The sequence below is a fragment of the Hemicordylus capensis genome, chromosome 2 (assembly GCF_027244095.1).
Source record: "Hemicordylus capensis ecotype Gifberg chromosome 2, rHemCap1.1.pri, whole genome shotgun sequence".
In the NCBI taxonomy this organism is placed as follows: Eukaryota; Metazoa; Chordata; class Lepidosauria; order Squamata; family Cordylidae; genus Hemicordylus; species Hemicordylus capensis.
Window position 1 is genome coordinate 308,464,802 of NC_069658.1, and position 124,701 is coordinate 308,589,502.

General features: G+C 44.3%; 4 protein-coding genes across 23 annotated transcripts; 3 read left to right on the forward strand and 1 right to left on the reverse strand.

The window, feature by feature from the left end:
• The first annotated feature begins 4,133 nt into the window (after positions 1 to 4,133).
• Positions 4,134 to 13,496, forward strand: SELENOK (selenoprotein K). Of its 2 annotated transcripts, none has more exons than XM_053295766.1 (4): positions 4,134 to 4,424; positions 7,042 to 7,132; positions 8,219 to 8,296; positions 13,403 to 13,496. In XM_053295766.1, the coding sequence occupies exons 1-4, from the start codon at positions 4,169 to 4,171 to the stop codon at positions 13,494 to 13,496; spliced, it is 519 nt and encodes a 172-aa protein (XP_053151741.1). In that variant the 5' UTR covers positions 4,134 to 4,168. The 2 variants fall into 2 exon arrangements, with proteins under 2 accessions (XP_053151741.1, XP_053151742.1); XM_053295767.1 differs by having other exon boundaries at positions 13,403 to 13,487.
• Positions 13,497 to 20,394: 6,898 nt separating this feature from the next.
• Positions 20,395 to 46,821, forward strand: ACTR8 (actin related protein 8). Of its 7 annotated transcripts, none has more exons than XM_053298444.1 (14): positions 20,396 to 20,468; positions 21,334 to 21,438; positions 26,061 to 26,231; positions 27,426 to 27,536; positions 28,633 to 28,737; positions 33,408 to 33,581; positions 37,194 to 37,287; positions 39,229 to 39,361; positions 39,974 to 40,127; positions 42,366 to 42,461; positions 42,853 to 42,993; positions 45,088 to 45,352; positions 45,568 to 45,731; positions 46,565 to 46,821. In XM_053298444.1, the coding sequence occupies exons 3-14, from the start codon at positions 26,103 to 26,105 to the stop codon at positions 46,706 to 46,708; spliced, it is 1,710 nt and encodes a 569-aa protein (XP_053154419.1). In that variant the 5' UTR covers positions 20,396 to 20,468; positions 21,334 to 21,438; positions 26,061 to 26,102; the 3' UTR covers positions 46,709 to 46,821. The 7 variants fall into 7 exon arrangements, with proteins under 7 accessions (XP_053154422.1, XP_053154419.1, XP_053154417.1 ...); XM_053298445.1 differs by lacking the exon at positions 20,396 to 20,468 and adding an exon at positions 20,843 to 20,972 and having other exon boundaries at positions 21,334 to 21,483; XM_053298443.1 differs by lacking the exon at positions 20,396 to 20,468 and adding an exon at positions 20,843 to 20,972.
• A 559-nt stretch (positions 46,822 to 47,380) lies between these two features.
• IL17RB (interleukin 17 receptor B) lies at positions 47,381 to 82,917 on the reverse strand. Of its 6 annotated transcripts, none has more exons than XM_053298451.1 (12): positions 81,878 to 82,917; positions 78,787 to 78,811; positions 78,073 to 78,198; positions 75,707 to 75,825; positions 74,788 to 74,914; positions 72,098 to 72,145; positions 67,238 to 67,401; positions 66,935 to 67,000; positions 56,328 to 56,412; positions 55,023 to 55,115; positions 50,619 to 50,717; positions 47,381 to 48,724 (listed from the first exon to the last, which is right to left on the reverse strand). In XM_053298451.1, exons 1-12 carry the CDS (start codon positions 81,953 to 81,955, stop codon positions 48,147 to 48,149), a joined length of 1,608 nt encoding a protein of 535 aa, XP_053154426.1. In that variant the 5' UTR covers positions 81,956 to 82,917; the 3' UTR covers positions 47,381 to 48,146. The 6 variants fall into 6 exon arrangements, with proteins under 6 accessions (XP_053154426.1, XP_053154425.1, XP_053154428.1 ...); XM_053298450.1 differs by having other exon boundaries at positions 81,863 to 82,917; XM_053298453.1 differs by having other exon boundaries at positions 81,733 to 81,972.
• Positions 82,918 to 94,523: 11,606 nt separating this feature from the next.
• CHDH (choline dehydrogenase) lies at positions 94,524 to 121,693 on the forward strand. 8 transcript variants are annotated; one of them, XM_053299102.1, is made up of 8 exons: positions 94,524 to 94,816; positions 97,342 to 98,148; positions 100,323 to 100,474; positions 113,499 to 113,628; positions 113,748 to 113,882; positions 114,847 to 114,989; positions 116,554 to 116,656; positions 117,688 to 121,693. In XM_053299102.1, the coding sequence occupies exons 2-8, from the start codon at positions 97,395 to 97,397 to the stop codon at positions 118,104 to 118,106; spliced, it is 1,836 nt and encodes a 611-aa protein (XP_053155077.1). In that variant the 5' UTR covers positions 94,524 to 94,816; positions 97,342 to 97,394; the 3' UTR covers positions 118,107 to 121,693. The 8 variants fall into 8 exon arrangements, with proteins under 8 accessions (XP_053155077.1, XP_053155079.1, XP_053155076.1 ...); XM_053299104.1 differs by lacking the exon at positions 94,524 to 94,816 and adding an exon at positions 94,827 to 95,164; XM_053299101.1 differs by lacking the exon at positions 94,524 to 94,816 and adding an exon at positions 94,827 to 95,122.
• The last annotated feature ends 3,008 nt before the right edge of the window (positions 121,694 to 124,701 follow it).

Consider the following 124,701-nt stretch of genomic DNA (forward strand, 5'->3'; position numbering starts at 1 on the left):
GCAACAGTCACTGGAGGTACTGTGCTGGGAATGGATAGGGCCAGTTACTCCCCCCGCTCGATAAAGAGAATCACCACGTTAAAAGGTGCCTCTTTGCCAAGTTAGCAGGGGTATGACTAGCCTTCTGGAAGTCTTTTATTATTTAATATTGTGTTTCAGGGTTCAGCCATGGTTACGTTACTATTTTCCCTACCACAGCTGCAATGAAAAAATGTCTTGACTAAAACTCCCCAGAATCTAAATATTTGAGGGCAACAAGGAAGCCATTTGCAAGCCCCACCACTAGGGTTTTATGATATGACTAGTATTTTTAAGCCCGTTATAATAATGGGCGCTAGGTTTTTTTCTTCCCCTTTTTTCCTTCTTCCTTTCTCTTGCCCCCCCTTTTTTGTTTCTGTTTTCTTTCTGTTTCTGTTCCTTTCTTTCCTTCCCTTCCTTTTCTCGCTCTCCTCCCCCCCCCTTTTTAATTCTTCTCTTTGTCTTTTCCTCTTTTCTTTCTATAATGGGCTTGGCTGGTTGTTGTTTTTTAATTCCTTCTTCCTCTCTCTTGTCCTCACCCTGAAATAATATCAATGCTTAGAGGAAGAAAATCCAGCCTAATTTGAAGGTGAAGTTGAGGTTTAGAGTATGCATCAGTATTGCAGGGGTGAGAGTCCTTGGCAAGAGTATTTTGATTAGCAAATAAGTAAACACAATTCAAACAGCTCAAAAATCAGAACCAAGGTTAAACTTAAGACTTTCAAACTTTACATAGAGTGGAACTTTATAGGTGAAACACATATCCTTAACTCTTCCCCAAGGACCCCGTTTCTCCTTCTTTATTGCATTTATAATTGCACAGCTTTGTAAAATATGTGATTTCTGGATGAAGGATTTTCTCCCAGGATGCTTTAAACACTTAATGATTTACATTTTCTGCATCAACTGTGCTTGTATTGCTTTCATGTAAAGCATCAAAAATGTGCTATGGCTCTATTCCAGAAAGCTATGCTCATGACTGAGAGGGCAAGCAGCAGGAATTGCAGGGATGGACCTACCTTACCCCCAGACAATCATCGCTGTTCCTGTTGGTGTGCCACCATGCGCCCACGATTCCTCCTCTCCCGCCCCCCCCATGAATAAGGGCCAAATTGGCCCATGTAAATGCCGCCACGGCCGCCGCCCGCCCTCCCAGCTGCCCAAGTCCCCCTCACCCGGTTAGGAAGTCCATATTTTGAGAAGCAGAGAGCAGCTCGCAAGCAGAGCTCCTCTCTGTGCAAAGGCTCTGCCCGAACTGGCGCTATGGACGCAAAGGACGCAATAGGCGTCCTTTGCACCCAAAGCGCCAGTTCGGGAAGAGGCTTTGCACAGAGAGGAGCTCTGCTTGCAAGCTCCTCTCTGCTTCTCAAAATATGGACTTCCTAACCGGGTGAGGGGGACTCGGGCAGCTGGGAGGGCGGGCGGCAGCAATTGTTTGGGCTCGCCATCGCCGCTTCTGGACTCTGGCCTCCTGGGCTGGCGGAGGGTGCCGCCCCCGCCGCCCAGAGTGCCACCCGCCCCCATCGTCTTTCCCTTCCTGCAGCATGGCCGGTCCTCTTGCTGCCGCCTCTACCCTCCTCCCGGCTTTCCCGTTCGCATTGCGGCTGGGCTGGTCCCGCTGCCACCGCCCAGAGTGCTGGCCGCCGATCCCGCCTCTACCCTCCCTGCGGCATGGCCGGTCCTCTTGCCGCCGCCTCTACCCTCCCCCCCCCGCTTTCCCGTTCACGTTGCGGCTGGGCTGGTCCCGCCGCCGCCGCCCAGAGTGCTGGCCACCAATCCGCCTCTACCCTCCCCGCGGCATGGCCGGTCCTCTTGCCACCGCCTCTACCCTCCCCCCGGCTTTCCCGTTTGCGTTGCGGCCGCCAACATGGCCGCCTGGTGTCGGTGGTCCTGTCTCCCTTGGGCTGTTCTGGGCCTGCGCTTCGCGCAGGCCCAGAACAGCCCAGAGAGGCAGGGACGCAGATCCCCAACGTTCCAAGGGCACGGCCACTCACTTAGCCTTTTATTATATAGGATAGGTTGTCATTTCCCCTACCTCATCAGATTTTCTACTTCCTCCTCCTTTCTTGATACACATTAGTGTCATTATTCCCTACCCTATCAGTTTTTCTTCTGAGTTTGCTCACGCTCACTCTCCCTATTTATAGCCACTCAGTTGCCCATACCTTGAAGAGAAATATATCAGAAATGCTTACCCTTGAATAACAAGTTGCATAAACATGAACAGGCATTTCTCCTTGTAATTTAACTACTTTAAAAATTGTTCAAAAGTTTATTTTTTGAAAAATTATTTCCGTTTTAAAAAATTATGTTTAAAATGTTTGAAATTGTTTTTGAACAATGTAGTTCATATGCTTTAAACTATTTAAAGTTTAAATATTAACTATGAACTATTTAAGTGCTTAAATTGTATTAAAGAGTCTCTGTTGTAGCAAAACATTTTAATTCCCTTGTCTCAACAGCACACACAGCCTGGGTGTTCAGGACTTCACAGTTAGTGAAGAGACTTGTGTAGTCCACAAGCTTGCAAGTGATGGTCTGTGTATACCCAACAGAACTTATAGTGTGTGTGTGTGGAATCTGACTGGAAAACTGACACTCTAGTCCATCGGAAAACAGCACCCCACAGAAAAGCTGACCTCAGCAAAATATGTGGGGTAGTGGAATCTGACAGGATGTTGAAAAATGACACACTAGTCCATCAGAAAACAGCACCCATCAGAGTTAAAAATGTGTGGGTAGTGGGATCTCTTGGGGCCCAGCCCAGGGGGGAATGTATGGTCCCTCAAAACTGATTGGAGTCCAGTCCAGGACGGGAACCTAGGATCTGCGCATTCAAACAGTACTCCCTTTGCTTTTATTCTACATAATGACAGCTCCTCACCTGCTAATAAAGGAACTTGACAGATGCCTCCAAGCCTCCAAGTTCTATAGGTTGGCAGGACCATAGGTTGGTTCAAACAGTACTCTCTTTGCTGTTATCCTACATAATGACAGCTCCTCACCTGCTAATAAAGGAACTTGACAGATGCAGCTTTGCATTAGCAAAGTTGCACAATTGATAAAGCATGACCATGTTCCTGCAAGACTAAATGCTTTCAGACAATTCCTGTCAGCCAATGTCAAGATTACTAAACGTTTCTGACGTTAATAAACAAACCTCTAATAGCTGGGTGTGTTTCCAAGAGGTTCTGCTGGGTTCCCACAGACAATCACTTGCAAGCCTGTGGACTACACAAGTCTCATCACTAACTGTAAAGTTCTGAACACCCAGGCTGAGCTGTTGAGACAAGGGAATCCTTCAAAAAAATGTTTTGCCAGAGACAAACAGGATGCTGCTCTTCTGGTGACAACAGACTCCATAATGCAACACCCACCCACCGCTTTGCAATTAATGTTTAAAGTAATATAACAATGTAGGATTATACTATATTACTTGAATAATGTAATATAGGATTCCAATATGTAAATGAAAAGTTAAAATGTCTTGTTATATTTTAACTCAATAAAACCAAGGAGCAGCTCAACATCGTGCCTCGGCCCAAGCAAGAAAAAGGGTAAGAGCTTCTAACAGGTTTCTCTAAAGGCACGAACTACAAATGGAGAGGCTGAGCATGCTCTCTTCTTGCCAGCATTCAAAATGTCGCTGTGCAAGATAAAGTTTAAGCATTTCTGATAAATTTACCTTCAGGGTAAGGGCACTGGCTTCAACCAGAGAGACTGAACATACTCTCTCCTTGCCAGCTCTCCAGGCATTTCATGGCACTTCACATTTATCCTTTGGATACACTATTGTAGTCATTCCTTTTTTATGTTTCAGAGTTATTTTGAAGCAAAATGACATATACAACAACATCTGATGCTTTTCTGCAGAACTTGGATCCCCTTTCTTTGATATTTTAAATAGGAATGAAAACTTGATAGGGGTTGCGGGCAGAAAACGGAAAGGAGCTTCATTTGACCATACTGAGCATGCTCCAATACTTTTGAGCATGCTCAGATGCACAGGAAAAGAGGCGTTGTCAAATAAGATAAAGTCTTACTACATCCCCCAATAAGCACTTCCTAGCTTGCCTATGTACGAAACAATCTCCGAAGTCTGCGCGGTGACGCCAGGAGGGCGGGAGAGGAAGGAAAAAAGGCTGGATGGATGGCTGAGCCCTGGAATTGGAAAGGGAGGAGGGAAGTCACGTGGCGGGGGATGCCGGAGCCACGAACGAATGGGAAGGTCGTGACGCAGCAGCCCATCCCGGCAGTGCTGCGCCTATGGTGTCCTCCCACTGACAGCTCGGGTTTCTTCAGAGAAGGGGCGGCGCAGAAGAGGCAGCCGGGGGCTCGGAGCCGCGATTGTAGGGTGCCCGGTGGGTGGAGGTGGTGCAGCGCAGCCATGGTTTACATTTCGAACGGTGAGAGGCAGGGGTTCTGTCTGCTGGGAACGGGGGCGGGATGGGGATGCCAGGAACGGGGGTGGCTTGGAACAGAGATGATCCTCCTCCCCCCCCCCACCTTGTATCTCAGGGAAGGGGGCGTTTAGTACAGACTCGTACGAAAGATCACACTTTTTAAGGTACTCGTCCATCCTTAACGGGAGCCACCACCGCCAGCGCGTTTCTATCCTCACAAACACGAAACTAGATTACAATTTCCGCTGCACTTATAAACATTATTATATCCCGCTTTATAGCTTTAAGAAGATCTCTTGGTGGTCTTCCAAGGGTCATCGCAGAAAAAACAAAATCGCATTAAAACTTAGAAACGCAAATATGATCGCGTGCATTAAAAGCGTGAAGAAAGGGAGTGTGACAGGGCTATTAAAGATTAACTACTCAGGAACCTGGGCTAACTTCTTCACTAAAATTGAGAAGGGGGGAAGGATAAAGGATAATGAATCTGTAGTTAGCTGCTTACTAATGTTCTTAGCGGTACTAAGAACTCCGTTTGGTCTGATATAATCACTTGTAGATCCCTTTAATGTGGGACAGAAAGCTTCCTAAGCTCTTATATAAAGTTCTGGTGCATGGTGAATGCTGTTTTTGCAGTTATAAATTATTTGGTGAGTCTTATTTACTATCTCAAATAATGTTTCTCTGTTTCCTACTTTTGCCTTTCACATCATCACCAGCCTTTCATATTAGTATAATAAATCTTAGTATATGCCTTCACACTTGAAAGATCTTAAGGTGAAATTTTGTCTGTGTATCACCCTAAGACTGTAATCCTGTGGATGCTTACTTGGGAGTAAACTCCCTTGAACCTAGTTGGACTTCCTTTACTTTGAGTAAACCTGCATATGGTCAAGCTGCCCAAATGGTATTTTAGAGTAGTTCATGATTATATTATCTTACTGAGGTATATTGTGTTTAAGTCTTCTGGGCCAGCTTTATATCGCTTTATACAAGTGGACATCTACAATATACATGTTGAATAGTAATATACTTGGGATAAGTGGCAACTAATTCACCTCATTGTGACTGCTGATACGTGGAAGCTGCATTTGATCACAGTGCTTTTTGTAGAGGAGATGGTTGATAATTTGAATCTGCCTTTGTTGCTCACAGATGCACATTGAATTTTTAAAAATTAGATTTGGTTTGTACTAAAAGAACTGAAATTAATCTAGTTGCAGATGGATTGTGCTAGAAGCTTAGTGCATCTTGCCTATAGTTAAGACTTTTGACTTATTCCTTCAGATTAGTTGCACAAGTTTATAGCAGAAAAAAGTTCAGTGACATAGAAGAGATCGGTGCTGAAATCTTATGCAACACTTATGTGAAAGTAAGCACCATTGACATCAGTGTCATTTACCTCTGAGAAAGCAAGCATAGGGACAGCTATGAGAGCACATTAGCTGGAAGGATTTGCAAGTATCAGGTGCACTGAATCATAGTGAAATCCACATGGGGACTATGCTAATCGCTGTGTTGACTACTGTGGCTTGAAATTGACTGCTGGGCTCAAGCACAGGAGCATAACAACTGTGGTGCAAAGCCAGCAAAGTTAAGTGATGAACACTCAAAATCTTTGTGTTCGCTGGTTACTTAACGGGTATCAAAAGAAAGACTGTAGTGAATTTTTAAAATCTGAACAAGCCTAGAAACTCACGACATTAGTTCTAGTTACATATAATTATGTGTTTTAATGTCAAGGGAAAGGTATTTTCAGTATATGATATAAGGCAACATTAAAAATGGTAGTAAACTACACTTTCTGGTTCAGATCCAAACAACTGTGCACAGAGATGTGTTCCCTCCCTCATCTTACTGAACTCTCCCCTGCCAAACCAAATACCTGTATTTCCCCCCAAAAGTGTGTATCCTCCTTCCCCCAATGTAACGTTGCTCCTTAAGTTTTCCCTCTTCCTGCATCCCTAACTGTACTTCTAGTTCCATGTACCTGAGGGTTTGGTCATGTGCTTCTCCAGTAGATATGCATGTTCTCTGCCAAAAGGTAAACCACTTTTGAAACTGAGGGGGCTTTCAAAAGCAGTTTGTGATGTTGTGTAGTGGAGGGGGCAGAGCCTGCTGTCAAAAATCCCATTGGATGCAGTGGTCCCTCTATTTTTTTTCATCTCTGTGCGGAATGAGTTGTTCTGGGCGGCAGTATCATACAGTGTGTCTGCACCTGCATTCAGAATGGGGCCTTCCTGATTCAACCTGAGCAGAATCTAAAATGAACTGAGTGGACATCCAAAAACTTGTGAGTGTGCACACATGCACACACATTAGAGGAAACACTGATTGGATGTGTCCAAGTGTTTGATTCTTAAAAGTAGGTCTTTGGATCTTGGCATCTGTATCTAATTATGTAATTATATAAATGTTGTTTGTTGTATCCACACAATATTATTGTGGATGTGATATGTTGCTTTCTGGAATTGCCATTTAATTTCATATCATAAAAAGGGGATTTATTGTGGTTTGTAAAAATACATAAATATCTGTGAATAATACTACTTGTTCATTTGTAATGTACCCTTATTACTGTGGTGAAATACTAATCCATGGTTATTCCTATGTATTATAGGTCAAGTGTTGGATAACCGGAGTCGAGCGCCTTGGAGTTTGTCATCTATAACTGACTTCTTTTGGGGAATAGCAGACTTTGTAGTTATGTTGTAAGTAGGGCTGTTGCCTTAATTAAAATCTTGCACTTTGCAGCTTTTTATACCAGTTGAAACACTTGCTCACTTACCCGCAGAGCTGCCCTGAAGTCCATCACATGTAGCAAGTTAGTTATAAATACAATACATAAAGAGTACAGACATCTAACACATTGGTAAAACTCCTATAATCTGTAATGAATCTAGCTTTTAAATCTCTTATTGTGAAGAACAGTTGAAATATCCTCTCATCTTATGTGTTGAAAGTTGTGAGCAGACAACACTTAAAGCACTCAAAAAACAAAATCACTAAATACCCAATGGACTTCTTAACAAGAGCTCAGAGGTCTACAAAGGGAAGTACCATAGGTGCTTAGATGCACACAGAGCTCCTGGTGTGCACAGATGTCCCCTTACAGTACTGTGTTGGGAGCAATTCCATACAGTAGATTAAAGATCCATTGGACTGTCTGTCGAGCTGACAGGTGTGTGTACACAGACCTCTGTCATCTATGTTATACTGAATGGAAAATTGCTTGGATGTGCCTGAGAATACTTGTATGTATTCTATAGCAATGCTGTTGTCTTCAGTCATAATCATTTCTTTCTTCATTTCATAGTTGTTCTGGGATAAAACATTTAACATTCCTTCAAAAGTATTAGCCATCATTTACTCATCTGAAATAGCACTTAAAGTTAATATATGTTATATATGAAGAGTCCTAGCATATTTGCATTTTTTATTCTGTAAATAATTAACAGATGGCACACTTCTGGCATTCTAGTTTTCTAGACACCTATTGAATACTCTCCAAGAAATGGACTATATACTAGTTAAAACTAGTTTGTTTCAATAGATTTTTGTTAACTGTCAGTTCAGTTTTCAGAAAAGGAGTTACTTTTATTTCTGAGTTAAGTAAAAATAAGTATTTCAAGCCAATTGTAAAACACTGTCTTCATAGGTTTTTACTATTAATGCACTGTGCTTGAACATCAATTACTGAATTGGCAAACGTTTCTGATGTTAATATTCCAGCAATGCTGAATCCTTTGGGGTTTTTTGGCATTCATTTAATAGCAAATTTGTCTCCTTTGTTTTAGTTTCCAGAGCATCATTCACCCAGACTTGAGAAGAGGCTACACATCTTCCTCCTCTTCAAGATATGATGATGGAAGAGGGTAATGTTTTTTTCTTCTTAAGTCAGATAGTACATATATTATGAGAAACCTTTCTCTTTTCATTAGAGCAGAGCATCATTTTTTCTGAATCATATACCTATTTATGAGTAATCTGCTATGTTGGATAGAAATGGAAGATACTTGGGTGTGGTTCATAAATACTCACTCCCAGTATATAGGTTTTACATGTGGTGAAGAGCAGGAGCAAGGCTTTCATATAGAACTGAAGGTTATGCATAAAAATGTACACAAGTAGGCCCTATGCACTCCACCCACCCACCCTTTTTTTGCAGTGGACAGATTGCATGATTAGGACTTGCTTGTATAAGCCTTGGTTCGTGCTGAAAGTTCTGTGCATAATATAAGGGTTTGGCTCAGAGGTCCAAGGCTCATTCTCGGCTGGTGTAGGAGGTCACCCAAGCTTGAAGATCCTTAACCCAGTGCATGTGGGCGGATCTCCTCAGTTCTACTTCCTGCCTTTGCTCCAGAAGGCTCGCATTACAGCTCGCTGGCTTTGGCCTTGTTAACTAGGCCTTTTCTTTTCTTCTGCTTATATTCCTATTATTTTTGACTATTTCCAATCTCTTCTTCACGTGGTATTCTACTACTATTAGTTTTTCTCTAGTTACTAAAGAAAAGAAAAAAGAAAAAATTAAAAAGAAAAAAACATTATTTCATATCTGTTCTACTGTCTGTTCTGTTATTCGTTACCTCTCCTTACCTCTTGCTGACCTTTTGGCCGATGTCCGCTAAGAAGACCTTTGGACTCCTGGCCATTAGGGAGAGATCCGCCCATCAGCGCCTGTTCCCGCCAAAAACTCGGGACTGCGCAGATCCTGTAAGGAAAATGGTGGATGTATCAGATGACCTTGCTGGCGCCTGTAGGCCACAGCGGTCCTCTCTGTCGCCAGATACCGGTGAGGAGACTGGGCGCAATTCATGCCACCAGCAATCCACCGTAGCAGGACACAGGTGGTGGCACCAGAATCGGAGGCTTCCTGACAAGGAGGCCCCGTTGGTGGCCAGATACTGGTGAAGAGACTGGACGCAATTCATGCCACCAGCGATCCACCGAAGCAGGACACAAGTGGTGGCACCAGAATCGGAGGCTTTCCTACAAGGAGGCCCTGTTGGTGAGAGAGCTTTCACCCGGCAGCACAGGCAAGGTAAGCCTGCGAGATTTGGCCTGCACCCCCCCCTGCTTTCCCTAGCAGTTGGGCGTGCAGGAGGAGGACTGCCTCAGCAACTACTGGGGCCGTGCCGAAAGGAACGTCAGCAGGAGTGGCCGCCCCAGAGCCCGTTGGAATCAGACGGGGAGGACGTGCAGGATGATGAGGCAGGCGGTGCTGAGCCCGTGGACGGGGCGTCGGAGCACCCAGAAGGCCATGAACATCTCCACCCGGTGAGATCGGGACTTGCTCAGGGGGGTGAGGAGGTGGGTGCAGATGCCCCCTATGTGGCACCCCCCCAGGGCCTACTCCTACAGGGAATGTGGGGTTCCCCCTGATGCTGCCACTGTAAAGGGCTGGATTCAGGAGGCCGTTCAGGTCTCACTGGCAGCGGCGCTTAAAGCGCGGAAGCCTGCAAGGCATTGCAAGGCAGGCTGTGATCCATGTGTCGTCCTCAGACTCTCAGGAGGAGACGGTGCCCACTAAGCAGCCCAGGGTGCCTATACGCCAGGACTCTGTGCCCAGGGGTAGGGGGAGGTCTTCAGACGAGTCAGGAGAGGACTCCCCAGATTTATTGCGACCCAGGAGCAGTGGGTCAGAGACATTGCTGGACAACCCAGACAAGGGGCCCTCCTCCTCGGAAGAGGAGGATATTATTGAGGACTCTGCAGCAAACCTACACAGTCAGAGGCTCTCTCTTATGGAGGATTTTCAGCCACTAATTAACCAGGCTATTGCTGCGCTCGATCTGAAGCCAGTTACAGAGGAACTGGTCTCTCCTGTGTCCAAGGGCTCCTTGGTGCTCCCTAAGGCTAAGGTACCGCAGATTAAATCAGTGATACCTGAGGGCTTTACTTATGCCATCAAGGAGGAATGGGCGGCTATTGTGACTCCCAAAGCGTATGTTGGCATTGGCTATGGACTCAGTGCATTGGGCGAGGTTTTCATCTACGCCAGTTACAGTGGGTTTTCCTCCCTTACCAGCACAGGATTGCTCTCAAGCGTGACAAGAACATTCCTCTCTAGGTGTCTCTTCGCGAGTCGATTCGTTGGACGGCCCGGGGAACCTAGACAAGGGCAAGCTGTTCATAGAACCCGAGAGAGTGATGGTCACAACAGACGCCAGCCTATTGGGCTGGGGTGCTCACTGTTGGAACAGTTCTGCCCAGGGGCTTTGGTCGGTGGTGGCGTCGCTCCATAGCATAAACTGGCTTGAGCTGTGGGCTCTCTTTCTGGCCCTAAGAGCCTTCACGCCCTTGGTGAAGGGAAGGAACATCTTAGTGTGTAAGGACAACATCTCAACCGAGGCACACATAAACAGGCAAGGGGGGACAAGGTCAAGATCTCCTTTCCTTCAGTCTGTGGAGTTGTTAGATTGGGCGGAGAACAACTTAATTTCCATTCTGGGCCATCATGTAAATGGAATTTCCAATGTTCGGGCAGATTGGCTAAGACGGCAGGAGATCCAGCTGGCAGAATGGGGCCTACACCCTCAAGTATTTTGGTGGCTGACAGAGCGGCTGGGGTGGCCCCAGATAGACTGGTTTGCATATTCTCAGAATGCCAAGATTCAGAGGTTTTACTCACGTTTCCCGACGTTGGGGGCAGAAGAGAAGGATGCGCTATCGGTGCCATGGCCTCCGTGTCTGCTGTATGCATTTCCTCCAGTGCCACTGCTCTCCCATTGCCTCAGGAAGCTGCGGGGGTCACGGGCATCCCTGATATCGATTGCGCCCTTTTGGCCCAGAGGGCCTTGGTTTTCCGAGATCGTCGACTTGACCATAGGTCATCCACTCAGATTGCCAGACCATCCAGATCTGCTGTGTCAAGGTCCGATTTACCATCCTTGCGTCTAGAAAGTGTTCAGCCAACAAGATTTACCGATCGACTTGGCGTAGTTTTCTGCGTGGGACAGCAAAGCACTCCCTGCAGCTGGACAAGTGCAGGTCGAGGGAATTACTAGGTTTCCTTCAGGATGGCCTTGCACTTGGTCTGAAACCCAACACGCTTAAACGCCTGGCGGCGTGCTTGATCCAGATGTTGTTTCCTCATCAGCGTTCGTTCAGGCACGGCACCCTCTTCTACGCAAGTTCTTCAGGGGGGCAGCTTTGTTGTCCCCATCGGTCTGCCATCGTTTTCCATCATGGGATTTGCATATTGTGTTGTGGGGTCTGCAGTTTCTGCCATTTGAACCACTTTGATCTGTATCATTACAGATTTTGTCCTGGAAGGTGGCCTTTTTAGTAGCTGTAACATCGGCCAGGAGGGTTTTCTGAATTGCAGGCTCTGTCAGTTAAGAGTAATTTGTGTATTTTCTCTAAGGACTCTGTGAAACTTATCCCGGATCCTTCGTTTATCCCTAAGATAAAGTCTCAGTTTAATCGTGAGGCGGACATTTAATTACCTTCTTTTTGTCTGGATGCTCGTCACCCTGCAGAGAAGGAGTGGCACCGTCTGGATGTCAGGCGGGCGTTGAAGATATATATTGACAGGACGCAGGTTTTTCGTAAGTCAGATGCTCTTTTTGTGGCCTTTAAGGCTTCTAATATGGGATACAAGGTCTCTACAGCCATTATCGCCCGATGGGTCCGTTCATGCACTATGGTGTAGTATGAAGCCCAGAAATTTCCGGTGCCTGGCCAGATTACGGCACACTCAACTACATCGGCAGCCACTTCCGCTGTGTTATCTTCACCGGCGTCCCTTGAAGAGATTTGCAAGGCAGCTACTTGGTCGTCGCCTTTTACATTTTCAAGGCATTACAAGTTGGATGAACATGAAGCTGCCAGAGCAGCATTTGGTCGGAGGGTCCTGCATCAGATCCTTCCGGGTCTGTAGCTCCAGCTTGGGTATTTTCCCTCCCATGGTTGGTGCTGTGGTATGTCCCAAGCTTGGGTGACCTCCTACACCAGCCGAGAAAGGTACATTGGTACTCACCGTGAAGGTGTATTCTGGCTGGTGTCGAAGAGGTCACCCAAGGCCCGCCCGGGTTGTGTTAGGCTGGAGCTGATGATCTGGTTGTAGGGGGACAGTTTTTCTGTCTTTCTCTGCATTATTGTTCGTATATTGTTGTATATTCTCTGTTATGTTCTGTGGTTTTCATTCTGTAGCTTGAGCTGTTTTAAGCACCGAGGAGATCCGCCCACATGCACTGGGTTAAGGATCTTCAAGCTTGGGTGACCTCTTCTACACCAGCCAGAATACACCTTCACGGGGAGTACCAATGTACCTTTTCCATGCACCACCACATGCAAAGTCTACAAGCATGTGTGAACTTGCGTTTCAATGTGTTTGAAACTTCAACATGTGTTTGAAGTTTCAACTTTAAGAGATGTACCGGGCCAGAATCTTCTTCCTCCTCTTATTAAGCTTCAAGTTGTAAAATACCTCTACATCTTGCATGGGCTTTGGGAAAAGGACTCTTCTAAATTCTTTGGCAATGAAGATAGTATAATGTGTTAAGTCTTAAAGGGTAGGCTATTACACTGATGATCACAGAATCTGCTAAATTTCAAGATAAGTGTTATGCTGAAGTCGATGAGAAACTGGAATGGTGCTCCTTGGGATAGTATATCTGAGGGAATTCCTATGGTGAAGTTTCTTGCTACATATCTGCTTTTAAGTTTTGCTTATAGAATGGAAAATTTAAGCCTTTATAAAACACTTGAATTGATTAGAGGGCAATCATTCATTCAGTAAGTTGCTATACTGAGGAAATAAATGTGTGAAGCATTTACTGTGGTTTTAGTTATAATGTATCCATTTATTTTTAAATTTATTTGCTGCTTTTCACAGTAGCTCCAAAACAATATACAGCATCATACAAAAATAAAATACAATAAAACAATAAATGTTGGCTTATGAGTCAACATTTATGGAGCTAAAGTTATTGTTGACTTCTCCTATCAGAATTGTTTGTTTTCTGTTTCTGTGTTAGACCTCCAGGATTTCCTCGTCGCAGAATGGGTCGAATAAACCATTTTGGAGGTCCAAGTCCACCACCAATGGCTGGAGGTGGATGAGGAAGGTAACTTGCTATCTTGGAATCCAACATTTAAAAAATGAGATTTAGTTAATGATGATTCTCTTGCAAATTCCAAGCAAGGGAAAAATGAGTATACCTGGAGAATACAAAAATAAAAAATGGTACAGAGTTTTAAATAGTTACAGATCAGAATGCAAGATAACTTAATTTTCGTGTCTTCTCTCCTCATCCTCCAATTCAAAGATGGGAAGTGTGCACTTCATATAATAGGCTTTGAGGTTGATCCATGAATGGGGAAAAAACAAGCATTCCATGTATTGGAAAACTGACTTAAATCTAGTTCAAATCTGCCATGTCTTAAGCTTACCATATCCATTGGGTTTCTGTAGAATAAGATGAAGAGCAACATAATCTGGCACTTTATAGTAATACTAGTGGGGCCAGGCACAGAGCATCTGTGCCTCTAGTTGGGCCCAGCCGCTACCACCCCCCACACATGCTGGCATGCCCATCTTTCTGGCTGGCTGGCCACCCTACTGGCCTGTCCACCCAACCCCCCCGGGCCAGGCCGTCGCACCTCCTCCTCCCGGCGGCCAGGCTAGGCTGGCCTGCCACTGCTTCCTCCATGCAGGTGGACCAGGGCCAACCGCCGCCTCACCCCAGTGGGCAGGCCAGGGCCAGGCCGTCCCACCGCCTCCCGTCCTCCCTCCTCCCATTCTCCCCCTCAGGCCAGCGGGGCTTCGCCCGCCACCCGTCCTTCTCAGGCCGACAGGGCTTCACCTGCCACCCATCGTCCTTCTCAGGGCGGCGACGGTTGCCGGAGCTCTTGGGATGCGTGGCTGGAACTCCTGCACATGTCTCCCCCTCTGTCAGCCAATCGCCTCCTTTCTGCCACATCCCCATGCATCCCATCTGTGAGAATTAATTATATAGATAGATACTGAGGGTTAATTTAATGATTGAGCAAGCAGCTAGCATTAACTGAGCGATGGAAGCATAAGTGACCTGCACTATTACAGCTTCTGTGAAATCAAAGAAGATGATGCATAGTAGGAGGACAACCTCATTTCTATGTTTTTTATTCTTATTCTAAACATCACTCAACTTGAACTTCTGTTGTTTGGAAAGCACAGCTTATGGACTGAAACCTAAATCTTCAGTACCAGGCAGATAGTACAGTTGTGAAATATGTTTGTTGTTGGCCCAAATAATCCGCAATGTATGTGCAGAGAACTAGATACTTCAGTAAGAATTTCTGGAGTACAAATAATTCATTCTCTGGTAGTGAAAGTCTGTGTATTCCATTTGCCGTAATGGCAAGGATTTATATTGTGCTGCATTAGATATTAAATAATGCTTATTTAAAAGGGAAAAGATCTACACATAATCTTACTTTCTACTGGAAACTATTTTCCACTTAGTTTCTACTAGAAACTACTGTTTTGTATGCATAGTGACTAGGATTCTAAGAGCTACTTGGATTCATGGAAGCCAGATGGAATGTTTGATATTTTTTCTGTGAACTGCTGAGCCCTTGTGCCATGTCATAAAAAGTGTGAAACTCCTAGAGGCTGTTCACACAAGTGCTGGGATCATAGCTGATTCTGGTGCTGTGCTGCTGAGCAGCCAGGCTTTTACCTGGATATAAGGGCGCAATCACACCCTTCTACCTAGGTCCCTGGTCGTGTGTCTGCTCAGGCTGCAGGCACAGCAGACACCAAGCCATGTGGCTAGAGTGTCCAGCTGAGGGGGAATCCCTCGATGCACCGCATCCTCTATGCACCACACTCACACGGTGCATTAAGGGATATAACCTGGTCTCCAAAATGCTGTGCTGCTGGGAGCAGCACAGCTTGTGCGGGTACATGAGGTGTGTGTCCCACAGCAGAACGCAGATCATTTTGGGGGATGGTAAGATTGAACTTGCCTCCCCACCCACTCCTTGCCACGCTGTACGTACGGTCCTGAGAAGGACCTTATAGTGTTTCAAAACTAGTTTGCCATAGGGGGAAAGGGGTTGGGGAGCTGCTTTCATGGAAAAATAAGTTAAGACCTTTTTAGGCTTCTGAAACTAATTTCACATTTTCTTTGATCATGGCCAATACAGATAATAAAAAGCCAAAAACATAATCAGTCTTTTTTTCCCCTTTTAGGTAAATGCCTGCTTTAAAAGGCAGGCAACTGGTCATACATATTTGCAAGACTGAGAAGACCTGCTGGGGGATGGACCAAATGGGTCTGAGGGCTGTGAATGTGTATGCCTAAATTGTTCACTGCTCTGTGAATTAACAGAATAATGAAGTTGTGCTGGGAATTCCGTCTTCCAGGATCCAGTGTAACTGAAATGCAGATCTATTAAATATAAATGTTCCTCTGTTTACTGTCTGTTTTAAGCCTTTTTGTATAGTTTGTGAACATCTTGTTGTAGTTGTAAAGTTATTAATATATGGCTTTGGAAAATATTGACTTTGTGGGTTTTTTTAAAACACGCTTTTAAAACAAAACACCTATCTTACTTCACATTTTACAAACCATGTACAAGAAAAGACATATTAACAAGAAATGAAAAACTTTGCTGAATATATGAAGCGGGGGAACTATTACCACATTCATGGCAAAGTACATATCTTATTATTTCATTTCCTGTGAAATCACAGTATTGGAGACAATACTGAGCAAGTTGGACTAATGGTCTGACTCAATATAAGGCAACTTCCTGTGTTCTACTTCATATTAGTTCCAGTTATTGATCCTTCAGGCTCCTCAGGCTGGACTTCGCGAATATGGCATCTCGAAGAGAGGGTCCGGACTAGCTGTCCAGGGTCCTCTGTCTCTATCCGGCCCAAATTATCTCTCATCACACGATGGAGATCGGATCGCAAATGCAGGGCTTGGTCCTTTTCCGGGGGGGGGGGAGTTCGAGAAGATTTTCCTGGATGAGCCCCCGGAATGAACCTTTCTGCTCAAGCAAGTGGCTGAATAGAAGAGGCAGTAACATCAAAGCTGATGAAGAGATGACCTCGCAATTAATCTATCAACTTTTTCTTTCCTAACTAGTCTCTGAGAGGACTGTAGTTGGGAGTGTGCAAGATCCTTGGTATTTTTTCACTTCGTTTTCTTTGAACCTCCTACTGCTTTTCTTAGAACCAATTATAGAATGACTAGTATTTTCAAGCCCGTTAAAATAACGGGCGCTAGGATCCTTTTTGTTGTTGTTGTTGTTTCCTTTATTCCTTCTCCCTCTCTCTTTCACCCTCCTCTCCTTTTGGACAGGTGTTCTGGTGAACTTGTAAGCTTGCAAACTATGTCAAGATATTTGGTTGCTTCTCAATGCTATTTCCCCCCCGTCCCTTTATGCGCCCCTCACCTTGTCCAACACAGCAGCGACTTTTGTCAACCGAAATCAAGTTTGTCCAACTGTTGCCCAGGTACCTTTGTACCTATTATTACTTCAGGCTGATGTGGTTTGTTTGTTTGCTTGTCCTTCCTAAGAACGCTCTTTGTTGCTGGTACTACGTAATTGCTGCGCCTTCAAACGCCTTGCAAGTTGCAAAGTAATTTTCCAGGTTCCTACTTTGCGGTGGGAGGGGAGCACATAGGGAGGGAGAGCCTCGCAAAGTGCCTAGCAAACCAGACAACCGTGCGGGAGTAGCCCTGTGTGTCTGTGAAAGCGAGAGGCCCAAAAGACCTCTCCCCATGCCTCAGTTACTGTAAGCTTCTCAAGTCTGGAGAGCTTTGCCCGTCCTTTTCAAATCACAGAGCTTCGCTAGGACTCCCCCCGCTCCCATACTCGTCGTCAGGCACTTTGGGTCCTCCTGTTTAACCAGGTTAGCAGCCAACTGAGCCCTCGCCAGGAGGAAGGTGCAGCATCGGGGAGTTCCTGGCTGGTTGCTTCGCGCTGGGGAGGCGGGTGGAGAGCCAGGCAAAGAGACCTGTTGTGGCGCTTGCCCACTCCACCGTCAGCCATATTGCAGCGGGTACCGGGGAGGGGCAGGCAGCGGCACCCAGAACGGAGAGCAGCCCAGCCGGAGTGGGCGGTCAGCAGTAGTAGTAGTAGCCGCCGCCCCTGACGTTTTATATTATTTTTTCATATGTAGTGTTGGCTCCTGGGTGTGTGTAGTGCTTTGTGTTACTTTATGTTTCTTTTTGTGGTTTTGGGGTTTGTGTAGTGCTTAGTGCAATTTTTGGTAGTTTTTTGTTCCCACGGGTGTTTTGTTGCCTCCGCCACCTCTGCCTTCCAGCGGCTGACACAGCCGCTTTTTTGACTGCCGTCTGAGGGTGGTCCCGGTCGCAGCTGCATCTGTCTTCCCCACGGCCGGCCAGTGGAAGAAGGAGAATGGGGGCTGCTTCTGATGCCGCCGGGTAGTCATGTGCACGGACCGGTTCGGAGGCCATTCTAAAGGCCTCCAGACCGGTCCGGACACGGGGTGGTTTTGGTTCGGGTGGGGGGTTCCAAAAAGAATAGGGGGGGCTTTACTCACCCCCTCAAGAATTCTGACTTATTTATTCAAGTAAGCGGGCGGCATACCTGCCCGCCGCCCGCTTCATTCCCCCTCCTCCGGAGGCGCGCGGCTCGGCTTCCTCCTCCTGTTTCAAATCGGGCGGCAGGGTAGCTCCCAGTCCCTGCCGCCCAGCTCTTCAATCCCCCTGTCTCGGCTGGCGGCCGCCCCCTGAGGAGACCCAAGACCCCTGCCGCCCCTTCCCTTCCCATCCCATCCCATCAGCGAGCGGGCGGTGGGAGAACTCCCTGCCGTCCGCTCTCTTCCCCGGCTCGGCTGCAAATGGCTTCTGCATTCTACCCCTATCCTCTTCATGAGCAACTCCGTTATATAACATTTCAACATATTGATACTTGGGGGAGCCAGAAGAGGGGTTCAAAAACTGTTCCTCCATTCTTTATATGTTTGTTTCCTATACATATATTCCCTCACATACCAGATTTCAGTTTTATTCTGTCTTTTTTGGTTTTCAAAGGGACCTTCACAGCTGAGAGCTGAAATGTTTTTCTCTCTGCATTCTTTGCATTTTTATTACATCATTCTAGATTTTCCTGCTGTGTTTTAGTAGAGAGGAGACCCCAACACAAAATGATAATAAATAAGCGTGAAGATTTTGCTGCATGATTTGGCGCTGAGCTTTATACTCTGGCGGGCTGTTGTTCTGTTTTGAGGGACCCCTCTAAGTACTCTGTTTGAGATTCATTAATCATATTTTTATACTGTTATAAAAACAATACTATTTATTGTTTTTATATTATTTGAAGTTGAGAACTCATCCTCTCTTTGTTTAGGTACAAAATATAAGTTTTTAATGGATATAATATATTAATAATATTAATTATTAATATGTTTAATGATACTTTTGATCCAGCAGGTACGGGAAGGGACCTTCGTTATGGAAATGCTCCATGCCTGAGCATTAATCTTAATCTTCATGTATATAGCTTCCTCCTTTTCTGCTGTTACTTTTTGTCAGTTTTGGCTCTCCCCTCTATATCTTGGTTTACTGTTAGGCCTGTAATTTTATTGATGGTAGACTGTTTTATGTTAACATTTCTTATTTCATAATTATATTCATATATATATATATATATATACACAAACTATTATTGTTATCTTGGTATCTTGCATGTAGAGGAGGCTCTTATGATGGACCTATTCTTCTGTGTAATCATGTATACTCTCAGAGATGTAACTTTTTCTGTTTTTACTTATATTACTAATAAAAGCACCATAAACTCTCTCTCTCTCAAAAAAAAGGGATCCTCAGGCCTTGAAGGTGTCAGCTCTACCTGCTTTTGACACTATCTTAATAGGATCTGAATCTTAAGAATTTAGATTAAATTGTAATGAGCTTTGTTATCAATTGAAGCACAATGTCATCTCTGTCATTAGAGACTGCATTACACCTTTAGACAGGAGTGCAAAGACTTAAAATCCTGAAGGCCCTTCTGAAAGTGTTCTGCAAAAATAAATACATATTTCTTGCACATAGCTCTTATCTTGTAAAAATGTGTTTTCAGTATAGGCATATTTTGCATTTATTGGAAAATACAGTGTTTTTGCTAGGTAACAAGATAAGACAGCTGCTTTAAACCATATCTAGAAAGCTACATTCCTTGCAAGTTTGAATATACAATATCCCATCACCACACACACAGAGTACATTTGCTCAAGGAACACTTTTCTCGCTACTCATTACAGAAAGTGTAATGGATTCCAAGAGGCTGTGATATTCCATCTTCATTTTGGTTTCTGACCAAGATCTGATCAGTGGCAGTAGATTCTGATATGGTACCACTACCTTAGCAATGACACAGTTACTCTCGAGTGCCTCTGCCATTTCTGCATATTTTCAAGTATTCTATATATATATAAAATAGAACTTTCCTCGGCTTTACTATGGGCTGATCCCCAGCTGGATATAATTAGGGGAACAAGCCATTCATACCTTTATCGTATGTACAAGGTCTCAAGTGGAAGTGTTTACTAAGATTTGTGCCACTGTCAGAGTTTGGGGAGCTGCTGAGACAGTCCTAGATAGATGGGCTAAGGCTTTGACTCTGTAAGTGGCAGCTGCATATTATACTACTGGTGGCTACTACTTACGATGACAAATATTTATATACTGCTCTTCAACCCAAGAAAACCACATGTTTTCCTGTGGTCGCCAGGAATCGACACCCACTTGATGGCACAACTATACTTCAACCAAAGGTCACAAAGCGGTTTACAAGGAATACATAAAATGGTCCCCTGTCCCCAAAGTGTTCACAGTCTAAAAAGAAATATAGGGCAGATACCAGCCACAGCCACTGGAGGGATGCTGTACTGGGGGCTGGATAGGGCCAGTTGTTCTACCCCTGCTAAATAGAAGAGAATCACCACTTTAAAAGGTGCCTCTTTGCTCAATTAGCAGGGGTATATAGAAACATAGCAGGGTGGAATGGAAGTAGGAGCCAGGTTAAAGTGCTGGGCCAAGGAGAGCAGGGTTCAAAGTCCTGTCCTCTTAATCTCAGGTGAGCCGGGGGCGGGGCAGTCGCTCTCAAGCGCCACAGGCTTGCTACGGCAAAATGGGAAGCGTTCACTGCGCCGTTGCTCTTGGGAGAAAAGAGCATATGCAGCTCTTTACGGGCTACACAGCTGGCTGGACAGGTTCATCTCTCACCGACATTCGCGCGCCCCCGGGAGAGGCTGGTCTTTGCACGGAGCCCTCGAGGCACCCAGAAAGAGAAGCCGCGCGGCCTCGCTCTCTGGGGCGGGCAAAGGGGCGGGCGGCTGCAGCTATCACCATCCCAGCCTCTTTGGGGAGGAGCCGACGCGGGCCGCCCGCCTCCTGAAGTGGCTCACTGACACTCGAGGCTCCCGGGCCCAGGGAAGCAAGCATGACCCAAGCAGAGAAGGGAGAGGCGGCGGCCGCGGCGGCGGAAAATGGGAAGGATAAGGAGCGGGATAAGGAGAGAGAGCAGCGCGGCGCCAAGAGGCCCATCGTCCCCGCCGCTGTGCCCGAGTCCCTCCAGGAGGTAAGCCCCCCGCCCTGGGTGAGCCAGCTCAGGCAGAGGTTGAGCAGCTCCTCCCTCGCCGCCCGGCCCCCGCCCGCTCTCCCGGGGCTCCTACAGGTCGCCCTCGCCGCCTCTGATATCCCACCACCCGCCCCCACCATGTGAAGATGGGCTCAACGCTCGCTTAGGCCCCTTTTATATATTCAGCGGCATTACATAGTAAAAGCTTTCCGGACTGTACCACTTTCTGGCCTCAAGCGGGGACACCTGTGTTTGAACAATTCCTGTCTTTAAAGTTTTGCAAATATGATTAACCTGTGAGGGTGGAGAAGGATTCAGGCTATCTTTCTTGCATCCTGACATGCTATGTTTCTGTATGTAGGGTTTCCCTTCCTGCCTGCGCCCCATGGAAAAGCGTGCAACTTCCCTGCCTATATCCAGAAGTGATGCAGCCCAGGAAAAGCTGTACCACTTGATTGTGTGAGATGTATGTCTTGTTTGCTAGCGGGGTTCTAAGCAAGTTTCCTTGGAAGTACGTTTCACAGAGACCAATCGGATGTATTCCAAATAGGCTAAAATTGCACCTCATCTGAGCAAATGACTCTGCTCAGCTGACTCTCTCAACTCTGCGTAGCTAACACAATGTGAGGTTGGAGGGCATTTCCAAGAGAGAACTGATGTGTGTGAGAAAGGAGATTAGCAGCAGCATTCTCTCTTAACAGGGATTCCCATCTGTTATTGACTACTGTTCCCAGAATCCCCAGCTGTGATCACCTTTGGTTGAGTATTATGGGAGTTGCAGTCAACAACATCTGGGATTCCCTGTTAGAAGGAACACTGATCAGCAGTGCTGCCGGAATGAAGTTCTATCCTGTCTATAGGAATAAGTCTTTATGTTTTGGAGGGAAGTAGGGAATGGGCATTCCACCCAGCATAGCCTTCCTCCCAGTGTCTGTTGCTGTTGTTTGAACTGGGCAGTGCTGCTGTGAGCAGGTCCAGAGTTTTGAGGAGCTTCCGCCAGTGGTGGTAAGGACCCCTCTCAACACACACACGCCACCATTAGAAGTATTTTTAAGGCTGAGTTCCCCCCTTTTCTTGTAAAGGGCCATTCTCACCGGTTTTCCCTTTACAGACATATCCCTCGAACCACTGAACCAGTTACATTCAAACGGGTTGGTTCGGTCTGAACATAGACCAGTAGAGATATTCACAAAACCAGCTAGTTTGGCTCATAGTTGAACTGGCTCAGTTTTGGTTCTGATTGAACCAGTTTTGGGGGGGGGGTGTACTGGTAAAGGGGAATGGATGCTTCCCTAAGTTACTGGGGCTGATAGGGGAGTCTGTAACTACTTACAAGTCCAGTTTGCTGTGGAGGCAACTCCCCCCGCCCTGCGCTGGCCTCCCCCAGAGTAGCCTGGGGCAGCAGTGGCCCAATTTGGGCCTTTGGCCCCGTTTGGGCTTCTTCACAACCCCGGGGGGCCATTTTAGTGACTGTTTTAGATGAGCAAGAACTCATGTAAATACAGTATACATTGTGGCGGGGTGAAGTATTGCTATCAGTAGGGATGTGCTGGAACCGGTTCAGCGCTCCTTTTCTGGAGTGCCAAACTGGTTCAAAAGTTGGGCGTTCAAGCCTGTTCGGAGGTGGGGTGTGTGTATCCCTTTAAGGGGCACGCACATGCATCAGCCATTTGCATGGTGACATTCACTAGGGATGCAAGAATGTACACTGCAGCCCCACATAGATGCTTTTTGGGAGAGCGTTGGTGGGGGGGGGGAGTGGCGGGGCAGGAAAGGGAATCCCTGCCCCTTAAAGGAACCCCGCCTCCCGGGAGTGCACAAACTAGTTTGTGCACATCCCTAGCTATCAGAATGTATGCCAACTTCGTGTTTAAAATGTGACAAACTATCAAGTGATCTATAATATTAGAAAACTGTAAAAAACAAATAGGATATGAAAATGGATTTCTTGGCAGCCTTCAAGACTATAGACCACAGTATCCTTCTGGAATGTCTGAGGGGATTGGGGGTGGGAGGCAATGCTTGCAGTGGTTCTGTTCCTACCTCACGGGCAGATTTCAGATGGTGTCTTCTGGAGATTGAACTTTCATATGGTGTTCCTCAGGGCTCCATATTGTCTCTGATGTTTAAAATCTACATAAAGCCACTGGGCGAGATCATCAGGAGATTTGGTGCAGGGTCTTATCAGTAAGCTGATGACACCCAAATCTTTCTCCATGTCAGCCTCATCAGGAGAAGGCATAACCTCTCTAAATGCCTGTCTAGAGACAGTGTTGGGCTGGATGAGGGATAACAAACTGAGGCTGAATCCAGATAACAGAGGCACTCATTGTGCAGGGTCGGAACTCAAGAGACGATTTTAATCTGCCAGGTCTAGATGGGGCCACACTCCCCCAGAACAGATATGCAGTCTGGGGGTGCCTCTGGATCCGAACCTCTCCCTGGTGTCCCAGGTTGCCCGGAGGTGCTTTCTATCAGCTTCAGCTGATACGCCAGTTGCATCCATTTTTTCAGATGAATGACCTCAGAGCGGTGATATTTATTTATTTATTTGATTTCTATACCGCCCTTCCAAAAATGGCTCAGGGCAGTTTACACAAAGAAATCATAATAAATAAGATGGATCCCTGTCCCCAGAGGGCTCACAATCCAAAAAGAAACATAAGATAGACACCAGCAACAGTCACTGGAGGTACTGTGCAGAGGGTGGATAGGGCCAGTTACTCTCCCCCTGCTAAATAAAAGAGAATCACCACGTTAAAAGGTGCCTCTTTGCCAAGTTAGCAGGGGTTAGCATAAGCTGGTAACCTCTATGCTGGATTACAGTAATGCGCTCTATGTGGAGCTGCCTCTGTACATAGTCCTGAAACTGCAGTTGGTCCAGAATGTGGTGGCCAGGTTGGTCTCTGGGTCATCTCAGAGAGACCATATTACTCCTGTGTTGAAAGAGCTACACTGGCTGCCGATAAGTTTCCGGGCATAATACAAGGTGCTGGGTATTACCTATAAAGCCCTAAACAGTTTAGGTCTTGGATTTTTAAGAGATCGTCCTCTTTGTTATGAGCCCCATCGTCGATTGAGATCTTCTGGAGAGGTACAGTGAGGGAAATAAGTATTTGACCCCCTGCTGATTTTGTCCGTTTGCCCTCTGACACAGAAATGACCAGGCTATAATTGGAATGGTAGGTTTATTGTAGCTGTGAGAGATGGAATAACAACAAACAAACCCTCAAAAGCCCAGTGCCCAAAAGTCAGCGATGGATTTGCATTGTAGTGAGGGAAATAAGTATTCGATCCCTTCACAAAAGATGTCTTAGTACTTGGTGGCAAAACCCTTGTTGGCAATCACAGAGGTCAGACGTTTCTTGTAGTTGGCCACCAGGTTTGCACACAACCCAGGAGGGATGTTGTCCCACTCCTCTTTGCAGATCCTCTCCAAGTCAGAAAGGTTTCGAGGCTGATGTTTGGCAACCCGAACCTTCAGCTCCCTCCACAGATTTTCTATGGGATTAAGGTCTGGAGACTGGCTGGGCCACTCCAGGACCTTCATGTGCTTCTTCTTGAGCCACTCCTTTGTTGCCTTGGCTGTGTGTTTTGGGTCATTGTCATGCTGGAATACCCATCCACGACCCATTCTCAATGCCCTGGCTGAGGGAAGGAGGTGCTCACCCAAGATCTGGTGGTACGTGGTCCCGTCCATCGTCCCTTCGATGCGGTGAAGTTGTCCTGTCCCCTTAGCAGAAAAACACCCCCAAAGCATAATATGTCCACCTCCATGTTTGACGGTGGGGATGTTGTTCTTGGGCTCATAGGCAGCATTCCTCCTCCTCCACACACGGCGAGTTGAGTTGATGCCAAAGAGCTCGATTTTGGTCTCATCTGACCACAACACTTTCGCCCAGTTCTCCTCTGGATCATTCAGATGTGCATTGGCAAACTGCAGACGGGCCTGTACATGTGCTGCCTTGAGCAGGGGGACCTTGCGGGCACTGCAAGATTTCAGTCCTTCACGGCCTAGTGTGTTACCAATTGTTTTCTTGGTGACTATGGTTCCAGCTGCCCTGAGATCATTGACAAGTTCCCCCCGTGTAGTTCTGGGCTGCTTTGTCACCGTTCTCATGATCATTGCAACTCTACAAGGTGAGATCTTGCATGGAGCCCCAGACCAAGGGAGATTTACAGTTGTTTTGTGTTTCTTCCATTTGCGAGTTATCGTGCCAACTGTAGTCACCTTCTCACCAAGCTGCTTGGCGATAGTCTTGTAGCCCAGACCAGCCTTGTGCAGGTCTACAACCTTGTCCCTGACATCCTTCGACAGCTCTTTGGTCTTGGGCATGGTGGTGAGTTTGGAAGCTGAGTGATTGCTTGCTTCTATGGACAGGTGTCTTTTATACAGGTACTGTAACAAGCTGGGATTAGGAGCACTCCCTTACAGAGGGTGTTCCTCATCTCAGCTTGTTACCTGCATATAGTGAAAAGACACCTGGGAGCCTGAAATCTTGCTCGTTGATAGGGGATCGAATACTTATTTCCCTCACTACAATGCAAATCCATCGCTGACTTTTGGGCACTGGGCTTTTGAGGGTTTGTTTGTTGTTATTCTGTCTCTCACAGCTACAATAAACCTACCATTCCAATTATAGCCTGGTCATTTCTGTGTCAGAGGGCAAACGGACAAAATCAGCAGGGGATCAAATACTTATTTCCCTCACTGTATGTCTGCAGTTGCCACCAGCTTGTCTGGTCGCTACCCGGTGATGGGCCTTCTCCATTGCTGCCCCTGGGTTTTGGAATGTGCTCCCTGTTGAGATAAGAGCCACCCATCTCTGGCAACTTTTTAAAAGGCACTGAAGGCATATTAGTTCATCCAGGCTTTTAATTAGATTTATAGTTTTAATATTTTTAATGTTGAGTTTTAAATGTTTTTAATGTTTAGATGATTTTAATTGTAAACCTCCCAGAGATGCAAGTTTTGGGTGATATAGAAATTTGATAGATAAATAAAATAAAATAAATAAATAAATAAATAAAATGGGGCATGATTCATGCTTATTGGAGTATTTCATTATAATTTTTGTCAATGTTTAGCAAATTCAGAGCAACTTCATTGTTGTGATACATCCTGGCTCAATGACCTTAAGGATTGGAAGAGCTACAGACACACTTCCTGTTGGTATTCCTCACATCATTGCAAGAAGACACAAACAGCAAGGACAACCTACATACAAGGACAGCTGGCTTCTAAGAGAAGGGCTCAATGTGAGTCTTAGACATATACATTAAATTGCATCAATCGCTGTCTGCTTGAAAGCTGTTCCTTTTCATGTTTGTTTTGGTGTGCTAAATCTGCATAACTGACCATAATTCCCACAGCATATGCCTCGATTGCACAAGAGATCTCTCTTGTAACACACACTTGTCTTGACACCTCTGCACCAACTTTATATAGGAATTGATATGGGCTATGGCATTAGCCACGTTAAGAGTTGCGTTAGACTGAAGTGTTTCCCACCTTGTACCACTTCGCACAATGCTTATTTTCCTTTGTGGGAAACCACAGCATATTCTGTAATGATTTGCATATATGTATCTTTGTAACATTATTCACACATTATTACAAAAAAGAGGGAGGGAGAGAGAGCTGTACATGAGTATAGCCGCCCCAAACCGTGCCAGAACTCCCTCCTGGCACATCACTCACCTGCCTGCCCACACTCTTCATGGTATGCTCAGGTGAGTTAGGGCACTGGAACATTTACCAATTCAATTTTTTTTCCCAGAATACCCACTGCACTGCCCATGCACACTGCTCCAATTCCATGCAGTGGCTGCAAACCAGTATTGTCACAATATTTAGTGCTGGCATGCAGGAGCTTCGTGCTCTTGGGGCAAAATATGCAATAAGGAGCTCTTGTTTACCCCATGCAGCAGCATCATGAGGAATGGCTTTTCAGTCCCCTCTCTATGAGAGCTCTAAGGTTTAGCTTCAGCCTTAGCTCAGTGGTTAGTACTAGCATGCCTTACAATTTGGCCTGACCTTTTTCTGGTTCTTACTGAAGTGATTGGCTGTGCCACTTCAGACTGCTGGTCTGGGAAGAAGCCATAGTTCAGTAGTGGAGCACATGTTGTAGAAGGTCTCAAGTTCAGTCCCTGGTATGTCCAGATAGGGCAGGGAAAGGCATCTGCCAGTCAGTGTGGATTACAGTGAACTAGATAGAGCAATGGTCTGAACATGGGCAGCTTCATATGTTCCTAACACAGGTGATGGTTAACATAAGTGTGTTCCTCTTACATAAAACACAGCTCTGTTTACGTAGAAAACTAGCATGTCAGGAAGAAAGCTAGGCTAGGCATTTTCTCCCCAACACCTAATATTCTAGGTAGAGAGAATTGTTTGTGAGCGCTTTTGGCTTCCGTAATGTCAAAGAAAACTAATACACTGTTTTTCTTTAGAAACCTGAAAGTACAGAACAAAGACAGAATGGCCTTAAAATGGTTGATCAAGCAATATGGTCCAAAAAGATGTCAAATGGGGCCAGACGTATACCAGTGTCACCTGATCAGGTATACCATTTATAAACTACGATAGATTGAAATTTCTCTTCTCTCTCTCTCTCTTTTTTTTTAAAATGTAAAATGACAAGTCTGGTAGCACCTTAGAGACTAACAGATGTATGTTGCATACATGTGGGCCAAAGGACACTTCATCCAAAATGAGATGTTATCCTCAGTTGGGAGATCACACACACAAAATGATTTGCAGTTTGCAAGCATATTGCCATCTTATTTTTTGGTGACCTTATGCTTTCCATAGCTCTGTGAGGTATTCCCCATGCTTTCCAAAGGGAGAGGTTTTCTGCATTTTCCGGGACAGCAATGAAGTTTTCCAGAGTTTTGGATTTTTTTGCTAGTCTGGGCGAGGACCTACTTGCGAAAAAGGCATGTTTCTTTCTTTCATGGTTTGATCTGGGAGTTTCATGTGAGGTGAGAGAGGCCAGTGAGGTCCAAGCAGCTTTATATAATTGATAGATAGACATAATGTATATGTATAAAAACCTGAAGAGGGACAATGATATTCTGTATTTGGCTAGCCATTCCTAATCTCTTTTGAGCCAAAGACTTTTGTTATCAAATCTGGAAATGAATTCTAACTCAGCAGCTTCACTCTGGAGTTTCCCTCTGAAATGTTTTTGTTGTTGAAGAATGGTAACTTTCAAGTCACAAGTCCAATACCTGTGAAATATCCCCCCCCCCCCCGATTTCAGATGATGGTTTGCATTTTTAAGATCTGGCTTGGTCTCTTTGTTTTCTTGTATAGGGACAGTCTAGTTTGACCTATGAAAATGGCAGAAGGGCATTGCTGGCACATGACTGGCTGTATTGCATTAGATGTGCAGATGAACAAACTGTTGATGGCCTTCTTTAAGCTGCTACCAGACTGTTGTCTTGCAGCAACAAACTACTAACACCTCTTTGCAATTAGTTTCTTTGATCTAGTACCTCGATTTGGGATATTCTAACATTGCTCACACATCTAGCAACATGTCTTGGGACAGCATGTGAAGGAAAAAAATGCATTTTAAAAATAGGCTTGCAAGGTGCATTTCTTTTTAGGCATGTTCATATTTTTCTCCATTCTTATTTTGCATTTACCTTTCAGGCCCGATCTTACAACAGACAGATGCGGCCTGCTATTTTAGACCACAGTTCTGGGACCAAATGGACAAACACTGCCCATCATCCAGAATATCTCATTGGAGAAGAGGTAGGAACTCCTTTCTTATTTCAGCAAAAGTACTGATCTTATATCTGTTGCATACTCTGTGCATTTTTTGAAAGTGTATTTTGATTATATGCAGTAGTATCTAATGCCATTGACCAAAGTTACTTTTCCAGAACAAACATTACTGGCCCACCTCTCTAGACATATCTAGATTGCTTGTTTGTGTCATATAGGCTTGAAGGACTGGTCTTGAAGAAATCCAGCCCTTGCAGTCTAGAAAGGATTCCCTTCAGGGTCACTTGGTGGAGCTTCTTATTTAATACAGGCAAGTGACTATTTATAAACTTCAGAAATCAAATAAGTTTGACTGCAAGCTGCAGGGGGAAATTCCTCAAATGCTGCTATATATATATATGTGTGTGTGTGTGTGTGTGTGTGTGTGTGTGTGTGTGTATATATATATATATATATATATATATATATATATATATATATATATTAAAAAGAAGATATGTGACCTAAAAATATTGACCTTTAAAAGTCTTTAATATCAATCCTTGAATGAAATGTTACTATTTGAAACCATCATCTGGTTCAGGTTGGTTTCATGGCCACAACCCACCTCTGCAGGGGTGCAGGACCTATTACGATGGTCTACCCATGAAGGCTGTTAGATCCCCTAGGATTGCAAGAGGCCTCATAAGGTTTTAGAGTTGGTTTTACTGGTGATTCTGTTGATGTCCTGGTGGAAACCTGGAATAGGGAATTTACCAGGGCAGTAGACACAATCGCCCCTAAGCTCCTCTCCATTCTGCATCACAATTGGCCCCATCGTATGCAGAACAGCTACAGGAACTAAAGCAGCAAGGAAGAAGACTGGAGTGCAAGTGGAGGAGAACTCTATTTGAATCTGACAAGAGATGACACAAAGCCCATATAAAGGCAATACATGCAGCAAATATTTGTACTGCCCAATACTGTGGCAACACATGTAGCAAAGAAGCAATTCTATTCTGTACGTATTGCATCCGAAGGTCACATCCAGCGGAGTTCAGAATTGTGAGGGAATTGACTTGGCTCTCCTTTGAACTTGAATCTGGAGTCTTCATCATCCCACTGTGATGCCTTTTATAACTTGTTGGCGGATAAAAACTCTGGATCCGGGCCGACTTGGATTCTACTGTTACTGCAGAGTCAATAGTAAGGGTGTCTAATAACTCCTCCTGTTTGATTAGAATGGATCAGTTTCAATTTGTGACTCCTGAGGATATGGACAAGCTTCTTGGAGGTGTTCAGCCTACCACCTGTTCTCTGGATCCGTAGCCAACATGGCTTATATAATCTAGTAGGGAGGCTGTTAGAGATGCCTAGTTGATAACATAAATGCCTCAATGGGGGAGGGCAGGATGCCTTCATGTGTAAGGGAGGCAATTGTGGGACCTTTACTTAAGAAGTCTGCCCTAGAGGCCTCAGTGATGGAGAATTATAGGCTGGTCTCCAACCTCCCTTGGTTGGACAAGGTGATTGAGAAGGTAGTGGCTGAACAATTCCAGGTAGTTTGGGAGTATTTCATGGAGTCTGAAGACTTGCTGCAGACTGCTTTAGAGTGGGCTATTGGGTTGAGATGACCTTGCTTGGCCTGATGGATGATCTATACCAAAGAATTAACAGAGGGAGTGTGACTTTGCTGGCTCTTTTGGCTCTCTGATACTAACAACCATGGGTATCCTTCTGAGTTGTCTGAGGGATTTGGGAATTGGGGGTACTGCTTTGCAGTGGTTCCATTCCTATCTCAGGAAGATTTCAGATGGTGTCGCTCAGGAATAGTTGCTCTGTGAAATGAGAGCTATTGTATGGTGTCCCTCAGGGTTCCATCCTATCCCCGATGCTTTTCAACATATACATGAAACCTCTGGGTGAGATCATGAGGGGATTTGTAGCACAGTGTTATCAATATTATCTATCTATCTATCTATCTATCTATCTATCTATCTATCTATTACATTTATATCCCGCTCTTCCTCCAAGAAGCCCAGAGCGGTATACTACATACTTGAGTTTCTCTTTCACAACAACCCTGTGAAGTAGGTTAGGCAGAGAGAGAAGTGACTGGCCCAGAGTCACCCAGCTAGTTTCATGGCTGAATGGGAATTTGAACTCAGGTGATGACACCCATATCTATTTCTCCATGACATCAGCATCAGGAAATGGCATAGCTCCCCTAAATGCCAGCCTTCAGGCAGTAATGGGATGGATGAGGAATAATAAATTGAAGCTGAATCCAAACAAGGCAGAGGTACTAATGGTAAGGGGGTCATAATTCAAGCGATGTGATTCAAGCGAAACTTCATATTCTGGATGGGGTTGCACTCCCACTAAAGGAATAGGTACGTAGCTTGAGAGTGCTCCTGGACCCAGCCTCACTCTGCTGGCTCAGGCGGAGGCTATGGCCTGGAGCGTATTCTATCAACTTTGGTTGATATGATAGCGGTATCAATAACTTGAAAATAATGATCTCAACTGAGGTGTGCTCACTGGTAACTTCTCAGCTTGACTACTGCAATGCACTGTACATGGGGCTGCCTTTGTATGTCATTCAGAAACTTAAGTTAGTTCAAAATGCAGCAGTCAGATTGATCTCTGGGATTTCTCATAGATACCATATTATGTCTGTTTTGAAACATCGGCACTTACGGGCAAAATACAAAGTACCTTTAAAGTCCTAAATGGCTTAGGACTGGGTTACCTTGGAAGGGCCTTCCAGAGGCGTATCTAGGGAAAATAGCGCCTAGGGCAAACACTGAAATTGCGCCCCCTGTCCAAGCATCCGACACCCATCTTTCAGATAACTTTACCATAATATCAGCTCAAAAATACAAGTCAAACTCATTGATCTTTTAATATTTCAAAAACTATTTAGCAGTGGACTTAGCCAGACGAAAAATGCTAGAAAACTACAAATTTCAGTATGTGGGGACTCATGAAATACCCAAATACTATGTGGAGGTGTACTTGGAAAACTAAACAGAAGTGCCTGTCTAATTCTCTACTATGCATTGTAGCATCACCATTACATAAGTTTTAAAAATAAATGGAGAATTTGACTTTTCCCAGATACTCTGTAAATAATTAAAGGATATGCAGAGTAAACTGTATCACTGCTTGGAATATATTCTAGTCTTTCGGAAAGACAGTTAAAATGAGAGAAAGAGAGCAAGAAACTCCCAGTGGGCCTTAATATTAAGGATTTCACACTGATTGAAAGACAAACTCACCATTAATAGCCATATTAGCAAGACATCACATTTAACTCACTTATCACAAGAAGCAAAATAAGAGCAAATGAATACAATCCTAGCTCATAAGCGTCAGCTCAGTATTCACAAGCCCTGATTCTCTGTACATAGTGCCAATCAGAATATGTGTACAGTGTCTTATATTAATTTATTATATTATATTATATTATATTATTTATTTATTTTTACCTGTAGCCCCTTTGGGGGGATTCCTAAAGGCTGGGGGGGGGTTGCAAAGGTTCCCCCTCACCCCGCTGGCCTCTAGGGCCTCGCAGGGACCATTTGAACATTGCGGTAGCCATTTTAAAAAATAATCTTTTTTTTAAGGCCACTGAAAACAAAATGGCCACTGCGCATGCTCAAATGGCCTCTGCAAGGCCTGGCATGACCTAGGGCCTCACAGAGGCCATTTGAGCATGCACGGTGGCCATTTGGTTTTCAGCAGCCAATTTTAATTTATTTTTAAATTTTACAAAATGGCGCCCCCCTTCAAGTGGCGCCCGGGGCACGTGCCCTGCCTGCCCTACCCTAGATACGCCCCTGCCTTCTTCAGTATGATCACTACCACACTTTAAGCTCATCAGAAGAGGTCTGTCTCCGGCTGCTGCTAGCTCGCCTGACAGCAGCTTGGGATCAGGCTTTCTCTGTAGCTGCTCCTCTGGAATATGCTCCCTATGGATATTAGAGGCTTAAGAGTTTTAACAGCCTTTAAAAGAGCCCTAAAAATGTATCTCTTTAGCCTGACCGTTAGCAAGTACTGAAATGATTTTAAATTGGTTTTAATTTTGTGTTTTTGAGTAGTTTGGTTTTTAATCTGTTCTTATATTTGTATAATAATAATAACTACAAAGGAAGTTCAAGCTGGTAAGATGTCGGCTTTTATCCAGATTTTTTTTTTCAATGAAGGTGCTCCTTATCCAATGAAAATAGAGCTGAAAACTGGATCAGAGATAGGCCTCTTTGTCCATTCACTAGCTTGTTTTCTAAAGTGTGGTTTGTCCAAGAAAGGCAATCGGGACAGGCAATAGGCCTTGGTATGATGGAAATCTTTGTAATGATTTATGTTTTTTGTTTTTTGTTTTAAAGTTACTGAAGACTGAACAGTGCTGTACAATATGCATATAAAATTATATTGCTAGAATTTTTTCATGATTCTTTTTCATTAATTGGGCAGTAATTCATTACTGCTAATATGCAGTTAACTTTCTGGATGTTCCTGTTTACAGTTGTGATATGGCTGTTTTCACTGGATAATATGGTTGTTTATAACTTACAATTCCTCCCCCACATTAGTGGTTTTGGTTGGTTTTTTTTCCCTTTTTCATGTTTTACTGATTAACAGACATTATCAACATTGCAAAGTGTTCATTCTGAAACTCTAAAAAGAGATAATTGGTTGCATTTTTTTCTTTTCAGGCACTGTATGTTAACCCTCTGGACTGTTATAATGTTCACTGGCCTATTCGACGAGGCCGGTTGAATCTTCACTCAGGGCCTGGTGGCTCCCTTTCTGCCATCCTAGCTGATCTTGAAGTTATATGGTCTTATGCAATACAGAAATACCTAGAAATACCTCTGAAGGACTTGAAGGTGAGCTACAACTGACTTCAGCTGAATGTGATGGTAACTGCCAACTTTCCGCCACTATTTCTACAGAACGTTTTGGCCATTAAAGCACTTGGTGGCCCAAGTCCCACATACCTTGGTTAAACCTTCTCATACCCTGAAGTCCTCCACTGAGGCCTTCCATTGTGTTCAACCCTTTACTAGAATAAGAAATAAGAGGGCATGTATCAGAGCCTTTTTGGTGGTGGCACTCGTTTTCTGCCATTTGTGCTCTAATAGACTCCTTCCTGTCTACTTTTCATCACCAGCTGAAAAACTATCTCTACTTCCAGGCCTTTTCTGGTTTCTGCTGATTCCCCCCCCCCTTCTAATTATGTTTTATAGTGTCATTTTTGTTAAGTTAAAGAACAAACAAGCAAACGGTTGCTGTTGGTTTTAGCTGCTTCTGTTGGATTAGATTTTTGGTTAATGTTTCTTTTAAAGGTCTGTTTGGTTATACAGGAGGACCTCAGTATTACTGGGGGTTCTATTACCACGGATAATGAAACCTCAAATAATGAATCATATCTATGGGATCATGGGTGGGGGGGCGGTTTAAGTTCCTATAGGTTGCAAAAAAGAGGGGAACATTGTTAAAATAGCCCTAGAAATGCATAGTGGCCTACCATGCTCTGCAAGTCCACAGCAATCCAGCAATACCCCCCAAGAGTCTCCATGCTGCCATTTTTTGGTGAAAAATTATGGTTTTTTCCCCTTTTTTAAAACAAGCCACAAAATAACTCCTTAGCTTTAAATGGTGGCCAGAAATGATTTTTAGCCACTCTAGATATGTGGATTTAACCCTCACCCCTTGCCCCCCGCATATGCCAATTATCTGACTCCGGATACATGAAACCACGGATGCTGGATCTGTGAGTAACAAGGTCCTGTATGTTTATGTTATGTATACAGGAGTGCTTCAGGTTGGAAAGGTAATTCAAAGCTGCAGTACATCAATGTCTGCTTGACACAGGACTGCCCAAATTCAGCCCGCCTATAGCTCCCATCATGCCTGACTATTGATCACTGTGGCTGGTGATTATGGGAGTTATAGTCTAACAATAGCTGGTGTACTGAAGTGGTACTGCCATGGAACATATATCTAGGACTGTGCTAGGTGCAATACAAAACACAGCCACTGCTAGTAAGATAAGGAAGGTACTACAAAATGATAAAGAAGTGCAGAATTTGATAAAGGAGCAGCAAAAATTTGGTAGGACAAGGTTGCCATGGAGCAGGAAGCAAAGTAAACTGTTGAGGCTATGTTGGTCCTGAAAGGGCTTTGTCAAAAGAATGAATTTTGAGGAGAAATGTAATCAGTTCCTGACACAAAGAGATGGGGAGATTGTCAGCATGCTGAGCAACTTGGAAGGAAGAAATTGACTTCTGTGGAGAGGAGTGAGTGAGAAGGGGATTTAGCAGGAGATAGGAACCTAGATATGGGGGCATTTTTTTCACCTGTTGGAGAACATCCAGACTAGTCTTGCCTAGTGTAAATACAGTTGCACTAGTAAGGTAGTGCATGGTTATTCTGTGGGGGGGAAATTGCCTCTTTTTCCAGACTCGTTCTTGTGGTAGTGAACCTTTTGCACCACCTCTTGCACAACTATAAACAGACAACTCCTTGGAAAATCTCTTGCGCTATCTTGTACATGTATAAATAGGACCTGCTTGTGCAACATGCATTCAGATGGTTCCTCTTCCTCTAGTGGAACTGCAACTTTGAAGAACCCTCCAACCACCATAAAACATACTGCAAGTGCCACTATGGATGCTAGCCTGTGTTTTAAAGCTGTATACTGACATATGTAATGTGTGAATGAGACGGGTATGTGTTGAAACAGGTGTATTGTGGAAACTGCATGCATTATTATTATTATTTATTTAACATATTTGTATATTGCCCAAAACGCAAGTCTCATTAGGCAGCCAGGATTGGCTGAAACTCCCAATTCATGCTTGGTGGCATGGGATTGTTGCCATTTAATGTAATCCCTGCTAACAGCAAAGAGACACCTTTTAAAGTGATGATTCTCTTATATTTAGGAGCGGGAGAGCAACTGGCCCTATCCAACCCCAGCACAGCATCCCTCCAGTGGCAATTGCCGGTATCTGTCTTAGAATGTGAATATCCCCCTTAGAATATCCCTCTTTTTTTTAGAATGTGAGCCCTTTGGGGACAAGGGAACATCTTATTTATGTATTTTTTTTCTTGGATACGGGGAGGGCATCCATCACTTGATGGGATGTCAGTCTCTGCATGCTCCAAGACAGGGCCAGTGGAAAATGAGCACGTCAACTACTCTCTCAGACCTGCCCCCTAGTACCCAGTTCTGGTCCTGTCTTCGCTCCAGGACAGTTCTCTTGGACCTCTGTCTTTTTTCTCGTTTCTACTGTGTGCAAGCGGGGGAAAGGAGCTTTGAGAACTTTGGTTGAAGATCAGTATATAAATATCTGTCGTCGTCGTACTTAATGTATAGAATGACCCAGAGTCAAAGGTATGATGGTGAAAGTTGTTGTGCAGGGTATTATTAATAAATAATATAATAACAACAACAACAACAACAACAAATATTTATTTATTTAACATATTTTTATACCGCTCAAAACTTACATCTTTGGGAGGTTTACAACAAAATAAAAACAGAAAGTAAAACATTAGTTAAAACAAAAAGTTTAAAACATTACAACAATTTAAAAATTTTAAAACAATATTTTTAAACAGCGTTAAATTCATTAGAACAACATTAGCTAAAAGCCTAGGTGAACAGATGCGTCTTTAAAGACTTTTTAAAAGCTGTCAGATATGGGGAGGCTCTTATTTGCGATAAGAGGTGTTGGAGATTGCACAGAGACCTGAGGGGAGATTTGGCATGGAAGTAGGTTAAATCCAGCAGGGATGTTCTGTAATGGTTATAGAAGGTTGTCTTATTATTATTATTATTATTATTTATTTTTAATTTGATTTGATTGTCTTAGCAAGTGGGAAGGCTGGCAAAGAAGAAGTTATATTAGTCCAGATGAGAGATGGCCAGAGCATAGAGCAGGCACAGAAATTCATGGAAGTACTGAAAAGGTCAAATAAGCTCAGAGTTGTGAAACTTAGATGCATACCTCTGCTGTAGAGATGGAATTATGTGGGTTGAGGGTGGGGTTGGGTGTAAAACATTAAGAAGTTTTCTTTGCTCCTACTCTGAACAAAAATGTTTAAATGACGTTGATCCTCATGCTAACCCTTTTCTAACTAAAAATAAGTACGCCCTTAAAACGTACTTATTTGGCCTGGCCTTCCAGAGTTTTAAATGATTAATTGTTTTGAACTGTTGCCCTGATTTTCAGGGCTTTTAGCTGTTTTATTGGTTTTATTGTGTTTTAATAGTTTGATTTTAATTGTTAATTTGTTTTAATTGTTTTTATCATGTTGTGAACCGCCCTGAGCCATTTTGGAAGGGCGGTATATAAATCTAATAAATAAATAAATAATAAAATAATTTAGCTGCTTCTAGTTGCTTAGCTTACTTGAATATCTTCATTCATGATGAAGAGAAGCAGATTGAAATATGAACTCTGATTTGGTTCTTCTTCTTTTTTATTTAGTATTACAGATGCATTTTACTAATTCCAGATATCTATAATAAACAACATGTGAAAGAAATAGTAAATATGATCCTGATAAAGATGGGCTTCTCAGGTAACTACGTAGCATCTATCATCAATCACATAGGACAAGGAGTCTTGTTATCTTCTGTTTCTGAGTTAGAATCCCATAATTTCTGTGACCTTTGTTGTTTTTACTTACTGCAACTCATGCATTACTAGGTGAATGAATGCATATTTTCAGCTGTCAGACAGTTACCTTGAAATGTTAGAGTGCAACCTTATGGCCAGAATTCAAATTCCAATGTTTGGCTGGGCTGTTGCTGAGTAACAAACCCCCTACTTAGCTGCCTTATTTCCTGCTGCTTCACAGAAACTTTCCCATGCATGCAAGCAGTTTGACTTGTCTCCCAAGCACAGTTTGCATGGGAGAAAATTAGGCCATACACTAGATACATGAAAACTGCTGTTATCTTATCCTTTCTTCATAGACACTGAGTTACATGGGAGCCACTTCCCTATTTGGGGTGTGTGTGAGAGATTTTCAAAAAAACCAGCGTAGTGTAGTGGTTAGAGTGCTGGACTAGGACTGGGGAGACCTGAGTTCAAATCCCCATTCAGCCATGAGACTTGCTGGGTGACTCTGGGCCAGTCACTTCTCTCTCAGCCTAACCTACTTCACAGGGTTGCTGTGAAGAGAAACCGAAGTATGTAGTACACCGCACTGGGCTCCTTGGAGGAAGAATGAAATATAAAATGTTAAAAAAATATATTTTTTTAAATGGTACAGAATGTGAATGCTGCACTATTTCCCCACTGAAAAGCCTCCCTCTCTCGTCCTCTCTCAAATATGCTATGAGTCTCAAAAATACCTCTTGGTATAATGCACTTTGGGCGCCCATAGAAGTTTTGATGAGGGGAAAATTTTGGCAGAAAAATAGTACAGAATTTATTTATTTATTTTGAAATATCTATATCCCACCCCTCCAGTACACTTACTGCTCAGGGCAGCTCACAACATTAATAAAGTAGATACAATGTAAAATAAAAGACTAAAAGTCAAACAAGTTAAAAGACCAGGCTAAAACCACATTTAAAATTACATTTTTTTAAAAAGTTTCAAATTAAATAATTTATTTATTTAAAATATTTCTAAAGCGCCCAAAACTTGCGTCTCTTAATAAATTAAATTAATAAAAAGGTAAAAGTTGAGAACTACTAAAAACTAAAGAACCTACCAGCTATAAGCAGCAGATAAAACATTTAAATGCCTCTCTAAAAAGATGTATGTTGAATTAAAAAAAAAAAAAGGAGGGAACATGGCAAAGTTCTTCAGGGAAGGAGGGCGGAACGCCGAGGGACCACAACCGAAAAGGCTCTGTGTCTAAACCTCACCAACTGCATCCCTGTTAGTGGGGAAGCCATGAGCAGGGCTTGAGATGCTGAGTGGAGGGCCCTGGCAGGTTCATTTGGGTGAATGCAGTCTGACAAGGACTCTGGCCCCAAGCCATGTAGAGCTTCAAAGGTCAAGACCAGCACTTTCAATCTAGCCTAGAGGCCAACTGGTATCCAATGAAACTGCCGCAGGATGGGTGTGACGCTCATGAAGCGTTTTGCACCCACGAGCATCCTTGCAGCAGCATTCTGGGCCAGCTGAAGTTTCCAAACCGTCACATAGAGCGCACTGCTGTAATCTAATTATTCTTTCACTGTGCCACAGTTCTCGTCTAGATAAGGTCTCCACACTCAATTGCTGTATTAAAGTCAAAATAACCCCCAGTCTAGTCATTGACATTTAATGTCACGTGTAGTTTGGACCTAATAAACACATCTTTGTTCTGCCTTTAAAAAGAGGGTTTGCCATGGACAGTGTTTTGTAGTAGTGCAAATATGAAGATAAAAAAGTAGAGAGAAGAGTCAAAGGAATTCAAGGTTTTCAGGAGGTATAATAACCCTTTTTATACATCTGAAAAAATGTGCTAGATAGGCTGGCAAAAAATTAGTTTATGTAATGACCTGTCACTTTTTTTTTTAGGCATTGTGGTACATCAGGAATCTGTCTGTGCTACTTTTGGAAGCGGTTTAGGTAGCGCATGTGTAGTTGATGTGGGAGATCAGAAGACAAGTATCTGCTGTGTTGAAGATGGTGTTTCACATCATAACACCAGGTACTGCTGCAAAGTGGGAGTAAACATGTTAATATTCAGTTATGATGTTTTGCCCATGTCTAGGAATTTTCTGCTGGGTAAAGGCCTCTTTAAAGTATCTTAATTTTGAAGATGTTCCTGCAAGGCTTGTGAAATATCCTTAAGACACTGGTATAACTTTGTGTTTATAATTTTGTTGGTAAAGAATTTGGTGTGACCTATTGAGGTTGTTCTCATGAGTAGCTCTACCTGGGCTTGAGCAGCCCTATCCAGGTAGAGCCACTTGTGAGAACCGCTGGGATCGGGACCGATCCTGGCACTCCTCAACTGGGTAGCCCACGTTTTTAACTCAGGCTAATAGTGAGGAAGAAGGGCACAAGTGCACCCCGGTCGTGTGAATGCCCAGACTGCCTGCAGCCTGCGCATTCACAGAGCCAGGCAGCAAGAGCTCCTGGCAGCAGGGAAATCCCCCAATGTACCGTGCTCCTGGCCATGGTATCAAACTATCAGGCATGAATAGAGTAGTAATTATGAGTGAATGTTCCTTAATTATTTAAATTTAATGTCTTAATAGGCTGTTTCTGGAAGAACCGTAAACTCCTTAACTACTTTGTGTGTGTGTGTGTTTGTTAGGCTGTGCCTTGCATATGGAGGATCTGATGTGTCAAGAAGTTTTTACTGGCTTATGCAGAGAGCTGGATTCCCTTACAGAGAGTGCCAGTTAACTAAAAAGACAGATTGTCTTCTCCTCCAGCACTTAAAGGAAATCTTTTGCCATTTAGACCAGGTAAGGACCCAGATAACCAAACCCACTCCTCTGCTTTGCATTGCCCTGGGACCACATTCATTCATTCACATTCTTTTATACCGCCCGAAACTTACATCTATGGGTGGTTTACAACAGATAAAAACAACATTAAAACATTAGTTAAAAACAAAAAACAAGAAATTTAAAACAACCATTTAAAGTTTTTAAAACAATACCCTAAAACAACATTAAAAATAATCAAAACAGTAGCAGTTAAAAGCCTGGGTGAACAGATGCATCTTTAAAGACTTTTTAAAAAATTTCAGAGATGGGGAGGCTCTTATTTCTCTAGGGAGCACATTCCAAAACCTCTGGGCAGCAATGGAGAAAGCCCGTCCCTGAGTAGCCACCAGACAAGCTGGTGGCAAATGCAGACAGACCTCTCCTGATGTTCTCAATGGGCAGTGGGGTTCATAACGAAGAAGATGTTCTCTTAAATACCCAGGGCCCAAGCTGTTTAGGATTTTATAGATTATAACTAACACCTTGTATTTGGCCCAGAAACATATTGGCAGCCAGTGTAACTCCTTCAATACAGGAGTAATATGGTCTCTCCTAGATGACCCAGAGACCAGCCTGGCTGCCGCATTCTGGACCAACTGTAGCTTCTGGACTACATACAAGGGCAGCCCCACATAGAGCGCATTGCAGTAATCCAGTCTGGAGGTTACCAGCAGATGTACCACTGTTTTGAGGTCATCTATCTCAAGAAACGAACGCAGCTGGTGTATCAGCCAAAGCTGATAAAAGGCACCTCTGGCCACTGCCTCAACCTGGGATACCAGGGAGAGACTCGGATCCAGAAGCACCCCCTGACTGCATTCCTGTTCCTTCTGGGGAAGTGTGACCCTATCCAGAACAGGCAGATAAAAATCGTCTCCAGAGTTTCGACCCTGCACAATGAGTACCTCTGTCTTATCTGCATTCAGTCTCCGTTTGTTATCCCTCATCCAGCCCATTACCGACTCCAGGCAGGCATTTAGGGAGGTTATGCCCTCTCCCAATGATGCTGACATGGAGAAATAGATTTGAGTGTCATTAGCATACTGATAACCCCCTGCACCAAATCTCCTGATATCTCCCAGCAGTTTCATGTAGATGTTAAACAACATCGGAGACAATACGGAGCCCTAAGGGCTCCATAACTCCGTACAAAAGTTCAGATTTTGAAGAACAGTCTCCAAGGGACACCATCTGGAACCTGCCCGAGAGGTAGGAGCGGAACCACTGCTCCTGATCATAGTCTAGTCTTTTGATCATAGTCTAGCATAACCAAGGAATTCTTAGGGTTTAGGTGATACGATAAATACTGAGAGAGGTTTATAACAGCAGTAGGGAGATAGGGAATAGGGGGAAATTATATTTGTGTCTCTAAACATTAGTGTGTGGAGACATCCAATGATACTGATTGGCAGTAGGTGAGCAGTAGAAAAACCAAAAGGACATAATGATTAACTTATGGAATTTTTACCATAGGATGTCATGATGACCACCGGCTTAGATTCCTTTAAAAATAAGTTGGACATATTCAGGGAGAATAATTTATCTAAATCATTTGCTAGAATAGCTAAAAATGGAACTTCTGTGAGAGTCAGTTTGCCTCTGATTATCAGATGTTTGAGTTAAGAATCATAAGGTGGTTGTCACTATCGTATCTTGTTTGGAAGCTTCCCCGGTATACTGGCTGGCCACTATTAGAAATACAGAAGAATGCGAGATTGGTTTTATCCAATAAAGCTGCTGTTTTGTTCTTCATCATCGGATTTTCTAAAAGTGTAACATGCCCAGGTTTCAGATAGGTAAATAATTTTGGTCATCCCCCACTCCCCATTTTTTTAAAGTGAATGAAGTTGTAACAAAATATTTTGGCAAAGGAAGAAGTATTCTTACCACAGTAGCTGAAAAAGTAGATTTCGTTATAGAATTTATAATGATGCTCCATTCCTTCAGAAACCTGTGCTTTTATTCCTTACTAAGTCAACAATCTTTGAGTTCAGCTCAGATGCCTGAGTATTGGTGGTGACCTTTCAGTTATCTCCTGTAACACAAACTCTAACTACTGCATTATTGTTTTGAATAAAATTCCATGCAGTTTGTCTTTTCTGTGACTGTAAACTTAGAAGTAACTTGGAGAAGATCTAATTTTCATATGAGCTGTTCATATTCTTGTTTTGAAAGCTCATTAAAATATAAATACTTTTAATGTTTTGTGATCAGGATTTATCTGGACTGCAAGATCATGAGTTCCAAGTCCGCCACCCAGATTCTCCAGCCTTGTTGTATCAATTGCGGTTAGGAGACGAAAAGCTACAGGTAATAAGCTGCGATTTTTATACCTTGGCATAGGCCTAAACTGCAGAATCAGTGGAAAGGTGTGGGAAGCTCATTAGCTTGGAACACTTAAGACTTTCCCTTATTGTCCACACCTTCCAATAGTCTTATTTACTGGCTGTAATTTTCAAAGGATGTACAGTGATATAAATGTGCCATAATTAGTTAGACTTTTAGTTACTAAAACTTCAAATCAAATATTTGTGCACACACACACACCCCTGATATTTAAGTATCATGTTATTGGGAATAAGGTGTTTAACTAGATTATACAAACTGGGTTGCTTAATGTAAAGCAAGTACAAACAGGTAAAGCAGGACCTATAAAGAGAACTTTGCAGTAATTTGAAACCTTGTCATCTGTCATGATTAGGCTCCCATGGCATTGTTTTACCCAGCAACCTTTGGAATTGTGGGGCAGAAAATGACATCTTTGCAACAAAGATCACAAGGTGACCCTGAGGACCCACATGATGAACACTATCTCTTAGCCACACAAAGTAAACAGGAGCAGGTATGTGTGTGGCTTTCTCTCTCCCCCCCACCCTATGAGAATAGTTCTCTGCATAGATCTAATTATACTTAATTAAAGTTTTCCTTTCAGAGATCAGAGGAATCATATTATTGGTGTCTGAATAAACAGATAGGTTACTTTATTTAAAACATCCTGTAGCTATGGTAAGATACTTCATATCTTTCTACATGGGCCCCCTTATCTGTTAATTTCCTCTATGCCCTGTTCTAGGTGTCTTCAGGCCAGAGCATTCTTATGTGTTTAGTATATTTGTTAGCCATCCGAAGGCAGTATGCAAGCAAAGACAGAAACACTACCATAAAATACAACAAAAACAGTCCAATCTGTAGAAATCATAAAACTGTCAAAGCAGCATCTGTTACCAGAAGATAAAATCCACACAAAACCCCAATAAAAACAGCCATTAAAACCCACAACTAAACATGTTGGAAATTCAGAGCAAATAAAACATTTGGCACTGAAAAGACATCGAGGTTAATGCCAAGTGAGCTTTTCTGGGGAAGGTATTCCAGATACAGGGTGCCAAAATTGAAAATGCCTCCTGTTCAGTAACACCCCCACCCCCAGAAGGCAGGGGAACCTGTATGAGTGGCTTTCTGTAGGATTTGGGCAGGCTCTCGTGGTATTCAGTGGTCCGTCAGATAGCCAATAATTGTAAGTCACGCTGTGTTCCTCCCCATTTGAGGTTTGCTGTATCTATCCTTATGGAGACTCAGGAAGCTATGCAATTTGCTCAAGAAGCTGGATTGTAGACATTGAACATAAACACTAGCTGTTTCTGGTATTGCTTATGATACTGTTTTATTCTGAATTTTGACTTTGTTTTCTATTGCACTGTCTTAGTTGTGTTAAAGATAGGGTGAGATAAGTTTTCTATAAACAAAAGTCAAACTTCAGTGCTACTACATCAGCATAGCATCCCGAACCTGCAGCTGCACATAGTTTGGATGGCCCACAGAGTAGCTTGTGCTAGTGGCTATAGTGGCACCTTGTGCTTGGCAAGCCTGCTGCACATTGCCCGCCAAAGCCATTGGACACGGCAGCAGAGGCGTATCTAGGGAAAATAGCGCCTAGGGCAAGCACTGAAATTGTGCCCCCTGTCCAAACATCTGACACCCATCTTTCAGATAACTTTACCATAATATCAGCTCAAAAATACAAGTCAATCTTGTTAATCTTTTAATATTTCAAAAACTATTTAGCAGTGGACATAGCCAGACCAAAAAATGCTGGAAAACTACAAATTTCAGTATGCTAGGGCTCATGAAATACCCAAATACTATGTGGAGGTGTACTTGGAAAACTAAACAGAAGTGCCTGTCTAATTCTCTACTATGCATTGTAGCATCACTATTACATAAGTTTTAAAAATAAATGGAGTATATGTGTACAGTGACTTATATTATATTAAAAAAAAATTTTTTTTTAACCTGTAGCCCTTTTGGAGGGCTTCCTAAAGGCCATGGGGGAGATCTGCAAAGGTATCCCCTCCCCTCACTGGCCTCTTAATTCACTGCTGCAGCCCATCCCAAACAGAGGGCCTCACAGCCACCATTTGAGCATGTGCGGTGTCCATTTTGAAAAATCGTTTTTTTAAATAGCCGCCTTAAATTAAATGGCCACCACACATGCTCAATTGGCCTCTGCGAGGCCTGGCATGACCTAGGGCCTTGTGGAGGCCATTTGAGCAGGCACGATGGCCATTTTGTTTTTGGTGGCCATTTAAAAAAATATTCTCATTTTAAAAAATGGCGCCCCCTTTCAAGTGGTGCCCAGGGCACGTGCCCTGCCTGCCCTACTCTAGATACGCCCCTGCACGGCAGACCCTGGGCTAGAGCAACACATTTCTGGGCCTTGATCACTGAATAGCCTTAAATGCACACATCAGTGAATAGTGGGGGCTGCGGGGCAGGAACAGCAGTGTGGCTTTACATGCTGCCTAATCTCTTAAGTTACAAGGTATGTCTTCAGTACAAGGCTGTTCAGTCACACATTTTTGAATATAGTTTGGAATACATGTTGCATATAATTTGGATTTTTTAAAAAAACTTTTCCTGTTTTGCTTCTTTAAAGTCTGCAAAAGCCACAGCAGATCGGAAGTCTCTGTCCAAGCCTGGTGGATTTGAGGGAGATCTGCGTGGTCAGTCTGCAAGTGGGGCTGAAAATATCTATCCCCCAGAAGTGGAGTTAAGCACTTCTCACAGTGACTGTATTATAGGTGGAAATGACTCGGAAGAACCACTAACTGCTCACATGTCCAGAAAAACTGCTGTATCTCAGTTTGAAGGGAAAGCTTTAGGCCTTGACAAAGCAATTCTGCACAGTATTGACTGCTGTGGTAAGCAAACTTATATGTGCTTGTTTTTGTTTTAATTCTATGCTATGGCCAAATACAAGATTTCACCAGTTTGCCAAGATTAGGTATCATTCTTCCTTGCTGTTATCTATCCCAGTTGCCAATTTCTGTTTTAACATAGCTTTTGACCAATCTCATATGACATTTTCGTTCATTCTTCACAATTAATACACTGTATATAATCCTTATGTCTACAGCATCAGATGATACCAAAAAGAAAATGTACAGCTCCATCCTGGTTGTAGGAGGTGGTTTGATGTTCCACAAAGCGCAAGAATTTCTTCAACACAGAATTCTCAACAAAATGCCTCCTTCTTTCAGGAGAGTTGTTGAAAATGTTGATGTTATTACAAGACCAAAGGTATGTATGCATGTTGATTTTTTAGGTGATGGTCAAATGGCTGAAAGTAGAATTAGTAAAAAAAACAAGGCTACTGAAAATTCCAATTCTTAATTTGTTGTTTATGAATCTTGCACTAGAAACACACTTCTACAGATAGTTATATCACACATTGCAATTAAATCTGTCAACCAGTCTAGAGTGCTTGACAGACAGGACGTGAACTGGAGCTTTAGAGCAAGGAATTTTGTAACCAATAATCAGCTTTTTCTTTTTAAAACTTAACCAGGTTTTGGTATGTCCAGCTGCAAAACTCCATGCTGAAAGTTCATGGTGGTACTTGTTGCTTTTCAATCTACTAGGATTGCAAAGGAGATTCTCAGTAACATGCAAATACTTTTTAAAAATAGAAGTGTATTAACAATAAAAGTGATAGTGGGACTCTGTGACTGATATTCTGACTAATGAAATGTGCATCCTTCAAAAGACTGTAAGGGTGCAACAGGAGTCCTTGTGCAACTTCCCCTTTCCTTGTGTACACATTCTGTTGCATAAGAGCCCTTGGAACCTGGAGTGCTGACCACATTCCGGAAGGGCTCTGCAAGATTAGAAAAGTATCCCTCGCCCTCAGTGACATGTTCCTGTTGCTGCCGAGTCCTTCCGGAGTTCAGGCAGTGCTCCAGGCCTCAAGCTCATCATGCATGGGGCAGGGGGAGGTGGAGTTGCACAAGGGCTGCTGTCATTCCCTCACAGTCCATTGAAGTGTGCCCACTTCATTATTCAGAATGTCAGCCTGTGTCTGTATTTCATTGATTGCCTTGCCCTTTCTTTTCATACAACCATCTTAATCTTAGGACATGGATCCTCGGCTGATTGCATGGAAAGGGGGTGCTGTTCTAGCCTGCCTGGATACGACACAAGAGCTCTGGATATATCAACGAGAATGGCAGCGTTTTGGTGTCCGTATGTTACGTGAAAGAGCTGCATTTGTATGGTGATCTAGTGACATTTTAAATATGGTGGGGTGCTGCATATTTCCCCCCTTTTTATCCCAAATGAACTCATGATTCTGATATTTGTGTTTTTAATAAACAACTTTTGTTTATCTTTTTTTCTGGCATATTTTTAAAAACATACAAATGGTATACCTGAGGTTTGGTTTTCTGAAAAACTACCTCTAAAAGCACATTCTGGCGTAGTCTAAGTTAAATCTTGAGCTAGTCGGGCTCAAGTTACATCACTTAGTTGCTCGGAGGACCATGGGCTTGGATGGGGGGAGGATGACAAGGGTGGGGGAAAATGTGTGCCAGAACAAAGAATTTTTACATGAAAGCAAAAGAATTTCACTGGTTGAATTCAGAGTAGTGTTGCATGAGCACAACTAAAAAGGTTGTGCACACTTACAAAGCTTGCAGAGCTATAAAAGTTGCGTTACTCCCGTGATGTTGCACAACTGTGGAACATCTACAAGATTATGCAAAATACTATGCTATCTATTGTGCAACCTGTCAACTGGAACAGACATTCCTTCCTTTGCACAACCTCCTTGTGCTAGTGCAGCACTAGCTGGCCACTGTTTACACAGTCCTTTAATGAGACATTTGTGCTTGTTTGATTAATCCACTAATGTATGTTGGACTGAACTAAAGAAACACTTGGCAGCAGAACACTCATAAGACAGTCTGTTACTTTATTTTATAACCATAAACAAGAATGTGAATTTGCACATGTATGAAAGGGAATTCACACTTCCAAAGCTTCAGTTGCAAGCTTGTGAGACTCATCCTTGCCCCCTCCAAAAGTGCACTGAAGAGCATTGAGTGGTAGCTCCAATGGCTGGAAGGCTGAACTGGTAACCCACTATGCCACCTGATTTAGCCACAAATGAAGTAAAACTACTTTGCTCTATTGGACAGTCAACTTCCCTTCCCCTTCATTGCTATTAGACGCATCCAGCTCAGGTGACCCCTGCTAACTGAACAAGGACACACCTTTTAAAGTGGTGATTCTCTTACATTTAGCAGAGAGCACAACTGGCCCTATCCAACTCCAGCACACCATCCCTGCTGTGGCCGGTATCTGCCTTATCCTTTTTTTGATTGTGAGCCCTTTGCGGATGGGACCATCTTATTTATGTATTTTCCTATGTAAATTGCTTTGAGAACTTTGGTTGAAGAGTGGTATACAAATATTTGTAGTAGGAAGTTGCTAGCATCTGTGCCAGGACAAAAGTCCCTGTGCCCAGTTCTATGTGCTCTACATGGGGTGTTTTTAAAATGTGTTTATCTGCTCCTTATAGAACAGATGCATGACATAATCCATGAGTACATGTTGTATAAGAGCTGTCAACGTACAAAAGACTTTTCTTTTTTTTGAGTAGGGGAATAGGCTTTCGAAACCTGGACTGAGTTTGAGTTTATTACCAATATTGAAGTCCTACATGTGTAATCTGCTTTTCATCTTAGATAGCCAGCTACACTTTGATTTTGTGCCTTCACACATCGGTCTCTGTGAAGGAGAGAGCTCTCTGCAAAAAGATTCAATATCCTTCATTAGAAAATATTTGGGGCAGATGTTCAGAGCACTTGGAAGATCCTTAACTGAACTTTTTTCATTGAAATAAACTACCATGTATTTGTGGAGAGAAGACTGGTTTTTCCAGTCACCGCAGAAGAGGTTAAACGCAAGAGTGAACATACATTCAGAGTTGCTATTGACAGTCTCTCTGGCCATTTTACAAGCTGAATCACGTTCTGGGCTTGCAAAGCTTGGGCTGAGAAAGATTACTTTATCAGCAATTTCTTTCTGAGTAGCAAGCCACTGTACCGGCCCTATTTCAGCAATTCTCCGTTTTTGCCACATGTCTATAATGACATCACTGTGACAGTGTTCCTGTAGGAAGTCAGCAAAAGCAAGGACATGCTGAAAACACACTTCCTGTGGATATATAACTAGGATTTTAGCAGGTGTTTGTTGCATTGCAGGATAGAAACCAGGCCACATCCTGACTGCATCTGAAAAACAAAACCCACATATTGTTAGAATAAATCCTTCCGTTGCTATGTTGGGATATAAGTAAACTTTTAGAAAAACACAGTACAGAATTTGTTGTTTTGAGCATAGAAAATAACATTTCATGAGTTAATGATTTTAGCATTTAAATGTTTTAGTAATTTTCTTGTTAGTGGCAATGAGAGGCCTTCTCAATAGTCAATTTTACATCTTAGTTCTAAAATAAGTAAGGCTTATTTTATAGTAAGTAAAAATATGCACTTTTCAGAACCAGGGAAGCAAACCAGATGTCCTCATTGGGCAGCATAATGTTTTCTAGAGAAACATGAAGTTTCTGTGTGAACAAATTTACAAAATTTCCTGACAGCAAGAATGGGACTTGGGGTGCCTTTTTCATGTCCACAAACCCTTGTGTGTGATATGAAGAGCTTCTCTAGCCCCTTAACGTAATAGGGCCCCTCTCTCCTGCTAGCTGCTGCAGTGGCCTGGCAGTTGCTTGAGTGTTTGCAAGCTAGGAAATCTGACCTCATAGCCCATATGAATTGTAAGTACCTCATCACCTGATATCCCCTTAGTTGCAAAAAGTGAAGAGTTATTGTGGCTCTGGATTTGTTTTTAATCTGAGTGCTTCTGGGAAGCTTTGTGTATCCCCTTTGGGGTGCTTTGTAGAGGACAGGGCTGGGTGCTGGAATATTACTGTTGAGCCACTTTCAGCATCCCCTAGGATTCCCCTGTCGTTATTTAGACTTCAGGGAAATTTGGCAGGCCCATTTCAGTAATAGCCAAACCTTTCCTGGAGTATTGCATAAAATGGGGATACTCACAAAGTCATGTAACATTTGCCAGTTGTGGCAAGCACTAGTGCTACAACATTTGCTCAAGCCTGTGGTTATCAGGCTGGACAACTTGGCCTCTGCACTGCTCACATTTCTTAGTGAACTCGCCACACTAAGCTGGGCAGCAAGACCACTCAGCAATGGTGGTCCGAGGGTGGTGCATTGTGGAAGGCCAGAGGATCCTTCTCCTGGCTCTGCCGCTCATGGTACTGTGTGAGCATTGATCATGTGCAGGCAGGAGTTCTGCCTGCACATGGTCAATGTCTGCCTCCCTACCAACCCTCCCCAGCTTGGTGAGAATGACCTTAATGTTTCCTGAACTCATTAGGCCAGAGCATTCACATATCCCTTTTGTATATACCAGTAAAAGGAAGTTCTGTCTCAATTGCTTTCCTTTCTACTCTCCCTGGAGAGAAGATGACAGGGAAGGCAGTGAAGAAAGCATACAGGCAAAATTATTCTCCTCCGACACTTGGGGCCAAATACAGATGCTACAGATCTGTATCTTTGCACTCTGCTAAAAGCAGTGCAGAGCAGAGGAATCTTACATGGATTCATTACAGCGCTGGGAGAGGGGGGGCACCATTCATTGTCCTGATTAAAATCCCCCCACCTGCTGGGGTTTCCAGTTGCTACCATTACATGGCGTATTCCTTAAATGAGCAAATGGTAACCGAGAGGGGGCAGTTTCAATCAGGAAATTCTGTGGAGAAAAGGACAAACTCCCTTCACATCCACTGCACCATGGTTCTGATTTGAATCTGGTCCCCCTCTGCTGCTTTTTACCAAAATGAAGAGATCTCTTCATGGATCTCCATCTCGTCTGCTTTGCCCCTCAAATCTCAGTCTCTTCTCCAAAGTGTCTCAAGAAGATCAACAGCTTCCCAATCTGTGTAGTCATGGTCACATGGTATGATAAACATCAGTGTTGCCCTCCACAAGTAATAATGCACATATTTTATCTTAAGTTGAGATTATCTCTGTGATCTTACATTATTTATTTCCCAAGTGGTTATAAACAGCCACATAGCTTTCTCTGTTGAACAAGAGAAGCGCTTACCATGCTTTTTGCATAAATATAGTACAGCAGCCATCACACACACCACAAATAAAACAGCAAGTATGCCAGCAAGTATGCTTACAGAATTTGCAGTGGCCTCTAAAAGAGAGAGAGAAATGTCAACCTCGTCAGGAACAACATGCAAAAAAAAAGTTGCACAAAGACCTAATTTTTAAAAACTTGACTTGGCTCTTCTACATGCATGGAAGACATGAACTGTGATTATACTCTTCAAATTAAAAATTCAAAAAACCTTTGATTTAAAGTGAAATGTACTGCAATTTCTTGTTGATTAGTGCTGCATTTCAAGCAAAGGAAACTTATAAGTATTTTCATAACTGGAGAAAAATAAGGCTAATTCCCTTTATGATCCTAATCTCTAAATCAAGATATTGACAAGTATAAGTCTGGTAGTTCAACTTCATACAAATGGAAACTGAAAAGTTGATTCTGTTATAATATAGTTCAGCAATCCACTGCTAGTTATTTTATTTATATATATAGATATATAGATAGATTAGATTTAATACATTTTATACTACCCCATATGCATGTCCCTGGGTGGTTCTCAATCTAAAAACAACCATTAAAACATTAAACAGGTTAAATACAGATTAACTCAAAACATTAAAACTATAAACTAAATGTGTGACTAAACAGGTATGTTTTCAGGTCCTTAAAAACATCCAGAGAAGGGGAGGCTCTAATTTCATTGGGAAGCACATACCAAAGTCCTGGGGCAACCCTAGACAAGGCCCAGTTTCAAGTCACCACCATAATATTACTCAGGAAAATTGTTTTTCTCTTAATTTCATATAAAGCACATGTAATTTTTTCTGTCTGTTTCTATGCCCTCTAGAGACCTTTCAGCAAACAAATTGTACTATTATAGGCACATTGGGAAATTGGTTTTGATTTTATATCCATAAAATATGTTCAGGGCTTAACACTGGATAACTTTAAAAAAAAAAAAAAACCTTTACTGTACAGGTGCTCTTGCACCTGTAGTGTGTCACTGTAATATTGCAAATAAAATTTATCATCATTTTGCAAAAACATTGAATTTTTTTTTTAATCCAGCTTCTTCAGAGTCAGCTTTCAAACTCCTGTATCTCAGTCATGTTTCAACAGATTTGTACCAAATTTGAGAAGCTGGTAGTGCTTGACACTTTATTACTCCATGCCAAGTTTCAGGCAGGTTGAACAAATGGTTTTGATTTTATAATCAAAGGAATGTTCAGCCTAGGCAACTTCTTCCACATTCACTGGGCAGGCAGCCACCATTGTTTTTGTGGGCCAACATTCTATCATAGAATCGTCATGTCCTGCTTCTGCCATGTGCTGTGATCTGTGCCAGCCAGGACCTATTTACTGTTTTAATGGAGACTTGAAAGATTAAAAACTCAGAAATACTAAACAGACTTTTTCAAAAACAAAAGCATGTACCCTTCTACTGAACTTAATTTAACACATCTAAAGGGACAAGAAAGGAAATAGAAAAGTACTTTATGCTGAACCAAAAATGGGGTGATTACATGTAAAGAACATCTCCTTGGGGATCAGTTTTCAAACTGCGTTATTTCTCAGATTCACATGGCACTTTCACCTACTTGCTCCATGTCAAATTTACAGCAGTTTGGATGACTGGTTTGACTTTTATGACAAACATAATGGCTTATAATGGTGTAGTGCATTTTTACACATCACCTTAACTTATACAGGCATAGTAGTGCTTGTATAAAAAATGAAATCCTATACACAGAGGGATTTCTTGACCCTAGGCATTTTTGGTATGCCCTCTCTTTGTAACAATACAGAATACCCTTTTCTCTCATATTCTTTCCAACATGCATTCACATCCTACGAGATCATGTGAGGAGGTCCAATTACAAGCTCTAGTGGGTAGTGTCTCTTCAAAGCCACCAAAGGAGTGTTAGTTTGCTTCATTGTTTATTCTTATCCTCCAAGATCACAGAGATCAGATTAGGAAAATTTAAATGGCCAAGAGTCAAGCTTCAATACTCTAAAGTGTGCCTAGATCAAAAACTATTTGGATAACTGGCCAAAAATCCTATGGTATAAATGGCCTCACAAAGGTCTGCCATACACTCAGTTTTCATCCTGTTCTGAGAAGAATTAAATGAGCTGTAATCAGTGTTCCCTCTAAGGCGTGCGCATGTGCACTCGCTCACAAGTTTTTGGATGTCCGCTCAGTTAATTTTAGATCCCACTCAGGCTGAATCAGGAAGGCCTCACTCTGAATGCAGGTGTGTACACAGTGCCTTGAGACTGCCGCCCAGAACAAGACTCATCCCAAAATTAAAAAAATTAAAGAGAACACTGGCTGTAACCATTTTAATTATTTTCATTCTAGCCTATAGCCAAAGCATTAGGGAAAGAAGAAAGGACTTTACCCGTATGTACACGGATAGAAGACAACTCTGAATTTAAGATGACCTCAAAAATAATAGCGATTAAATACAGGATATACCTGCATCTGCCCAAAAAGAACACAGCTCTGCATTTAAGATGACCCCTGATTTCTAACATCAAAGAACTGGGGGGGGGGACTTAATCTTGGATTCAGGTAAATACTCTTGTGCCCCCTTCCTTAGGTTGCAAAAGCTATTTATCTACCACCACCTCTACTCCCCTATTGAATTCCCCCAACAAGGATTCAATTTTTTTCCTTTTAACACAAAATAAGCAGTATCTACACTATAGCACTTATTCTGCCCCCTCCACAGTATTCAAAAAAGCAGTCATTTAAGAGCAGCCCAGGGATTAGTACTAGGACCAATTTTAGGGATTAGTACTAGGACCAACACGCTTTAATTTGTTCATAAATGATCTAGAAGTTGGTGTAAGCAGCGAAGTGGCCAAATTTGCAGATGACGCTAAACTATTTAAGGTGAAATCCACAACTGATTGTGAGGAGCTGCAAAAAGATCTCTCCAAACTTGGGGAATGGGCAACAAAATGGCAAATGCGGTTCAGTGTAAGCGAGTGTAAAGTGATGCATATTGGGGCAAAAAACCCCAACTTCACATATACACTGATGGGATCTGAGCTGTCAGTGACTGACCAGGAAAGAGATCTTTTGATCGTGGTGAACAGCTCATTGGAAGTGTGGGGTAACTGTGAAAAAGGCAAATTCCATGCTAGGAATAATTAGGAAGGGGACTGAAAATAAAAAGGCAAATATTATAATGCCCTTACACAAATCTATGGTGCGGCCACATCTGGAGTACTGCGTACAGTTTTGGTCAATGTATCTTAAGAAAGATATTGTAGAACTGGAAGAGGTGCAGAAGAGGACAACTAAGATAATCAGGGGCCTAGACCACCTTCCTTATTAGTAGTGTGCATGGTTTGATTCGGGCACACTGTAAAAGACCTCCGGACCGGTTCGGAAGTCCGGCGGTCCGGATGGGAGGGGGCATTTAGCTTAGGGGTGGTGGTGGTAGTACTTATCCCCCCCCCCCGCTGCCGCTCTTCCTCCTCCGGCACTGGTCCTTTAAAAAATCTTCTTGGGGTGGCAGAGTTCCTCCCTGCCGCCCCTGCCCCCGTTGTTGTCCTTCAAAGCCTTCCACGGAGTAGAGCTAGCGGCGCGCATGTGCTCTTCGCAGCGCGCACGCTTGTCTTCGCCACTGGTGTGCGCGCTTGTCTCTGTCACTGGCGCGCGCCGCATACATCACACGTGACGTATGTGGCGCGCGCGCACCAGCGACAAAAACAAGCATGCACGCCGCGAAGGGCACATGCGCGCCGCTAGCTCTACTCCATGGAAGGCTTTGAAGGACAATGACGGGGGCAGGGGCAGCAGGGAGCCAAGAAGCCGCCCCAAGAAGATTTTTAAAAGGACCAGCGCCGGAGGGGGAAGAGCGGCGGGGGGGGGGAAGTACTACCACCACCCCCTTAAAGTAACAGTCCCCCCCATGCCGGACCGGGGGAATTCTGGACCGTGCACACCCCTATTCCTTATGAGGCTAGGCTACTGCATCTGAGGCTCTTTACCTTGGAAAAGAGGCAACTAAGGGGAGACATGATTGAGGAATATAAAATTATGCAGGGAGTGGAGAGGGTGGACAGAGATAAGTTTTTCTCCCTCTCTCACAGCACTAGAACCAGGGGTCATCCCATGAAACTGAAGGTCAGGAAATTTAGGACCAACAAGAGAAAGTACTTTTTCCACACAGTGCATAATTAATCTATGGAATTCTTTTCCATGGGATGTAGTGATGGCCACCAGCTTGGATGACTTTAAAAGGGGCTTAGACAAATTCATGGAGGACAGGTCTATCATTTGCTACTAGTCTGGTTGCTGTGGGCCACCTCCAGCCTCTTAGGCAAGATGCCTCTCAATACCTGTTGCAGGGGAGCAGTAGCAGGGCATACACATACCTCTTGCCTGTGGATTCCCCAGGGGCATCTGGTGGGTCACTGTGTGAAAAAAGGATGGTGGACTAGATGGGTCTTGGGCCTGATCCAGCAGGGCTGTTCTCATTAAAAAGTTTAAAGAGATGAAATTGTGATTGATGCATGTTTACTCAGCAGTAAGTCCAATTAATTTCAATGGGACTTACTCCCATGTAAGGCTGTATCACATTGCATGCATAAGTAAAAGGTAAAGTGTGCCGTCAAGTCGATTTTGACCCCTGGCGCCCAGAGCCCTGTGGTTTTCTTTGGTAGGATTCAGAAGGGGTTTACCATTGCCTCCTTCCATGCAGTATGAGATGATGCCTTTCAGCATCTTCCTATATCGCTGCTGCTCGATATGGTACCAGCGCGGATTCGAACCGGCAACCTTCTGCTTGTTAGTCAAGCATTTCCCCGCTGCGCCACTTAAGGTGGTCACTGCATTGCATGCATACAGTGTATATATTCAGTGGGATTTTCCCAAAATGCGTTAAGACATCAGCAACAAAAGTCCAGAGAACAAGGGCACACTTGATTTCTTTCAATCCAAGCTCCATGGTAGTTTCAAGAGAAATGTGTGGGTGGGGGGGCGGGAGGCAAAGGAGAACACAATGCATAAGTTCAGCAAGTCAGAAATGCAGTAATCTGGAAGTGTACTATTTCACAACATAATTTAAATAAAGTAAAATCTGTTACTTTCTGCCCATGTACACATAGGCACTTTAGTAGGCAATGAACATGGGAAGATTAGGGAGGGATTGAAACTTGCAGTGTCTGCCTCAGTGCAGACAGAAAATAGTGGGATGAACTAGTGCTAGAACTGCAAGATGGATCCCCAAGAATAACTCCCACAAGCAATTCTTGCACAAGCCCACTGATTCTCCCACAGAAAACCCCCTCTGGCTGGAAATACCTAGTGACTAACAGAGCAGTTCTCTGATGGTGCCCTAAGATAGATCTGGGGACATACTGTAAAGGTTTCTCAGTCACAATACAGCTTTGGCAGCCTTTCAGGGGCAGTATACCTGTGAATAGCAGCTGCTGGGGACATACAACAATGGAGGAGGATTGCTTTCATGCCCCCCTTGTGAGCTTTCCAGAGGTATGAAGGAAATGATGGCTGAGATAGACGCTGGGCCTGGTCCAACAGGGCAGTTATGCAACACTTATCAAACGCAACAATCTGCCTTGGGATTGCTTTAATGAAAGGCGGTATATAAATTTAACAATCAATCAATCAATCAATAAAGCACTTGTCAACAGTGAATCACTTATCAGTTCTCAACTAACCATTGCCAGGATTTTCAGTGCATTGCTCTTGATAGCTATGATGTCTTCGGCAATCATTTCCACACTTTGGAAAGTAAGGAATTAGCTAGAAGAAGAAGGGGGGAGGCAGTATGAGACAACTAAATGAAGTGCTAGGAAGAATATTTTCTTATTTTGTTTAATAATCTTCCCTCATTGCTTGACCCTCTAGATTCTTAAGGCAGTGTATCAGACTAAAAGCTGAAATAATTTTGCCAAAATGCACCACAAATGACAGAAAGAAAAAGTATTACTCTATTTTTGGTAGCATGCAAAAATGTATGTTTTTGCAACTTATGTGCAAAAAATCAGTGCATAATCCAATTATAGTACAGCCCCTGAGTTAAAAGAAATAAATACTACAATTATTTGGATGCTTTAAAAAACAAACAAAAAACCTACTACTTATAAACACAGTGTTTGACTTTTGTGAGTGTTACACTATAGCTGTGAAACTGAGACAGAACTAGAATTTTCTACAAGTTTTCCTCTCAGCAGCAACTACCATGAATTTTTAACCTTCCCATTTTAAAAATCAGTTTTAAGGGCTGGCATAAACTGCTGAAAGGAAAACTGTGGAAAGAAAATGGGGAGAAAACTGCAGAAGAGGGAAACACACAGCTGGCTTATGAGAGCAGGGCCAAGGTGCCTATGGGAGCTTACCTACAGGGGCACATTTGAGGGGGGAGGGAAATTCTTGACCAGACCACAGCATGGAGGAAAGGGGTTAAATACCTCTTCCCCACATGCTGTGGTCCTGATCTTGATCACCATCCCCTACATTAGAAAACTTAAAAAGTGTCACCAAAACTTCTGTTTTTGTGTCATGTTTGTTTTGATCCTAAATGCATGGTCTCCATAAAAACTGTACTCCATCTGTATATCTTGTTCTTTAAAGAATCGATACATTGTCACTTATTTGAAAGGTCATTCTCCTCAGGAGGATATCCAAGGATGGGTCATGCCTCCCACTTGTTCAGAGACAGGGACAACAAAAAGAAGACACAACGAGCCAGTGGGAGGGATCAACCCATCAGGCTCCAGGATTCAAAGTCCTGAAAAAAAGAGTGCTCTGGTGCAAATAGATTTAAATTCAACCTATTAATGGAATACAAAAAGCCACAATAACTAACAAACTATAAATGCTACAAATGCCAAACCAAGGGGGAGAGAAAACCCCTAGGAATTTGCCCTATCACTATTTGCCCTATCACTAGCACAAAACCCCAGGGAGACGGACCACCCTGAAAGGAAACTGTCCGACAGAACAGAATAGCAGAAAAAAATAACCAGACGAACGCGGGCAGGGTGGATACACTCCATCCTCCTGAGGAGAATGACCTGTCACGTAAGTGACAACGTATCATCCTCTCTCAGTTCAGAGGAGTGTATCCAAGGATGGGACCTACCAGAGCCCCCTGAATCTCCCGAGCGGGAGAAGAGTCCTAAGAGTACACAACCTGCTGCAGCACCCGGCATCCAAATCAAGCATCTGCAGGTGCCAGTGTATGGATCTTGTAGTGCTTGATGAAGGTAGAAATGGACGACCAGGTCACCGCCCTGTAGATGTCTGCCAAGGGAGCCAAAGCGGAAAAAGCCACCGCGCTTCTAGTAGAATGAGCCAAGACCAGGGTTCCCTCTAAGGCCTGTGCATGTGCACTCGCTCACAAGTTTTTTGATGTCCGCTCAGTTAATTTTAGATCCCGCTCAGGTTGAATCAGGAAAGCCCCATTCTGAATGCACGTGCACTGCCTTGATACTGCCACCCAGAACAAAACTCATTCCGCACACAGATGAAAAAAATTAGTGAAAACACTGGTCAGGACCCCTTTAGGGGGAACCTGACCCTGAGATGTATAAGCCAAATTAATGCACTAGCAGATCCGCCTAGACAAGGTAGAGTTTGACACCTTCTGCACCAGGGTACATGCACAAAAAGGAGACAAAAAAATGATTCAAAATGTCTGAAGGTCTTGGTACATCATAAGTACATTCTAATTGCCCTGTGCATGTCCAAGGAGTGCCAAGTCCTCTCCTTTGAAGATGTAGGAGGACGACAAAATGAAGGTTACATAAGTTCCTGGGCCCTATTTTTATTTTTTTAATTTATTTTAAGGGAGTTCTCCTTTAGGACTAAGGTGGGACCCGTCCTCAGGAGCACATAGTCCGGGGAAACTAAACAGAGCTCCTTACACAGAGATAGGGCTCCCAGCTCAGACACACTGAGTGCCGAGGTTACAGCAACTAAAAACACGACTTTGTAAAACAGAAACCTTAAGGAGACCTACCTGAGTGCTTCAAAGGGGGCCTTCGTTAAGGATGTGAGCACCACATTAAGGTCCCAGGTGGGGGACCGTAGGGGGATGGAGATAACAGCACCCCTCAGAAAACTCTTAATATGGGGGTGAGAGGTAAGGCTAGAGAAATGCCCCCTGTGTAGAACTGATGCTATGGCAGCAACCATAGAGGAGAGGAGAGCTGGTCTTGGGGTAGCAAACAGGACTTGTCCCATTAGCTCAGAAGGGTCTGCCCTGGTTGCATTTAAATGGAAGACCACATGTGAGCACTGTAAGATATTCCCCTCAGGGGATGGAGCTGCTCTGGGAAGAGCAGAAGGTTTCCAGTTCCCTCCCTGGCTTCTCCAAGATAGGGCTGAGAGAGATTCCTGCTTGCAACCTTGGAGAAGCTGCTGCCAGTCTGTGTAGACAGTACCGATCTAGATAGACCAATAGTCTGACAGTATATGGCAGCTTCCTATGTAACCTGTTGTTTCAAGGTATTGGGATGCAGCCCTCTACTGAGGCCAGACTGTACGAAGGCCAATACATTAACCACAGAGGCCTTCAAGGCGGCAGCGGGGGGGGGGGGGTGTCGCTGAGACCTACACCACTAAATAAAAACCTTCCAATTGGCCTGGTAATATTTTTTTGGTAGAAGGCCTGCGAGATGCTAGCATAGTGTCTAGCATTCCCTAGGAATACCCATCATTAATCAAAAGGATGGAAGTCTGGCCTGACTGAGAAGCCAAAGAGGCTGCCCCTAATCTCATGGGAGGTTCCACGGAGATCTCCACCAAGTTTGAAAACTAAGGGCGGCAAGGCCAGTAGGGGGCTATTAGAAAGATTTCCCTGTGTAGAGTGCGAACCCAGTGTACTGTTTGTGGGATGATGGCCGCCGGGAAAGGCATAAAGAAGGTCCCTTGGCCAAGCTGCCATGAGAGCGTCTATCTCCTCTGCGCACTGGGACTGGAACTGGGACATGAAGCATGGAAGTTTTGTGCTTATTGGAGAGGCAAGCAGATCCATGACTGGTGTTCCAAACCTCTCCACAATACAGCTGAAGGACTGAGGGTTCAGAGACAACTCTGCCTGGTCTACTTGTGCCCGACTGAGCCAGTTGGCCACCGAGTTTAGCTCTCTGTTCAGAAGTTCCGCGACCAAAGACAGCAGATTGGCTTCTGCCCAAAGGAAGAGTAGAGCCGCCTCCTGCATCAGGGACCGCGACCACGTGCCCCCATCAGCTGACACAGGCTTTCGCGGTCGTATTGTCTGTCCTCAACAGGATGTGATGGTGCCTGACTTGAGGGAGGGACTCCTGGAGAGCCAGTCAAATTGCCCAGATCTCCAGCCAGTTTATGCTGCGAGCATCTTTCCTTGACCAAGTTCCCTGCACCCAGAAGTGCTGGCAATGCCCCCCCCGCCGTCAGGCTGGCATCTGTTGTAATTTGAATTTGAACTACCGGGAGAAAGTACACTCCCTTGAGGATGGCAGGGGACATCCACCAGGGCAGAGACGATACCACCTCCCTGCTAAGAGCCAAGCTGAGGCGGGATCTCTGAGCTATTTTGTCCTGCCAGGGAAGCAGCACCTATTGAAAGGGGTGAGAGTGGAACTGCACCCAGGGAGTCAGCCCTAGGTTAGATACCATGGTCCCCTGTAGTTGACTGAAGGAAAAGACGCTGGCCCCTGGGAGACATTGCAGAGACCGGCAAGCCCTGACTATCTTTAGATGGCATGCTGGGGGCAGAGAGGCCTCCCCTTTTGTGGTGTCAATAAGGGCCCCAAGAGACAGACTGCTGGTTTGAGGGGAGAGAGAACTCTTTTGAAAGGTCACCACAAACCCATGCTGATGAAGGCCACAGATTGTTGCCTGAACATCCCAGAGGCTCTTATGAATGGACGGAGACCTGATGAAGGCATCGTACAAGTAAAGATGAAGATGGGGCTTGCGAGGTGGACGGCAGGGCAGACTCGGGCTGTTCCAGGAGGGAAACGGCTTGGCTGTCGCCCTCCGAATCACAGGCTTGCTCCAATAGCCCAGCGTTAAGCAGAGGCCACTTCTTGGGCGGATTGCTCTTGCCCGCAGCTTTTCTTGCTGCTTTCAGTGCCTTGTGGAGGGATTGATTCAGTGGAGGAGCCTGTGCTGCTGGCCCGTGTGGCCATAATGGAGGCAGCGCGTGAAGATCGGGCTGAGACAAGCAACAAAAAATAGTCGGCACCCACCATCTTCTCCCCTTTCCCCTGACTCATACGTAGCTGGGACAAACAATGGGAAGGACAGTTGGGAAGAACAAGAAACACCTTGACAGCAACAAATGTGCACCAACACTGAGCACTTAAACAAATAGCTGCTGCTCTGAGAGAGAAAGCGTGAAGGCTGGAGCCTGAGAGGTTGATCCCTCCCACTGGCTTGTTGTGTCTTCTTTTGATTGGCCCTGTCTCTGAGTCAGTGGGAGGCATAACCTCTGAACCGAAGGAGAATGAGCACAAACCATTTGGCACTTTACACTTACACAAGTATGATATAAGTGGGAATGTGCATTATTTGACACCTCATCCCACAAAGCTGCAGCCATGAACACCACTGAAGTCAAACCAGTATGAAACCATTTGTAACTTCGTTTCAGCTGCCAGTTCTCTCATATCTATTTAGCATATTTCTACACTACCCCAAACCTGCATCTCTGGGTGATTTACAATAAATGCAACATAGCACAGCATAATAAAACCAACAACTAAACATTAAGACAGTTTTAAAATGACATTAAGATATAATTAAAAGCTTAGGTGAACAGATGTGTTTTAAGCAAATTCTTAAAAGCTGCCAGTGATAGGGAAGCTCTTACTTCAACAGGAAGTGCATTCCAAAGCCTCAGGGCAGCATCGGAAAAGGCCCATCCCCAAGTAGCCACCAGACAAGCTGGTGGCAACTGCAGGTGGATCTCCCCAGATGGGGCTCATTTGAAGATCTAGTGATGCTTATATTGCAATTAATGGAAAAATCTCTACCCAGAGAGCTGTTATATCACAGAAACTAAGAGTTTAAGCTATGAACCAGGAGCTGCCTCGTTCAAATGTTGCCTCTCCCATTAGCACACTAGTTGGCTCAGAGAAGCTAACACCTCCTAACCTTAGTTCCTCTCTTCCACCTGCAATATGGAGATTATAATATTGTCTGACATTCAGACTAATGCTGCACTGACAGATATGTTGCCCTAGTTAGGTCCACTAAGTCAGGAGCTTGCATTCCAGACTAATGTTGTGCTGGTGTAACTGGATGCACTTGTGCCAACTGTGGCACATCTCTTGCTGCAATCATTAGACCTCTTCTGCAGAAGCCTGTATTAGACCACTCAGAGTAAAGCAACTATAGACTTGTCTCATTTTCTTATGGTTGGACAAGGTAATTGAAGATGGTGCCTTCCCAGCTCCAGGCAGTCTGGGAGGAAACTGATTATCTCTAGACCCATTTCAAGCTGGCTTTCAGGAGGGCTATGAGGTGGAGACTGCCTTGGTCGGCCTTATGGATGATCTCCAACAGGGAATTGACAGAGGGAGTATGACTCAGTTGGTCTTTTTGGATCTCTCGACAGATTTCAATACTATTGACCATAGTATCCTTCTGGACTGTCTGAGGGGGTTGAGGGTGGGAGGTACTGCTTTGCAATGGCTCTACTCCTACCTCTTGGGCAGATGCCAGATGGCATCCCTTGGAGACTGTTGCTCTTCAAAATCTGAACTTTTATATGGTGTCCCCTAGGGCTCCGTACTGTCTCCAATGTTTTTTAACATCTATATGAAACCACTGGGAGAGATCATCAGGAGATCTGGTGCAGGATGTTATCAGTATGCTGATGATACCCAAATCATTTTCTCCATGCCAACATCACCAGGGAAAAGGCATAATCTCCCGAAATGCCTGCCTGGAGGCGGTGATGGGCTGGATGAGGGATAAACTGAAACCAAACCCAGATAAGAAGGAGGTACTTATTGTGTAGGCAGCTTAAGTGGCACAGCAGGCAAATGCTTGACTAACAAGCAGAAGGTTGCTGATTCAAATCCCTGCTGCTACTATATCAGGCAGCAGCAATATAGGAAGATGATAAAAGGCATCATCTGATACTGCCTGGGAGGAGGCAATGGTAAACTCCTCCTGTATTCTACCAAAGAAAATCACAGGGTTCTGTGGGCACCAGGAGTCAAAATCAACTTGATGGAACACTTTACTTTACCTTATTGTGTGGGGTTGGAACTCGGGAGATAATTTTGGTCTGCCAGTTCTGGATAGGGTCACACTTCCCCAGAAGGAACAGGCACACAGTCTGGGAGTGCTTCTGAATCCAAACCTCTTCCTGGTTTCCCAGGGTGAGGTGGTAGCCAGAGGTGCTTTCTATCAGCTTTGGCTGATATGCCAGTTGTGTCCCTTTCTTGATATAAATGACCTCAGAACAGTGGTACATATGTTAGTAATTTCCAAACTTGACTACTGCAATGCGCTTTACTGGGGGCTGCCTTTGTACATTCAGCCCAACTTGGACTCCACTATTTCTGCAAGGTCTATGGAGGAGGTGTCCAGCAATCCCTCTTGCAGTATTAGATTGGATCAGTTTCAATCTGTGACTCCTGAGGATGTGGACAAGCTGCTTGGGGCGGTGCGGCCTACCACTTCTTCTCCGGATCCTTGCCCGACTTGGCTGCTTCTGTCTAGCAGGGAGCTTGTTGGAGGTGGCCTAGTTAATATTGTAAATGCATCGCTGAGGGAGGGTAGGGTGCCCCCCCGTCTGAAGGAGGCAATGGTTAGACCTCTCTTAAAGAAGCCTTCCTTGGACCCCTTAGCGATAGATAATTATAGGCCAATCTCCAATCTCCCTTGGTTGGGCAAGGTGATTGAGAGGGTGGTGGCCGACTAGCTCCAAGCAGTCTTGGAGGAAACTATCTAGACCCATTTCAAACTGGCTTTAGAGCTGGCTATGGGGTTGAGACAGCCTTGGTCAGCCTGATGGATGACCTTTACCGGGGAATTGACAGAAGAAGTGTGACTCTGCTGGTTCTTCTGGATCTCTCGGCGGTGTTCGATACCATCGACCATGGTATCCTTCTGGATAGCCTGGGGGAGTTGGGGATAGGGGGCACTGCCTTGCAGTGGTTCTGTTCCTATCTTGGGTAGATTCCAGATGGTGGAGCTTGGTGACATTTGCCCCTCAAAACAGGAGCTGTTATATGGAGTCCCTAAGGGCTCCATTCTGTCACCAATGCATTTTAACATCTACATGAAACCGCTGGGTGAGGTCATCAGGAGGTTTGGTGCTAGGTGTTATCAGTATGCTGATGACACCAAAATCTACTTCTCCTTTTCATCTTCAGGAAATGGAACTCACTCTAAATGCCTGCCTACAGGCAGTAATGGGCTGGATGAGGGATAACAAATTGAAGCTGAATCCAAGCAAGACGGAGGTGCTCATTGTGGGGGCTCAGAATCTGAGGGGTGAGTTAGATCTTCCTGTGCTGGATGGGGTTACACTCCCCAAGAAGGAGCAGGTGCGCAGCATGGGAGTACGCCTGGACCCAGGCCTCACCCTGGTATCTCAGGTGGAGGCCATGGCCAGGAGTGCTTTCTATCAGCTTCGGCTGATTCGACAGCTGCGCCCATTCCTTGAAGAGGATGACCTCAAAACAGTGGGTGCATCAGCTTGTAACCTCCAGGCTTGACTATTGCAATGCACTCTACATGGGGCTGCCTTTGTACGTAGTCCGGAAACTTCAGTTAGTTCAAAATGTGGCAGCCAGATTGGTCTCTGGGGCAACCAGGAGAGACCATGTTACTCCTATATTAAAAGAACTACACTCTCTGCCAATAAGTTTCCTGGATAAAATGCAAGGTGCTGGTTATCCTCTCTAATAAAACGCTTGGTATCTGTCTGTGGACAGACACCAAGGGTGCGTTCGTGCTTCCCTGGCCTGTTCTGGGCATGCGCAAAGCGCATGCCCAGAACAGAGCCAGGGAGACACGACCGCCAGCACCCGGAGGCCATCTTGGGCGGCCAGAAGTGGCCGCCCCAAAGAAGCCGGGTAAGCGGCGGCGGGTGACACTGGCCGAGGCGCGGCTGAGGTGGCGGTGGAGCCATGGCTGAGTCTTGGCTGCGCCGCCGAAGCCTGACGGGGGGAGGAGGCGGCGGGGGAAGCTGGCCGAGGTGGTGGCGGAGCCGCCGCCGAGGCCTGGCGCCGCCGCTGAATCCGGGCGGCTGAGAGACCTTAGGGCCCTTGCCCGGCCAGGGAGACCAGCCGGGAATGTGAGGCGGGGGCGGCCCGGACCGAACCGGCAGCGTGGCCATGGAGGCGGTGGCGAGGGGAAGACTGAGCCCAGGCCCACTTTCGTCAAGTGAGTGAAGTTGCCGGGTGTGTGGGTGGAGCGCAAGAGACTTCTGGGCAGGGGGGAGGGCAAGAGGGAGTGGGGGAGGGCAAGAGGGAGGGGGGAGGGGGGAGGAGAAAGGGCAAGAGGCAGTGGGGCAGGAGGAGGGGAAAGAGGGGGAGGAAGGGGAAGAGGGAGTGGGGGAGGGGGAAGGGAAGGGCAAGATGGAGTAGGGAGGGCAGGAGGGACTGGGGGAAGAAAGTGGGAAAGAGAGAAGTGAGGAAGGAAGGAAGAAGAAAGAAAAAGGAGAAAGGAATGAGGGAGAGGGACAAAAAGGGGGGGGAGGAGCACCCAGCCCCAAAGAGCAAGCCTGTTAAAGGAAAAAAAGAAAAGAAAACAGAAAGATGGGAGTGAGAAGAGGTGGAATAAAGGAAAAAGACGGAGAGGGAGAGAGAAGAAAGAAAGGAAAGTAAACAGAGAAAGAGGGAGAGAAAAGGAAGGAGTGAAAGAGAGAGAGAAAGAAAAATGGAACGGAGGGCGAAAGAGAAGAGGGAGAAGGAATAAAGGAAACAACAACAACAAGGTACTAGCGCCCGTTATTTTAGCGCCCTAAAAAGCTTTGGCTCTGGGTATTTAAGTGAACATTTTCTTCACCATAAGCCCCACCATCCATTGAGATCATCTGGAGAGGTTCACCTGCAGTTGGCACCAGCTCGTCTGTTGGCTACTCAGGGATGGGCCTTCTCTGCTGCTGCCCCGAGACTCTGGAATGTGCTCCCTGTTGGAGATGGAGTTCCAGTGCATCGAACTTTTGCACCAACTATCCTAATGACCACTAGGGGCACTGGGAGTAGCGATAGTGAGTAAGGGTCTCCCTAGCTGTTCTACCTGTCTCTACTTCTATGACCCCTGATTAGACTCCTCAGGTATTTCCTGTGAGAGTCAGAATCCCTTACCTTCCTCTTAGAGAGCAGATGGAAACATCTCTCTCTCCCTACCTATTCATTATATAGTCTATAGATTAGGATTAGGTCTTTCCTGTCCAAAGTGTACTTCACCAATAAATCTACTCAGTATTTCGATTCTGTAAGAATCTCCGTGTGTCTTCTCTAAATAGCTGCAACAACTAAACTCTGCATTCTACTCTGTAACTGGAGTGGCTAGCTTCTAGTGCTCTGCTAATTAACTGGGGGCAAAATTACAACCCCCAACACTCCCTGCTGAGGTAAGAACCTCCCCATCTCTGACAACTTTTAAGAAGGCAGTTGAGACATTTATTCACCCAGGCTTTTAATTAGACTTGCAGTTTTTAACATTGTGTTACATTTTAGTTTTTCTTAATGTTTTAATTTGTACTGTTTTATTGTAAACCACCCAGAGACACAAGTTTTGAGTGCTATATAAATATTTTGGGTGCTATATCAATATATGTTGAATATTTTAGTTAGCGAGTTAATTAGCTAGTTAGCTAGCTAAATAAATAATCTGGACATCAGCCAATGCTTTTACATGGATGCTCTTTAAAGAAAGCAGCTGGTGGTCTTTTAAGTATAAAAACAGAAAGATGCATGCTGAATGCTTCTCCTCAGCACTTTCAAACAGGCCTAAGCAGCTTCAAACCCATCCACCCACCCCATTCAAAATGAACATTTATCTGCATTTTGAACCCATTCACAGGAAAGCAGCTGGGGATTATTTGAAGCAGACATCAGGAGCCTAGAAAAGGCTTAAACATCCCTCCCACTCTCATTGTTTCTCCACTCTTTAGACATATGTTTATTTGCATGCAAGGTGTAGTTGGCTTGAGAATGGAACTATTTAAGGGCTTATATCCAGTACAAACTACATTTAACACAGGAAGAAGCACAAGGAAAAAGCACACTAGAAATTCCTCAGAAACCACGTGGAATTATGTCTCCACATAGCTTATTGTTCTTTTATAGTCTAAGTTAAACTTTACCTCTATGAAGTTTTTTCTACTTTCACCAATCACTGGTATTCTGACAGAAATTCTTGTATCATTCTCCTATTCCAAAAACAAAGAAAACGCCAGGAAAATGTAGAATTTTTACAAATAGTTTTTTAAAAAAACGAATGTATCCATTTTTCAGACATTTGTAAAACTGAAAACGTAGGTCTTTTCACACACACACACACACACACACACACACACACACACACACACCCACACCCAGCATTTTACACGAACCTAACATTGCTCATCACTCACTCCTGAATTTGTATCCAAACAACAAAATAATACCTTGGCAGTAAACACAACGTGATAAGTTGGATCATTTAGATGAGAGCACTCATCAGACTCACACAGGAGGATTCTATATTTGGTACTTAAACGACTAGCTGTAAAATTCACTTCTACTTCTGAATTCATGTTGCATACAGTAATGTTTGGATTCCACAAGCTTCCTGTAAAACACAAAGAAATCCTAGGATAAAACATGTGTTTAATATAGCATTTTTGCTTGCTTTTTTTTTTTTGGTCTAAACTGGTGCTGAGTGGATAAAGGTAAAGTGTGCTGCCGAGTTGGTGTCGACTCCTGGTGACCACAGAGCCCTGTGGTTCTCATTGGTAGGAGGGATTTACCATTGCCATCTCCCACGCAGTATGAGATGATGCCTTTCAGCATCTTCCTATATCGCTGCTGCCTGATATAGGTGTTTCCCATTGTCTGGGGAACATATCAGTGAGGATTCGAACTGGCAACCTCTGGCTTGCTAGTCAAGTCATTTCCCTGTTGTGCCATTCAGTGGATGCTGAGTGGGTACTGAAGCAATACCAATTGTGTCTCAAGGCATTTAAAGGGTCACTAAAATTACAATGAAATTTATTTTCCCCGCAGGTAACTGTTCTGCCTCCATCTCACCTGCTGCCCTTCTCCTTACTGTCTTTGCCCTCTTTGTGCCACAAGCCACATAGGTGCTTGCCCCTTCCCTCTGCAGTGAGCAACTCTTGATTCTGTCCTTCCTCCTTGACAGCTGTGGCATACTGAAAAGGAGGATAGAGAAAAAGAAATGTAGAAGAGAGGAGAGTGATGGCCTACAGAGTCTCTTCTAGGCCACCATTCTCCTCTCCTCCACCCTTCCTCTTTCTTTTCACTATGGTGAATGTAATGAGGAGGAAGAATGGAGTCAGAGAAGCTTGCTGTAGTTGAGGTGGTGTCTGCATGCACAGCATGACAGTGTCAGAGGAAGGAGAAAAATTGCTGCTTAAGGTGACTGCTTCTCCACACAGCAGCAGCATGGGGTTGGCCCTAGCTGGTAAATTAGAGTTTTGTGCAATGCAGAGAGACACTCATATTCAACCAAAGCACTAATCTTGTAATTATTTTAGTTGAGATTGTTAGTCACCTTGTAGATCTTAGGGTGGAAAAATGGGAAACAAATGTTTTAAACACACAAGAAGTAGTCCCAAGCCACTGCTTCCCCTGCCCACATCCATACTGCATTCCTTTTCACTGTGTATTTATGAGATTTGTATCTCACCCTTCCTCCAGGCAGCTTGGGACAAGCTACATAGAGTGACTACTTTTTACCTTCACAAAAACAAAACTTAACTGCTCTCCTCATACATTTCAAAAAGTATTAGACTGTCAAATGCCTTCATCTGGAGAAGAAAGAACTTCCCAGTTACTTTCTCCTCTAGGCCACGGGGTGGGGAGGGGTGGGGTTGGGGGACTGAAAGCTATCCACAGGATACAATGGAGAAATCAAAGACTGAGCATATTGGGCAAAACACTTTCCCCATTCTAAATAAAGTATAAGCAAAAACAAGAGTCCATGGAGGTTTCCCAGACAGGGGGCTTTACTGCAGGAGGAAGGGATGTAAGTTGGGACAGGTTAGGATGAAATAATCTAAAATGCATATAAGTGTGTATAAACCAAAATAAGCATCAATCGGAGTAAATCTGGGCTGTTCACGTTTCTGCTTTTTATTGCAGCGGATCATGGTTTGTTATGGTTTTCAAACCTTGGCTTGTTCATATGGCAGATTTCTCCCCATCCATCCCACCCATTCTGGCTAATACGGTTGCAGAGGAAACAAGGCACTCCACTTCCAGGAGTGAGCATGTGCGTACATGGGGCTACATGTGGGGTTTTTTTTAATGCCGCCCCCCCCCCCAGTGCTCTTGTGCAAGTACATCTGCATGGGAGCACAATCCCTTGTTCCATACACTATCTACTAGGCTTGTGCTCGAAACGTTTCGGAGGCCATTATGAAGGCCTCCGAAACGTTTTGGCGCTGGGGGCAGTTTCGGCATCGAAACGCCGATGGGGTAGCACTTTAAGGGCGGGGGAGGGTGTACTCACCCCTCCCGCCGCATTTCCCCTGCCGGCACGCTGTCATTTTGAAGCCCCTCGGGGCGGCAGCGTTCCTCCCTGCCACCCCGTTTCCCCCGTCGGCCGGAAGTGGCCAGAAGTCGCGAGCGCGCGTGCACCCGTCAGCACCGAAAATCTTCGTGCACATCCCTACTATCTACTGTCATTGAGCACTGCTTCCACTTTGGAGCTCTCATTGGGAGAGGGTTGGAATCCTAGGCGCATGCACACTTCTCAGGAATTTCCCCACTTCTGTTTATTTGGTTTAATTTTTGTGTGTGCTCTTGTGCACCCCTGCTATTGAAAGCAAGTCAGAAATCCTTTTGAAGCGGCACAGTTGCACAAAGCACCTTTGCAAAACAACACACAGCCATCTGTGGGGAAAGAGAAAGAAGTTCAGAGTGTGGTATTGGTTGGGTATAAAGCTCTGAAAATTGGCACACAGGCAGTGGAGGATGGCAGGACTCTCTGTATTTAATTTCAAGTGGATTGGTCTAAATTCATTTTAATGATATTTTGAAGATGGTGCTGAGATTGTACTAAAGTCAGAGAATTGCAGCAAAAAACAATTTCACATCCAAGAATCATTTAAAAAAAAAATCATTAAAAATAACACATGGACCAATTTACTTGAAATTAAATACACAGAATCCTGCTTTCCTCCACAATCTGTGTGCCAATTTTCAGTACTCTTTATCCAGCCACTAATGTGTACTGAATTTTCTCTCTTCTTCCCCTAGACGGCTGTGTTTTTTGGTGTGAGAGGGTGCTCTTGAGCAACTGCGCTTCTTCAAAAGGATTTATGACTTGTTTTCTTCCTTTTACAACAGCAGAGGAGTGCAAGACCACCTTGCTAAAAAAAACCCTCAAATTAAAAACGAGAGAGAGTCCGCACTTGGAGAACAGAAATCAAGGCTGCGATACAGTGGAAAAACTTGCTGGAACTGCAGAAAGTGGCTGTAGACACCATTTCACATTTCTACTGCCATTTTATTTTCTGAGAAATATAATGCTATTTCTGTATTATGTCCAATCTGATATAGGCTTCCGAGTATAATACAGAGAGTAAAAGCTGCCATGGATTTTGGATTTGCTAGTGCTATGTGCCAGTCCATTGTTCTAGTGCGCCACCGGCAGTGCACAAGAGCACCGAGGAATTTTATTTTATTTTTTTAAATGACCAGAAGTTGTCTGTAGGGCACAGGAAACAAGTCTGCCCAGTCAGGTATTGGGAGGGGTGGCAGGTAGAACTGACACACCACAAAGTCACCCTCAGGCAAGTAGCCAAACCTCCAACCTCTTGCTTCATCTATGTGGTTTCTACATACAGTTTTTAGAAAGCATGTTAAATCTTGGCTTTTTACCCAGGCTTTTATAGGATTGTCTCTATTTCTGATTCTTTGTATATTGTATTTTGTATGGTTATTTTATGCTTGTATTTTAAATCTTTAGTCAGATTCTTGTTTTTATCTTTTATCTTAATATTTTAATTGTGTATTTTATAGTATTGTTTTAATGAAAGGTGGTATATAAATTTAACAATAAATAAATAAAATAAATATGGCACAGCAAATGTCGGACTATCCTGTGCTGCCATTTTCACCACTCTCCCAAAGTGCAACTTTTAAAAACATGCTTATATTACATATTAAGGACCAATCTACATGAATTGTCATGAAAAAAAATCATTGGTTGTATGAATGACATTACCATATTGAAGTCGTGTAAATCCTTCCATTGTATAAACTTGCCACTACCCTATGCATGGTGAAGTTAATTGCTGGTAAATAAATCGGAGAAGATCGCTGTTTGGAAAACCTCATTCTCACATTCAAGCTTAACTAGATGAGATGATGATAGGATATCCTGTCTGTCTCTTTAATTTAATTTTAAATTAGCAGATAATTGCTTGGGGGCAGGGGAGAGGAAACCAGCTGGACAAAAAACCTCCAACTGATCTTAAAATGGCTAACATGATGTGCAGTGTTATGCTAGCATAAGGGACCTGCAGGGGCTGCCACACAACTAAGTGGATGCTGATGAGTGGATGCTGATTAAGTCATTGCACAACTGACCACTTGTGCAACATCATCAGAGCTGCCTTTCCCATCATGGAGCAGCCGAGGGTCCCTTACACTGGTGTGCCACTGTGCATCACGTCAGCCATTATTTTTATGGTTTGTTTTAAAACATTTTAAAATTGTGCCACATATGCAAATACAGTCTACATATGCTACAGGTGGTGCAAGGCTACAACTGGGTGTGCCCAAGAAACAGCCTTGTAGTGTAGCCTAGTGTTGTTGTTATCCCCACATTGCATGCTTGTGGCTTATAACGGCCTACAATGTAGTTCAACTAAATGTAGCTGTCTTGTGTTCCATTCACTTTCATGAAAACTTGCCGGGCTTTTGCCGCTCTAACACTGTAAAATGGAGATTCCAGATGAAACAAGAAACTGGGGACATAATTACTCTAGCATCTATTTCGATGGTTCTCCTAAGATATATCCAAGGTTTATGGTGGAGTGGCGGAGCAGGGAGAGGACGCAGACTCTGTGGGAGGTTAGTGGATGGGGAAGCAGTCAGTGGACTTGGTCTAAGTGCCCTTCCCACTTAAACAGAAGTGCCTAATACCTTATGGAGTTATTTTCATCCCCCAACTTGCTCTCTTCTGGGAAATTGTGTGTGAACTGATTATCATTCGCACGTTAAAGTGTTCCTTAAATTATTAAGAATAAAAGATATTTTCTACATCACTAAAATATATAAAAAATAAGGTAACTTGCCTTTTTCTTCACAAGTTTTGACACATTTCATTGCATTCTCTTCACAACCTGAAGTGAAATACCAAAAAAACCCAAAAAACAAAACACCAAACACTCTATTTAGCAATTCTGCTTGTTTATATCAAGATATTCTAACTGAAGCCTATTATAGTCTCAACATATACTTGAGAATGGTAAGATACAAGCGCCAACTACTAAGCTATTGGTTTATCTGGAGAACAGAAATGAGATTATCCTTGTCATGACTCCTACCCGAGTCAGAGGAGGAGGGGGGGAGTTAACTGGGGTTGAATCCTTGTCTGTAAGGGATTCAGTAGCCTGCCACCATCCACTTTATTTTGATGTGGGGAAAACCACTCTCCATATAAGGTTGGGGGAGGGGGGGAGTTAAAGTGGCAAAACCCTTCCAAAAAAGGCCGAGCAGTCCTAGGCCTGCAGAGGTGTGTGACTAAGACAGAGCCAAAATGAAAGACAGCACACTTCAGAATCAAAAATTTATTATCAGATTAAAAGAAAAAGGTACACAATAAGAACAATTGTCTTTTCATAAAACAGATTGCAAGAGAGAATTTTCATTCACCTGGCAATGCAGATTCCAAACAATCAGTAAAGGAAAATAACTTCCCTGACATGTTTAACTGGAGAGCTGGTCTTGTGGTAGCAAGCATGACTTGTCCCCATAGCTAAGCAGGGTCTGCCCTGGTTGCATCTGAATGGGAGACTTGATGTGTGAGCACTACAAGATATTCCCCGCAGGGGATGAAGCCGTTCTGGGAAGAGCAGAAGGTTTCAAGTTCCCTCCCTGGCTTCTCCAAGATAGGGCTGAGAGAGATTCCTGCCTGCAACCTTGGAGAAGCCACTGCCAGTCTGTGAAGACAATACTGAGCTAGATAGACCAATGGTCTGACTCAGTATATGGCAGTTTCCTAATTAGTCCTAACAATACTTACAGGCTGCAGCCTTCCTATATCCCCCCAGCTAGTGGCATAGATAGGGGAGAGGGGGCCTATGTTCACCCCTCTCTATGGCACCCCAAAGTAAGGGAGAAGATAATGAAGAAAATAGGGAGTGGTGGAGCTGGAGGGCTCTCAGGAGCTGGGGGTCTGGGTTCTTTGAACCCTTTTGCCAAAACTTCTGCTGGTGGATTGGTCCCTTTGATTTGAACTTCCCGGGCTTTTTTCTTTCGGGCTTTAGGAAAGACCCACCCTCCCAGCAGTTGCTCTAAGTGAGGCCTAGTCCTCCCTCAAAGCCTTCCTGTCACTACAATCCTATCTTTAGCAACTATTAATTCACATTACACCAGAAGCATTAATCCATTAGAAAGTCTGGTGACTTGTAACACAAATGTAAAACAGAAAAATACTTTTCATCACACTACTTATGTATATGTATGTATCTGTGTGTGTATACACATACACACACAAATAAGGTCATGCATTTGACTAAATACCCTGGGGCTGGGGAGGGCTGGTTCCTCAAGTAGGTAGGAACCTGCCTCCCTGCAGATGATCCTGACACTCATGGTCCCTCTGCTGCTAACACACCCACAGGAGCGCTGGAGTGGTGAACGGCAGAGCTGGGATCCGGAAGAGAAAGTCGTCTGACATCTCACAATTCACTGCACAAGGTGCGCAATGCATTGGGGGATTTCCCCGCTGCTAGGCGCTCCTTCCACCCAGCTCTATGGATACTGGGGCTGCCAGCTTTATGGACACTCGGCACTCCACACGACCAGGAGATGGGGTAGAAGGATGCACACTTCTACCTCACTTTTATCCTGGGTAGAAAACCCAGGCTACCCAGCAAAGGTGTGCCAGAATCAGTCCCAATCCCGGTGCTTCACACGACTCGGTCTAACCGGGTAGAGCTGTGCTAGTCCATGTAGACCTGGTCATGTGAACAACCTCAATATATCGCTTTTCACCACATAGACCCCTAGGTAATTTTTAACAGTTAAAACATACTAACAGAAAATTTAACACAAGTCAAACAATAAAATCCAAACTAAAAAAGCACAGGGCAGGATAAACACATTAGGAACATAGGGAAATGCAGACTATTGGTCCACCTAACTCAGCATTGTCTACACCAGGGTTTCTCAATGTGTGGGTCCCCAGATGTTATTGGACTTCAACTCCCATAATCCCCAGCCCCAGTGGCCTTTGGTTTGGAATTATGGGAGTTGAAGTCCAATTACATCTGGGGACCCACACGTTGAGAAACTCTGGTCTACACTGACTGGCAGTGGCTTTTCAGGGCTTCAGCAGGAATTTTTCGGAGTCCTACTGTGGGAGATGCTGAAGATTGAACCTGGTACCTCTGCATGCTAAGCAGATACTCTACCACTGAGCTATGGCCCCATCCCTACCTCACATTTCAGCACATACTTTGGAAACAGTAATAAAGAAAAGTTATTGTGCCCACTCCTGGCCCCAAAGCTTGAATAACCTCCCCTACAAAATACCTCTATGGGAATGAGTTCCATAATCTGGAGGCAACAACTGAGACCATGAGGTCTCAGATCATCAGGCCTTAGCTAGCATCAGCACACAGGAAAGAGCCCTGCCCCCAGCAGAGCTTGTAAAGCAGGTAGATGCACTGGGGAGCAAGCAGTCCTTCCAATAACCTTAAAAAGTATTTATGTTACCATTCACAGGAGGTGCTGTCCCCTCCGCCTCCACCCCAGTTACCTGGAGAAGAGAGCTGTACGTGAACTGATGCAGCATCCTCTCCTGGATTTGCTGGTGGTAGGTTGTAAGCGTAAACAATGTATTTGGTATTTTCTTCTACAGGGAATCCAACATAGTGGAACTGCCACTGAAATAGAAAGAGATCTGAAAGTCATATAATCCTCTCAGATTTGAGTAATCTCAGAGCCTTCCTCTCTCTTTTTGCACAACACACACACCACACACACAACTTTATTTCACAATTATTAAATTTAGGGTGCTGAAATTACCTATAGAAATATATAACATAAATGTGCGTACACTGCATATGTAATATATAACCCCCCTATATTCCCACCATTGTCAGATATAAAGCTCTTTTCTGGCAACTGAAGACAATTCAAGAACAGCTTGAAGAAGCAGTGCCCTCACCCCCATCCCCTCACAAAAGCCAGGCTACAGAGGCCTAGTTAGTGTTCTCTGGATTCTCAGAATAACCTGGCCTGGATTAACTTCATATATTACGCAGTTACAAGTTACTACAGCAGAAACATGAGCTGGATTTTTAAACACTGCAGCCACAATTCAGTTCAGCAGCTTCAGTCACATAGGTATGTTTTGTTGAACTTTATCATAGAGCCACTGTACTTGTACCTGCTCTCTGACTGTAGCCATTTTTGAATAAATTAATTTGTAAACTTGTTGAATAAAGAAGTTCCTGCTGCACTGCAGGGAATTTTGTACTGTACTAACTTTCAGGATTCTTCCAATGGACACTTCTCTGTCCATGATATGACTATTCCAATTGGAATATCTTACACAACTCTCTCGGCATGTTTTACGACATAAGTAACCTGGCCTTATATTTTGTAAATGCCTAGTTTACCCTGTTATCCCATAGCAGTGCAATATAATAACTTTATTTTTAAAAAGCTCTTACTCTTTGATGATGAATTGTAGTTTGGCTTTGAAACTTTTCAGTGTAATCACACCTAACACAAACCAGAAGTCCAGATGCTGCTACACATATCGTGGTGGCGTGAAGGTATTGAATGCTGGCTGAAGCAAAGACAGGAATGGTTTATTTGCTCGAGAATCAATGTCCAGTATAATCCAGTTTGTTCTCAAACTTTGCCACAGAAAAAAAATGCCCTAAATAAGCAATGTTTCTTCCTCACTGGCCAACCTTAAGAGAGCTGCTTCACAATTCTGCAGTGGCAAATTTGTGTATAGCACCACATTACATGCAGTAGAGAGACACTACTAAAGTTATTTTAAAAATAAAGCCAGTCTCTGTTGCCTACAATACATTGCCTGCAAAGCCAAATGCTTCTAGAGGAAATGTATTCCAGAATGCACCTGTTCTTCACAAACTGCATTCTCACATAGAAACTAAAGTGCTTTGCATGTACACATTAGAACACTATGAAGCTCTTCTCACGGTCAGCGAGAAGAGCCGTAAGGGGGCTTGTGGGGGGGGGGGAGCAGGTGTGATGCTGTGCCCATCCGTTCGGGCCAGCGCCTTTAATCAACTGCAAGGCGCACCTGCGCAAGTTGAGAGATCGTCGCAAGCCCGTGATGACACAGGCTTGCGACGATCTCCTTTGAGCAGGCACACCTCACATTTGCTTAAAGACGCTGGCCCAAACAGAGGGGTGCAGTGCCACTCCTGCTCCCAGCCCACCACCGCCTGGGGAGAGGGGAATGAAGGGAGAAGGACTGCTCTTCCCCTGCCCCCCCCCCCGACTGCAGTAAGAGGTTCTTGGTGGGTTTTTTCAAGTGGAGCTTTGGTGGGATGGGCACAGGGTGGCTGCCAGAGGCCCCCAGCCCCAGCTATTTGGAGGCCCCCCTGGACCTTGGAGGATCGGACTGGGTTCCCAAGGTCCGGGGGTTAGTGCACCTCTGGCTCCACTGCCCACATTTCGCTCCATGGTATGTGAGCCAGTGCTGTAGATTTGCTTTCTAATTACCATGAATGCATCCAAAGTGGTTTTGCCTCGACGTGTTGCCTGATTACAGTCTGGGAAATGTTAATGGCTAAGGATGGGTCCCTAAGTGGACAATGTACTTTCAAGAGTGCCAGTGCCTGACAAGAGAGTGTGTGAGAAACAGCAGTTTGCCGCTGAAAGGAGCAGAAACAGTAAGAGAAAGCGAAGAGTTTTTCACTGGAGTTAACAGTTAAACTGGATGTGCAGCCTTTGGGTGGGGGTGCCCAAAACTGCCCCATTTGGAATCTTCTGCCTACACTAAAACTACTTGTTTGCTTTCACTTATGATCTGCTTGTAGATCTCTAAATAAAGTAAGTATTATAAAGATACCGTACATTTCTAGTAAGTACATTATCACTCAAAGGAAGCGAAACCCAGACAGCACTTTACATGGAACTTCTCACCATGTGGGGAGGCCGTAACAATATTTTGGAAACTCTGACAATAATCCAAGATCAATGATTAATTAATGTTATGCAAAACAATCAAGGTAGAGTGACTTGCTTTAGTGGGTCTGATCATAGTCACCTCCCTTCTCTCCAGACTACATATATTGTTTCTTAGCCCTCTTCAAACCTTCTGTTCTCAAGGGACAGCAAATATGGGGGGCACAATGGGATTGTACCCACTAACAATGCTCCCATCCACCAATGCAGCAACAAGCTACACAACAGGATCCCATCATTTCACATTTATCTGCAGGGGAAATCACTGAAAGTGGGGGCACCCAGTGCTGCGGCTAGCAGGCACAATCCCACTGTACCTCTCATGTGTTTGTTCTCCCTGAAGAGCAAAATACCTGGAAGAGCCTTCAGGAATACCTATGGTGTATTTTCAATTAATTTACATCCTGAGTTACTGTTATACACCCATACCCTTGAATATAGGGAGGGACATGTTGGTAGGCATGCTGTTATAAGAAGATAAATGGACCTAGCTATGCATGTCAACTCCTTTGTTTTAAAGTAACCAGCTATGAGTGACCTACATTGATAAAGTTGCAATATGGTTAGGTATAAAAAGAAAGTAACCATAGAAAATGCTCTAAAAAATAAACTAGATGGGTTTTTTGAAGGGCTTTTTTATTTTTGCAATTTAATCACAACTGTATCTAAGAGAAGGTCATTAAACTTGCTCTACATCATTATTGTTCGCCACTCCCAAAGCTTAAATAGAGCCTAATTCTAGTGCTAACAAAAATTAAAGAGAAGGTCACATCACAATAGAGCAGACCACAACTTATGTAAACATTTTCTATATTTCAAACTGAATGCAAGCGTTTCATGCTCAGTTTGTTATCCTGACCACAAGACCTACCATTCTCCTTAATGATCCAGGTAATATTAAATTGGCATATTCCATCTTTTTCAACTACCTCAGCATGCAGTTTATCAAGATCTGATGGTGTATAGCTTTGCTGCATCCGCCAGTCAACAGGAGGCCCTTGGAAAGATGAGAAGTTTGGAGCTGGTGATTCTAAATGGCAGTATGAAACATTGCAGAATCTACACTACTTTCTAAACTTCACCTTTTAAATCACAGCTGGCCATTTACAAACCGTGATTCAGGGGCCCATCCACTTCATGGTCAGGATCTTAATACAGCTGGTACCATAAAGTGCAGATTACTGAACATGGCCAGGACATTGTATAATGTAGCATTAACACATGGAATATCAAGCAACTCTGTTCTTGTTAATTGACTGGAAGAGATAACATGCAGAATGTGTGCAAAGGGTAGGGGAGCAATGTGGCCATGGATGGAGTGGGTAAGGATGTTCTGTTGGAAGCATTGACTTTTCTTTATGAGAAAACTTGACTCCAATAAAAATTAGCCTAGGAATGACGAGGAATAATTATGCCTTCTTACAGTCTTTTGTGCCCACTGATCAAAATTAACCCCACCAATTAATCTACCGATAAACCTTACAGCCCTGCAAATCACAGCAAACAACAATGGGATGTACAAACGCACACACTGGGATCCTGCTGATCTTTTAACACTTAAAATATGTGTTTTATTTATACATACCAATTTCTTGCTCACATTTAATATTCTGTAATGAAAAAGGGGGGGAAATGAAATATGTTTTAAAAACAGATTTCTTTACCTGTAGAACAAAAGGAATTTTGCTTAGCTTGGCAGATAGTTGCAATGCATCTCTTCAGTTAAGCAATACACTCATTAGAAAGCAAAACACGCCTCTTCCTAATTGCAAAACCCAATTTTTTTGAACAAAACAAGACTGTATATGGCAAACAATTATCACTATCACCAATAGGGATTAGAAGATCCAGTGGTTTTAAAATAAGCACTGATCAGTAATACAGGAAACTAAATGGAATTGTTCAGTCAAATTTGACAAGCATGATGCAACAGAGACTTCACAACTATTAATGCTGTCATCACAGGCTATGCTCACACAATCAGTGATCCTGCTGAAAGACTTAACCAGGATCACTGAGACCTGCAGAGCTGATCAGACCCTGGTTAAATGCAATTAACCACAGTGGTACGACCAGGATTGCCCAGAAATTCTGGATTCTCACAACCAGCTCTGCAGGTCTCTACAATCCTGGTTAACTCTTTAACCAAGATTGCCATGATTGTGTTAACTCAGCCATAGTGTCAAAATTCACAGGGTAGAACTAGATTTATTCAGCAAGTTTCTAGTCCCAACTTCACATTTAGTAAGATGATGGTCAAGAGGCCAAGATAATTGCCTGGTTCACACAATCATTAGATTCTAGGTTTAATGTGAGTTACTAAATTTAGTGTGATTATGGCCATTCACATGACCTACCAGGTGGGTGGGAGGGTGGCTTTCCAAACCTTGCCTTCGCCCCGATGATCGTTGGTTACTCGGTGGGATCGTCAAGTGCACTCCCACACAATCAGTCCTACTCCATGCAGTGTTGAGCCTCTGGTTCTGGCCTCTGTGAATCCCACAATGCACTGTGCAATACGCACAATGCATTTGGGGACTCCCCCAGGAGACGGGCACTCTGGGCACCCATCTCTGTGTCTGCTGGGGCTAAACATAGCCCCAGCAAACACACGAGCGGTTAGCTCAGGTTAAGGGAGTGTTCACTCCCTTAACCTCAGCTAACAGTCAGGTTTGAAGCGGGACTAGGCGGCACCGCCCTGCCAGGATCGGGCCTGATCCTGGCGGTTCTTATGTGCAGCCTAACCTGGGCTGGGCATCCCTAGCCCGGGTTAGGTGACGCATGAGAACAGCCCCATTGCGTGAGCCCAGGCCAAGGTGGTTTTATGGTCCAAGATGAATCTGAGATTCCCACCTTGGTGTGGGTTCACAAACTCACATTAATGTCAGTAGCTCACATTAAAACCTATTGTGAATTATTGTGTGTGTGTGTGGCCAATACAGGGTGGGTGGGGATAATTATAAGGGAGGATCAGCAGTGGGGATGAAGGGATAGTTAATCTCTCCTGTTAATTCTTCCTTGCAAATCGGCCCCCACCCCCACCCTGGGCTCACTTCTGATTTTGGAGCTTGGCTGGGCAAGTAGCCTTTAAAAACAAGCTTGGAGGGAGAAGTCATTTTGTGCATTGACTCCCTGCCACTTCTTCCTTGTACGCCAATTCCAAGTGGACCCTGTAATTCCCCACTTCCTCCCCCAGTCCCTTCACTAGCATTAAAAGGAAATTAAGGTCTGGGGATCTATTGCTTCATTTCTATTTGCAGAAGTGATCACCCTATCACCTCATCCCAAGGACTGCAGAGGAGGCAATACTTTCCCCTACTTCAAAGGTTTTGTCAGGCTGTAGCCATTAAGTAGCTCCCTATACAAGTGTTTGTGCCCAATTACTTTTATGCGAAGAGAAACATTTTCAGAACTGAATCCCTTTAATGGGAAGGGCCAGCTTCAGAGCTTGAGCACAAGAAGGTCTGCAGGGAGGGGGGCTTTCCCCATTGACCTTCTTACTTTATCGCTAGAAGTGGCGGGAATGCCTTTGAGACTACAATTGGGAATTGGCCTCAACTGACAAGGGTTGGGGATATAATTACTTCATGATCCCAAATTTGATCTAAAAAGAACTAATTTAAAGCAATTTTGTTATAAACTGCCATGAATTCATTTAAGAATGGTGCGCATAAGTATTTTTAATAAAACTGGGTATCAGTTTCTGAGACTCTCTTATACAAGACCCTACAAGATACAAAAGCTGATGGGTGCCTATAAGAATATCATGCCTGCATAAGAAACCTATTATTAGAACACAAGTACCAAAGTTTGCTAGGGTGCTGTATCTGTCTGCCATGGAACCACATTTCTGACTCTAACCCTGAACGAATAAACACACAGGTGTAAATACAGAGAAACTCCTACACAAATAAACACATATTAAAAATAATAATAATAATAACAACAGCAATTTGTTCTCAACCCAGAGAAATATATCATCCCCTGGTAAGGAAAATAGCAACTGCTTTATCACCAATGGTCAGGGGGACCAAAATTGTTTTAATTTGATATTTTTTTCTCAATCCAGAAAAAGCATATGCTCAGTCAAGATGAAAAATTGGTGTGGTTGCATGCATGTATGTATGTATGCATAACTGGATAGGAGGGTGATTTGGCTACCACCAAGACAGACAAAAGTAAAAGGTTTGTTCTACTTTAGGCATATAATTCCATTGATTTTTTTTAATGATCTAAAGACAAAGTATTTCTGAACCCAGCGACTCTCTTCTTCAGACTTATTGTTTGATGAACAGCTATGAGATTCTGATAGGCGTGAGTTTTTGATAACCCGTCTGTCAAAACCCTTTCAAATATTGGTACCCGAGTCACCAGGAAGGAACTTCTGATAACAAGCTTGTCAAAAATCGCGCGCACACCTTTAACTGGGGTACCTTTGAAAATTAAACGATCCTTAGCCAGTATTGTTTTTTGATGCTCAAACCCAGTGAGGAACTGCTACCTTTCATAGGCAAAGCCTTTGAAAAGCTACCTTTATTCCTAGCAGAAATTCGAAAGCTACAGCTTGTCAAAACGCGTTGAGTTGTTGCCGAGGGAAAAGGGAAGCGGCAGCAACCCACATAGCGCGGCAGAGAGAACAAGGGCTTGACCGCGAGTCTCACCGAAGTACGCCTTACCGGGCGGGTTTCTTCTTCGGAGCTGCACCCGCTCAGCACCGCAACCAGCAGCAGCAGCACCCAAGTCGCCGCATTCATGCTCGCTCGCTCGCTTCTCGGCGGGACGATGACACGCTGCCGTCTCTGCTGCCGCCTCCTGGCCGAGCCTCGCTTGCTGTCCTCCGTGTAAGCTTCCTTGGAAAGTCTCAACTGGTCCCTCCGGGCTTCGCCCCGCCAATTTATGTCTCCGCCCGCCCCCTCAGCGCAGCCGGCTTGTCGGCCTGAGCCAGCCACCAACCGAGCAGCCCAGCAAGCACGGAACCCTTCGGTGTTTTGGCTGGGGCCCCAAACAGCAAGACACGGGTTGTTTCGCACGCTCTTTTTTCCTGCGGGGGAGAGCCAGGCAGGTCAACAGGGCATGGTACCCCCCTTGCACCTCTTGCTGAGCCCAGATAACTACGCCTGCGCTGCTGCCCTTTCTTTTCGCCGGGTGCCGGACAGGAGGCGCGAAGGAAGCAATTAAATCAAAGTAGCCAAGATGATTTTCCTATGTAAACTTATTTACTACACAGACTCTGGGACGCCAGCAGCAAAAAGGTGAAAAAGGGAAGCGCGGGGGGGGGGGGGGAAGAGAGAAACAAAATAATCTGCAAATAGTCAGAAACAATCTGCCACGTGTTCCTTCTTTGAAATGCTTATCCTAAATGGTAAAAAATAAAGTACTTATTTAAAATGCTTATGGTCAAAATCAAATGCTAGTTTGATGTGACTGTGGAAGTCTTGGACCTAGACAGAACCGCCTTAACGTTTATTGAGGAACCGCTATAAACCCTTTCACCACAAACCGTTGTTTATTTCGGAAAGAGCTGGAAATGTTATGATCCATATGGATGCATAACCAGAGCGCTTGCGGGTGAGTAGGAGGTACTAGCAAACTCCAGATGACCTGCACGTTGGTGTTCAAAAAATCTGAAGCAGAAAACTCAAAGGGAGTCAGCCCCACAAACTGCCCCCATTTAAGTCAATGGGACAGAATGTGCATGGGCTCAGAGTGCAGGTAGCAGACAAGCAGGTAGGCAAATCTCTAACTGAACTGTGGTGAGGAGAGGGGGAACAAAAAGAGGGAGAAATTTATTAAGAATACAATCACATTCTTCTTCTGAGGAGGGAAATAAAAACTTTTATTTTATCAAAAGCCATTTCATGCCTTTGTGTTTCTGAGGGGGTAGAGAGTTGACACACTTAAGCTTTTGGTATGTTGAGGGAAGTAACTTGTCTAAGGAGCCAGAGGTTGCTGGTTCAAATCCCCGCTGGTATGTTTCCCAGAAACACCTATGTCGGGCAGCAGGAATATAGGAAGATGCTGAAAGGCATCATCTCCTACTGCACGGGAGCTGGCAATGGTGAACCCCTCCTGTATTCTACCAAAGACAACCACAGGGCTCTGTGGTCGCTAGGAGTCAACACCAACTTCACAGTATAACTTTATCTTTATGTGGAGGGGTTAACCCCCTCCTCAAATAAGCTAAAAACTATAAGATAAAAATAAGATAAAAATTGCACATGTGTGAACTCTCCTGAGGAATGGAAGGGAACATTGCAAACTGAATCTGTTCATTTGCAATGTCTGGACCCCCTCTGGAATCAGTCCTGACTCCCTGAACATCCCGCCAGAGGAAGGGGACTCCTTGTTCAATGAGGAGCCGTTCCTCGGCAGCACCATGGAGGATCACCCTGCTCCCGCATGGCCAGGCAACCCCAAGACTCAGGGACCTGCTGCTGCCTCCAGGGAGTTCATAGAATCAGAACCAAGTCTAGAGGAAGCTACACAGACTCAAAACCTGCCCCCAGGGCTCCCCAGCCTCCACCAACTGCCCTGCACTCCTTGAGAGAGGCTCCACCCAGTCCTCCAACTTGTAGGCACCAGCGGGAAGCCCTGTAGGCAAGGTGGAGGAGTGCACATTTGTCAGCTGCCACAAGATGGGGCTCCTCTGGAGGAGGATTAAGAGCCAGAAAGGCCTAGTGAGGAGGATTTCCTTCCAGCCACACATTCAGGCAGGAAAGGGCATGGCCTACTTAAGCCTTTCCTGGTCTACTTAAGCCTTCTCAGTCTCTGCTGGAAGCAATAGCTCATCTAGTGCACCTGCTGTTTGAACTGCTGCCCAGCTCTCCAGCCCCAGGCCCTTGTATTCCGTGTTCCTAACTCTGATCTCTGACTCTTTGCTCCTGTCTGAAGCCACGGCCCTGCTCAAGTGTGTCCCTTGCTATAACTCCTGGGCTGGCGCAGCCCAGTTATTGAAACCTCCTCCAGCTATTCCCAGGATTTGGATGAGCCCCTGATCCTATCAAAGCCTGCTACTTAAACACTCATCATTTTATGTGCAGATGCAGTCACAGTCACACAATAAACTAACAACATTCACCATTAGATAGATAACCTATTCCACAATCCCTTTCCCTCCCTATAACCTCAGCAAATATACTGATGAAAACATTAAACTGTTTCCTCACCAGCTTTTAACTCTTGAAACTTTAAATGTAAAGTGTGCTGTCAAGTCTATTTCGACTCTGGCACCCACAGCCCTGTGGTTGTCTTGGGTAGAATACATGAGGGATTTACCATTGCCTCCTCCCGTGCACTATGAGATGTTGCCTTTCAGCATCTTTCTATATCGCTGCTGCCCGATTGGGGTTGGATAAAAAGGAGCTGGGGTTGAGCCTGAGTACTCAATTTGCATATTAAGTAAGACTAACTTTTGCTTTTTCACCATGTTCAGCCACAGGCTTAGGTAACATGCACACCAGGGATATACTGCAACATTTTGTTGTGGGTTCATACTTGTTAAAGTCTTTATAGCACTGCAAAACTTGTGTGGGGGTGTGTTTGCTGTAACACTTTCATGATTACGCCTCTGACGTCATGTATTCCTTGCTTCTTTGTGTACGAAAGCTGATTCCTCTCAGCAGGAGCTCATTGCTTGTGTTATCTTGAGCACACAAAGCAGGTAAAATCAAAGCATCCCCAATTCTGGCAAGCATTCACATGAACAAAAGCTAATTGTGTTATGTTAGGTGCAACTGGTATTGAGAGGCACCGTGCCTCTGAGGCTGGAGGTGGCCCACAGCCACCAGACTAGTAGCCATCGATAGACTGGCCCTCCATGCATTTGTCTAAGCCCTTTTAAAGCATTCGAAGCTGGTGGCCATCACCACATCCCATGGCAAGGAATTCAATAGATTAATTATGCACAGTATGCAAAAATACTTCCTCTTGCTGGTCCTAAATTTCCCGACCTTCAGTTTCATGGGATAACCCCTGGTTTTGTGTTGTGAGAGAGGGAGAAAAATTTCTCTCTGTCCACTCTCTCCACTCCCTGCATAATTTTATACACCTCAAAAATGTCTCCCATTACTCTTTTCCAAAGTAAATCGCCCCAGATGCTGTAGCCTTTCCTCATAATTGTGGGGTTTTTTTAAAGAAAGCAACAACAGCAAATGAACCACAAAATGGTGACTGGAAATGACCTCCGAGGTCATTTCCGGCTGTACCAGCCCACAGATACGTGGAATGAACTCCTTTTCTGCCTTTTGAGTGGGAGTATGCCGAGGTTGAGTGTTAATTACCTGACCACAGATACACAAAATTGCGGATGCTGGATCCGTGTATAATGAGATCCACTTGTATAGTAATGCATCCCCCAAAGGGCTTTTTAAAGACTCTGCGAGGATTTGGAGGATGTTTATTTGAGCCCCTTCTTCTCACTGCAGCCTCTGCCAATGTAATAACCTAAAATACTGAAAGAACTCTGGATCCTATGGTTATATAACTGTTTAGTTTTACTGCCTTGAAGGAAAAGGATTGATCTGATTATTTCAAATACTGAACCATACTTTGGATCCCCCCCCCCACCTTCACATGTGTAGGGCCCAGGGCAATCTCCCCCACCAAAACCTGATCCCTCACTTTTTCTTATGAGGAGCATTATGTTCAGTTAAGAAATGAGACAATTTCTGCTTGTTGGAATTGTTTTGTGGTTGTTTGTAAGGAGCAACATTCAGTTATATGAGCCTCATCTACATAGTGACAGAGCCCAGCAAAAAGGTTTACCTCCTTCCTTTTTGTTTCTCTGGTATCATGGCTTGGATGCCTCATTCAACTTGGGTGAGAATGGGGTAAGCCATCATCATACCATGTTGATCATGTAATGATAATCTGGTCAGGCACATGGATATAAATCCTGTTTTTAAAAGTGTACAGACTATACTTGACTTCCACCCTCAATTTAGCACCACATTCAGTAGACCAGAATCTATCTATCTATCTAATTCTCGTAAACGTACTAATACCATGCGTGGCAACTTTCATGAAAATTCATGAGTGAGCTGCCAATTAGCAACGGGGACGGGTGGCCTGGCGGGCAGGCTGCGGAAAAGCGGCTGCTGGGCTGCAGAGAAGCGTCCACTGAGGGAAAACTAGGGGCACAGATGCTCTGTACTAGGTTAGCTTGTGTATACATCTATTTCTCTAAGGTGTACCCGTCACTAATCCCATGCATGGCAGCTCTTGCAAGAGTTCATGAGTGAGCTGCTGGCAGGGGGAGAGGAAAGTGTCGGCGTTGGAGGACAAGCTTGAGGGCGAGGCGGGAAACCAGGGGGTCGGGGTGGGGAGAGAAAATGGTGGCAGGGGGTGGGGAAGAAAATAGAGGCAGGCGGGAAAAGAAAATGGTGGTGGCGGGCAGGCAGGTGAGAACTAGCGGCACAGATGCTCTGTGCCTGGCCCAGCTAGTATGAGTTGTTTCTCTTGAATTGTTTGTTCTGCCAAAATAATTATCTGAACAAGGTCTTACAGGAGTTCTCCTGTACTGTCAGTTTGTAATGTGAGAAGTAGTTTCAAGAATACATTTTTCATCTCAAATTTCCCCTTACAAAAAACCATGGAGTTGGATGAATACTCCCGCCCCCGCCCACCGGCTTTTCTTTCAGCTCATTATTTCCTGTAATGCATTGGGCATGCAAATGGAAAAGATGATGCCTCTAAACATAGTGATCCCATAATATTTAGATAATTATAATATTTTTGTCTTCTTAGCTGTATTTTGCATAGATATTTCTGTGTTTATTGGCATATGTAGTAGATCTGATTCTTCTGCCTGTGGTGAATGCAAAAGTAACTCACAGATGTAATGCAAAACTAATTCACAGACTTGCAAGGTGTCAGGATGTGACCTGGACACTTGAGGTGTGTCCCATTATTCAGCTGTGAAATGATCCAGAGACTGCTGATCTCTAGAAGCAGGGCCTAGTGACAGCTGTCAAATTCAGTAGCTTCAGTGGTAATGTCAAAGTCCTGTGGAAAGCCACTTGGCTCTTTATCCCCCACCCCACCCCCGATCTTATTTATTAGATAAACGATAGATAGGTTCTAGTGGATCAACTTCAACTGCTGTGGTTGCTTGAAAATTAAAAAAAAATTCTGGTTCCTTATGTTCCATAATGATTTCTCTCATATCCTCTATGGATCAAGTTATGACTTCAAGCATGTGCAGAAAAGCATTATAGTGCCTGCTGCACTGTTATAGTTGAGGCACCCAGCCATAAATCAGCCTTGCTTGAGAAGAGGAGCTTCCGAATCCAGAGCAAACAAACTGTATTTACTTGAATCCAAGACTGGGTTTTTCCCCAAGTTCTTTCATATTAGAAATCAGGGTATCATCTTAAATTCAGAATCTTCTTCCTTTTGGGTAAATATTGGTATAACCTGTATTCAACCTCTGTTTTTAAGGGGCTTGTTAAATTCAGAGCCATCTTGCATTTGGGTAAATACAGTAATATTATGCTGTCTCTGTTGCCCTAGTTATTTGAGTTCCAGGGTTTGCAGTGTGTCTTGGATTCTGCTTTACCTTGGAGGAAAAGTTCTTAGAGATTGTAGTTGGTCTGTTTACACAATACTTCCCTGGATTAAATAGGAAATAGAAGAGCATTCCTAAAGCTCAGCAGCAGATAACATCAGGCTCCCAGAAAGCTGTATCAAGATCAATTAGTCTTCTGCTTAGCTCTACAATACAGGCTCAACAATCTCATCTCCCTGCGTCTCTCTATCCCTTCTAGAAATGGCCTACAGTTTCTTTCACTGACACTAACCCACACCTTTAGAGGAACAGAGTGGGGTGGGGGGAGAAAGGGGAAAAGAGAAGTTCAAGTGAGTCATACCTAGCCTTTCAGCCATATCGCTGGCTTCCTGAACCATTCAGGAACCTCAGCTTCTTTTATCAGATCCCAACTCTTGACTCAGCACCGTTTTAGGCACATTACTCCACCTTAAGTTTCTAAAAATAATATATACTCTTTTGGTAGCATAACCGTATTGCCCAGGAGAAAGCTGCTATCACCAGTGTTTGCTGCGAGATTAGCAGCCTGTATTTGCATATGGGAATGTGTTTGCCCTTTGGACTGAGGTTTAGAATGGATTCCCAGCCTTGTGAGCAGATGTTTTGGAAGAGCACCTTATACAACTGAGCCATTAGTCCACGTTTAATAATTAGTGGAATTTATCTCATGACAAAGAATATTTGCATATGGAAAGATGTTTTTGTAACAATACAGTAATGTTTTCCCTTTACGAGGTAATTCTATTTTAAATGAGTGGTATAGAAAATACAGTATAGTTAATGACTGACAATATTCTAAGAATTTGGGGTGCAAATTCCAGCACATTCATAAACTTCTCTTGGTTTTTTAATCATTAGCTACAATGTGAATTGGATGTGTGTAATATTTAAACAAGAAACAGTGAGAACAATTCCAGGAGGATTTAGCTGGAATTGATGAAAATGTATAGCACCTAATTTTCATTAGATTGCACCTGGTATCTAGTCTTCACACAAATTGAGGAAATCCATTATTATTGTTATTTTAAAAAATTCACTAAGGTATTTAAAAATAATAATATCTACACACAACATATATAATTCAATTCTTTAGAAAAGAAATTTGTTCATAACAATTTTACAACATTTGAAACAAGTATCTTATATCTTGTGAGAAATGTGCCTTATTCCACCAATATTTGATAAAAATAGACCAATTTTCTAAAAATCTATTAAGCTTCTGTCAACCTTATTTCACCCTTATATAATTCATACGTTTCTGGCACAAGAAATCCAAAAGGTGACATGAGGGAGGTGAAAAGAGAGTTTGAGGAACATTTAGCTAAAAGTATCAAGGGGAATAACAAAAACTTCTTTAAATACATCAGAAGCAGGAAACCTGCCAGGGAGGCAGTTGGACCATTAGACAATGAAGGAGCGAAAAGGATTATTAAGGAGGATATGGAGGTTGCAGAGAAGCTAAATGAGTTCTTTGCGTCCGTCTTCACGGCACAAGATACTGAGCATATACCTGTTCCTGAACCAGGCTTTTCGGGGATGGAGGCTAAAGAACTGAGTCAGATAGAAGTGACGAGAGATGATGTTCTAAACCAGGGCTGTACAACTCAAATGCCCTAGTGGGCCGGAACCATCCACAACTTGTCATGCAGGGGGCAAGGTCAATTTTTAGCACATTATTATATTGAAATTAAATATTAGTTACTTGCAGATTTATTCCCCCTGTCTATGGCCAGAAAATAGGGCCGGTACCTGCTCAGTCAGTGGGGCCCCTGGAGTGCAAGCCAGCCCAAAATAAATGCCAATGCCTCTTCTCTCCCTAAATTGTTGCTGCTTTCAGGCTGCAATGTTAGACATGCATACATGGGAGTAAACCTCAGATGGGTACACCATGGAATATTTTCTGAGAAAACATGCACAAGATTGCGCTATCAGGCAGTTTCCAGCTCCTGTGTTTCTGCAGGATACCTGAGGGCCAGTAAAATAGTCCCTGTGGGCCAAATCTACCCCCTGGGCCTTATGTTGTGCAGGCCTCTTCTAATCTGTTTGGAAAAACTAAAAACTAACAAATCGCCAGGGCCGGATGGCATCCATCCAAGAACTCAAATGTGAAATTGCCAACTTCCTTGCTAAAATATAGAACTTATCCCTGCAATCAGGCTCTGTACCGGAGAACTGGAGAGTAGCAAATGTAACACCGATTTTCAAAAAGGGATCCAGGGGAGATCAGGAATTTACAGGCTGGTTAGCTTAACGTCCATTCCAGGCAAATTGATAGAAAGCATCCACAAGGATAAAATTGTAAAGCACATAGAAGAACAGACCCTGCTTGGAGAGACCATCATGCCTTCCGCAAAGGTAAATCTTGCCTCACAAAACTTTTGGAGTTCTTTGAGAGTGTCAACAAGTGTGTGGATCAAGGTGATCCAGTTGACATAGTATACCTGGACTTCCAAAAAGCTTTTGACAAAGTTCCTCATCAAAGACTCCTGAGGAAACTTAGCAGTCATGGGATAAGGGGACAAGTACATGTGTGGACTGCTAACTGGTTGAAAGACAGGAAATAGAGGGCAGGTATAAATGGAGTTTTTACAATGGAGGGAAGTAAGAAGTGGAGTCCCCCAGGGATCTGTACTGGGACCAGTGCTTTTTAATTTATTCATAAATGATCTAGAAGTAGGGGTAAGCAGTGAGGTGGCCAAATTTGCAGATGACACCAGACTTTTTTGGGTAGTAAAATTCAAAATGGACTGTGAGGAGCTCCGAAAGGATCTCTCCAAACTGGGAGAGTGGGTGACAAAATGGCAAATGTGGTTCAAGGTTGACAAGTGTAAAGTGATGCACATTGGGACGAAAAACCCCAACTTCAAGTATACGCTGATGGGATCTGAGCTGTCGGTGACTGACCAGGAGAGGGATCTTGGGGTCGTGGTGGACAGCTTGTTGAAAGTGTTGACCAAATGTGTGGCAGCTGTGAAAAAGGCCAGTTCCATGCTAGGGATGATTAGGAAGGGGATTGAAAATAAAACTGCTAATATTATAATGCCCTTATGCAAAATGATGGTGCAGCCACACCTGGAGTACTTACCCCTCCCCCACTTCCCCCCCGCTGGCGCTGGAGTTAGGTAAAATCCCTGGGGGTGGCAGTGTACTTCCCTGCCACCCCTTCTGTCATACAATTCTGGTCACCACATCTAAAAAAGGACATTGTAGAACTGGAAAAGGTGCAGAAGAGGGCAACCGAGATTATCAGGGGCCTAGAGCACCTTTCTTATGAGGCAAGACTACAGCATCTGGGACTCTTTACCTTGGAAAAGAGGTAACTAAGGGGATACATGATTGAGGTCTATAAAATCATGTATGGTGTAGAGAAAGTGGATAGAGAGAAATTCTTCTCCCTCTCACATAACAGTAGAACCAAGAGTCATCCCATGAAATTGATTGCCAGGAAATCTACGACCAACAAACAGAAGTACTTTTTCACACAACGCATAACCAACTTGTGGAATTCTCTGCCACAAGATGTGGTGACAGCAAACAACCTAGATGCCTTCAAGAGGGGTTTGGATAACTTCATGGAGGAGAGGTCTATCATTGACTACTAGTTGGAGGGCTATAGGCCACCTCCAGCCTCAAAGGCAGGATGCCTCTGAGTACCAGTTGCAGGGGAGTAACAGCAGGAGAAGGCATGCCCTCAACTCCTGCTTGTGGTTTCCAGTGGCATCTGTTGGGCCACTGTGTGAAACAGGATGCTGGACTAGATGGGCCTTGGGCCTGATCCAGCAGGGCTGTTCTTATGCATTAGGTAAAATCCCCTGGAGTGGCAGTGTAGCTCCCTGTAGCCCCTTCTGCTTCTTCAGCCGGAAGTAGTGGGTGTGCGTGCGCATGCCAGCTGCATGGGTGCACGCGTCAGACAGGCGTGCAATTGCAACATGCGCATGTGGCCGGGGTGTGCCCACGTGCCCAGTACTTCTGGCCAAACAGAAGGGGTGGCAGGGAAGTACACTGCCACCCCCAGGGATTTAACCTAACTCCAGCGCCAGCGGGGGGGGGGGGGGAGCGGGGGAGGGGTAAGTTCACCCACCCCCGCCCTTAAAGTCCTACACCCAACCCCCTCCGAACATTCAAACCGGCCAGTGTTCAAACCTGTTCCGTGGCCTGTAAAAGGGTTTCCAAACAGGTTTGTGCACATCCCTACCCACAGGCAAGAGTTGAGGACATGCCCTCTCTCTTGCTGTTGCTCCCCTGCACCTGGTATTCAGAGACATCTTGCCTCAGAGGCTGGAGGTGCCCTATAGCCGCCAGATTAGTAGCCATTGGTAGGGATGTGCACGAATCTGTTCGGAGGCCCTTTTATTTGCCTCTGAAGAGGTTTGAACACGGGGAGGGGAGTCAAAGTTCGAGGCTGGGGTTGTGTGCCGATTTAAGGGTGGGGGAGGGTGCACTTACCGATCCCACCGCTTTCCCCCCACCGGTGCTCGTTGCTGGTAAAAGCCTTCTGGGCAGTAGTGTACCTCCCTTCCGCCCCTTCCCCCTCCTCAGCCAGATGTAGCTAGTGCACACACACACGGTACTTCCGGCCAAGGAGGGGGAAGGGGTGGCAGGGAGGTATGCTGCCCTCCACCACCTTCAAACCGCCTCACCACGGTTCCATGCACATCCCTAGCCATTGATAGACCTGTCCTCTGTGAATTAATTTAGGCCCCTTTTAAAGCAATCCAAGCTGGTGGCCATCACCACATCTCGTGGCAGAGAATTCCATGATTAATTATGTGCTGCCAAAAAACTACTCCCTTTTGTTCATCCTAAATTTCCCAGCCTTCAGTTTATCAGGATGACCAGACTGGATTTGGGCAGCTGTTGCCAAAGTTCTGCAAACAAATGGACAAAAAGCCGCAGGGAACAATAAAACAAAAAAGCACTTTTCTGTGGAACTGCTAAATCAATTAAACAGCTCTTTCCTGGGAAATGTATGTTGAGCTTACGGAACAGGAAGGCTTGGGAGTGGGGAGAAAAACATAAAAGTTCCAAGAAACCAGTGATCTCAGCGGAGAATCTTGTATTTTGAGATGTTTTGGTGCAGATGAAGTAGAACCAGAGGCACAAGAATGCCATTCATTCGGTCACGGTGCCACAAGCCTCTGCTTCAGAGCCTGGAGCAACGAAGGCCAATCTCCTCCCAGGCTTTCGGGAACATGGACTTTTCGCAGGGTGGAGGAAGGGAGGACCTTTATTTATATATTTATTGGGGGTACAAGGGTCCAGTCCAGCCCCCTCGGGAACCCGCCTTTCTCTCATCTTGACCACTCTTTGGGCGGCTCAGGCGCTCGTCAGCAAAACCCAACTCTGGCCTTTGAAAAAGTGACACGCTGGGCGACGGCAGAGGCAACTGCTAGGGACGTGCTGTGAGCAAGAGACAGTGCTCTGGGTTGAGCTTTGGAGAGTGGGAGAACAGGAGTCGTGCAGGGAAGGAAGGGTAGGGCCTGTGGGCGGGGGTCATGGACAGCAAGTGGGGCGCCGACAAGAACTTGCATTTGGTAAGGTGGGACAGGTCGAACTGTGGCAAGGGGTCTGGGGAGGAAGAATGAAAGCAGCCGCACAGTCGAGCTGGTGCGGGCGAGGGTGTCCACAGCACGTGCATCTTTGACACCCCGTTTGAGTCCTCTTGAGTAGCGCCCATGCTGCAGGCTTTTAGTCTTTGCCTGGCCCAGCAGGCAAGCCTAAAAATAAGTCAGTAGGTGCAAAAGGGAAAGGTCCAGGATGGGAAGCCCCCGCCCCATAAGGTTCCTGAGAGGAGGTTGGGCAGCAGGTTTCCAATTCCCACCACAGATCCCACACAAAGTAATGAGGGGTTCCCCCCCCCTCAGAGAAGTTGGGGTCCTTCTCACACCCACTGTAACAAAATGTTTAGGAGGTTGCTAAAGCCTGCTCTGTGCCTCTCTGTTGAATGTATTCTACTCTTGTAAGTCCCCCCCCCTTTTAAAACAATATACACGTTACAGGCAAAGTACAAAAAAGCAAGTATACTGTAGAATATCAAGGAACTCAATTCATTGGTGCATGCTGATCGGCAGAGTAATTGGACAATGCCAAAAGAGGCATATCTACAGGAAATAGCGACTATGGCAAGCACTGAATGGCCACCTGTCTTTTCTTTTTAAATGAAGCCTCCTCACCGCCCCACAGCTGATTTCCACTGTAAAAAGTTCCTCATTTTAAAAAACCCAACAGCACTATGTAAAACCTTGATCTCACAATTCAGTCATCTCTTCGTGGTGGAACAAAATGATCTGCATGCCTGACCTCAGGCTAGGAGAAGGAGTGGCTTCTCTACATTGGCTAAGACTTTCCCAATATTCTCTTTCCATTCCAGCCACAACTGAATGCCAGTCCTCCACATCCTCCCTCTTTATGTGATATGCGTGGAGAGAATCCGGGGCTCGCCCGCGGGAGCCAGGGCCAGATCCCCTTCCCCCGCCACCTGTCAACTTTCCAGGGCTGGGAAGGAGGAGGAGAGCCACAATTTAAGCACTGGAGACGGGGGTGGGCTGCATCCAGTGGGCTTTTTCAGCCCTCCACCATCACGCACGCCGCCAGCCACCCCCAGTGCAGGCGTGGAGACACGAGGAACAAAGGCGGCGAAGCTACAGTGCTCGCCCGCGAAGGGAGGCGCAGGGGGGAGATCATTCAGTCTTTCTTTCGCTGTTTTGTTGTCTCCGAAATAAATGAAGAACGACTGGAGTGGAGGCTCCGCCCCAGCCTGCTGCTGCTGCAGTCCCTGGCGTGTGGGGGAAAGCGTCCGACGAAGGCCCTGCCTGAGCTGGGAAAAGCAAACTGGCGGCGGGCCTCGGGCGCTTTGCTTCAGCCAATCAGGGCGCTCGGCTCCGCCACCGGCCAATGGGAGAGCGCGGAAGGAGGCAGCATCAGCGAGGACGGAAGCGTGTAAACGAGGTTCAAGTCCTCAGACACGCACGAGGGACGTGAGCGACGACGTGACGTCAGTGACATGGGGGGGGGGCCTTCTCAGTTGTTTTGCGAACGTGCGTGAAGCCACGCTGCTCGTTCGCAACAACTAGTGAGTCGGGCAGGGGGCGGTCGGAGGGCAGTGGCGAGCTGAGGGGCGGTGAGCGGCTGGCGCCCGCGGAAGGTTATTGTTGTTGGCAGGCTGGCAGTGGCGTCCCCCTGAAGTGGCGCCCAGCAGGCCATGTGCCGTGCCTGCCCTACGCTGATAATGTTACACGAGCGATCAACCTAGGCGTTGAATACAAGCCCTTGAAATGCTTCGGTTTCCGAGTAAGGCCAAGGGAATGTGGGGAGAGACACGGACAATATTGCCTGCTCTCCCGCTGGCAGTGCACGGTATTCCAAGGAATTCTGTGGAGTAAGCAGGGTTAGACAAGAAAAAGGGCGGCGGGAATACCCGGTATTTTGTATGACTAGTAATAATAATATGTGTGATTAATAATGACATAAGATTTATAGTATACAATTTGTAATTAAAATTGAAACAAATACTAGTGCGTGGCTTGTAGTACCTTTATGAACCACAATCTTGTCAGCCAGGACTCATCAGACAAACAACAGTTAATGTTAACATTAACATCATTTGTTACGTGAATGGTGCAGTGTAAAGAAGTCCAAAGTATTCCCTGGTAGTCTTTCTTTGTCTCTTTTTCTATTTGGCATATTGCCAGCTTAATGGCAGGTATTCTCTGGAATATCTAGGGGATGTGTAGAATAGATAATGAACTAGGTGAACCCACACAGATCATCTGTGTGTTCAGCTAGGACTTTGAATGTGCTTGGAATACACTCTTCTCCTCCCCCCGTCTCTCTTCCTGCCTGCCCTCCCCCCCCCCGTCTCCTGCCTCAGTCTCTCTTCTTGCCCTTACCGGGCAGTGGGCACCCAAAAAGGGCCCCACTGCCATTCCTCCTCCTGGGTGGTGAACAGAGAAGCCCCGCCACCCATTTCCCAGCTGTCCCAGGCTCCAACACTGCAGCTCCAGAAGGCCCACTGCCCGTTCCCCTCCTGCCCCCCCACTTCTGGTCTCACCGCTACCCACTACCTCCTTTTTCTGGTGCAACCACAGACAACCACAGGGCTCTGTGGGCACCAGGAGTCGAAATCAACTTGATGGGACACTTTATAGAATTCTTAGGTTGTATTTAGATTACGTTATCTAAGTGACAGTTGCTATTTAGGTCCTTTCCATATATCTTAGGTTGTATTTAGATTACGTTATCTAAATGACAGTTGCTATTTAGGTCCTTTCCATATATCTTAAGTGCCTTTCACTTTGAGGGCAGTTCCTCATTTAAATCTGTTTTTAAGGAATCCTTTCTCACACACGCTTGTTCTCTTCACATAGTGGTTCTGAATATGCCGTCACTATTGTCACATAATTAAATGCATTTCAAATAGAATACTTTAAAACACAGAAGCCAGACATTCATTTATTCACTTTAAAGATACCCTTTCACTTTAATATGTGTATCTTAAGCCATTTCAATAAGAAGTGCTGTTGTAAATGGCCCTGTGTCTGTTAGATACCAGATAATGTGATGTTTGCTGAACTAATAGCAAAGGCTTAATTGTTGATTTTCTCAGGAAATGCAAACAATAATATTCTACTCAGTTGTCTAGGAAACCAAGACATTCTAGAATTGTAAGAATGGGTATACCTCTCAGTTGGAACTCCCTAACCCCCTGAAAACCCCCCGCTAACTTGGAAAAGGCACCTTTTAACGTGGTGATTCTCTTTATTTAGCAGGGGCAGAGTAACTGGTCCTATCCACCCCAGCACAGTACCTCCAGTGACTGTTGCTGGTGTCTATCTTATGTTTCTTTTTAGATTGTGAGCCCTTTGGGGACAGGGTTCGATCTTATTTATTTATTATTTCTCTGTGTAAACCGCCCTGAGCCATTTTTGGAAGGGTGGTATAGAAATAAAATAAATACATAAATAATAAAAAGCTAAAATGCCTAATTAACTGGAAAAGGAAGGCATGCAAACAAATCTAAAAATATTGATCTAGTACACAGTAAAATAAATTCATATCTGCATCTTCAGTTCTTTATTATGTAACTAAGCAGCCCCTCTCCCAACATTATAATTTATTTTTTGCCTCAGAATTATCCTCTACTTCTTTGTTGCACACAGCTCATGTCTTATTGTTTCTAGGCAGTACTTAGAGAGGGATAGTTGTGTTCCATAAAATAGATATGATCTGATATGACACACATGCTGAATCAAGACTGACAAAGCTATATCCAGTCTATATCAGCTATCAGGGAGTCAAGTGTGTTTAATCAAGAAACAGTATTCTGGGGGAAAAACACCTTTCAGTTTTGGAAGAGTTTGTGTGTGTGATTTGTACATAATTTTTATATCTTTGTTAATAAGTAAGCAGAACAGAATAACAGCAAAAGCTGGTTTTGCCGACAGAGTAGCCCAGAAATGGCTATTGTGCTTTTTTTTTTTGGCAGTAAAACAGAATGAAGGCTTAACATTATTATTAGGGCCATATGTGTAATTTATTCTAAATGTTTCTACTTGAATTGCAGCCTGTTCTAATGTGATCCCTATTTTCTTTTCCTAGGTCTAAATATTTGATTGTGTAGTGTTTATGCCAGAAGATACTTGTAGGAAAAGATGGCCTGCTTAATCAAAAGAATTCAGAAATGTGGTTTTATCAGTCAGGTACACAGAGTAGGAAGATTATTAATTAAAACACATATATTGAAATGTTCAAAAGCCTTCAGTGAACGAAGCCTGAACACTACTCGAGAATTTTCTCAGGTTAGTTCCCAAACCACGGACTCCTTCACTTATATAATTGTTGGAGCTGGATCTGCAGGATGTGTGTTAGCCAACAGATTAACTGAAGATCCTCACAGTACTGTGAAACTGCTGGAAGCAGGGCCAAAAGATACTGTCCTTGACAGCAAACGATTCTCATGGAAGATCCATATGCCTGCTGCATTAACCTATAATCTCTGTGATGACAAGTACAACTGGTATTACCATACAACACCACAAAGGCACATGGATAATCGAATTATGTACTGGCCTAGAGGAAGAGTATGGGGTGGATCCTCCTCTCTCAATGCCATGGTGTACATTCGGGGCCATGCAGAAGATTATAACAGGTGGAGCAAAGAAGGAGCTGCTGGATGGGACTATGAATATTGTTTGCCTTATTTTAAGAAAGCACAGGCTCATGAGCTAGGTGCTGATCTTTATCGTGGTGGGAATGGCCCACTTCATGTGTCGAGGGGGAAAACCAATAACCCTCTTCATCACGCATTCTTAGATGCAGCTCAGCAAGCTGGGTACCCTTTCACAGATGACATGAACGGTTTTCAACAAGAAGGCTTTGGCTGGATGGATATGACCGTACATAAAGGTAAACCTTAAATTTTACAGTATACCTAGTTCGCTAACAAGTGAGAATTCTGTATTCCCTGCTAACTGAGCGAAGCGGCCCCTTTTAAAGTAATGATATCCATTATATTTAGAAGGGGGAGAGCAACTGTCCCAGTCCAACCCTTCAGCATCCCTCCAGTGTCTACCTTATGTTTCTTTTTTAGATGATGAGCTCTTTTGCGATAGAGAATCTTTTATATTATTTATTTGTCTATGTAAACTGCTTTGAGAACTTTGCGGAAAAGCAGTATATAAATATTTGTAGCATTTGGTTGGAGAGACAAGTAGGGAGGATGACTTGTCCCCTTTGCTAAGCAGAGTTTGCCTTGGTTTGCATTTTGTTGGGTGACTACATGTGGGCATTGTCTGCTATAAGATGTTCCCCTGAGGAGATGGGGCCATAGCTCAGTGGCAGAGCATCTTCTTTGCACGCAGAAGGTCCCAGGTTTAATCCCTGGCATCTGAAGGAAGGGCTGGGAAAGACGTGTGCTGAAACTTTGGAAAGCCACTGCCAGTTAGTGTAGGCAGTACTGAGCTAGATCTTTTTTTGCAATATGAAGGTGGAGGATAGTGTTGGCTGTGTTCAAACAGGGCAATGATGAGACCCAACAGGATGGCTGGAGCTCTGAGCTGATCAGGCATTGTACTGAATGCCCCAGTATCTTCAATTCACGGAGGTTCCATAGGAGATGAGCTGAGATGGAAAGGATTCCCCAAATGAAGAAGGTTCAAAAGCAGTGGCCTATCAGAATGCAGCGGTGCTCATCATTTAAATTAAGGGAATGAAATCAGTTTCCTTAAATGGCCATTGGAAAATGATTGGAACTGTGAAAAACCACACTGTATGGGAAGCCTAATACAGTGAATTTGTTTGTGTATTCCTTCTGGGCAGGAAAGGAGTAGAGCATGAGTTCTTTACATATAATTCCTGTCACACGGATGGGTTTAAAATTATGCAAATACATATAGGGTTCTGATGGAATAGGGTAGCACTTTCTACCACCAGCAGTATAGGACGACCCTAAATCACTTTAGGATTCCTACTGACTTCTCCCAGTCCTCCTTCCCTCTCTGCAGTCAGCTTGCTTTATTCATTTAGCATATTTGTATATTGCCCCAAACTCACATCTCTAGACCGTTTACAACAAATTTAGGGATAAAGCTGATATTCAGATAATCAAGTAACGTAGAAGGCTGCAGCTAGACCTTGTGTTGGTTTAGGGGAGCTTCAAACCAGTCTGATAGTGTGTTGTGGACTGAAGTGAGATAATATAATTATGCTGCTGCTAAATTATGTATCCCCAAAATCCATCCCTTCTCTCCATCATGGTGAGATAAGAAACATGATATACAGTGGAAGAAAAGAGCAATAGAGTGTTTTTTTCTTGGCTAGTATCATAACTACAAAGCTCCCTTGTACCTAATATGACTCTCTCCTGGAAAAGATAGCTTTTTAATTTGGAACACTAGTTAAATGATCTAAGATGGGTTTTACTTAGAAAACAAATCTTCAGCCAGCATTTCCTTTGCAGTATTTATCGGTTCTGTGGAAGTGCTTGGCTGAGAGGGACTGCTAGCTGATGGCCAGCTTCTTGTTTACTTTAAATAAATTCTCAAACAGCCTTTGTCTTCCTAGCCATCTGGTTTGTATTTAATTCTTAAATGTAGAGTTCCCCCCTTTTGACATGGTGTTATACATCTAGTCCACAGAACTGCAGCTGCTCTTTTATGAACACTCCCCCCTCCCCCGCCAAATATGTGATCAACACTGTCAGTTCTTAGTAGAAAGGGGTGCCTGACTGGACTCTGAAAATGCAGCAACCTGCAAAGTATATTCTGTTCTCTGTAATTCCATAGGCCAGGCATTGCATACAGAACTCGGAGGCCTAAATGTGAACAATTCACATCCTCTTCATGCCCTGGCAGTAGCTTGTTATACACTATGTTTAGGAGATCTGTGCATGGAAAATTATTTATGTGGAAGGGAGAATGGATCACCTTTTACTGTACTGGGGTGATAATTTCAAAGGGGACTTAAGAATATATATGTTAACAGTAAAACAATAAAAATCTTATCTTCGTTTTATAGAGCATAGGGCGACTTCAGATTATTTTGGTGACTGCTCCTGTTAAATTAAAACCTATATTTTGTAGGTCAGAGATGGAGCACAGCTAGTGCTTACCTTCGGCCTGCATTATCACGTCCAAACCTGTCAACAGAAGTCAGCACCCTTGTCACAAAAATTTTGTTTGAAGGGACAAAAGCCACTGGCATTGAGTATGTTAAAAATGGAGAAAAGAAAAAGGTAATTTAAAAAACAAAATCCTGTCAAAAATTGACACTTTGATCAAAGCATCTAATCACCTGGGGGCCTTGTTTAGATATTCTTGCTCGCTAACCCTTGTACATAATTAGAACAGCCTGTTTACTTAACTGAAAGTGTGCCCCTGATTAATTGGGCAGCAGATTTTTAAAGCATTATTGATTATTTTTAATACAAAAACTGTAGGTGGCAGATACCCTCTTAGAAGACACTTTCTTCCTCCTGCCCTACTCCCAGAAGAGGAAATGCCTCTTCTGAGATGGTGTCTTTTTGCATCATTGAAAAACAAATCAAGTTTGTTTTGTGAGTCAGAAGTATTGCTTTATTCATAGGCAAATGTCTGCAGATTTAATCAATTGATTTATCAATAGAAAGTTACATAGTTAATCAGCAAATTTTTTTTAATTGTGTGAAAACTCCATAAGCAGCTGCTCATGCAAATGTATTTGAGCAAGCCATGTGATGTTTGAAGTAGGGACTCTCTGGCTGACATTCAGGCTAACCTGCTGTGGATGCACCAGGTCAGGTGTTCCTGTTGTGGAAGGGAGGAGAGGTGTGTTTTGGCAGTCTCTCCTTCCCCCTGTAGCTGCTTATACCTCCCAAAATTCTGTCTCTGAGAGTTAGTTTCTGGAGCCCCTTTCCCCTTGTGCAACAGAAAAACCTGGAGCATCAGCAGAAGGGTTAGTCAGCTACTGAAGACTGAAGTGCCTAATTCTATGATTTAAAAAAACGCAGTATGCTGCCACTGAGTAGGGATGTGCATGAAACTAGTTCAAAATGCCGGCGTTCGAGCCGGTTTGGAGGCGGGGGTGGTTGCTTCAAGGCACAGGGAGGGTGCCCTTACCTTTCCTGCCATGTTTCCCTCACCGGTGCTGCTGCCAAAACTGCCGACGTGGGGCGGCTGAGTACTTTCTTGCTGCCCCAGTCAGCGTAATACCGGAAGTGGCCAGCGCCACTACCAGAAGTGGCCTTTGCCACCCATGCAGTTTGTTTGTTTGTTTATCACACTTGTACAGGTGAAACTCGAAAAATTAGAATATCGTGCAAAAGTTCATTAATTTCAGTAATGCAAATTAGAAGGTGAAACTGATGAGATAGACGCATTACATGCAAAGCGAGATAAGTCAAGCCTTAATTTGTTATAATTGTGATGATCATGGCGAACAGCTCATGAGAACCCCAAATCCACAATCCCAGAAAATTAGAATATTACATGAAACCAATAAAACAAGGATTGTCAATAGAACAATATCGGACCTCTGAAAAGTATAAGCATGCATATGTATTCAGTACTTGGTTTGGGCCCCTTTTGCAGCAATTACTGCCTCAATGCGGCGTGGCATGGATGCTATCAGCCTGTGGCACTGCTGAGGTGTTATGGAAGACCAGGATGCTTCAATAGTGGCCTTCAGCTCTTCTGCATTGTTTGGTCTCATGTCTCTCATCCTTCTCTTGGCAATGCCCCATAGATTCTCTATGGGGTTCAGGTCAGGCGAGTTTGCTGGCCAATCAAGCACAGTAATCCCATGGTCATTGAACCAGGTTTTGGTACTTTTGGCAGTGTGGGCAGGTGCCAAGTCCTGCTGGAAAATGAAGTCAGCATCCCCATACAGCTCGTCTGCGGAAGGAAGCATGAAGTGCTCCAAAATCTCCTGATAGACGGCTGCGTTGACCCTGGACTTAATGAAGCACAGTGGACCAACACCAGCAGATGACATGGCTCCCCAAATCAACACAGACTGTGGAAACTTCACACTGGACTTCAAGCATCTTGCATTGTGTGCCTCTCCATTCTTCCTCCAGACTCTGGGTCCTTGGTTTCCAAATGAGATGCAAAAGTTGTTCTCATCAGAAAAGAGGACTTTGGACCACTGAGCAACAGACCAGTTCTTTTTTTCTTGAGCCCAGGTAAGACGCTTCTGACGTTTGTTGTTCAGGAGCGGCTTGACGAGGAATACGACATTTGAAGCCCATGTCCAGGATCCGTCTGTGTGTGGTGGCTCTTGATGCACTAACTCCAGCCTCAGTCCACTCCTTGTGAAAGTCCCCAACACTTTTGAATGGCCTTTTCCTGACAATCCTCTCCAGGCTGCGGTCATCCCTGCTGCTTGTGCACCTTTTTCTTCCACACTTTTCCCTTCCACATAACTTTCTATTAATGTGCTTTGATACAGCACTTTGGGATCATCCAACTTCTTTTGCAATTACCTTTTGAGGCTTTCCCTCCTTATGGAGGGTGTCAATGATGGTTTTCTGCACAACTGTCAAGTCAGCAGTCTTTCCCATGATTGTGATTCCTAATGAACCAGACTGAGAGACCATTTAAAGGCTCAGGAACCTTTAGGAACACCTTTTTGCAGGTGTTATGGATTGATTAGCTGATTGGAGTGGGACACCTGGAGCCTAGACTGTTGAACCTTTTCACAATATTCTAATTTTCTGGGATTGTGGATTTGGGGTTCTCATGAGCTGTTCGCCATGATCATCACAATTATAACAAATTAAGGCTTGACTTATCTCGCTTTGCATGTAATGCGTCTATCTCATCAGTTTCACCTTTTAATTTGCATTACTGAAATTAATGAACTTTTGCACGATATTCTAATTTTTCGAGTTTCACCTGTATACCGCCGCAAACTCGCATCTCTGGGAGGTTCACAATGATATAAAACAGTTAAAAACACATATAAAAACACATAAAAACAAAAAAGAACTAACAATTTAAAAAATCAGTCACAAAATTAAAACCTATAAATTATCCAGAAACAGAAGAAGCCTAAGGATCTTCACAGAGATCCTTTGGGAGTTCTTCACATTTTGTTTGGGATTTCACTTATCCTGAGTAATTTGGTGTCATCTTATCTGACAATTTAGCTGCCTTACTTCACTTTGGATCCAGATCATTTCTGAATAAGCAAAACAGGTTGCTTACCTGTAACTTATGATCTGGATGTGATCCGTTGTATTCATAAGAACTGGGTTTCTGCGCCTGCGCAGGGACCTCCCGGGCTGACTAGCTAGCTCCTCTTTGCGCCCCGCCCGTCTGCACGTGCCTTGCAGCTTCCGTTAGAATCGACGGTTGGGGCACCTCTCCTTCAGATTTCTCGCAGACCGCCATATAAAAGACGATCCGCACACCAGCATCCACTAGTCCAGGCATTCTGCAGCGGGGCCGGCTGGGAGGGACTTATGAATACAACGGATCACATCCAGATCATAAGTTACAGGTAAGCAACCTGTTTATCTGGATTGTGATCCATTGTATCCATAAGAACTGGGTGTTTAGCAAGCTACCCCATAAGGAGGCGGGTGCAGATGACCCCCAGCTATGCCAACACACGTTTCAACACTGATCTTCCAAAATTCGCCTCCCTAGCCATCCGCAGATCCAAAGCATAATGCTTCACGAATGGTAGATGCGATGACCATGTTGCCGCCAGGCAGACATCTGCCATTTTAATGCCTGACAGATGTGCCGCAGACGTAGCGTAGGCCCTAGTAGAGTGAGCCCGAACCGTCTTTGGCGGTGTTATCTTCTGGCTTTTATAGGCGAGGAAAATCAGTTCCACTAGCCAGTGAGCAAGTCTCTGGTGAGAGATTGGACGGCCCTTGCTACGCCCCCGGAAGGAGAGAAAAAGCTTTTTACTCTTCCTAAAGTCATGAGTTCTCTCCAAATAGTATAGGAGCGATCTACGCACGTCCAACGTGTGGAGGGCCTTCTCTAAGTCTGTCTCCGGACTACTGAAAAAAGTTGGCAGCACTATGTCTTGATTTAAGTGGAAATCTGTTACCACCTTCAGCAGGAATCTCGGATTGAGACGCATCACAACCTTGTGTGGATAGAATTGAGTGTAGGGTCTATCCATCCGCAGGGCCGTCATCTCGCTCACTCTCTTAGCCGATGTAATGGCCACCAAGAATGCCACCTTCAAAGTCAGAAACTTCAGCGGAATAGTCGCCAGTGGCTCAAAGGGTGCCTCCGTTAGGGCGGAGAGTACTAAAGACAGACTCCACTGCTCCATTGGGCTGCGCACAGGAGGGTAAAGGTTATTAACACCTTTCAGGAAACGCTTACATTCCGGGTGGGAGAAAACCGTGGACCCATCCCATCCCCTGTGCTTTGACGAGATTGCAGCCAAATGCAGCTTAATGGAGACATTCGCCAATCCACTCAGTTTGAGCGATGTCAGGTAACGTAGCACATCCCGAGGGGTCGCACGCAATGGCGTGACACTCTTCCCCCTCATATAACTCTTGAAGCGGTTCCACTTGCAGGCATAACTGCGTCTTGTCGATGCACGCCTACTGTTTAGTAAAATGTTGTTTAATAGTTGATTCTCCAAGCGGTCAGCTTGAGAGAGTGCACATCGGGGTGTAACACCTTTCCGTGTTCTCTTTGCAACAGGTTTGGAGCCCTGGGGAACTTGTGGAACACTGAATGAGACATTCCCAGAAGTGTGGCAAACCACGGCTGGCGCGGCCACCATGGGGCCAGAAGTATGCATTTCGTTTGGTCCCGCAATATCTGCGCAACCACACGGCCCATTAACGGCAGCGGGGGGAAAAGATATAACAGCCCCGTCTTCCAGGCCCGTTGAAAAGCATCCCCCAGGGATCCCTGGCCTATGCCCGCACGCGAACAATAATTGGCACACTTTTTGTTGGCAACCGTGGCAAATAAGTCTATCGATGGGACCCCCCAGATCTCGAACACCCTGTCGAGATACATCGGGTTGATTTCCCACTCGTGTCTTTGGTTGAAACTGATGTCCCTGCTGAGTCTGTCGGCCAAGCAGTTGTCTACACCCTTTATATGTATTGCCACCGGGTGAATTGAATGTTGAATGCACCAGTCCCATATTTTTCTCGCAAGTAGGCAAAGAGACAGTGACACTGTCCCCCCCTTGATGGTTGAGGTAGGCAATTGCCGTCGTGTTGTCCAACTCCAGCTGTACTGACCGTCCCCTTATCATAGGTTCGAATGCCCTTAGGCCCTGAAACACAGCCAATAGCTCCAAGTAATTTATATGCTGAAGTCTCTGCAGCTGGGTCCATGTCCCCTGCACGCATACGCTGGCGCAATGCGCACCCCAGCCCGCCATCGAGGCATCTGTCGTTATCCGGGAGGTGGGCTCCTTGGACACAAACTCGACTCCTTTGCCCAAATTGTCCATGTCTAGCCACCACCCCAGGCTGGCGAGGACATGTTGTGGTAATGTCAAGTGCATATTCTGGCCATCCACATTGGGTCGGAAGTTGTGGAGAAACCAATGCTGCAATGTGCGCATGCGGAGGCGCGTGTGTGACACCGTTGTGGTGCATGATGCCATCAAACCCAACATCCGCTGGATTCGAACCGCTGGCTGCCGTGGAGTCCTCTGAAAGTGACGTATGAGTTCGTGCATTTGGGTAACTCTTTCCGCAGGTAAGAACGCCCTGGCCAATTTCAAGTCCAGCACCTCTCCGATGAAGTTCACTCGAGTCATGGGTTTGAGTCTCGACTTCTTCCAATTCACATTGATGCCGAGGCACTCCAACAAGGCTAGCAGCATCTGCACTTGGCGGGTCAGTAAACTCCTGTCGTGGCTCACCACGAGCCAATCGTCTAAATACGGATACAGCCTCAAGCCCTGAGTTCGCAGGTGGGCTACAACCACCGCCATCACCTTTGTGAACACTCTGGGCGCAGTAGAAAGTCCAAATGGAAGCACCACATATTGATAGATCTGTGCCCCTACTGTAAACCGGAGGAACTTGCGGTGACTCTCCTGTATCCCGATATGAAAATAAGCGTCCTTGAGATCCAGAGTAACTGCCCACTGTTCGTTCACCAGCAGAGGCAGAATTCCCTGCAGCGTCACCATTCTGAATTTCCTGGTCTGAATGAAGAGGTTGAGCCCCCTCAGGTCCATTATGGCTCTTATTCCACCGTCTCTCTTTGGTATCTGAAAATACCGGGAATAGTAGCCGGTCAGTCTGTTCGCCCATTGCACCCGCGTGATCGCCTGTTTCTCCAGCAGCACCTTGACCTCCTCCCGCAACACCTCCGTGGCCGGCGTATAGACCAGTCCAGAGAAGGGAGGCCTTGTCTCGAACTCCAACGCATATCCAGTCTGCACTATTCTCAGTACCCACCGGTCGGATGTTATGTTGTGCCATGCTGGCGCACGGCTTGCCAGTTTGATGTCGATCCTGGCAACTACAGGGCCGATGTAGCGGGTCCTGGATTGTAGCGTTGGACTTAATTGGCTGCTGCAAAACTGATGCAGTGGACGAACAGTCCCGTCAAAAGCTCTTGCTGGAAGCGTCCTTGTCGCCTTGACGAGCTGTTTTTCCTTTTTGTTTCTGGTTAAAGCCCTTACCGCGTTGGTAAGGTCTGAATTGTTTTCGGTATTCTTTGCGGTCCCGATACCGATCACTCTTTCTCTGATAATAAGTGCGGCTCCTTGCAGTTGAGCTGGAACCGCTCGAAGGCACCATAAAGGTGCGGGCAGTGAATTTAGATTTTTTCAACGTCTCCATTGACGTGTCCGTGTCCTCATGGAATAAACCTTTGCCGTCAAATGGCAAGGACTCGACTTTCTCCTTCATGTCTGTCTGCAGGGTTGCTGAGCGAAGCCACGCATGCCTGCGCAAGCTCACTGCCGTCACCATTGCTCTCGATTCCGTCTCCGACAAGTGTTTGAATGCGCTCAGTTGTTGGCGCGTTATTGCCGTTGTTCTTTCGTACACATCATTAAATCTCCATTGGAAGTCCTCCGGAGACAAAGAGGATGAATCCTGTAAGAGCGCATCCCAAAGTAAATGGTTATAGCGTGCCATACACGCCGCATAATTAGCAATACGAATTGCTAAACTGGAGGTGCTATAGATCTTTCGACCCATAACGTCCATTTTCCTCCCCTCTTTGTCAGCAGGCGTGGAATGACGGTGTCCACTCTTGGTGGATGAAGCGCAACTGACAACCAAGGAGTTCGGTATAGGATGCCGTAACAGGTAAGAGTTCTCTCCTTCAGTAACCCTATACAAATTTTCAATGCGCTTGGAAGTTGGAGCCCCGACCCCCACTGAGTCCCATGCCACCTTCGCAGCCTTGTCTATCCCAGGAATCATGGTGAGGGCAACAGGATGCGAAGTCTTAGACCTCTTCATCATATTATAGACCGGGTCAGCAACGTCCGCATCCGGAGAGCTTACGTCCATGCCCAGGGCTTCAGCGATGTCCCTTATGAGGATATGGTAAGCTTTCAATTCCTCAGTTGGCGAGATGGATAGCTTTGGTGGCACATCCGAAGGGGGGTCAGACCTACGACTGATATCATCTCTGTCAGAGGCTGGTCCCGACTCATCGTCCTCACTGTCATCAGAGGGTGAAGATGATGGTTCAGAAGGAGGAGGTGTTGCTTTCCTCTTTCTTTTCCCAGCAGGTTTTTCTGGCATCCTCGTCTGGACCACAGGTAATTGTGAATTCTCTGGAAGGTAGGTTTGAACTTGCACCAATGGTGTTTGTATAGGCAAGTTCACAGACGGCCCCTGATGGTCTGCATACTCTGACTGCAGCAGCGGCTGAGCAAGTTGTCCAGCCTGCACAAAATTCCGCAGCCCTTGCACTGGTTGCACTTCTACCTGTGCCGCTTTCCAACGCAAGAACTCTGCATAATCATCCGGCACCCCATGGCGGAAACCGCAGGAATGAGTTGGCTGCAGCATCGTAGAGCACCCGACATCGGTTCTTGGATCCTGGACCACTGCTGGTGTCAGTGAGGCAACATGAGGCAGATCAGCCAGCTCTCCACCTCCAGGACCCTCGTCCAAGCCTGTCGACAGGAAGCCGCGAAACGTCGCACCCGAGGGTGTACTCGAACTCGACTCCAGCAGTTCTCTAAGTCCGTCCCCGTGTGTAGCCAGACTCGGAGTCCTCGGCGTCGAGGGGGACTGTGCTGGCGTCAATGCCGGTGACAAAAGATGAGGAATCCTCCTCAATGTCGAAGCCGTCAACACCGACGAAGGAGCAGTGTTCACATTCAATATCTGCTCCGGCACCGTGGACGCCGACGGAGGAATGGCATACACCGCCTGGGCCGTTATGGGAGGCTCCGATGCCGAGACTTGCAAATGCCTCGACGCCGATATCGACGTCGGCGTCGATGTCGATTCCAATGTCGACGCCTGTCCCAGACTGCCTTGGTCCAATCTCGATGTCGGCACTGGTGTCGACGTCGAGACTAACGTCGACGTCGAAGCCGAAACCATCCTGACCGTCGATGCCGGAGGTGTCGACGTCGAGGCTGTAGGGGACTCAGCCGAGTCCACGTCGTAAATCTGTGCTGCCGTCGGTGAGGGAGTTCGATGTCGAGACTCCTCACGATGGCGACCTTCCCTCTCAGAAGCATGACGATCTCTATCCTTATGCTTCCGTTTTTTGGAAACCTCCTTTGGTTTCTTAAACAGAGTGTCAACAGTGGTTTTAGACTGCTTATCAGCAGACCCACTGGAACCCAATCCCGGGGAGCTTGACGCACCGTACTCCTTCGACATCGAAGCTCCCGATGTTGAACCGGAACTCATCGACGCCGACGGACGAGGAGTTGGCGGCCGAAGTGCCTCCTCGTATAACGCAGCTCGAAGCCTGAGAGCTCTATTTTGTCTAGTTTGTTTTGAAAACGAGCAGCATATCTTACATGCCGCCGTGTTATGATTCTCTCCTAGGCACATCAAACAGGCGTCGTGATAATCAGTCGAAGGCAACTTTGCTCGACACTTTTCACACCGTTTGAATGTCTTCTTAGCTTCCATTGTCCAAATGCCGTTCCGAGTCAAATTCAGTAAACAATCTTAGGAACAAACAAAGCAGAGTCCGTAATCAAGTCCGTTCGCCGTTCCGAGTCAAAACCGTCCTGTACAAACTTCGAAGTTAGAATCAGAGTCCCAAATCAAGTCCGTTGTTCGTTCTGAAGTCAAACCAATTAATCCGCTCAGTAGAGAATAGTCAAACAGTCCGAAGTCAAAATTTTTGATAATAATTGAGGAGCAACAGCCAAGAGGTGTAAGCGCTTTGGCGGTCAAGAGAAAACTGAAGGAGAGGCGCCCCAACCGTCGATTCTAACGGAAGCTGCAAGGCACGTGCAGACGGGCGGGGCGCAAAGAGGAGCTAGCTAGTCAGCCCGGGAGGTCCCTGCGCAGGCGCAGAAACCCAGTTCTTATGGATACAATGGATCACAATCTAGATCAATGAGTTTGCCCCAGTTCCAATATGTGATTCTATTCTTGCCCTTTGCTTTTTTAGCCAGTTACCGGTTCATAAGAGGAGCTTTCTTATAATGAGACAGTTTCATTTCCTTCGGAAAGACGAGGAAGGGAGTTTGTCAAACAGTGTGTTCTGAGATTGTATTTTGCGGATAGTAATGCTTCAAGTTTAAAAGCCTGACTAAGGAGTTTCTCAGATAATTCCTTTTCAATACCTCTGTTCCCAGTAGATAGGCCTGTTGTGGTTGCAAATTAAAAAAACAACAACCTTTCCCCCATTGCCTCAAGGCCCACTTCTGCTTGTAGGTCTGCAGGAAACTAGGATTAGCTCATTTTTTATTTAACCTTTCATTTGTACAGAATAGCTTGAGAAATTGTGCAATATTCCTTCCTTGTACCTTACTGAAAACCTGAAAGGATTTTACAAATTATGTAACAGTACCTAGCCATTTTGTTAATGATCTCGTCATCAAGGCTGGACATAAAAACTTCAAATAGAAGCCATCCGAGTACCCAGGAAAATTTAGCAACAAAGGGGACACTAGTCTTAAGCGGGCATCCCTATAAAAATTACAATATAGGATAGCATGCGCACTAGTCTCCACTTGACCAGACCCACAGAGGCAAAGTCGAGCAGAGAGAGGAATACCTTTAAATCTTCCCTCCATGACAGCAGATGGAAATGCATTTAGTCAGGCAAGTGTCAAAGCACGTCTGAATTTAGGGATAATAACGAGACTCAGATTGCTTGTTAGTTTAGTGTTGAGCATTTGATCCCCCATAAAAACATTCTTAGGCATGGAAGCAGCCTCTTCCTGCAATTCCATATCCATGATAAATTGTTTAATCTCACTTCTGGCTTGGTCATATCCCATTTTGATAATCTCATCCTGAGAAAAACCATAATGAACCAATTTATCAATAATCAGAGTCTTCAATTTAAATCTGAAGTGATCAGTCTTAATGAGGGGGGCCCAGTCCCACAAAAGAGAAAACAAATTTTAACCAGAATAGAATGATAGTCCTCCAATAACAGGCTTCCAATCTGATCAAACTCACCTCTCGTCTTAGCGCAACATTGGGCACGCATCTACGTTTAAATTAGAAACGAGAATGGTGATAATTGGATGTCTAATAAGGTGGGGCCACAACAGTTGCATATCTCATTTCAGGGCGGTAAGAGGCCTCCCCTGAAATAGTGCCCACTAATAGAATTGTGTCACCAAACACTTGTGAAACATCAAAAGCTTGGAGAAAATGCCCTCTTGTTTGATCTGCAGAATGTGTATTCTGTTTGTCAGTTAAGTGGCTCTTTCCATTGATGAAGCAGAGTACAAGTTAAATTAGTGGGGGTTAGAACATAGCTGTTGTGTAGGCAGTGTATTCTGTTATTTAATTCAGCCTGTCTGGTTTTATGTAAGCACCTTTGTTTTAGTTGTTTATCCCTTCCTAAACACTTATGCACACAAAGAGCAGGTTGTTGGGCTAATATCCTCATACTGCTTACTCTGGAATAGTCCCAGTGACTTTGCAGCTTTTGATTTCTCCTTTTCACTATTTTTGAATGGGTATATTTCAGTGCTTCCTATTAATTTCAATAAACTGTCCTTTCAGAAAACACTCATTAAAAAAAAAAAAAAAAACCAAGCAAGGAAGAGTTCTATTTCAAACAATAAGAATCGTACTGATACCTTGAGGTGACATTTCAAACAGTATTTATTATTCAGATTTCTAGCCTGCCCCATCTCAAAGTAAGAAAAGATAAAAACACTGATATAAAGTACATTTTTAAAAATAAGAAAATATAAGTCAACGGATTCCAGTTTAATCCCAGAACCCAAATTCATGCCCCAAAATCTCTCCCCAAAAATGTTCAAGCTTGGATTTTGATGAGGTTCCAAGGGGAGGCAGCCCTGGAGTAATTTTGAGTACTAAAAAACAGGGAAAGGATTACAAGCCTTTATACTGTCTAATGCAGGCGTATCTTGCATCATGTCATTTCATATATATTCTATCAGAATATATACTGCTAAATAGAGATGTCTAGTTAATTCAAATCCTGACCTGACCTGAACAATCCATATATCGTTTTTCTTTAGCATAGGGACTTTATATAGTCTTTTATACCCTCTGAAAGAATATAATACTATCAAATAACAATAGAACCAAGAAGATTGAAACTTATTTTGATATCGGCCAAGATTTTTACATCCTTAAGAAAAAACTGGAGGGAATAATTCATTCAGGAAAAACAGGCATGTAAGAAAATAAAGAATGCATTCTCACAAATACAGTGTTTTTGTTTAGATAGAGAAGATTAAAAACACAAGGCAAAATTCTTAATGTTTAATAACAAAAATATTATATTGCACATTTAAATATCACCACTGCCTTCTGCACCTTGAACTAATATCTTCCCTGCTGCCAGTTCTCACTTGCAGGTACTAGGCCACAGCCCTTCTTAAAATTACAGTTGCTGACATCCAGACTAGCAGAGCACCAGTGCTACAGCAGAAGCACCAGTGTAGTTTCAGTCTACGGCTTCTAAGGAGTTCCAGACTAGTGCTGCCCCAGGGCTTGTGTGGAGGGGGTGGATTTTGTTGACATCCCCTTTCCTCAGAAATGCTCTATGCACCCGAAAATATGCTCTTGAGGGCTGTTCAGTCCTCAGGAACATATTTTTGTGTGGCATTGAGCACTTCTAGCGGAAGGGGAGCTTGTTGAAATCTTCACCACCTGCTGCATGTGTGGTGGAGCAGAGTTACTTGAGCTCTTAAGAAGCACTGGTGCTTCCATTACACCCACTAGTCTTTTAACGTAAATACATTACTTTTAGAGAGCAAGTCTATCCTTTTGCCTTTTGGATTTCCTGGACAATCTGGAAATCAAGAACCAGCTAAACACAACAAATCATTCAAGTTTCAAGATATAGAGGCTATTCACATGAGCGTGCAAAACCAGGTGAAGGGAGCCCAGCCCGGTTTTGCACACTCATGTGAACCACCGGGATTGCACCTGATCCCAGTGGCTACATGGTGGCAAACCCGCCTAAGTAACCTTCCTGCGAAATGAGGTTAAAGGAGTGAGCACTCCCTTAACTTCATTTTTAAAATTGTGTGTCAGCTGTGGCTGCTTGCACACTCGGGAGGGGGTATCCCAGTAATGCACAGCACACTCACGTGGTGGATGGTCGAGGTTCCGGGGGCAGTGAGCGGCAGCGTGTCCCAGCACCCTGACCCCGGAGTTGCCGGGCGAGCCTCCAGTCATCTGGGTGGGTGATCCACCCCCACCAGGGAAGCCACGGTGATCATCTGTGGGGAAAGTATGTTAAACCCTCCTTCCCCACAGAACGCCCCGGAGCTCTTCTCATGGATCGTGAGAAGAACTCTACTGTCTCTTGAGGTTAGGGGATACTAAGTGACCTCACAAGCTATGAGGTTTAGATCCAGTAGAAGACCTTGGTTCAACACTGAATTTTGGAAAATAGCTTATGTACATGATGCATACAAGTTTAGGAAATGAATTAGTCTTGCTCTCCAAGACATACCTGGGTAGATGTCATCCAGATGGGACACTTTGTTCCAAAAGAAATGATTCAGTGGATTCTAAAACAGTCATTTCAGACTCCTGAATGCTAGCAGCTGTATGGAAACTGATAGTTCGGACAACTATGACATAGCTGTTCTGTGAAAAAGTTCATTTAAATGCTGTTTTTCTATAAAAATTGCATTATGTATATATATTTTTCCTTTTATTTCAGGTTTTTGCTAGTAAGGAAGTTATTTTAAGTGGTGGTGCCATAAATTCCCCACAGCTACTTCTGCTGTCTGGAGTTGGAAATGCAGATGACCTAAAAAAATTAGGAATCCCTGTTGTCTGCAATCTTTCAGGTATGTTTGTAAGATTATGATTTGATTGAATATAGGTTTGCCTGTACTGCTGTAATTTTGCTTTTTTATGTGTTGGGTTGCTTTTTCTTTTCTCTTCCTTCTTTTGTCATTTCTACTAGGAGTTGGCCAGAATCTTCAAGATCATTTAGAAGTGTACATACAGCAGAAGTGCACTCAGCCTGTAACACTCTATAAATCACAAAAGCCTCTTAAAATGATTAAGATTGGTCTTGAATGGTTCTGGAAATTTACAGGTATGATTCACAATTATGCCTTGTTCTGCTCTTATTTTGATAGGAATGTAAAATTAGCATTTAAATAATTAATATTTAATAATTAGTCCCTAGACACATGAACTCTGGGCACTGTAGATGAGAGAGCTTTTGCCTAACCCAAAGGGTTTGTCTATATAACTGTGAGGTAGTACAGGCAGAAGGCTGCAGGAATACACTTGTTCTGAGGAAAGTAGCTGCTTTATTATGGGGAGAGGTATTAACCCCAGAGTTGTGCGGTGGCTGGTATAAGGCCTTGTAGGAGCCTTTAAAAAGTAACTCTCAAATCTATGTAAGTCATAGTGGTCAAGACTTTTATATTATTTATTTATTTATTTATTCAATAGATAGATAGATAGATACTATGTCCTTGAGTCAGGATACAAACCTGACTTTGATGTTGAAAGAAGTAAAAAAAAGAGGCTTTATAAGTTCTACTTAAAAATTAAAAACAAATAGTTCTAATTCTAAAAAAATATAACTATAAAGGAAGCACATTGGGTGCAGTCCAGCAAAAAATAGTCAGACTTATGTCCTATGGTCCTCAAGTGCACAACTGTACACAATGGGACTTAGGCAAAACTACCTTTTCCTGAACTGCTGCCCAGTGCATATGTGTGTGTGTGTGTGTGTGTGTGTGTGTTTGTCTTTTGCATGTGCCATGCTATCCCCCTTTCCTCTGCTGCCCCAAAATATGTCTCTGAAGATCCCCAAGCCATCAGGAATATATTATCTAGGGGAATCGGGACAATAGGTTTAAGTGGGAGAGCACCGAAAAACATGATGTGCCCCAAATATTCCAATACAAGGGCAGTATTAGTCTGGTTGCTGCTCACTTGGTATAGTAATTATGTATAGAATACTGTGATGGGGAAAGTTTTTAAGAACACCTGATCTTTCTTTTCATGTAATTTCTGAATCTCATCCAAGGTGTTTCACTCTTCAGGTGAAGGAGCCAGTGCCCATTTAGAAACTGGTGGATTTATCAGAAGTCGTCCAGGAGTTTCTCACCCAGATATTCAGTTCCACTTTCTCCCTTCTCAGGTGATTGACCATGGGCGTATTCCTTCTCAGCTGGAAGCTTACCAGGTAAGGTGCAAGAACACAAGTAATTAATCAGAAGTGCTTCTTTGTCTGCTATGGAAAAATATCCTAAATTGTCATTGAACAAGTTCACTGTTTACCTGTAGCAAAGTAAGACAGAAATTAGAGCATGTCGTTGGAAATCCTTTACAGTCTCTCCATCATCATCTGTGGTTAGAGGATTAAATGAGAGACCATTGCAAGTTTTCTTTGTATCATCATCAATATATGTATTTTGTATTAATACAGGTCAATCTAGTTAATCGTGGTACTGCTATTCACAGTTCTGCATATCCACAGTTGCCTAATTGCCACCTGACCTCAATATCCGTGGATACAAAAGGGTTAAGACCCACGTATCTGCGGTTTGGTGATGGCTGGAAATGACCTCGGAGGTCATTTCCGGCCACCATTTTGTAAAAAGCAGGTATTTTGTGGCTCATTTGGTTAAAATCCCCCCCCCCTTGTGAAATTGTGAAGAAGTGGTGGATTTCAGACTGCTGGGAGACATTGCTGGACACATGGAGACACGTGGAGCACAGTAGGGCACTACTTCACTTGTTTTCAATCTTTTTGGTACATTTTTCCAGCCTCCCGGAACGTAAAACCGCCCCCCCCCCCCCGCCACAATGTCCCATTATCCGTGGGTCTGTTATCCGCAGTTGTAGCGAATGGAACTCCCGCGGATCATGGGTTTCACCTGTAATCCATTCCAGAAATCTTCTGTTGTTAAAATTAGCATCCTGGCATTTTTAATCGATCAATAGTGGTTACTTTATCTGTGACCATGTAGTTTTTGTTCGTGTGCATCTTTTGTACAATTTTTAACAGATTTTTTCAAAAGGGAATATCTTTTATGTGGTAGCTGTGCTGCTTATTCATGCATTGAAATATGTTAACTTGCATACAGCATAGCAGCCCACTACCCAAGAGTGGAAGAGTAAGAGCCAGCGTGGTGTAGTGGTTAGAGTGCTGGACTAGGACCGGGGAGACCTGAGTTCAAATCCCCATTCAGCCATGAGACTAGCTGGGTGACTCTGGGCCAGTCACTTCTCTCTCAGCATAACCTACTTCACAGGGTTGTTGTGAAAGAGAAACTCAAGTATGTAGTACACCGCTCTGGGCTCCTTGCAGGAAGAGCGGGATATAAATGTAATAATAATAATAATAATAATAATAATAATATTTGCATTGCCTCCATCCATCTGAAAACCATGTTGATGCTGCTGGAGTTCCCACTGTGGCTCCTAATAGTGTCAGTGCTTAGCAATGCCTCTCTCATTTTGGAGAGCCTCTGTGACTCCTAAGAATAGGATCAATGCCCTTCCCTGAATGGGAGAGGCGTTGCTAAGTGCTGGTGTTATTAGGAGCCACAGAGGCTCGCCAGCAGTGATGACATGGTTTTCAAATGGGTGGAAACAATGCAGGTACCCTGCTCTTGGGTCAGCAAGCATTGTGCTGTATGTGAATCATGATGTTTGAACAAATCCTAAGTAAAAGCCAAAATTCCAGTCAGTTTAGAAAAAGCATCCAAATGGCATGTTTCATTTTTTCTGTTGGGTTGTTGCAGGTCCATATTGGCCCCATGAGGAGTACCAGCATAGGATGGCTAAAGCTGAAAAGCACAGACCCAATGGAGCATCCCATTCTTGAGCCCAATTATTTGTCCGCAGGTACACCTAGAGATATATCTGTTCTATTTTTTTCTCCTCTTTTTGTTTGTGCCCCAAGCCTCCCACCCCATCAGTATCACACATACCCCTCTGTCGTTGGTGGCACACTGTGTTGGTAACAGCAAAGGCCTGTATTCTGTTAGTGTTCTTTCCATCTCAAACTATACAGGCCATGGTACAGTATCGATGTGTAATCTGTTCAGTGCTCTCTTCCCTCACATTGATAAGATGGCTTTAGGCAACCATTTGTTCCCCAAAACATGATGAAATTTGGATTCACCAAAGTGTCCAACTAGATTCGTCAAACTGGGGGTTACAAAAATCACACACTGAATCCTAGAATTTCATGTGTGCTCTAATGTGCACACAGAACTCGTGTGCATGCAAGGTGCCTTGTTCATTTCAGTGGAAGGTACAGATATACACATCATGGATGTTGACTGCACAGTTCTTTGCTTGCAAGAAACTTCTGAACCAGTGCAGTTGTAGGCTGGAAAATAGAAGGTTGTCTGAATTCAGCTACAGTAGTGATAGCACGGTAAATCTAGATAGTGAAATAAATAAATAAAAATTAGAAGAGGAAGCAGTTTTAAGATTGCTACTCCTTGAAAGACTGTAGAATAACCACTTGCTATGTCGCCTGTGAATGTTTTAGATACTTTTGTCAGGGACGGGATTCCCATCAGTAACCGTATCGAGGCCAATGTCTATGTGTGAAAGATCGCTTCTGCAGATGGAAGGGATATTGCTAGGTCCTTGCACTAGTGCAGCACCCTTTCCATTTGCAGAAGTAACCTCCTGCTGAAGGAATTTTAGCCTGGATATTGGCCACTGTCGTGACTGAAAAGAAAGTATTACCAGTGTAAGGCAATACCTATTTTCCCTTGGATTTTGACTGTTTTTCTTGTTCTCTGACTTGTCACACTTTGCTTTAGTTGTTTTGTTAGGATATTAGTAGAATAATGTTTGTATAATAAGCAGGCAGAAATATGGCTAAGAAATGAGTTTCTCTCTCTCTCTTTTTAAAATAGAAATGGACGTCTGGGAATTTCGTCAGTGTGTCAAGTTAGCGAGAGAGATATTTGCTCAGAAAGCCTTTGACAAATTCCGTGGACCTGAAATCCAACCAGGAAGTCATGTTCAGTCTGATGGGGAAATAGATGATTTTATAAGACGACAGGCTGATAGTGCCTATCACCCTTCATGCACTTGTAAAATGGGACATAGTTCTGATAGTACTGCTGTTGTGGATCCCCAGACCAAAGTTATTGGAGTAGAGAACCTAAGGGTTGTTGATGCCTCAATAATGCCAAGTATGGTCAGTGGAAATTTAAATGCCCCAACCATCATGATAGCAGAGAAAGCTGCTGATATAATCAAGGGACTGCCATCACTTCAAGAGAAAAATGTTCCTGTGTATAAACCCAAAACTTTAGAGACTCAGCGATAAAGTGTTTGTGACTTTCCATGTGAAATTTGGCCGCCTTTAATTCCACTAATTATAGCGGCTTCACACAATCTGCCGCAAGTAGGAAGGAGGGAAAATGTTGGAATTGGCAACATGAGCTCCCGACGGGCATGCTGTGTGGACCTGCCCAATTTTGGCCTCCGTAATTCTCCACCTGACATTCTCCTGACTTTAGCCAGACTTCTGTAACCAAGATTTGAAATCGGAAGTCTTGGGAGAATGTCAGGTAGAGGACATGGGAACCGGACTTGGGTGGGTTTGCATGACAAGCCCTCTGGAAGTGTGCACTGCCAGTTCCAACATTTCCCTGCCCTCCCCCCACCCCGTCCTTACTTGCGGTGGATTACAGCCCTGAGTTTAAAAAAATGGTATCTATTGATAAGTTACCTCATTTGGAATTCATTTGAATAATGGTTTGTGTTCTAAGCAGTGAGCTTCTGATCCAAAGGAGAGGCGCTTGCTGCTTCTGTGCCTCTCTACAGCCCAACCGCACTGCTTCCGAAGACAGAGAGGCTCTGTACCTGCTAAGGAGTATGACGTTGCCCTTGTGAACATCTTCCCATTGGGGATGATGGGAATGGTGCTTAGTAGGTACAGAGCCACTCTGCCTTCGGAAGCAGCAAAGGTGGGCTGTAGAGTGGTGTGGAAGCAATGAGTGTGCTTCTCCCTTGGGTTGGCAGAAGATTGCACATTGTAAGCCATTGAATGTAAGCCATTGAATCTAAAGTCCTGTTTCAATTTTGGTCAAGGAAGGAGACTAGAAATATAATGGAAGTTGTTCTGAAAAGAGTTGGCTGCTTCTAGTAAAAGTAGGTTACTAGCCTAAGAAAACAGCATGGTTGATATGGCGAAATATGTGTTACTTCCTGTAGTAGGACCTCATGATGAAATTGACCTCAAATCTTGAACAGTAACTGGACAAGCCATTGTGAACAACTTGTGTTGTAGATTGTGACCTTTTCTCAGAATAGCCTTATGCTATAAGTGGCTGTTTCTATGACATTTCCCTAGACCTATACATATGTACAGAGCAGAAAATTGGGGCCACACATTGAAGGAGAGTAATTGGTCCAATACTAAGGGTATGTTCCAGGGGGGGGGGACCAGTCAATTAGTAGCAGTTGGATGGAAGTGAGTCCTCACACGCTGTATTGTGATTTCTTAGTCTGGATTGTTATCTGATTGTGCCCTGAGTGATTTGTATTTGTTAAGGAATCCACTAGGTATTAGCCTATGTAGTCAATATGCCATATTATAGGCAAGCAGTCTTAGATACGTTTTATGCAAAAAGCTGCTGAATGCTCTTTTTTTTTTTTAAAGCCATGGTTGTGCAGTTGAAAGCAGCTAATGAGCTGAACACAGGCTAAACAAATGCACAGAAAAGTAATAGCAAAAACAAATGGAAAATATCCCTCAAACTGTGTCAACAGTTTCTGTCAGTGTTAAAAAAAATTCCGTATACATCAACTTAAATATTGGCTGCACATTCCCAAGATATATCACATTGTCCTCTGCAGCCCATCTGCAGAGGACATTGTGACTGAAATTTATACAGCTGAGATTAATTTAAACTTGTACATTAAAAAAGATAATGTGCTTTAATGATTTCCATACTAAAATTAAGGAAATTAAATCATTAAAAGATGTCTAATTATTCTTATGTTCAGCACACTCACATTTAACTTTTTGTAAACTGCCCTGAGATGCATTATGAAAGGCAGTATAAAAATTGAACAATAAATAAATAAATGTACAGATCTCTGTGCAACCTACTGCCTATGGTTAGACAAACCATATGCAGCCAATTATGAAGGTGATTCGGACCTCTCTTAAACTGCTTTGAACCAAGGTTCAAATGGCAGAGAAGTAAATTCAAGGTTGCAGTGAATTATAAACAAGCAGTAGACACTTGGAGCTAATCGGGAGCGCTTATCTGGCTTTGCTTGCCGTTTTAGCACATTTTAGACTGGCATTCCAAGCAAGGAAGTGCTGCTGGTGCAGCAAGAGAGCAGCCTAACAGATCTTCCCAACTAACAACCATGTGGCAATTTTTTATGCACTCCCCTTTCCTGGGAAGCCCACTGTGCCTCCTGAAAATATGTCTCTGAGGGTTGCCAGCCCCTGGGGACATATTTTCAGATCGCACCGAGGGCATTCTAGGGATAGGGGGGATGTCAAAAACTGCTGCTTTCCCAATGCACTGGTGCAGTTAGTTGGGAAGTCCTTTTAGGCTGCTCTATCACTGTGCCAGCATTTCCTTGCTCTCAATGTCAGCACATTCACTACACTGAAGAGAGGGCATTACCATTCTTTCTTTATGCACAAAACCCTTCCCTTCCTGCTTCCCGACATGTAAAGGACCCCTAGCAGAGAGCAAAAGAGAGAAGCAAATATCCCCCCTCCTAATATTGGCTTACACACAGCGCAGTGAGCCACACACTGGGAACTGGTTGCAGCAGTAGTAAGGTTCTTCTGCCTTCTCAAGAAGCACGGATGGAATGGTGAGTCCTCTGCAGCCAATGAGCTTGCATCCCTCTTGGGTGTCCAGCTTGCAGCATTGTATGTAAGCCACTGAAGGATACAAGTAGGTTCTGGAGTTCCAGTAGCATGGAGATCTCCGATCACTACAATCTCAGACCTGAGAAGGAACTACAGGCGAGTTTAATTGCTTGGCAACACCTTCAACTTGTTCCTTTTCGAACAACACCAGAAGTTCTGAATAAAGAAACCCATAGAAATAAATCTTGAGAAAAACATTTAAAAGTCTACTTTTCATTGTTATAACTTGCTTGAATTGAATTGGTAGTTTAATCTTTAATTTATTGACTATTACAAAAGTTGCAATGCAAGGAAAAGATTTAATTGTTTATAGTTGTGAGCATTTTATTATGATACTAGTTTATAATTATCTGGCTTTAAGTTTAAGATAGTTATAGCAGCTTGCTATTGTTTTGTCTCTTGTTCAGTTCACTTGATAATCTTTTTAGATTATCTGCTTCAAGAAAGAATTGCTTAGTGTTGTATCTTTGAGAAAGCTCATGTACTAGCCAGACTTTACTCTTAGTGGTTACTTGAGGGAAGTCCTACATAGATTCTAATCAATTCCTTGTGTGCATTCCAGAAGAGATCTAAAGGTAAATACCAGCACTCTGTCTTGACCCAGTAATGTCAGGTAGTACTTGAAATCATAGGGTGGACTAATCACCATTGCTATCATGGTTATGGTTGAGCCTTATTCAAACATCTCACAAATGTAAATCAGAATTTTGTCCAAAGGTTGGATCAGATGTTTCATAGCTTGTACATTTTGGCACAATCCATCAAAAATAATTATGACTTATATCCCATTGAAAGCAATGGAATGGGACTTATTCAGAACTGTGTCCCGTTAATTAATTGGACTAGGTAATCATTATAACTTCTGCTGGATTGTACCCTTGGTGCACAGCATAACAAAGCAACTGTGAAAAATGATTTTCTTTTGTTTCTGGAATAGGTAAAATAATTGCTAAATGTTTATAATCTTTGTTTTATATATGTAGTTAATATAATTAAATGCTTTAAAACCATTTGTAGTGTGCACTTTTTATTATAGATATTATTATAGTTTATTTTGCATTATTTTCTGAATTGTGGATGCTGTTCAAGAGACTAATGAATGCCCTGTTATTTTTAAAGTTGTGTAAAAAGGACAGCTTTCCGAATTTAAAATATTACTATATGTCTCTGCAAGGCCATAACAGAACTATCATGCAGTATGCCATTAAAATACAAAAGGCAGCATCCATTCTTGCTTAGTCATGCATAAATCCCATTGGCTGAGATGATACTTAGGGTTATGGAGCAGTCACGAATAGTGGGGAACTGTGCAAGCTCTTAACAGCATTGTGGCTGTCTTAGGATCTGCAACCTCAGGCTCCATAACGCTGTGAATCATCTCAGCCATTGAAATTATTGGGACCTGTTAGTCATGAATGACTTGTCTCATTGATTTCAGTGGTGCTTAGTCATGAGTAACTAGTCTGAATGCTACTCAGAGTAGCATTTGACTGCTCAGTTGAAAACTAGATGTAATACTACTGGCCCTGACCCACAGATATGAGTGGGCTGCACACATAGATCTGTACACCTGCTGAACAGACAGTTGGCACATTCAACTGACTAGGCAAGAGTGGCTTCACTCTCCCCAGAAGAGATGATCAGTGCTTTCATAGTTGATTCTGCCAGCCAGCCATCTGTTAGTAGCTGTGCACATATCCCATCAGTATATGTTGATGGGATCTGAGCTGTCAGTGACTGACCAGGAGAGGGATCTTGGGGTCGTGGTGGACAGCTCGTTGAAAGTGCAAACTCAATGTGCGGCAGCTGTGAAAAAGTCCAGTTCCATGCTAGGGATCATTAGGAAGGGGATTGAAAATAAAACGGCTATTATTACAATGCCCTTATACAAAACTATGGTGCGACCACACTTGGAGTACTGTGTACAATTCTGGTCACCACATCTAAAGAAGTACATTGCAGAACTGGAAAAGGTGCAGAAGAGGGCAACCAAAATGATCAGGGGCCTAGAGCACCTTTCTTATGAGGCAAGGCTACAACACCTGGGACTATTTAGTTTAGAAAAAAGACAACTGCAGGGAGACATGATAGAGGTCTATAAAATCATGCATGGTGTGGAGAAAGTGGATAGAGAGAAATTCTTCTCCCTCTCACAGAACACTAGAACCAGGGGTCATCCCATGAAATTGATTGCCAGGAAATCTAGGACCAACAAAAGGAATTACTTTTTCACACAATGCATAATCCACTTGTGGAATTCTCTGCCACAAGATGTGGTGACAACCAACAACCTGGATGGCTTTAAGAGGGGTTTGGATAACTTCATGGAGGAGCGGTCTGTCGTCGGCTACTAATTGGAGGGCTATAGGCCACCTCCAGCCTCAAAGGGAGGATGCCTCTGAATACCAGTTGCAGGGGAGTAACAGCAGGAGAGAGGGCACGCCCTCAACTCCTGCCTGTGGCTTCCAGCGGCATCTGGTGGGTCACTATGTGAAACAGGATGCTGGACTAGATGGGCCTTGGGCCTGATCCAGTAGGGCTGTTCTGATGTTCCTGATCTGGCACACATAGCCACAAATGCAGTCTTAATATGTGTTTGGGTTTTTGTTTTTAGTTTTACCCTTTTCAGCATCTAATCCATTGAGGGAAACTGTAATTTGAAAGCACAGGGTATTAACACGACTCACACTTGATTGTTAAGGAGCCAGGCCTATGGGGTATCAAATGCTCTGATACATGTATCTCCACAGCACCACACAGAGTCAGATACTCTGAGTGCAGTTAGCACCAGGTAGTGCTTGCTGGGCCCAGGGCGGAGGATGTGTGTGTTCCCTTTTATTGCTGGGAGCATGCAAGGATACCTGGAGAGCACATGGAGGAGGCTGGGGAGGTATGTGGGGCTGCCTGGGGGCTGTCGTTCCCCTCAGAGCTGTCCCCAGGCATCTCCGTGCACCTTCCAAGCATTGCTGCACACTCTCAGTCTCCATAGTGCAGATACTGTTTCCGATAAAAGGGAAAACCCCATCACTCCCCACCTCCCCTGCACTGGACCCAGCAAGTGCTACCTGGTGCTGACTTCACTGGGAGCGTCTGCCTCTGTGTGGTGCGGTGGGGAAGCATGTATCGGAGCATTTGATTCTCCCCAGTTGTACAGGCCTTTTGGAGCATGTATGTGGTGTTAAGGTGTCAACATGTATCGGAGCATTTGATTCTCCCCAGTTGTACAGGCCTTTTGGAGCATGTATGTGGTGTTAAGGTGTCAACCAGCCCTAATTTCTGAGTAAAAATGTGCACTATTGAGTTGGAAGCCTACTTCTACATGGGATTCAACTTGCTGCAGAGGGGGACTGAAACAATGGTTCTCCCATGCATGTTCTTCACTTGATGGCTGCAACATTTTATGTGTGAATAGACTATGACAGATCAAACATCACAGATAATTTTGCCTCACATCAGCTCAAGCACAAAGCTGTTCAACAGTCAGTTCTCTCATTTGGCTGCCAGGTATCAAGTGTACAGAAATCAGGAGACATTCTGAGCCCCTGTGAACTGGGCAGAGGCACCTTTTAAAGTGGTGGCTCTCTTATACATAGCAGGAGGAGAGCACCTTTCCCTATCCAGCCCCAGCATAGTGGCTTACATTGTGCTCAACAAGCCAAGGGAGAGGTGTGCTTGCTGCTTCCAATCCACTGTACACCCTGCCCATGCTGTTTCTGAAGGCAAGAGGCCTCCTTGCCTACTAAGGAAGAGTCCCCTAACTCTCCGGAATATGTTTTCTGCTATAACAGAGTGTTTCTGGAGTCCTGGGAAAGCACTGAAATAGTCATGCTCTTGTACAAGAAGTGCAGGGACTAGTGCTGCATGTACATTCTGGTTAGAAGCACTCATGCAACACTAGGCAGGATGTCAGCCAATATTTACTTTGTTTTTATGAACTCTGTTTACTTTTGCATTAACTTTATAAAGCAGGGGCAGACATGGCAATATACCAATTGGTGGTATATTAACCCCTGCTAAC

Bases quoted from the DNA above. Each gene is read 5' to 3' on its own strand.
- SELENOK (XM_053295767.1), top strand. From the start codon at position 4,169: ATGGCTGAGCCCTGGAATTGGAAAGGGAGGAGGGAAGTCACGTGGCGG. The intron at 7,133-8,218 runs GTAAGTAGGGCT...CCTTTGTTTTAG, and splicing joins GCAGACTTTGTAGTTATGTT to TTTCCAGAGCATCATTCACC. The intron at 8,297-13,402 runs GTAATGTTTTTT...TTTCTGTGTTAG, and splicing joins AGATATGATGATGGAAGAGG to ACCTCCAGGATTTCCTCGTC.
- ACTR8 (XM_053298442.1), top strand. From the start codon at position 20,835: ATGACCCAAGCAGAGAAGGGAGAGGCGGCGGCCGCGGCGGCGGAAAAT. The intron at 27,537-28,632 runs GTATACCATTTA...TTTACCTTTCAG, and splicing joins TACCAGTGTCACCTGATCAG to GCCCGATCTTACAACAGACA. The intron at 42,994-45,087 runs GTATGTGTGTGG...GCTTCTTTAAAG, and splicing joins CACAAAGTAAACAGGAGCAG to TCTGCAAAAGCCACAGCAGA.
- CHDH (XM_053299102.1), top strand. From the start codon at position 97,395: ATGGCCTGCTTAATCAAAAGAATTCAGAAATGTGGTTTTATCAGTCAG. The intron at 98,149-100,322 runs GTAAACCTTAAA...TATATTTTGTAG, and splicing joins GGATATGACCGTACATAAAG to GTCAGAGATGGAGCACAGCT. The intron at 113,883-114,846 runs GTATGATTCACA...TTCACTCTTCAG, and splicing joins ATGGTTCTGGAAATTTACAG to GTGAAGGAGCCAGTGCCCAT.
- IL17RB (XM_053298450.1), bottom strand. From the start codon at position 81,955: ATGAATGCGGCGACTTGGGTGCTGCTGCTGCTGGTTGCGGTGCTGAGC. The intron at 72,146-74,787 runs GTAACTGGGGTG...ATTTCACTTCAG, and splicing joins CGTACAGCTCTCTTCTCCAG to GTTGTGAAGAGAATGCAATG. The intron at 67,402-72,097 runs GCAAGTTACCTT...TGTGTTTTACAG, and splicing joins CAAAACTTGTGAAGAAAAAG to GAAGCTTGTGGAATCCAAAC.